Here is a 144,179-nt window from a genome sequence, read left to right as displayed (position 1 = left end):
ATATGAAAACCATTTTCATATAAAATGAAATAAGCGAGAATTCCAATATAGAATAAAGAATAAAGACTGAAAGTGTTTTTGATCAAAAACACTCTATATGAAGATATAAATCCTCAGTAGACATCTTGGTTTGCCTACAAGCTGAAACGGAAATCAGCATCACAAACTTTCTCATAGTTTGCGTGTAATTTCTCCTCTAATTTATTAAATTTCCCCAAGAATCTCAGTCAGTGTTTCTATGGATGCATGAAAACACGTTCAATATTTCTCGTTGAATTCTTCCACATTACAAATACAACAATGTAAACAAATGGGTTTTGGAGGGTGATACGTACATCAATTTTTAGCATTGACATTAGCAAAATGCAATGTTATAAAAATTGTCGATTGTTATAGTGTAGGCATACGAGTACTTTATAAATGAAAAAGTTGAATTTTATTTTCGCTTGGATTTGTTCAGTTGCAACATTATTAAAATTAAAAGTATTTTGAATAGGTATCACAAATATGTAAATATGTATGCCATAAATATGAAGTAGTAATCATCGAAGCTTCCAATTAAGTTTTGTTCTTTTCTAATGTTTTTCAAATTTTTGAAAAGATATTTGAGTCGAAAATCAATTTTTACCAACATTTGTTAAATTTTTTTAGGTTTTTAATCTTTTGTACAAAAACTGTTAATTCGATTTTTTTCAAAATTTTCGTCAATGTTAACAACAACATTTTTTTGAAAGATAAGAGTAGTTTTACAATTTATGAAAAGATATTTGAGTAGAAAATCAATTTTTACCAACTTTTATACATTTTTTTTTAGGTTTTTATTTTTTGTACAAAAACTGTCAATTCGATTTTTCTCAAAATTTGTACTAATGTTTAAAACAATATTTCATATAAGCAAAAATTAGCTAAAATTTTTGAAAAGATATTTGAGTCGAAAAAGTTATTTTGAAGATACATTTTTAAATTTTTAAATTTAATAAATATTTTTAGACAGACTTTTTAGAAAACATAATCAAGTTGTAACGACCCAGTCGTGCATTTTAAGTCTTTCAAAATTGATTTTCTGTTGAATACAAACACTTTTAAGAATTTAAATCATTAACAAAATCTACTTTTTGTTGTAAATTTGCTTTGGATGCTTTGGAACTGAAACTGAAATTTTAACAAGAATTTTAATAATATAAATGTCCAAAAAACAGCAAAAGTGACACTTTTGTCAAACTAATAATAAAGACTTCGAATCTCTTGAGATTTTAAGTAAAAAGAGATTCTTAAACGTGTAATTTGTTTTTATTTAATTTTTAGAGGAATATGTACTTGAACGCACCTTTTTCCTCAAATTAAAAAAACAAACATTTTCATTACAATTTTTAAGTTTTGTTGACTCCTTTAAGATCAAAATATTTTCTACCATCTATACAAGTAAACAGAGTGATACCGACAGTAATAAACTAATAATAGACTAACGAAAATTGACGTCGAAAAAATTCTATTCATATCTTGCATTTCTGCGTGAAATGCACCAAAAACAATATAAACTATTGTGTTTTAGCTCTTAAATATAGGATATTTAGAAAACTGTAGAAATCTTGGAATGCTTTCATATGTATTGCGGCGTTGAAGTTAAAAACTAAGACCATACCTTGCTGGACAATAGTGTTTAAAATTAGTTTTATAAATCAAGTTGTCACTTTAGCCCTTGAAATGTGTAAATGTAAGGTCAAGATGCACATTATTTTATTTAAATTTGGCCAGGTTCCTTTACAGAACATTAAAGAACATTTTTAGGCGGTGAGTTAAAACTCTTGTATATGTTAAGTTTGTGAAAAAATGAGGCAAGATTATACCGCTGGTGTATTTATTCGTAAAAGAATCTCTTATATTTTTATTTTAAGTATATTATTTTTGGTATACAAAATGTTATTCTATTTTCATAAAAAAAATATTTAGAACTAAAGCCACTATTTTAAATTTTATTTCCCTATCATTTTTTGTTAAAATAATCTCCTTAACCTATTTCAATTAATAGAGCTCTTTTCTTAACTGTCACTATAAAACAACCCACAACTCCACTGTACCCCGGTGATGTATGGCACCCCCTGTGGATATAGCGAGGAAAGCTCTTAAAAAAACAAAGAGTGTGCTTATGCATCCTTAGCTTAAAGGTTTTGGATTTTTTAACCAAGAGTGTAGACGCCACAGGAGACATCTACCATGATAGTTAAATGATTTTATCAAGTATAGTGAAAAAATCAATAGTTTTGTTGTCAAAAAGTGGAACAAAAGCTTACTTCAGTCGTAAGCATATGATTATTTATAGAGCAAATAAAATGTTTATTGCATTTGTTTATTGTTTAAAAATTAACAGAATGTATCTTTAAAAATTACTTTTCGAAGAGGGATTTGTTTCACAAGATTACCAAAACATAAAATAAATTACTTAAATTCTCCAACTTAGGAAACACAATAAAGCTGTTATTATCTTCCAAGGGCTAATTACTCCCTGACCAGAAGTTTTTCCTTGTTTTCTCTGTTTGACATTTGTCTTAGGATAACACGAATCGTCTATGTCCTTTGCTGGACCCATGCAACCGACATAGCTCATAACGTAAGCCAAATAATTTTGTTCGAATACACCTCGTATAAGTTCTGACCCTGGTCCACTTGCGTAAACTATCACATCCTCACCACCATGAGTTTCATCTTTCAATTTGAAAGTGGCCATATGGCGATAGGTTGGGTCTTGGCGTTGATGACCCAGATCTTCAACTGAAATCCACGTTGAATTACTTGTTACAGAGCCATCAGCAGACGTATTTCGCCGATGAACATCATAGCCAGGGCCATTGGCATAGGTTAATGTTTCGTATGGTTTGCCATCAGCAGTCTTGTTTGCAAAACCCAAAATATCATTGCCTCGCTTAGGATACCCGTTTAGGGTCATTGCATGAGAATGGTCCGCAGTCACTATAATTAAAGTATCATCTGTGCTAGTCAAGTGCATGGCTGTTTCTATGGCCTTATCAAATTCCAATACTTCATGGAGCGCTGCTCGTGCATAGTTTTGATGATGAGCTTGATCAATTCGACCCCCTTCGACCATAAGTACGTATCCATTTGATTTTGTTCGATGCAAAACTTTTATGGCTTGTTCAACCATGTCTTTTAGTTCTGGTTCACCGTCTTCAGCACCGATTTTATACGTCAGATGGTTGTTTCTGAAAAGACCAATCACGTGCTCAATATCTGTGGTGTCCATATTCATTAGCTGTTCACGAGTCTGGACAAATGTACGACTTCCATTTGCTTCCATTTGCAGCCACTCATCGACAAGGTTTCTTCCGTCTAAACGGGAACAAACTTTTTCTGTATCTCCGGTAAAGTTCCAAGTTCTTTTTTCATTGGCATGAATTATACCCATTGGCTTAAGTCCACCTCCCATAACAACATTAAAGTTCTTTCCTGGAGAATGTTCAATTAGCTGACGAGCAATGTCAACATGAGACTTTCTGACATCCTCTGGGATCATAGAGTCACATTCCCAATCACGGTCGTAGCTGTTAGCATAGGTTGAAGCTGGTGTGGCATGTGTAATTCTAGTTGTGGTCACAATACCCGTTCGTTTGTCCACAGATTGTGCCCAATCCATTATTGATGGAACGCGTCCTTTGGCGGGATCCTTAAAGTCACAAGTCGAGTCCATGCCAATGACACCATAGAGAGTCTTAACACCACAAAACATTGCTGTGGCGGTCCCAGCTGAGTCAGGAACTTGTTTGTCTACGTTATATGTCTGTAAAAGGAACAAAATAATTACACTTAGATCTAACATAACTAGCAACAACTCACCTTTGCTAGACCAGTATGAGGAAAATCATCAAATACCAGGGACGATTCTTCTCCATAGGTGGCACCATATTTCTGGCCCTTGAAAATTCGACCTGCAGTTATTGTTGTTAGACCCATTCCATCGCCAACAAATATTATAATATTTTTAGCTTTGTGTTCTTCAAGATTTTTCACATTTGAAGAACTGAGTCTCTTTTTGAGCGTCTGTAAACCAATTTTACGCCAGTAAGCAGCATCTGTAACGAACACAAAATTGACAGGTTTTTAGGTTATTTTTGAGGCAACTAAATGTTGTAGGATTTTAAATTTAAACAAACGCTTCTATTTGTTTTGCTAACAATCAGAACGACTATTATGGAATAAGGTGGGAATCAAATATTATAGTTTTGTAAATTGTATCTTTTTTCTCAATAAAGACAAAAAAATTAAACTGTTGCTCTTTTTTTTAACTTTTTTAACGATTTCGATATCCTACATACGTGCACATAAGGGTTCGCAGTCTCATTTCCAAGAACCGAGACGAGAATAGACGATACTACTTTTGAACTTTTTGAATTTTGAGACGCGAAGGGTTTGGGGGTTTTACATTTCTTTTAAATAAGATGCTTCCGATCCCGATTGGCAAACAAACGGATAAAATATGAATCTCTAAATTTCATGGTACGTCCGAAGTTGGGTTCAAGGGTAAACTGATGGGCATTTCTAGAAGCGCGAATATTACGGGTAAATTGTTTAAGGTGAGGAAAGCAACTGAAAATTTCACTAGAGCATAGTCCGTTAAAAAAAAAACAGCTAAAAATAGTGACACACGAAACGAGGAATTGTGAACATTGAAATCGTCTGTGCCTGGATACAGGAGTCAAACAGAGTATCAAATTCTTGAAAAGCCGAAACTCTGTCCAGGTTCGGGCACCTTAATTACACCTTTTTAAAAATCCACAAACTCACACTTTATGATTAATTTCAAATAAAGTTGTTTCAATCAATAGTTCTTGAAATAATTGACTTCAAATGAAAAATGTAAACAAAACTGATTTTTTCACTTTGAGTATTATTTTTCTCATGATAGATACCAATTAAGAAGTTATTTTTGTAGCTAGGAGTTCTAATTAGTTCTTTATCAAAGGTGACAGACCCCTTATAGTTAAAAATGTTTGCATTAGTTTGCATTGACGCCACAGTTATCGTACTTTCCCCTTGACAAACATTATTTTTTTTTATTAATAGGTACAATTTCGCAAAATATCCAAATGTGATAATGATATCATAATTAGTTAAGTGTGAATAATGAATTTAAGCCATTTTGGAGCTTTGAAAAAACGTTGCATCATATTTCCTTGCTCTCAAAAGAATGCATCAGAACCATTCGAATTAGATTTTAGTTACTAATAAATACTTCAAAAACTTTATAGCATTATTTATAATATTAAATCTGAAACCATACAATTCCATAGCAAGCTTAATAGGTATACCTTTTCACTAACGAAATCCTATAAGGTACAAATCTTGTCATAAATTTAAACTTAACCAAATACCTATTACCCCAAATATCATACGAAATTGTAACTATACATATGGGTGATTATACAAAAGTTGGGTAACTTTTGAGGATATTTTGTTAACGATAGCTGTTTAATCAAACTTCTACAAATTCGTGTGTATATGATAGCTAATGTAATTAATATATTGTTCCCAATTTGGCCAGTCACTTTTTTGAGTACATTGTAAGATATTTGAAAATTTCAGAATTTGACTGACGAGGTAACATAGTACTGATACAGGCTATACACAGTTTTGAAAGTATTATAATACAATTTAATACAAATTAGTAAAAAGCTCTTAGGATTTAATAATCATCACTTAAAATCACTTAGTAACAATTAAAAAGTGTTTGGATGAAAAAGGGGGTAAGTGACATTTTTTTGATTTTCGTTTTTTTTTTGTGAAATATAGCGCTTTTGTTTTTGGTATAAATGGGTTACTAACAACTAAAAACCGTATAATATGAGTGGAAGAATGGGCTAAGAGAACTTAACTCCTTTTTAAGTAAAATAAAAAAAAAAACTTTAAAAACATTTTTTTATTTTGTATGAAGGGGTTAAGTGCTTACAAATTAAAATCCATATTTAAAGTGGTTTAGTACGCTGTATCAGCGAATCCGTTATATTTTTTTGTTTGATGTTCCTCAGTGTCAGTGTTTTGTGTTGATTATTTTCTGCTTATCACTTGAAATCAATTTGGAGTTTACAAAGTGTAATAGCTAAGTTATTATTTACAATATGGAGCGAGGAAAAATGATATACAGATGTTTCAAAGGCAATGAAGACAAAGAAAAGAACGCCTCGAGTAAGTATTAAATATTGCTTCCAATGTTATGCGTTTATATGTTTGTACAATATTTTAAATAATTCGAAACAAATCTAAACGTTTGTCAAAAGACACCAAAGGCAAAGGAATTGTGTTCAAAATTTACAGAGTAAGAAATGTTTGTCATTGAAATAGTTGTGGATCTTTATTTGTAGTTTTCTACACAGATTTGATGGTCTTTCTGAGGAAAGTGATCATGGGCTTGATTTTTCTGCGGGCGATGGTGATGAATACCTTCTAGACAATTCAACGCTCAGCGAAGACGCAGAAGATGAACCAGCCACACCAAAACAGTCATCAACAACAGAGATTGCGGAAATAGCTTCAGAAATTGTTTTAAATCAAGAACCTTCTAACACGCAAATTCCCTCGCATGATAGAAGTGGTAAGTCACCGAAAAAAAAAAATTAAAAATCCATGCAAATGGAAACGACAAGCAACCGCTTTATTAAGAGAACAGGGAACAGAATATATAACAGCAAAAGGAGGTTTTGTTAAAAAAAGGAACCTATTTCTGGAAACTTGTGTGGAAGTGATAATTGTCGTTATTCTTGTTCCGAAAAATAAATTTTGAGGAAAGATTTGCACTTTTATCAAGCTTTTATTCACTCGACATTATTACCAAGAACGTTTGACAGTTTAAAAGCATAACAAGAAAATCAACAAGTCGAGTTAAGAAAAATACCCTTTAGCAAAGAAATTTTACATATGAATACCTTGTTACAGTTGGCACAAATTCCATACGAGTTTGCAAAAGTGCAATGTGTTCCTTATTTCAAATTGGAAAGAAAAAATTGGACGTTCTTCAAAGCAAAATGAACAGCTGTAAGTTCGCTCCACCTTCGGATAAAAGAGGTCAGCATTTCAACCGACCAAACAAAATATACGATCATTATATTTTGGAGCATATTAACGAATTTCCAGCCGAAGAATCGCACTACTCAAGGAACAGAAACCCAAATAAACTTTATCTCTTACCTGTGTTAAATATACCTAAATTATATAGCCTTTACATTGAAAAATGCACTGAACAAGAGAAAAATGTCCAATATTTTGTTAGCCAACATTTTTACCGACAAATTCAATCTGTCTTTCCGCCTACCAAGAAATGACACTTGTAGCGTTTGTGACTCTGGCAAAAACTCAGCTAATCACCAAAACAACTATAACTCCGGATTCCAAAGTCAAAAAATTGACAGCGAAAAAGCTCGGTTCGATCCTAACGTCTTATATATTACATTTGACCTACAGAAACAATGCTCTTACCAAAATTAACCACGTCTGAGGCATTTTACTTGAGGCAGATGAGGTTTTATAATTTAGGAATCCATGTCATTACCTCCGATGTGGAGATGTCGTTTATTTTAACCTGCACCAAAGATGTTGCAGACAGAGGAAGGACCGAGGTAATGAGTGCACTCTATACATTATTCCAAGAATGTGAATTTGCCAAAAAGAGGAAACATTTGATTGCATGGACCGATTCTTGCCCTGGACAAAACAAAAACTTCTTTTTATTGTGTCCATACCAAGTCCTTTTTTTGACGGAATATTTTGATCTGATTGACCACGAATTTCCTGAAGTTGGCCATACTTATCTTGACAGTGACAGGGATTTCGGAAAAATTGAATAAGAGTTACGAAAAAACGAAACCCAGCAAAAAAATACCGTTATAATTGACATGGAGAACCACTTTCGATCATTAGAAAATCTTTCAGCAAAATTAAACGTTAAAAATGTTACAAAACAAATACCGAATGAAAAAATCAATTTCCGTGATAGCGTCAAATGGCTTAAAATAAACAAATATGGATCCTATTTTTATAAGGAATGCTACGAGGAAGATGCTTTATTCAATGAAGCTGTTATAGCAAAAACCATCCGAATAGTTCCAGATAAAAAACAAGACTTTTTCGTCCGAGAAAAAAAGATAAAGCAGCTTTGTGTTAAGAAAATATAAAATTTGAAGGAACAAATGATGTTCATACCAAGGGATCATCACTGGTTTTATGAAAAAGCTTTATCGGAACCATGCGAACAGAAAACAACTTTTCAAAATAAAGAGAACAAACAATTAATATTTGTTACTTAACCCTGTTTAAAAATTCAAAATACTAATAAGCTTTTTGTGCAAGAAAGAGTTAAGTGCTCCTTTTCCTACAAATGTTTTTTTTTTTAAATATACCAAGGTACTGTAATGAAATAAAAGTAACATTGTTAAAAAGCTATTATTTTTCTTGTTTTATTATTTTATACAGTATTATTGTAGTATATTTTAAACTTTATACTATCACAGGTTGTATTTAATTGATAAGTTTTCTCAAATCAATGATAATGTTTAATAGACAGTCATTTAATTGTTGGTTTTCGGGGTTGTGACATGCCAAAGGATTGACGTTTTTAGAACTAATTGTCTTTTTTTAATTTCTTGTATTCGAAATTAAAAACTGAAATTATGTGACTAAATAAAGGTCTTTCCATTGTTTTAAAATAAATTGTAATCTCAATAAAATATAATAAGACTTTGTATATTTGTATATATTGGTTGATGACATTGAGTTGAACATGCGCGCGAACGTTTACTATGTAGCTAATATACGGCATAATCTCTATTCTTGTGTAACCCAACAAAATTTTTCTTGGGATTGGTTAGGAATCAAATAGGACACGACAATTTTGGATTGTCATTTTGGCTGGTGTTTAAGATTCAAATTACATTTCTATGATATATTGAGAACGTTAACTATAATGCATAAATCTTCATTCGTTCATTCTATTATTATTATTACTATATGTAAAATTGAACATGGTCCACGGTGTGCCGAATGATGATGCTCTCAAAAAGATAAAATCCACAAATAAAACAGCTTGGCGCTTGCATACTTCTGCAAAGATGATGAGTGCAGAAGCACGCACGTCTTGTTTTTAATCAGCATTCTGATGACACTTAAGCACTTTGCACATGAGCTACGAATTGCGAACTGCGGATGTTCGCATATTTTAACTTTTCTTTCACATGAGCTTTATTTCTATTCGCAGGCAGTGATGAATTTTCAATTTATAATTACGCTTTTTAACAAACAAAACAAAAGAGGAATAATTTTGAGGTTAAGTTGAGCACGAACAATTTATTCGTTGTAGTGTGGATGGTATGTGGAATGCGAATAGAGTTTGACAGTTCGTAGCAATCACACTGCAATTTGTCACTACTAAATTGTTTTTACAAAATTGTCTTGTTTTAGAGAACAAAACGCAAATTTTATTATCCTAACATAAGTATCAATTGGTTTCTTATAATTTAATTGTGTTTTTATTTGAAATTGGCTTTATGAAATGTGTAAAATCACGTTTGTTCGTTTATTCGGTTATTCGTTGTTCGCTCCCATGTGCATGGCCCTTTAAGGTAGTACACGTGTTAATGTTATTAAATTGAATTAAAGAAAATTAATTACATAATATAACGTTAGACAGAAATGTTCTAACTTTCGTTTGTATCTGCTGTGTCTGTCCTGTGTGGTCTGCTTCTGCACATAGGGTTTATATAAAACCGTTTCAGCTTATGAACTAGCTATTATATGATTATTTTTGATCACAGTTTGTAGCTTGTAGGCTAAGCCCCCTGAACACAATGGGTTAAGCTTGAAGTTTAAAAAAAAGATTGAAGCAGAAGCTGTCATTTAAAACACGCATTTTTAAGCAAAGGACGTCCACAATAGAGAAGCGCGACAATAATTAAAAATGTGAAAAATCTGCACAGCATCAAGTCAAAAGTTTTCAAGTTGATTCCTCAACTATCCGTATAAACAATACAATTGTAAATAATCTGCACAGCATGAAGTCAAAAGTAAAAGTTCACCTAACTTACGCTTTAGCGTCGACTTTGCATTGTAGCATTGTGTGTTGTTTTCGTGCTTTTCAACTTTGACAGTACTACAAGTTTCAGCTTTATTATTGTGTTCAGCCAGTAAAAGACAGACACCGTCGAATATGACTCTCTGAATGAGTACTTTCCCTCTGACAGAAGGACAAGAAAGAACAGGTCATGTTGTGAATATAACAAAAACAGTTTCAATATAACTCAGGGTTTGGTTTTCAGTGGCAATTTCTATAGTTGAGTGCTATTCAAACATCAGCAGGTACCACTGTGTTTGAAAAAGCTCTGCCGCAAGGGATATACTGCAAATTGAACAGTGTATAGCGACAAATACGGAATGTCGTCCCCTTTAAGTTTCTACTCGTGGTACTACTATAGTTTTCATGTACAAAGCCTGTATAGATGAGCTCGCCGCAAAATTTACCAGTTAGCAATTTGCTAAATGTTTTCTAATTTACTAATGGACTTTAAAATTGTAAACCCTTCTATTCGTTTCGTTAACAAGTAAATTGCTTATTGTCTTTTATTAAAAAAAATTGTTAAAAAGTTCTAGCTATCGGAAATAAAAAAAAAACCGTTGGTACTTAAATTTATTCAAATCACGCGCACCTGCCATGAAACTAATAATCGTCTTTGATTTGTGATAAGAGTGTAGTATACAATTAGATTTTTAAATGAAAAGGTGAAACAATTTCATATATGTGATCCGTATTCTACCTTCACTGGTTATGTCATTGTGAACAACACATAGTCCGGGCAGCGACAGCTGGATTATCTATCTCATCGAGGTTTCATTAGTACTTTATATTTAATATACATCCAAAACCACGGTGCCCTTAAATTTCTTCTCTTGGGAATAGATACAAAAATTAACAACTTAATTAAATGTTTTGTAATTGAAAGTGATAATTTTTTCATAAATTTCACAAAAAAAATAATTTTTCACTTGGAATAAAAAACAATTTTAGAAAAATTGCCAAGGATTTTGCGTAAAATCCCTTCCAGGGCGGACATAAAGTTTTTCTTTTTCATTAATGTTGCAACTCGCGACGAATCGACAAATCATCCAAGAGTAAATCTTGGCATGAAAAATGCATTCTTAAATCACCCGTTCAAATTTGGCATACAAAATGTGGGTCCCCCCATCCCTGAATTGACTCGTTCGCGGAAATAATCAAGAAATGTTACGCCCTGTCTTTCTACGGGTTGTTGCACCATCTTTTTTATTTAATTTATAAGCTGAAGCTATTTTGGACAGTTAAAAATTCCGAAAATTTCAATTAATGTCTTATGTTCAAACATTTTTCTAAACCGTTGATATGATTATTTCAAATAATTAATTTTTCTTTTATGCATTTCAATACAAAATTTTGAACACATGAACATTTGCTTTGGAATCCTAAACTATTGATACGATTGTAGCCGTGAACTTTATATTTTACGAACCAATAATAAAATAATTTTGTTTTAAGCTTTGCCTTACCCATGGTGCGTCTCTTCCTTACATTTATACTCGACCATAGGGTAAAACAAAACAAATAAAACAAAATATTAAGCAGCACAGTATTATTATTTTAGAGATAATTTGTTATTTCCAGATTTAATCCTCGAAAAATAGACACATGTATAATGCATTTTTTCTCCTCACCTTCATGAATTCCAGCCGGGGGCTTGTAGGGAAGACGAATTCCCTCACATGCAATTATTGTAATTAACAGCAAAAGTACGAAACAATTCACTGAGCTAGTCATTTTATTCATGTTTGAATATAACGAACAAATAACTTTAACAAACACGAACAATAGTTTTTATTGAGACTATAACATAAACCTTTGCGAGAAATCAATTAACACGATATCGATGGGTAGCAATTTTTAATTTGTTTTAAATTTTTACGATTTGCACTATGATGCCGATGTTATGAACTTAATGCAGTGAATGACAGCTATCGAATATCTTAAATGAAATAACGAATTTGCTCAAGAATTTATATCCAAAAGTTTCAGCCCTAAACTTCAAACAATAAAGCGTAAAATAAATGTATACGGTACACCGCACAGTATATCACATACAATTGTATAAACAGATTCAAGCAATTACACCGTATTGTGTTATTAATAAATGTGTATTCAAATAACGGTATAATAAACTTGAACAAATATCAGTCAAGTCTATATTTATCTAACTTCTATACAACATCCCATCCCTACTTCAAATTTGTCACCATAACTGCGGTATGATATACAGATACAAAATTAACGTTGTTCTCAAAGTAGTGCAGTAAGTATATTCCCGAATTCTTAAAAAATATAATAAACAAAATATCCAGAATAACGCACGGTATAGCGCTCAGCGTACGTTGGGTGGCCTACTAATAATAATATAATGTACTACTGGCAAGCAAGCCGACTAAGTACCACGTTAGATTTAAATAGAGCGTTTATAAACTGCATCGTCTATTCAAAGTTACCTATTGTATAGTAAATTGGAGATTTAGCTAGACGAATGATAGCTAAAGCTAAAAAGTTATAACAATGAGCTTTGATTTGTAACTTTTACGTTGAATGTAGGCTATATATTTTTTTCGTTTTAAAAACAAATCTAAAGATAGTTTTGAAAGGTTACTTTAATTTTAATGGCACAAAACATTAAACAACCTATTGTTAAGGGTTAAAAATGTCCTAGTTAGCAATTTTCTAAATATTAAGTAATTTACTAAGAGACTCCACCATTTTAAACCTTTCTTATTTTTCTAACTAAATTGATAGTTGCATTTTATTAAAAAAAAAAGAGCATCCAAACATGTCTAAAAAGTGACAGTTCATAAAAATAAACAAATACGCTCAACCTGATCCGTTAATTGGAATTCCCAACTGTAGACTGGACCATTCCATCACTTGCTCTTATAAAAATAATTGTATAGCTGCCATATTCATTTAACAAATTTTTAAAAGTTAAAGTATCCATTTCGTAATTTTAACTTAAGCTTATTTTAATAAATATGATTTAAAATATAACTAGGGGGGTCATTCCGTAAAACGATAACCGTTAGACGATAGTCTCACTTCACGTAAGACGATAGTCGTCAAAGTGATATCGTCAAAACGATAGCTAAGTAGGTATCGTCTGCTATTAATTTCCATTGACAACTAAGCAAATTGAAGGAAAAAAGTTTCGGTGTAGTTAAGTTTTGTTACAAAATGAAAATAAAAACTCTAAAAAATACAATGAATTCGGTTACGAAGAAAATTAAGAGATTAATGGGACCTTCTATCTATTCTAACCCATATGTTAGCAATTTTTTTTTTTACAAAACATTAGTAATCTCTCTTAATTGTTGTTAAATAAATAAAATAATTGTTGTTTTGGAATTGCAAAAGAGGAATAATGATGTAAACAATAAATTTGACAGACGGTTGTCGTTCTACATACATAATGTATGCATGTATATACATTCAATATTAAAATTTGTTGTAACTATTGAAACTTTGGGGCGGAAGAACATTGGTATATTCGACAGCAACGATTTTAGTATCGCTCTTGCACAAAGCACTAATCCAAATAAGTTATAGAAACTGCTGATTTACAAAAATATCAGACATTGGACACCCATTTTGATATTATAGTTTTATCTTCGGCGGCAACAAATGAAAACACAAAAGGTTACAATAACAATTAACATCACAATACAATTTACAATACATTTTTTTGCAAATTTTCAAATTGTCTCATAGAGAAAAACCAAGTTTAATAACATTTTCAAGCTATTGAACAAGCATTCTCTTTCGTTGAGTTCATTTTACTGTTTTCTGTCCTCAATCTTTTTTTTTTTAATAACAAATGTTAACAAACAAAAGTTTGTAAAAAAAACATTGCAGTGCAAAAATAAAACAAAGTAAATTTGGAGTTAATGTCTTTATTTGTCTCAAGATATTTATATCAAAAATCAAATTTAGTATTATAGGGTATTTTTTTACCTGTATTATAAGTTTTGATGATTGTTGGCCATGGTTTGACGGTTAATAATGTCAGACCATGTTGACAATTCACTATGAATTGAGTAACGCTAAAAGTTCCGTTTATCCATTAGATTGGCTGCGCTGGTTGTAGAAATACGTAGACTTCTATCTTTGAAGCTGTTCTTGTTGAAGTTTTAGGGAGCAAGCAATACTTACTACATCACATGGTGTTTTAATTTTTATTTGGAATGTCGGTGAGGTGAAGCATCCAGATTCATTATAAAATTTTATGCAGGAAAAGGCTGGCCTTTAGGATTCGTAGCATTCCAACGTACGCGTCGGAAATCACATTAAGAAAATAAATTCTATTAATTATCTAACAGATTATAGTAATATAAAATCGATTCCAACAATATATCTCTCTTACATTTTTATTTAAAGCTTGTACCCTCTTAAAAACCACCCTATATTCCTTTTTTATTTTATTTTTATAAAAAAAACCTGTCAATCAATTTCTACGAATACATATTTTTTATTTACAAAAAAACTAACAGCTGATATTTGTTTGAATAATGTGTAGCAAATATACGTATATTAATATGATATTAAAATTCGTGTCTAAAAGAAATGCATTTAAAGTCGATTCAAGTTCTGGTTCCTGAAAAACTTTTATCCCGATTGTATGCACACAAGTATTCTAGGAACATTTAAATGTTGAGAAATGTTTAAATTTAAATTTGATAAATCGGACTGATTACAATGGGCGACTTCAGACCAAGTTAAGCAAGCATCTATCATCTTATTGTCCAGCTGCAAAATATTTTGCCTTCAAACTTAAGTACTTTTTGAAAAGTTCCCTCGAAAGTTAGTCGTCGAACAAAAAATGTCTTACTTTGAAGTAAAGTGTACTTGTGTCAAACACCATCAGTTTGTCACATTTTTGCATTAAAAGCACTCACTTTGTTTTTAAATAAATTACGAATTAATTCCCATAATAAACAAATTAAAAGTAAAGAATGTAAACAAAATATTATGCTGTCAAGTAGTATCTGCTTATAAGTACAATTAAGATAATTTAAGTATCATAAGACATTCGACAAGATTGTATAATGGGAACCAATTCAATGGTGGCAGTTGCTCGTTATTAATGTTGACATTAAGTTTAAAATTTCTTTATTAGTATAATTAAAAACTATTTGTATACTATACACAATAATAAGATAATAGTTTTCTTCTTTAAATTGTTTTTCTTGTTTGGAGAAGTCTTTATTTCAATATAGCATTAAATCAGAATCTATTGAATTTAGAAAAAAAAATAAGTTGTCTTACACTATTTAATTAATAAGATACAATTATCACGAGTTGCAATAACGAATGGTGAAACACATGAATGCTAGGCACATGGCATCAATTTTAATGATAAGTTCATCTTTGTGAATCAAGTAAAGCAATTCATTTGCCATATAACCCAGAATGCGCTATGAGGAAGTAGAACTGCATTCCGCATCCCAGTTAGTCAGTTTTTGAGTAAGTCACGAGTTGGTAAAAAATAGTTACGTCAAATTTTCAATGAGTTGGAGTCTCGTCAATGAATTCACCGTCCGTACGAGTGTCAATGTGGAGTTCTTTCAATTCGTCATTGATGGTCAAGATCCTAGGTTGTTTTGGCGTTAACACATCTTCTAGATGTTCACTTCAAACGTCGGGAGTTTCGAAGGCCTTTAGTTGCTGACCCACAGTTTCCGTACTTCAATCAGAACCTATTAAATTTAAAACAAATTATTTGCCTTACACTATTTAATTTATTAGATACAATAATCACAAGTTGCGATAAATGAATGGTGAAACACGTGAATGCTCGGTTCATGTCATCATTAGAAATTAACTTGTATGAATTTACATATGTTTTTTTACCAGTCATAAAGATAAACTTCGTCATTATAGTTTTGTGTCGACTACCTATTATGTAGGTACTGTGTTTCTAATTTAGTGTTTACTTGCATTATATCAACGTTCCTATTTGTATATGAACTTTATGTTACTGAGTAATTCGGGAAAGAATGATTTGTTTTCGTGTTTTTAATACTTAATTTACGATTCAGGAGGGGACGTGAGAGTAGGGGTCATGTTCTGTGTTTGGGACAGTATTTCTTAATCAAATTGCGTGAATGGTTATTTGTTTTCAATTATTTAGAGAAAGAGCAAGCATTTAGAATTTTAAGAAAAAAACCCTTGAATAAGAAATCGATATTTTGATATATTCTGTGAAAACGGCATTTTTTTATTTATTTAACATAAACTAAAAATTTCTTTCAATCTCTGAAATTCATGATTAATTCCATCTTATTTTTTTTGACGCTCACACAAAATGTGTTATCTATTAAATACAAAAACTTTTAAGATCTTTATAAATTAAACAAATCTACTTTGTGATGTGAATTTGCATTGAATGTTCTAGAACTGAGATTTACACATGAATTTCAAGAACATAAATGTCCCAAAAACATCAAATGTCACACTTCCGTTATACTAATAGCTGATTGAAAAAAACATACTTATCGTTTCATATCTATGAATTTAATATACAAATTTTGAATCTCTCATGAGCTTTGAATCTCTCTCAATTGTGTATCTTAATACACCTATTTTTTTAAATTTAAGAAACAAATGTTTTTCTTTCTCCAATTTTAAGTTTTGTTTTCCTTTTTGATGAAAATATTTTCAAAAGTTCACCCAAAATAGATTTTTTTTTAGAATTTGTTTCCCAACATCAGCTTTAATCTATGAGTAAGCAGACTGAAAATGATAGTTCGAGATCATTTTTTTAAATTATTAAATACTTGCCATAAGAAGGTAAAATAAAATAGTATTGCGTTAATGAAAATGAAAATAAGTACCCTCAGTGTCAAAGGAATTCCATACAAACAAGAAAAAAAAAGATAATTTTGGAGCTTAATAAAAATTGTTACTTTTACCAATGTTGGCTGGCAATGATCTTTAACTAACTATGTGATGTTTTGGTTCGTGAAATGGAGAATAAAAATAATAAAATTTTAAACAGTTTTTGGCGAAAGCTGTCTTTTTTATAATAAACGATCACTCAATTGGGTTTTTGTAAATCTTTGTATGCAAAGACACATTGGCATTCGATCTTAGACAGATAGGGTATCCGGATACCTTTTTTTAAGCGTCTTTCGTGTCAAAAGACAGCTAATCCAAAACAGCTGGGATGTCAAAAAAGGTATCCAAAGGTGTCCAAGAATTGTTGGTATGTGGGTACCTGACGGACCAGCTGATTGAATTTGTAGTAACCTTACAATTTCCAGGTCCACAAACACAATTTACTTTAGGCACTAACAGAAATGGAAAATAGAAAATACAAAATACAAAATATTGTTGGTTCAGGTTTTCTATTACTAAAATTATTTTGTTTGCATTTTTGTTTGTATCTTCGTAATACTTTAATTTCTTTTTTTTATTATGACCTGCTTTGAGATTAAATGATCTTCTCTCTTAACATTGTCAAGGACATTATGCCTGTGTTTACCTTTTTGATACAAAATGTAAGCAACGAATGTTAAAATTAGTTCTTCTAAAATAGATTATTTGGTTAATACTTACTCTCGTACACTTACGGTATTAACGCGTAGAAATATACATTTTTTCTTTTATCCAACGTTTTACCATAGGCAATTGCTGAGAAGATTGAAAATGATGACAAAATGATTGTAATAAATTTGTGAGTAGGGTGTTAAGATTTATTTACGCTTGAATAAATATATTTACAATTTTTTTAATTAAAAACAACAAGATCCATCAAAATTTATCTGAAGGTATAACCCTGGCTTCATTATCAAGTTTGTTTAAAAATCTGAATAACCAAGATTCCCGACTACCTTTGGTCCGACTACAATTGGGCGGTAGGGCTCGTTTTGCCTTGCACCACCCCAACCACGAGCAGAAACATTAAAATTTTGACAGTCCATGAAAGGAATAGTTGAATGAGGCAAGCTTTGTGCTCCGTGGTTTCTCAGATCGTAATGTTTATAGTCTTGAGTGGGGAATTGTTGGGATGTAGGCCGGGGTGACATTGGTGTTGGGTAGCTTGACCTCTTCGGCTGATTAAAAGAAGACCCTCCCATTTGATAAACAGATTTATGAGGAGTTTGAATTGAACTTCTCGAAAATTTGATAGGTGAAATGTTTTCTAACTTGTTTGAAGTAGACGAAGTCTCAAAACATCTTTGATGCGTAGCTTGATAGGTTTGCTTTGGTGATGAATCTTGTTGTTCGAATTTGGCCAATTTATTGAATGGCAATGGTGATGGGTTAAAATTCACAGGGGTTGAGTGAGTTGTAGACGATTGTTGTTTATAAACAGATTCATTCCATGGTTGCTGTTTTTGATGAAGCTCTTTTGAAAATGAATATGTTGATTGCGACGAATTTTGTGTTCCAGGATTATATGCTCCAGGTTTAATCATTGGAAAGTCGGGACATAGCTTGTTCTCATTTGGATTTGGTAATCCACATTGGGGTTGATATGCGGAAGGGACACCACTTGTTTTATAAAAAGATGGTACAGGTGGAGGTGCATAGCTTTTAAGAGGTATTTCCTTGGGAACATAAAGTTCTAAAATGATAATTATAGGGAAAGGGAAAAAGGTTTTTATTAATAAATCAAAAATCAAAAATTAGACACAATCAAATGTTAAGGAAATGAGATGAGATGCATAAAGTAAATTATTATGAGATACAAAAAAAAACTTATCACTATTTGTTTGACACTTAATAAAGAGAGATGAAAAGCACTTATTAACCTGGTGAGATACATTTTACGTTTGTGACTGTTGCTTAAGTTTAAAAATAATGTCTTATCTTTATTTTATTTTTCTTCTTTGTCATTTAATACTGGTTCACAATGTTATGAATATCGATTGCAACAACTGTAACGTTTCAGAAAACATTTTTAAACTTGTTTGTGCTCCTTTTAGTTGAATAAAGTATTTTTGGCACTGTTTTTGTTTGGTCAAACACGCATGATTGTTTAAAAAATTTAGGTTTGTAAAACCTTCAAAAATCAAATCTGTAACGAAATCCCACCAAACAAAATGCTGTCAATTATAATTAACGTTTTTCGCGTGAAAAGAAAGAAAGAAAAAGAGTTTAAACAAAATCAATCCGTATAGCGCGTGATTATTTTACTCCTCTTGGGCTGGATTTCATTTACGATATTGGAAAAATTATACTCTGGAAAGAAGGTCTAGTCTTCAAGCTGAAATCTTTTCAATTTCCTACGCACCTTGTCCGTATTGTACACAGTTTCCTTTCAAATCGTGGGTTTAACGTTCCAATAGGAAACACCGATTCGACTCTTATTAATTTCCTAGTGGGGAGGAGGATCGGTTCTTGGACCTGACTTCTTCAATCTCTACACCTTCGATTAGCCCACAAAAAATGACACTTCTATTTGCTGACGAATCAATAACTTACAGTACCTCTAGAATTAATTAAAGAGCACATTTTTGGACTCTGAGAGTATAACCATTCATACTTTGATACTTGTATCAAAATTAACCAACTATCTAAAGAGAGCCCTTTCTGTGGTCGCCGTAGAATCAACTTTGAGGTTTTGAATAAACAACAAAAATAGAATCAAGCTTAAAATACGCTTGTCTGTCCCTGGCGACTATCTAATTTCCAAAAATATTCTTGCAATTTTGAAATCACAATTTTTTTCCTCTGTTCATTCTCACGATTTTACGATACAATTTGGAATTTTTATAAGATATTCTGTTCCGTAGAATTTCGTTACGTACGTTCAACTGTCGACTTTGTTTTAAGTAATTTACACATGTTTAAACCATTATATTTATATCCTCTATAAAATATCTCGTATTATTTATTTCACTCAGGATTTGAAATTTGATATCAGTTATTTTCCTAGTGTTATTTTATATTTCATGCACCACTTTCATTCCATTCACTGTACAATCTAAAAATGGTAGAAGCCGAAAAACATTCTTTAATTAATCAAACTATAACCAAAAAATTAAAAATGTAAATATAATAGAAATGTCACATGCTAAAATAATTAAGCTTTTTAGTACAAAAGATGATGTATTAATCCCAAGCTGTTATAAAGAAATATTTTTGTATGATTTAAAGTAAATACAAAAGTATAGTTTTCTCTTCGAATAACAGAATTATTACCTTTAGGCAAAGTAACAGCAGGTGCTTTCCAACCTTGTGCTATGTTCGGTTTGTATGCTAGATCACGTTGGCTGTTAAATGCCAATGGAGATTTTGGTTGACAATGGTTAAACTGTGAAGTTTGGTCCTGAATGCCAATTGAAATACAAATATTAATGAAAAATATATAAAGATCTTCAAAAATTAAGAGATGTGGGTCTGTAGTTAAATAGGGTGTCCAAAATTCAAAGTCGAAACTTAAACGAGTGCAAGCGTAGGTGGTGACTTAGGAATTACTCAAAAATTCAATGTACTGTTAAGTTAAGAAATTATACTGAAATGTTGGCAGCTAAGCTTAAAAGATTGTGTGTTCAATTTTCATTTAAAAATGGTATACAATTTTTAGAAAATTCCACAAATAACGGAAATAACTATTTTTAAGAATTGACCACGTGGTATTTATTTTAAGACACATGAAGATTTCGGAATATAATTGTTAGCAAAGTTATTCAGGGTTCCATAAAAACAAAAAACTGATTAAACTTAATATTTGTTACTTTTTTAAATTATTTTTTTGTCAACTGTCACCACCTACCACTCGTTTTCGTTTCTACATTGAATTTTGCGACACCCTAAATACGGTTCATACTTGCAGCGGTATTGTTCTGGATGGGACTTCTGATACTCTGTGATATTCACCCTGTTCATAGTGATGATTTTGTCCATTTTGTTTATATCCGTCTTCAAAGGCGTAACTAGCTGGACCAGTTTCCTGAGCAGCCTCCCATGGCGATTTAATAATTTTTAAACTTGGTTCCTGCTGCTGCTGAACGCGATGAATACGAACATCAGAGCAGGGCGGATTCAAAATTGCAGGTGATGTAAGCTTGTGGGGTTGTTGATGGTCTTGAGGTTCAATAGATGCATTGTTTTCATCAACAATCCATTTCTCGGCCTTCCTGCGACGTTTAGCAAAAAGTTCAGCACCTTTGGATTTGGTTGTATTTGTAATTTTTGGTGAAGATTAAAGAAATTTAATTAGTTTCAGTAAAAAAAAAAACAATTAAAAATGTTTAAAAGAAAAACTTCAAGCCTGAAAACTATGAGCTAAGAAGAACACACTTAGTTCTGCAACTGATGAATTGAAAAAAGAAATGGAATGAATTTTAAGTTTTAAAACCGAATTTTTAACACTTTTTTTTTTTTTAAACACACTCGGTAGCTGTATTGTTTTCATTAACAATCTATTCCTTGGCTTATATGGGATACGTTTAACTTAAAGTTAAGCACCTTTTAAATTTTTGGTGAAGATCAAAGAAATGCAATAGAAAAACTAAGCAGATGAAACTATAAGCTAAGACTAATGAATTTTAAGAGTTAGCAAGAAATGTACATTAAGAAATTATAACGGTTTTTCGTATTTAGAACAGTTCAATATTTATTTGTGTTTTTTAAAAGGTGGAAAAGTACTAAGCATACGCTTTTGAATCCACTTTGTTTTTGCAATGATTCGTTTGAATTAAGTGCAGTCGTGGTATATATTTATGTACTTATTAGACTAATTTTATTTATTTATATATTTATTTTATATAAGGATTGGCATATTTAAACTGATTAAACTGAAGCAACGAATTTCAGAAAAAATATACACTTTCGTACAGTTTTGAAAAATTACACAAAACATGCATTTTTTTCTCAATTTTGGAGTAGAAAATTCATCATTTTTGTTTTAAATTGTTAGTACTATTTTTTTGTGAAATTGTCCCTAGACTTCCCACCCCGTAGGAAAATATGTTTGTAGTGAAATGTTCTTCAAAAACTGTTATTATTTCTTGACGCCTATGTTATCGTACTCTGCCCTTTTTGAACTTTTGAAAAATTAGTATAGTCAACGTTTTTAAAAAACGATATTTTTACAAAAAGTAAAAGAAACAATATGGCCGCCACGAGATTGCCAACCCTTCCATCTATCGGAAAATTCTTTAGAATCTTTTACAAATAATTGTTAACTACATTTTTAAAATTTTTAGATTCGAAAGTTTGTGGCCTGATTACTTTCGTACATTTTATTTAATTGCTTATAACGGTGATTGACTACTTAATCGACCATACAAAAATTATAAATAAAAATGATTACCTCGTCCTTTCGGGGCGTTAAGTTCATTTACTAATTCAGCACATCTATTTGGAGACAGCGATACCGTCTCGCTTATTAGTTCACGTACTGAGTTTATGTCTTGAACTTTGCCGTGTGGATTCATAAACAGTTTTAGGGGAACTTTCTCATTTAACAAGTTCCTTGAATCGCATTCTCTCTCCCTGCTTTCTTCATAATACTTTTGAAATTCTGGTTGACCTATATGATAAACATTGTTTGTACTATTTTTTTTTTTGCATACAATATAAACTAAGCAACTAATTCTACTCCGATCAATGTATTAAATAAGTTCACAAACCTTTTCCTTCATGAACCCATTTAACAGATCGCTTCTTTCGATTTACAAACATCGATTGACCCTTCGATTGATGGTTGCTAATGTCACACAGTGAATACGATATCCTTCGAGCAAGTGAAACCTGATCCTCAACAGTAGGATGAAGATTGGAGGAGTAAAACGCAGACGACGCATATAGTTTTCCTATTAACAAACCAGGATCATTACTTAAATTACTTTACTTATTTTTCTAACACATATTTATATTTTGGTGTATGCAGTGTATGCTTCCAGAAAATACTTCGGACACAATTTTTGGTTTGAAACGACTATAATTATTTTTATTTTCATAGTTGGTAACATGCCATAAGTATTTTCAATGAAATTATAACGTTTCGGCTATCTATACATGTCCATTTATATCACTGGTCGACAAGGTTTTCTTACTGCCACTTTTCCAATGGGTTTTGGTGGCATTAATTCAAATCCGACTTCAAAATTAATGTATTTCCTCAGGTTTTTGAGATATCACTTCCTAAAATTCGAAAAAGAGGCTCTTTGAAGCTATCTACATACATTTTTGAAGCAGCTCTTTTTGAATAATAGTCTATATAGTCCTTTTCTTAATTAATTAGTTCAAATATTTATATTATTTCATATCACATTCGAAAAAAAACTTAAAAAGTTTTTTATATTTAACCTGTCTTACAAAAATCTGAAAAAACCGATAAACCATAACAGAATAAGGAAAAACTGTTTGAAAGTAAGTTTTGTTCTTGTAACAAATCTGTTTTTTAAATAATTGTTTTACATCAACTTTCTGAAATATATTTTAAAATATAAAAATAATGTTCAATATCGGTATTTTTAACATTTGAACAAAGAGTTAAACTTAATGTTTGGATTTGAAATAAAAACTAAAAATTAATCCGAAACGTATTTTTTAAAACTACAAATTTAAGTTTTTCTTAAAACTTAATATGGATTCAGAATTTCCAAAAACTAAGTAAGATACTGAAATGCTCTAAAAGAGAAAGATCTTTATTTTTAAAAATCATCATACAATTTATTATTAAGAAATATTTTGAGTTTTAACTTAGGCTCGAAGCCCGCTTTTTGTTTTTTTTTTTTTAGAACCTTAAACGGGTAAACCTGATGAAATTGAAAGGTGATATTCGAATTAAGGACATCTTAATCCTTTGAAAAAGTATTGTTTCGTTCGTGTAATAGAAACAAACTTAATTTTGTCGACCAGTATATATATACATATATATATAAATATATATTTTGAAAGTATGTAGTGGAATGGGAATATATCCACTGTTTTAAAGAGGTTCAAAGTTATTTACAGGTTATTTTTAAAACTTATCGACTTTTTTTAAAATAATATAGGAACATGTAGGAACGAGGATGTTTAAAAAAATGATGGCAAAGAGAAGTGTAGAGTTAATGTTGGTTACTCATAGCTTATGAGTCTAGTAATGAGACTGTTAGTTACTGATTAATTATACAAAATGACTGCACGATTGTTAATATTAGAAAACAGTTTAACATATATTTTTATTGAATACTTTACTTACGATTCTTTGGTGAAATGTCTTCAAATTCCGAAACTGGATTGAATATTTTCGTCACATCTGTTCTATTTGTCAACGTTGAGGATGACTCCTGAGAGACAACAGAGTTCATTCATTAATCTCCTTACAATTTGTTCTTTGTTTTGTTTATAATGAATTCTGTCTATTTGTCAGAGGAACTTAGTTTTGTGATACATATATTATCATGCGATTATCAAAAGAATATTATAAATAATTTTTTTTTTCTAAGGATTGAGAATAGTGCATGAGCTACAATATCTTATAAACTAGATCAAATTTGAGTACAGTCAAATTCGGATATAACGTTAGTTATATCCAGTGATTCGTTGTAACCAATTTTTAATAAAAAAAAAAGAGGATGTTTTTTTTATTTTTGCGATATTTTATTTCATTTTTAGTTAAAGTAAAAGGTTGAATTTCAGCTTAAAAAATGTTAGTTCTTTGTGAAAAAAATAAAAAAAAAGCCTTTATTTAGTTCTCGTTTTTAAATGCTCTCTTTACCTGATATAGAAAAATGACTATTTAGGTTGCTTTAAAAAAAGAAAATGAAATATGCAAAATTCTCTAATAAAAAAATTATTAACTTAAAATCTACCATTCTTTTTATTCTTTTTTAAAGATAATATTTTAAGCAACATTCGAGTAGTACAATTTGTATAAAACTCGGTCGGGACTTAAAGATTAGTCATTATAACCGATACTTCGTTATAAGCGATGTCATTATAACCGGTTTGGACTGTATATTGTATATTATATCAGAAAAGAACTCCATTTTAAAAACATTAATTTACTTAGAATAAAAAAAATAGTTAGTTTTAGTTCCATTGAAGCAATATACATTATACAGCTAAGTATACACGATTGGAAGATATTTCAATGTTTGCCGAGCTGCCAAATGTTTTCCAATAGCATCCAATTAGGTTATAATAGCCAATTTTCTATCAAGTGAACATTTTTCGTTTATACGGTTGGTTTATTTTATCCAAATTACAGACAAATTTTTTATAGAAAATCATCAATCGACTGACAATTGCCGACATATTTGTACTTCCACTTAATAATTGTCAATTAAAACGGTTGGGAGACTTTAGAGAACAATAAAATTGGTAGATTCATTGAAAGACAATTTTCTCGGCAATTGACAGAGAAAATGAAAATTTACTTCAGAAGTGACAAAAACAGATCCTGAAAAAAAAATGTTTAAATATGAAATATTAAAAAAGTTATACTATAATGAAGTAGGCGAGAACTACTATCTTGTACAATTTGTTCGTACCTCCAATCCTTTACAACCATGTTTCCTGCTCAAAAGCTTACTGCCAACTAAAAATTGGAGGATGTTCCTTGAAAAGAACATCATTAAATATCCAATAAGTGGACAAACGTCTAATTATTTAGAAATAGAATAAATCTAGTGTCTAGAGGAGTACAATCCATTGTAATTTTTCTTCTGTCACAAAATTGATTGTTTACAATTTTGATAGAAAATTGGTTAAAATGTTTTGCGAAAAGTCTGTCAATATTAACAGATCTTCCAATCATGCATACATAGCTTATGAATAATTGAATTATTAAATGAGTGGTATGCGAACTGCAGTGTCAAATCTCATTACTTTGTTTAATCTCACCATCTGGATCTTATTCTCAGATCTCAGTCTCATAAGGATGCGTTAATGGATTCTGCATACCACCCAATGTAACTTATTTTTTAAGTCATGTGTTTTTATAAGATTATGTACTAAAGCAGTCTTAAATAGTCTTATTGCTCTTTTACTCTAGAACATTACTGAAAAGCGATTGTATGTTTTATGAATACCTTTGTTATTATGGTGCTATTGTTTTTCCATGACGGCAACGACATTGATCTCTGCTCTTTTAGAGTCATGTGAATCGGATGCTGAATCTCATTTTTTGTTTCATCCTATAGATTTAATATAATGAGTATAATATTTTATTTTTCCTTAATCACCGTAACGTGAAAAACGTACATTTAAAAGGCCATACATAGTTACATCAACAACATTAATACTACTGATATTATGTATACTCTGTTATATATTATTATATTATAAAAGTAAAATATGACAAATACTCTTTTTTTGTAATAAATAAATAAAATCAAAATCAAGCTTTGCTTGAAGGAAAGGAAAAGGAATTTATCTTTCATCATTTATAGGTAAACATTTTAGAAATAGAAATTAAATAAAAATCTTACCTCGAAACTGTAGCTCTCTGATTTTTCGTTAGTTAAAGTTTTCGTTTTGATTGTTGGCAGTTGTTCTTGCAGCAGCGGCGGTGCTTGATAGTTTGGAACGTTTTGAGCCGTGGGTGCAAGTTTTGGTTGATTTGCCTGCTGTTGGAGTTTAATTTGATCTATCAGGCTTTGCTTTTCATCAATAAGACGCTGAAGCTCTTTTGCCTGTTGCTCTTCCTGTTGCTGCTGTTGTTGTCGTTTTTGTTCTTGCAGTACGTCTTCCTGCTCAATTACACGATCAATATCGGATATTATTTCCTTTAAAGTATTGCTCATATTATGCTGGTTATTGTTGAGTGTACTTTCGTTATTCGTAACACTATTAGCAAGCTGCTGGGACGTAACCTGTTCTTGCGTATGTTGGTTACTTTGCTGTTCATCTGAAATAATAATTTCTTTTTTGGCCAATGACTCCGAAGTGGGGACCGATGGAGTTTTTGATGTGGTATCCTCCGATAGTTTAATTGATTCAGTACCTTCAGATATTGTATCTATATCAATTTGTGTTACAATCTTCGTTGTTAAAGGTTCATTTACTTCCTTTTCTGCACTAATTTCGTTTTGTTTAATAACTTCTGAATCTGATTTAGCGGATTCTTCAGTAATTATATCATTAATTTTGTCATCACATTTTTTTATGGACGGAGCTGCTTCAGGCTTCTTAATAGGAATTTCTTCTGAAGTTTCAACTTCTTCCTCGCTCTCATCGCTTTCGACATTTTCTAGCACTTTATTCTTTTCATTGCTATCGTCTTGCTGTATTGAGTTTTCTACTGATTCAGGAGCTTTTGTTGTGTCAGTCACATCATTATCCTTAACACAATCTCCTTCATCAAGTTTTTCTCCTTGAGTTGTAACTTCACTTTTCGACACTTCAATTGTCGTTGGGGTACCTCCGTCCTTTTTTTAACAATGTAAATGTACATAATGAAACGAACAAACGCAATGTTTTTTGAGTTTTGAAAGAGGAAAAAATAGGATTTTTGTATTATTTAACAAGTTATCATTTAATCAAGCGTTGGAGGAAATAAAAGTCTTGTGTTTTTATGAGACTGCTGTACTTTAAATTTAAATTTATTTTCACAAAACTAAATTTTGTTTTACTTTACAAAATATTAAGAAAATCTAAACAATAAAAAATAACCAAACAACAAAACTTTTATATTTCCAACATAATAAAAATATTAAAATATTTTGTCTTAGTACTATCGGTTTTTATAAGCTGATACTTAAATATGTAATAACATAAACAGTTTTGCCAAATAAGGAATTAACTGCCTAATACTTACTTTTCTGTAAGATAATTCAACGTTACAAAGGATAATAGCATATAAGCAGCATTTCTACTTGCAACGCATAGGGACTGCATATATTATCTGTTGCCATGCCAAAATAGCAGTTATGGCTGATTATACAAAAGTTGGGTAACTTTTGTGGATATTTTGATAGCTATTTAATCTAACTTCTACAAATTCGGGTGTGTATGATAGCTAATCTAATTAATATATTGTTCTCAATCGGGCCAGTCACTTTTTTGGGTACATTGTAAGATATTTAAAAATTTCAGAATTTGATTGACGAGGTAACATAGTATTGATACAGGCTATACACAGTTTTGAAAGTAGTATAATGAAATTTAATACAAATTAGTAAAAATCTCTTAGGATTTAATAATCATCACTTAAAACCACTTAGTAGCAATTAAAAATAATTATTAATATGTCATACTGCAAGAGAATACTATATCAGTTTTCAAAACACACTTTTGTCATTTAACGTAACGTTATTCACTTATCTTTTATTGCTTTCACATAGTTTTACTAAATATTTCTAAGTAATCAACAAACAATTTAAAGAAAATCTAAAATTATTCGTCTTATAAGTACCAATGACGAAAAAGACGAAATTTGAAATTATAATCAGGATTAATGTTTTTTTATGTAATTTCGAATATCAACAAACTACATTTTAACGAATCAAAGTCTAATATGAATAAATAAAAATAAACTTAAAAATAAAAAAAAAAAAAATAAAGACTCACCATAGGACTGACGAGTTGACTGGCTAAGCACGTATATAGACAATAAACATAATACAAACTCTGGTACAGTTATGGTGGCCGTCAAATTGTGCGATCCGCAAATAACTTTATTACTACAATTAAAATTCAAAGTGGGATTTGACGTTGAGTCGGCGATATTTCGCTCGAATTTTAAATTGAAATAACTCAAAACGGACTGACGAATGAAACTGAACGCAAATGTCTTATTTTTTTAAATAAAGTAGAGAACTCTGCGTTATGAAAGTTGTAGTATATATTAAACTATATACTATCACAGATTGTATTAAATTTATAAGTTTTCTCAAATCAATGATTATGTTTATTAGACAGTCACTTAATTGTTTGTTTTCGGGGTTGTGACATGCCAAAGGACTAATTGTGTTTTTTTAATTTTGGGTGACCAAATAAAGGTCTTTCCATTGTTTTACCATACATTGTAATCTCAATAAAATATAGTAAGACTTTGTATAATATAAGGGTTAATGACATCGAGTTACCCAACTTTTGTATAATGACCCGTATGTATTAACTAAATGAACTCTGAAAGCTTTGAACCAGGAGTTTGACTTCTTAAAACATTCAATGGTATTAAATAGTATAGTTTAATAAATATGCTTAGTTAACAAATTAATCGGCTGCGGAAATTAATTATCTGAGTCTGTTAATTTATTATTTTTTTCGTATCGATAATATATTTAATATTTACTACGACCGGCCTAGTCACCTATAAAGCGTTCCCATAGATAAAATAAAGGATCAGTAAGCCCTTTGCGTACAGAAAATCTGCATATAACTTTTTTATTACGGATTTTAACTAAAAACTTCTAAATCGGTGCTCTTATTTTTCTCTACAATATATAGCAATTGTAGCTGTTTATCTTTGTAGTAAGAAAATTACTTGTCATGTTCGTATTTTTCTGATATTTTTTAAAATTATTTAGTTTCACAATTTTATATTTTTTCCCATAAAAATGTTTTATGTTTTTAGTATTCTTTTCCTTTAAATTGCAATAGAAGTTATAGCGAAAGAATATTTCTAGCACTTTTTATACAAAAAATTATATTTATGTATATTACATTACATATATCTTTCTCAAATTAGCCATTTGAATTCCTGATAATTTCATATTAAAATTAAGTACTCGCCCACGGCACTTTAAATTTTCTCATATAAAATACACGTAAACTTTGATATTTTTTTTAATTTCTAAAGTTCAGTGGTCTTTCATAGTTATAGTATTTTAGTATAGTATAGTATTTTTCCCCGACTTTTACGCTCTACAATAGTTTCAAATAAGATTTATCTCTAACTCTGACCTAAGATTGACCAAATTTTGTTACTACAAGTCTTGCTTTTCTGCTAATATATATGGGAAATAACAAGCTAGTGGCCCTGATAAAAATATACTGTATGTTAGTGAAACTTAAAAATTTTCTTTTTCCATCCTCTGTTCTTATATCAGAAGCAGCGTTGATGATTGTTTTATTAATTTTACTGTTCGACATAAATAAATATTATATTATTTATTATAATACAAAGCATAGTCTGTACATAGCTGTACTTAAACATTTTAAGAAACAGGTACAAAATTTCAACGTACTTTTAATTCATTTAAAAATTATAAATTTATTTGAGCCTCAAATGAAATTTCAAAAGACGACAGTATTGCCAAATCGATTATTATCTAAACAAAAATTTGATAAACTTAAATAATAAAAACTTTGTAGAAGTTTAAAAAACTGGAATGGTCCTGTCAACAGTTGGAAATTCCAATTAACAGGTCAGTTTAAGCGCATTTGCGTTGTTTATTTTAACGAGCTGTCACTTTTTCGACATGTTTGGATGCTTGTTTTTTTAATAAAATTCAATTAGCAATTTACTAGTTTCCAAAACGAAATGAAAGGTTTACAATTTTGGACTCCCTTAGTAAATTGCTAAATATTAAGAAAATTGCTTAACAATAGGTTGCTTTAAATTTTGCGCCATTGGTTTTAGTTGTAATGAGTGATTCTTTTCTGAAACCGAAAAATATAGCAGACTTGTATAACAGCTAATATCTTGTTCTCTAAATGGTCATAGAATTCTATCGCGCATCTATCCTTTTCATTTGAAGATTTTCAAGCCAGTTTAAACATTTTATTTACACTGTGATTATAAGCAAAAGTACTAAATTGATATTATACTTATGAACGACGCTCTGCACAGATAATAAAATTAACGGATGGATAGTTGTTTGTTGTCCTTTTCTCAAATTTCAGAAAACATACATATGTATTTTTGGCATTTTTAGATTGTGTAGAAGCTTTTGTAGATTTAATTTTCATATCCCATTTTTTTAAGGGTAAACATCTGTGTAGCTTTATTATATGTGCTTAAAGTAACCTTAAAAGCTTATAAAAAGCTTCCATTCTTGAAAGTACCCCTAAAAGTAGCAAACAAAAATATACATCTATAAACATTAAAGGCCTGGTCAAACAGAACACTGTCCAGAGTGATGGTTAGAACGCGTCAGATTTCGGCTTTCTACAAACTTACCGAACAATTGTGCAACTTTATTTTCAAGACGCACCAAATCTATCATAATCCGTTTAAAAACATATTAATTTACATTCATATGTATTTTATAATTACAATAAAATCAAAATATTGAAAAGTATAAATATATGAGTTTATGTAGACATGCAAAAAATAACTTTGTTTGTTTGTAACATAATCATCGCGTTATATTTGTAACCGCTGACCTAGATTTCGTTTTGTTTGAACAGCAACGTTTAATTCTATAGAAGACAGGGAACGCAATGGCAAAATTTTTGCCTCCTTATATATATTTTCATCTATTTGGCAACGAAATATTTTATAACTACACAACGAAAAACTTAATATTTGTTTATGTTGCATGTGATTGATAAAATAATTTAAATATTTAAGAAAAAAAAATAATTTTGTGAAATTGCAATGAATAATATTCAAGGAAATGTACATATATTTAGCAAAATATATATGTAGGTACAAAAAAAAAGACATACATAATTGTTGAACAAAATGATCGAAGGGCAACTCCACTCTAAACGTCAATATGATGATCTGAGCTGTTTAATTTTCTTTATCTAATTTGAACTGGATCATTGTGATGTTGTATTTGCCTTACAAGAACTTTAAAACAGTGTTTGCATCATTCCAATTTCTGAAACTTATCTTCAGCTTTATTTTAGTTAAGGGTTTTCCAAAAGTGGGTTATTTCCAAAATTGATAAAATATAAAACTTTAAAAATCTTAGAGTACATTAATTGTGTAAGAACTATCATATATTTTCAAAAATATACTCTCCGAATGGAAGAAGACTAAAAATCTACCGATCGATGGCCCGATTTGGATCTTTATGTGCGTTTTTCAAACAATGGATTTTGCAATGTTCATGACATTTAAATCAAAAAAGATTAATAACAACATATACTTGAAATTTGACCTAAGTACTAAGCGACGATTGGCATTAATAAAGCACAATTTTAAAGAAAAAACAGACTTCTAATGTTTTTCTTATCAGATATTAATGCATATTTTTTGCTGTATGTGTAATACAGAATGGCCCCTCAACAAACTGAAATATTTTTCATCATTTGGCGCACAGTGATACAACTGGCCTCAACCAACTTATAGTGCGCAACAATAAATATTTAGTTAGGGACCGAGCTAGATGGAGAAGTTTGTTAGGTAAGGTCCTTGTTAAGACAGGATTGTTGCGTAGTAAAAAAATCAAGAATTTATCAAAATATTTAATACCATGCCTTCTTTGGGAACAATGTTATCTAAGAAAAAACAAAAACTGTCACTGTTTACCTTTTTTAATTGGTAATATGTTGTAAAATAATAAAAGTCCAATTTTCTTAAACTGTCTGCTGCATAATTAATTCTATAAAAGCAAAAACTTTTCAATATTTTTTATTTTAAAAAGGTTTTTTAATACATAACAAATACAAACATTTCATAATTCTTATGATAGACACTGAATTTATATCTTATTTCAAAGTAAAAAGTGCGTGACCGGGTATTGGCACCTATTTTTTGTGTCTCCATTACAACGTTAGTTTCACCAAATCCTTTCTTAATGTTTTATAACAATTCCTTATGGGATTTTCCATTGCTCATGGAATACGATCGTATTGTTTTTGTTTTGTTGTCATTGCATTAGTGTAACTTTGTGTACGTGTTAAAGAGTGCGGGAAGCTATCAAACTCCCAGCTGAACATTTCTTAAGGATTGTATTAGTATTGACACAAAGAGGGGTAAATCTGACGAAAAATCCAGATCTGCAGATTTGATCTTAAATCAAAAATAAATTAATTTACATATGTTGTCCCATTGATTTCAAAAACAGGAGAAATTTGTGTTTTGACAGATCTGGATGAAGAATAAAGTGATTTATTTTACCCATGGAAAACCCCATTACAAAATTTAAATAAATTGTTTATAACACGTTTGTTGAAATGAATCAACTGAATTTTATTTATCATTATGGTATTGGAGATAAAAACATTTTTATCGAATTCATATTGAAATTGATTTAAATACCATTAAAGTTTGAAAACTTTTGAATTTTTAAAAGCTCTAAAAGTCTTTTTAACTTAAGCTTTCAGGCTTTTCTAGGAACAAATTTTATTATCAAACATTATTATTATTATACTACACAAACTTTTGTTTAGGTGAAAAAAATTGTGTGGATTTAAGATTAAGGAGCTTTAAATTTGTGTCTGTCTGTTGTTTAAGGAAATATGTTACATGAAATAATTGTATTATATATACATAGCAAATTTTTGTATCAACAAAATGTCAACCTTAAATGAAAATTATTTTTTAAATAAACTGCTGGGTTTCTATCTACAGCATAAAATGGGGTAGACAAATATAGAATCTTTGTTTTAAATGTGAGTGCGAAGTGTTTACATCGGACAAATTATCTCTTCACACGATCTTAAAAACTCGTATCTTCAAGAGTCTCCATTTGTTCAGTACATTTGCTTTGAAGAGATGAACTAGAAGTCATCACTACTTGTCTGGAAGATGTAGAACTCACCGATACTGAAGAAACAACTGATTTTTTAACAACAATCGACTGCTCTACAGATTTTTCAACATTTATCTCACTGCTTTCAGATTGTTGTATTGCTCCAGATGCTATTATCTGAAAAAAGCATTTTTTTCGTTGGTTCATTTTACGTTTTACAGAAATCTAATCTTTAAACACAAGGCTAGTCACAAGACACATTTTTGAACTCACATGTTTTTAGTAGGGTTTCGCTCAAATATTTCACAGACTTTTTCGTTGTTCGTGTATTATTTATATTTATATATATTGTTCGATATTTGGTCTGATTATGGGATTCTGTATCAACGTAGTATATAAGTTTAAAACATTTTCTTTATGTTTAAAAAGTTTTTAATTAAAAGCTATTACAATACACATATTTTTGAACGCTTTATAATACAAAAAACAAGAAAACGATGCTTACGTACAAAGCTCTGTAAATAAGGTCAAGTTTATAAAGCTTTACATATTTACATTTTTCAAAACGATCTATTAAACGAAGAATGTTAAAGATAAATACAAAAATTTGGAAATTAATAACAGTAGGAAACAGATGGCAATTAAGTATTTATTTTGCTTACCTGTTTAGAGATTTCATCCACAGCGGAAGAACTTTTTGATCCTTCAGTTTCATTCTTTGCTATTTCCATAGTGCCAAAATGTTTGTTGTTGCTGAAAAGAAGAAAATATAATAAGAAGAATTGCATATAATTATTTATAATGTACAAGAATCGTAAGATTAAGATTTTGAAAAAAACGTATGTTTGTTTTTAAGAAGTTTAAAAAAAATGAATAAGTGATTCATTCATTGTGTGTTTGAAAGCTTTTAAATAAGTCGCTCCTTCCCTCCATGTTTTTCCTATCAGTTACATTTTTCTATAGCGGAATTTTTGTTTAAAATTCCATACGAATACCTTCCATTTTTAAATACTAATATAAAACTTATGTAAGATTATGAACCCGTGTTGACTTTATGCACAGCTAATAATTTGTTTTTATTCAATTTTTGATTCACTATCTTGTTTTACAGCAAGTTCAAACAAGCTAGGAAGGTCCGCAACGACTATATTCGATGAACCAAATTTTTACATGACCGAAAATTACAGAAAAAAACCACAATGTACCGAAGGCAGACAAAATGTTTGGTCATTCGTAAAAAACATTATAAATTCTTCCTCCTCCTCGGTTCCAACGCTCGTTGTCAATGATAATCCATTTGTTAGCTCTCTCGAGGAAGCTAATCTCTCAACTCAACGTTCTGCCTGTCATTGAGCACATTAGTGATTCTAGAGGCCAACATTTTTTTCTAAAAGATACCAATATACATAAATCCGCTGGTCCGCATGGTATCCCCGCTATTGTTCTTAGGAAGCGTTCTTCAATGCTGGCAAAACCACTGCATAGACTGTTTCATCTGTCCTACTCCACAGGTTTCGTTTTGAGAAGAGTGAAAATATCATACGTCCAGCCTATCCATATAAAAAGGCGAATCTTCCTCATCCTCTAATTACCGACCGATTGCACTAACTTCCCTTGTTCCCAAGCTTATGGAAACGCTGATTAATTATCAACTAAAGAAATATCTTGAAGATCGAAGCAAATCTTTACATAGCTTTTTAGAAAGTAAAATTATTGCATTTTTTATTTCAAAAGTATCAAATGGGTTTGGCAACAGGCTATCTTATCGTAAATGAGTGCTTTCGGTTTTTATGAATCCCTCCTTCATTGGATTAGTAATTACATTTCGAATCGGCCAATACAAGTGATATTGGATGGGTTCAAGTCTAGTCTGAAAAATACAAAATAAATGTGTGTGCCCCAAGGCTCTGTTCTATCTTCAAAACTCTTTCTCATATTTATCAACGATCTCCTGTCTACACTGTTTTGCTGACGATAGTACTCTTAGCTTTTTCTATTCATTTTTAAACTCACGTCTTTCTTCTTCGGATGTGGAACTACAACGACAAATTATGATAAGCTCATTAAATTCCGACTTATGGGGGAGAAAAAAACCGCGTGGAATTTAATGCTTCGAAAACTTAAATCTGTCTTGTATCGTTAAAGCCAAATATACCCCACTTGCCATGGATGGAACTTCTTGCATCGAGGAGACTAAATATCTCGATGTTCTCGGTATGTGTGTCATCAAACACCTCTTGTGGAACGATCACATATGCGATGTCGACAAAAATTCAGCAAGATGGTTAGGTTTTGTAAGGCGATCCAAGAAGTTTATCTCCTACTCTGACTGGCTGGTATCTACAAAACTTATATACGTCCTAAGCTTGAGTATAACTCCCGTCTCTGGGCCGGTGCTCCTGCAACTAATTTAAGTCTCTTGGATAGTTTTGAACGTAAAGCAATTAGATTGATTGATGATAATATCATCATAGAATCAGTACAGGGATTCGTTCTTTAGCCGTACTATGCGAATGTGGAATGCCTTACCACACTCTGTCTTTCCCAATCATTGCAGTATTCAGGAATTCAAAAATAATGTGCACCGACTTCTCCAATCAACCCTTCTTTCCAATTCCTAGTAGACCCACTGCTTTTTTTACATAATAAGGGTACTAATATTCCCTTGGGCGTGTGCTCATTATATTAAAAAAAAATATCTTCTAAAGTTTCCTCACAAGGTAATAAATAATCATATTTGAGAACTTTATCTTAAATTTTATCATTAATGTAAAATGTTCATATATTTTTTAAAAACTGTGACTTATGACGAAAAACTATAATAGATCGAGATCCTCATTATCAGTAATTGCATTTTTACTTAAAATTTATTTAATTAGTGTTAGGAGTTATTTCAGTCTTCTTAAAATAATATTTTTTGAAACTGAAGGACTCTTAGTCAATCATATTCAAAGCAAGGTGTTAATAATGATTATTATTTTAATTGAAGATAACATCTACTCAAGATAAAAATAAGTCCACTAAAGTCTTGTTAACATTTCTGTGGGGGATAGCTTTGTGCGAACTCGTGCCGTCAAATTATATGTTATTGTGTGTTATTATACAACTAAATACGATCTATAAATACAAAACTTGGCGGTTGTCACATTTAATATATGTAATCACAATGGATGCATGATTTATTATTATTTTCTTTTTTTTTGTTCAAATATATATGTACATATATAACGTCATGTAGAATACATTTTCGTATAATACAAATACATTGAGTACAAATATTCTCAAATTAATCGTCGCAACCAAAAATTAAAAAAAAACTGTTTTATTTTAATTGTTCCCCCTTAAAGGGTCCCTTACCCAAAAGCTTACCACTTAGGACTTGGCAGAATTGCAATTCTGTGCAAAAAAAATAAATAAATTAGGTGGCGCATCAGTCCGTAGGGAACGAGGGCCTAGTGACTTACAACTCTCAACCATTCCTGTGTGCGAGTTGTTGCAGGGATGGAGGATTAGCCGAACGGCTCATTTAAGAAAGCCCTTTTCATGACAATAATGAATCTATGAGAATTTGTCAATTCCTCGTAAGAGGCAGTACCCGTGAATAAAACTTAAGGTGACACAGGCAGGATCGAACCCAAGACCTCTCCCATGACAGTCCAACGCACTAACCATCATGCCACGGGTACCACACAAACAAAATTGTATTTAAATTGCAATTCTGCACTCATGGGAATAAAATGTATAAAATGACGTAACTTCACTCCTTTTTGTTGCATCTTTAGTGACCGCAACACTCACCACTGAGGGCTGGCCAGAATTATAGATTGATTATCAGGAGACGTACGCAAAAAAACAATAAGATTTTATTACAAAATTAAGTAAACTTATAACACATGTGCCTAGTGTTATTTCAATTTTAAAAAAAGAAGGTTAGATGCAGTTCACACTGATAACTTCCCATTCGTGTTCATCTCTCGATTTTTTACCAAAATATTAATAACAATATTTTGTGTGAGATAAACATTTTTTTCTTATCCGTTCTTTTTTTGTTTTTTTTTTAGGTTTTCGTGATTTGTTTTAAAATTTGTCAATTGAATTTTTCTAAAACATTAACATTATAAAAGTTAAAATATATTTTTTTTTTGTAATTTTCAATTTTCTCAAGAACTAGAAAACGTTAAATTATCTAGTTTTCAGTTTTTGATCAAAAACAAATAAGAGCAATGAATTCTATGAAAAATAATAGTAGATAATCTAAAGTTTCAAAAACTTACACTTTAAACCTTTTTTTCAACTTTTTTTGTACACATTTTGAGTTTAAAACTATTTTTTTTCAAAAACTATGCATAGTTTTGACAAACAAGCTAATGGACAAATGTTTTGGCTTTAAAAAAATGTATAACACTTAGTTGTAAGTATTACCAATATTATTTCATAATTATTTTCTATTTAACGTACATATTTTTTTAAATTACCCCTACCGCCTAAACGGGGCGAGATAGATCCCCCTCCTTCACATAATAAAAAATGCTTGTTCTTAACTGTTCTGTACAAATCGGTCATAAACCTTTGTCGCCTGAGTTATCGTACTCTCCCCAAAACATTATCTTACGTCAAAAACAACATTTTGTATAAAATGAAATAATTTTGAAGTCAATATTCTATTCTCAAAATGTTCGATTCGATCAGTAATATGCTTTTAGGTTAGTAAAATGTTTGAGGTGACAAATATTTTGTTTCATTCTTTTGTATTTATAAAATAAACCCGTTAGTTGAAAAATTATGCCTATTTGGTATCACGCCACATTATATAATTCAAAATTTAATTGAAGACACTAGCCCTATTGGTATGTAAGATATTTGGGGTCAACCAGTCCAGACGTACCTAAGAACCAACAAGCACGCAGAGCAACTCTCTTAAAATCTTTGATTTAGATTCTAGATCTAGAAATGTCAAACTTTTTAATTCGACAAATCGGACCGATTCCAATAAATTTCTATACAAAAATTCAAATTTGCGAATTTATTGATTACTTAACAATAAACTCGAAAATGGAAAATCTATACACGATATAAACATATTTGTTACGTGAAAATAAATATAAGTATTGAGTTAATTTGTTTTATAAAAATGCATTTACAACGGGCGCTACAAAACTTTTAACATGATCAAACTTTCTTATAATATGGGCTTCATCCAAAGGACGTTATAATATTTAATTACTATTTTTAATAGGAACATCTTTAGACAAATGAAAGGAATAATAGTTAATATTAAATTAATTCGTGTTTCACTCCGTGTTCATAGTTTTTGTTTATTGAAACTTTAAACATGAGAGGTACATTAGGAATTATTTCTTGAAGCTTGGGCCTCAGCATTCGTAATATAAAAGATAAAAAAGTACAAATTAAACCATTAATTACAATTTATATTTAAATAATTTATAATTTATTTTTTTCTTGATAGTTTATTTTGCGAATGTTTTAAATTAGTTGAATTTTTAATTATTATTTTTTTATAATTTTATGTATCAATCCTCCGACTTTAAGAAAAATTCAAGGAATACATAAATATATTATCATGCTTCATTTTTACTTTGTTATATCCCCTTATTGAAGCAATTAAATGCGTTGAAACGATTTTATTAAAATACAATCAATATCGATGTATACAAGTTTATTTACAAATTAAAATTTCTCATAGGAATAATACTTCAGGATTTTAAGACATAAAAATAAATATGAACATATTTTTCTTCCAATTTCAAAGCATGCATTTAAACTTTGTACGCATGTGTCAATAAATGTTATAAATATCTGCTCGTACAGCATTGTATTCCGTATTTTTTTTTTTTTTCAAAACAAAATTCACTCACCAATAAATGTATTATAATCGATGGTAAACAATTTCAAATTTTAAAAGTGTATATATGTGCGACGTTTTTGAGCTAATTATATATCGGTTTTTTTGTTTCACTTTGGCACACGACCAAATCTAAATAATTTACGTAGGTATAGATATTTTTTCCTTGAAAATATGGAAATATTAAATCAATTTTTTTGTTTTTTCCAAAATTATACTTTGCACTGAGATATAATAAATGCGCTTATTTAAAATGTATCAAATTAAAACTTAATTATATTGCCACATCAATATTGGAAATCAAAACTATTTTTCGATAAATTTATTATAAAGCTTAAAATTTTTCGAAGACCGAAAAAATGATAATATATTCGTTAAACGGCCAGCATTAGACTAATGTTGTCAGATTCGCACACAAATTTTGACTACAAATTATGTGCGTAGGCAAACGGAAATGTGCATGATTTTTTTGTTGTTTGCCTCAAGAAAATCATTTTAATTATATTTTACTCTGCTCTGTTCCTCAATTTTATTGTATTCCTCAGAAAATATATTTTGAATTCAACTTAAATAAAACAACTTTTCCACATTTAACACACCATACAAATTTAAAAACAAAAGTGATTTCTAGCACAATCCGTCGCGTCGAAAAGGTTAAAATCATACATTGTTAATAAAGATTTCTTTCCTCTCATTTATTGTTGCCGGTATTTGATCTCTATCGTATAAATATAGATTAAATTCCGGCCTTAAAACATAAGTTTGCGAGGTCTTTAAAAAATGATTACGATAAATAAGGAACGCAAACTTGTTCATTGAATTTTTAATAAGAGCAAATTTTATACAAAGATGTTAAGACAATAGTTTGGATTGTTTATCATAATAATTTAAATTATTCTCACTTTACTTATTTTTTTATTTAGAAGTCAGATAGTTGAAAAATAATAAAATTCAAGGGATAAAAAAAGGGCTGCATAATATGTGTATTTATTATAAGACTATTTGTTTTTTCCCGTTCTGTGGTTTGAATTTTTTGGAAAGGTCACTTTAGGTTTTCCCATATAAAATGCACGTAAACTTTGTATGCCACATAATAAATGCTAGAGTGCCCTAGGGCTTTCTACAGTCTTCCACACTCTTTCTCGTTTTTATTAATGATCTCCTGTCTGCAACTTCTGATCCAATACATTATTTCGCTGACGATAGTACTCCTAGCTTTTCATATTCGTTTTGAGGGATTTTCATCCTTTTCGAATGTGGAATTGCAACGAAAAAATATGATAAGTTCAATAAATTCTGAATCGACCCAAACAGCATTGCACAATAAGGAATAAATCAATGTCAATGCTGTCTTGAATCGTTGGAGCAATATACACTCTTGCCAGTATCAATGGTCGGCACTTGCATCAATCACACTGAACATTTCGACATTCTCGGTATGTTTATCACAAACCACGTCTTGATGTCTTGTGGAACGACTTATACACGATGTCACCAAAAATGCTGGAACATGTTTTGGCTTCCTAGGGCGATGCAAAGTTTTACTCGCCCTCTGATCTGGCTGTTATCTATACACCCATGGCTTGAATATAATTTAAATCTCTGTGTTGGTGCTCCTGCAACTCACTTAAACCTCCTGGACGGTATTCAATGTAGAGCATTTAAATTGATTGGTGATAATAAAATCGCTTGATCATCGTCGTAAAGTTTCTTGTCTCTCAATATTTTGCATATAAAGAAAATTATTCGATTTCAACATCTGTTTTTGATCCCGATGTTTTTATTTGAAAACCAATTGCTATCAAATTAAGCAGCACATTTTGAAATTTTGTATTTCCTATAAAAAAAAAACAGTGATTGCATTTTTCTAACAACAATATCTTACGGTAATAACAAAAACGAAATAATTTTGAAGTCAATAACTTTATGTATTCTCGAGTTGTTCAAACCGAACATGATTTTTTACCAAATTTGGGTAGTATTTCTTGTAGATTCTTATTTCTAATAATTTAAAGAAATGTGAAACAAAAATATATTTAATAATATAAAACAATGACAAGATATTCGTGTCGAAACCTTTTCTTCGATTGTTCTCAAAATGTTACCGCATGTCATAACGTTATCCTTCATTGCATAAAATTAGTTTCCAATCGTAAAATATTCGAAGTGGCAAATTTTTTTTTCAGTTTTTTTTTTGATTTATAAGAAAAGCGTTTATTGAATTATTTTTAAAATTAAACTGATTTTGTATCATTACAAAGTATAGTATATAAAACTAAATTGAAGTCAATAGCTGTTTTTGTTCGTGAGATATTTGGGGTCAACCAAAATGTTCAATTTTCCTTTTCTTTCTGCATTTTCCGATGTAAAACAAAATTAATTTGATGTCAATATCTCTACCGGGTCTTGAGATATAGACGAGGAAAAATTATATCACGAACGTACTCACATACGCACACACAGACATCTCTCTAAAAATGTTTGATTTAAATTCTCGGGAATTTGAAACTTCGAGAAAAAAATGTTAAAAATTTTCAATTCTACAAAATCAATTCTTGAACACTTATATACATTTAAGGAATACAGGAAAACAAATCCTGTTTTTTATTGAAAATTCATAAGAGCATTGAATTTTGAAAACAAACAGTACATACGCATTTTGTTTAAATAATCAATTTGCGACAAAATCATTTTTTGGTAAATCTCAAGTTTAAAAATTAATTTTGTCTGTTTTTCCTTGAACTTGGTGCTCCTTATACCAATCACCTTGTATATACATATATGTTGATGTAGATTAGACCGATCCAAAAATACGACCAACTATTAAGAAAGAAATATTATTTAATATGTCTTGAAAAGCTACTTTTAAAAGTAATTAAAAACAATATTATTGAAAAAGCGAAGGGTTAGCTTCAAAGAAAAATCTATTCAAAAGTGGAATACAACTTAGGCACTTCGTACTTTTTACTTGCGTGGTATAGAAATTGTATGGTAAGTATTCCATTCGAACTCGAGATTTTGATCAAACATGGCATTACGATGGTAGAGGAAAAAGTGCGCCCCCGATTCAATCCGCCTGTCTGTTTGCTCTCCCTTAGAACCATTATTATGTTTTGAAATCAACCAATTTCAATAACTTTTTTTCTCTCAATAATCTTTGATAAGCAATAATGTCATTGTTTTTATTTTTGATTTAAAAAAAATGTTAAGCTTTTTTTTCGTTTTTCGATATCTCGAACTCTGTTCCGCCTTAACGTCAATAAATAAGCAATTTTTTAATTTTATATTTTTCTTTTTATTAGAAAATACAAAAAAGCATCAAGTATCTACATTAATCATTTGTTATTATATCTATTTTTATTTTAGTACATAGGTTGCCTTTACTTAAGTACCCTGTGATACATGACATTGTTTGTTTTATTATCAGGCGCGAAAACGGGTCTTCCGACCCGTGAACAAACTACATATAATTAAGGATGGGAAAAACATGGATGTTCTAGATTCAAACCAAAAACTATTAAGCATTGGCCTTATGATTTGTTGATGGTCATGACAAATGCAAGACGGATCGGAATTTGAGAATCCTCACGTTTGAATTTTTCTTTCAGAATTATCGCGTAAATTACATTGTTCATCAATTGTTTAACCACCAAACTCGTGCCTTTGCACAGTTTTGGTTGCTTTTTGTTTCGAAGCACGATTACTATGGAGCCAACCTTTAGGCGTAAACTGTACGGTGATAAGCCGATTTAAATGAATGCATTGTTCCAATGCACTTCACTTTTTATGTGAATAGGCAATGGCTCCATCATTGCATAATGATTGTTAATTATTTTTTTAATAGAAATAGTTTTAATATTGATTCCTTACAAAATTTAAATTGTCGCCCATACGTCCATTACATGGCTGTCATTTGCGTTTTGTTACTCCAAGTCTGATTCTTTTTTGTTATACCACGTTTTATAGTGACTGACGTTTTATGTCAAGTCACAGGGGAACGCTGTCTAATGGGATAAACAATATCCCATGTCCGTCTTATGGCTCCAAGCTACGTACTCACCAATTTTCAGCCATATCGGTACAGCCGTTCTTGAGTTATAAATAGTGTAACTAACCTAACACAACTTTCTTTTATAAACATAATATATAAAGATTAGTTATTTTCAAATAAAATGTTTGAAAAATAAAGGTTTTTTTTTGAGAAATCAAATAACATTTAAATGTTTGAAAACAAACTTTTTTGGCAGTTCCATATTTAAATCTTAAAATAGAGGACATATTTTTAAACAGACTCTTTGTACACATGAGCAAGTTAATGGGACCCGGTGTTTAAAGTTATTGGGAGACGATTTCAGTACAGACAAAATATATTTGATATCCAGAGCAAGGTCAGAGCTACTTCTGGTTGATTTCATATCTCATAGAAAGGACCTACCAATCATCTGTTCGAAATGTCCTATGCTGGTAGAAGTTCGTTAACTGATATGACCCAAAAACTATCTCCACTTCACTTCGAAATCTTCAATAGCAGCACCTAGAACAGTATAGCTAATTACATACAAATATCTTTATCACATAGAAGAAACATAATTAATGAAAAGTTCTAATTTTAATAATTCCTATACATTTTCTTTAATTAGTTTATTTTTGTATATATACTCTATAGTTTCTTTTTTTTATTGTTGATAATGTTTAAATTTGTGTACTCCATACGAAAGCTATGCTAATGTAATTTTGTTATCTTAATAAATTAAAAAAATAATTGTTGTCATAACATCAGAGTTTTTAAAAGAGTATTTTAGACATAATTTTCTTGTGTATGAAAACAAGAGTGAAATGAGGGACGGATTGCGATTTGGTTAATAGATATTTTCAACTATCATCTCGTGCCAACTCATATTTTATGCTGATAATTGTTTTTATAGTCCATTACCTATAATTTGTGAAGAACGTCAACAGTTTTTACAATTCAATGGGTATGCAGTATGTTAATTAAAGTTTTTTTTTATTTATTTGAAGATGGCAGGCTACTTTTTTATATTACGCCTTGAACAAATGTATGTTTATTTAGTTTGCACAAGTTGTGCATTTGGAAAAATTTTATTTTTCAGAATTATTGTCATTGTCTTGAGGCAGATAGGAATAAAGCGTAGGTGTTTATGTACTTTACATTAGTAATTTAAAATAAAATACAAACCAATATTACAGTGTAGCGTAGCTAAAAAAATTAAGTAGAACAAGGTACTTTATTTCGTGATTTTTTATTATATAAGTAAGCTTCATTATTACACTTGGTCAATGTCAAAACTATGATTATTTCATATTTTACGATTTAAAAATGTACCTCTGAAATAAGTTGGTTCTGTCTTCAAAAATGTAATTGCCAATTTATTAATGAAAAAAAAAAACATTGATTTATTAAATTCCTACTTCGAAAATCGTAGAGCTGATTTTTTGAAATTAATTTTGTATATATATATATTTTAAATTTATTTTATCTTTAAAATATGTTGGGTGTGCAATTAATTAGTACTTGTAAATATGATTTTAATATTATAAAAAAAAATAATGGCATTCTTGATCATAAAATCTAATTAAAACAGTGCATTAAAAAAATATTGAAATCAGCTCACCACTTTTTGAGAAAACTTAAAAACAATATAACAGTTCTATGGGGTACCCTTCTCGAGCAATACAAAAATATCTTTTCTTATTAAAAGAAGGAAGCCAAGTTAACAAAAAGAATTAAAGAAATTTTTATAAAAATCTGTCAGTTTTTGAGAAAAATCAAATTTTCGATTTTCGACCAAAAAATTTGTAAATTTATTTTTAGACTTAATAAAAATGGGAAAAAAATTTCCTAACGCAAATCTGATTACAACCTTAATTTCCAAGTTTGAACTCAATCGACCCAAGAGTTAGGGCCTTGGAGGCGGCGACAGACAAACGTACGGAATCGGGGAACCCACTTTTTTCGAATTCTTTATCATCGTAATTTTATGTTGATTAAAATCTCGAGTTCAATGTTTTTACGAATGCAAATTTGCCATATACATACATACATGTAGTTTCTATATTTCACAAGTAAACACAAAATAGTTATAATTAATTACAGTGTTGGAAAAAATAATAGAAACAATAGTCTTCATCATTTTCAATACAACATATTTGTTTAGCAGTTAAGTCTTCTGTCGTTAGTCTTTCTATAGCTTTATCGTTCCTAATAATGTCTCAAGTGGTTAAAATTGTTTTGTGAGAACAATTTTTTGTTTTCACTTAAGCAGTATTCACATGAGCGCTACCAACGAACGACGAATGAATAATAAGAGTTTAAATATGTACGTTTGAAGACATATTTTTACACAAATTTTTAACAAAACGATAGCAATATAGGTAGTTTCTATTTGATTTATGATAAATACTTTTATTTTTTAATATCATACATTCATAAATTTAAGAAAACAAATTGTATTTGATACGAACTGTCAAATTTTATTCGCGTTCCACATTATCCACACTCGCAACGAATAATATAATCGCGCGTACTTAACCTAAACAAATCATTCTTGTTTTATTTTCTGTGGTAAATGGTGTTTGGCTCTGGCTCCTTGTCAAACTTCATTCGCGACGAATTAAAAACTCTCATTTGAAAGAAATGTCAAAATCGACGTATGTCAAGTATAGAGATTCGTTCTTTAGCCGTACTATGCGAATGTGGAATGCCTTACCACACTCTGTCTTTCCCAGCTATTGCAATATTCAGGAATTCAAAACCAATGTACACCGACATCTCCTTTCAACCCCTCTCTCCCTTTCCTAGTGCTCACACTGTGTCTACATAATAAGGGTAATATATCCCCTTGAGTGTGCGCTTATTATAAAAAAAAAAAAAAAAAAAAAATGTATATTCGTTGATTTGTTGGCCGTGCTCATGTGAATAGTGCTTTAGCTGTGAAAGCTTGGAATCCGAAGCAGGGCCGGACAAAGCATTTGTGGAAGATGAGCAAATGCGCAGTTCGCAAAATTCTGGGGGCGCATTACCAGGAGCAAGAAATTGTAATCTGATCTTGAGCAAACAAATATGTACTACTGTTTGCCATTTTTTTTAACCACACACATTCTTAAAATAAACTCAACAAAAAAACATCCATCACAACTGTCCTAAGTTATTTCTTGCGCACTAACTAACATCACTTTTATTCTTGCATTCATTGAAAATTTAACTCAAGATATCGCAGAACTAAAAATCCTACCTACATAATTTTAAAATATTTCACCCTGCTTGTACAAGAGAGAAAAAGAAAAAATCTCAACATAGAAAAGTTCCATGCCACCTCATATGCAGTGATGGGTCTTCTACCACTTAAGTGGTATTTCTACCACTTTTTTGTTTCTGAAATTTTACCACCTCCAACTCAAAATCTACCAACTTTTAACGTTCGCTGGTTATAAAAATAATTTTTTTATTATATTATTGTATTGCTGTATTGATATATTGAAAAATCGTTCAGGGACATACATATATTTTTATTTCTGTCATAGATAAAAAAAAAACAAACAGATTTCATAAACTTTCAGAAGGCACTTGTTAAACTCGGTGGTTTTATTTAGAAATGGTATATTCATTTGCAGAGATTTATCCTAAGGCTACCAGTATTTTCAATTCTAGAAAATACAAACAAATTATTTTGTTTTGAATTTTATTGCCTTAAATTTAAAAATAATTAACGACTTGAATATTTCAATCTGAGACAACACAAATCAACTCTTAGTCGAAAGTATGAAGTCTTTTAAGTTGAACTTAATAAAAAAATTCGATAAAACAGGGAAATATTGACATAAATACGGATGTAAAAAATCCTGAAAACTATTTGCCATACTCTCAAATGTATTTTGGGTTACATATTGAAGAAAATATACTAGAAAATAAAATAATGGAAATAGGAAAAATTATGTGCAGCTATTATGTTGGTTTATGTGTGCAAATTTAACAACGATTTACTTTTTGTAATGATAAAGTTAATGTATTAAAATATTAAGGTCCGAAAAAATTAATTGCTGGGACGATGCCAACAGACGTATTTTTCGGTAGATGCTGCAAGCATTGAACTGCTTAATATTGAGAAGAGAAAACTCATAAGCGAGGTTAAAATAATAAATAGCTTCAAGAATGTTGACAATGTATTTTATAATAATTTTCGGAAAACCTGTAATTGTATATGTTTGCTGTTAACCACATAGTAGAGCAGCAGCTGAACGTTAATTTTCACAACTCAATACTATCAAAAAAAAATAAAAGAAATAAATTGAACACAACTTACCTACTTAACATTTAAGCTGCAAGAGAAATTTCGGGCAACGGGAACATTTTAATCTCCTAGAAGTGTTGGTTCTTACATAAAATAATTATTTATTGATATGTGATTAAAACCTATTTGAAAACACTGATTTTGTATTTTTTTTACCACCTTTTTGTTGGAATATGTACCACAACTTTGATTTTTCCAAGTCCCATCACTGCTCATATGTGCAAGATTTATTTCATGCATACTGAGTCCCAAAATTAACATAGAGAGTATGACAAAGCAAAATATTTATTCATATTGAATCATATGGGCTAGAACGTGAAGTGCAGGTTTTGTATGTGAGTTCTCATCTACAAAAAAATAACAAAAAAATGCTTCCGAAAAAAGAGAGCAAGTTGGTTGCTGTGCTACAGTTGGAAGGTACGAGTATGTAGAAAATAAAGTTTTAAGGTAGTTTGGTAGGTTAATGTAGGAAATAGAATTGTAAGGACTTAAGTCGTTTTGTGAATGCAATAAGGCCATGGCTCAACCTTAAATTATACGGTCAACATAAAGAATCATCTCGTTGACTCTCTGGCGTCACACAAAAATGACTGTGTCAACGCACACCGTCAACGTTAACAGTGTCAATGCTATAAAGCATACTTATAACATAATTTGTATATTGTTTTTAATTTTGTGTCTACACAGGAAGAAATACATTGCGAATATTACAACGTCCGTATGGGTTTGAACGCAATACTGTATGGCTTAGAAGATTTCCATTGGATAAAAAGTTGTAAGAATAGTAAATTTGGCCATAATGAGAATAGTAACGTCGACAATAGTTATAGCCGATACGCCAATGCCAATATGGGATTACGGCCCTGCCCATACTGACTGGCGACATGTACAATGCTCCTAGCAGAAAAGTCTATTCATTATTGTTATGTCCCTTATTATTGTAGAAATATATTGATACAGTAGTTATACCCATGCCTATTGACAGTTATCGAATAAAGGTATCAATTATCACGCCATAAATTATCGCGGGAAAAACTAGTAGCATTGCGACATCTCCGGTACACTATGGGGCTGAAGCAATGCTGTCTCGTCAAACGTACTATGCGCCCATGTGTTACAAGCAAAGATTGTGGTACCATACAGCATAGTACATAATCCCATACTTATAGGAGTTGTTGCAAGACAATGTAAATAGATATAATATCACCGATACTTATTTAGTATGGGTCTCCAGGCCATACTAGCATTGTCATAAATGCTATAAACTTCTTTCCGTGTACAAATAACGTCATTTTTACGCAAAGAGTCAACGCGTTAACATTGTACGTTGACCTTCTAGTAGTTGCTCTAGACTTTTTTCTTTAGTATTTTGCGTAACAATTATGTGTTCAAACTGAAAAAATATGAAAATGTATGCATGTACCTATACTTATTTGAAAACATATTTTTCTATATTTATCCTTTTGCAAGCATATGGGTCCCGAGTTTAAATAGGTACATGTATAAGTACGAAAGTATCTGTTTAGGTCGGCAGGTTGTTGTTTTTAGTGAATAATTTTGTTAAAATAATGTACCAACCCAAGAAAGTATACAAAATTAGTTTAAGAAACTACAATCCTCTTCACCATCATTTTTGTTGTTTCCAAAAACGGACAAATCTGAAAATGAATGTAGTCTAATTCTAGGCTTAACTTGATTTAATAAAAAAAATTAAAGTAAAAATCCAAATTATTTTATTAACTTCCCATAGCAAATTATTGCAATCGGTCCGATTTGTCGAATTGAAAATTTTGACATTTCTCGAAGTTTCAATGTCTTCAGAGTCTATACAAAGACCGGGCAGATCCTGCTCTAGATGGCGATATCTTTATATATGAAAACCATAGTACTCTCATTTTGGTTGTCGAATAGAGTGACATCTAGATATTTTTTGTCGAACTTCTAGTGGAGAAATTCATTTGCAGGCAGGAGAATATGATGTTAAGCTGTTGTTAAATCCTCGACGGGTAAATTAAAATTAATTTGACAGTCCTCAGCAAGATCTTGCGACTCTCGACACCAACTGTTTTGATCTTCTATGGCTTTTATGACCACTTTTTTTACGACAAGAAGTCCGCTTGCAACTTCAATGTTTTTATAAACATAGGAGAGAGACCCGTTTCCAGCATTATTACGTAGTTTGGCGTATTTTTCGGAACATTAAATATTTTGTTTTAAAGTGCGTTAGGAGTTTTTCAACCGAATTGTACTTTTTGCATCCCCCTACTTGCGATCCAATACTTTAAATTTGGTACTATGTGCTATACACTTATTCATGAAGCATTATTTCCAGGTCATACTTATAGCATTTTTCGCCTTAACCAATTTCTCCTTCAAGTGTTTGTCCATATTTAGATTATTTGTAACAGTAATGCCAAGGTATTTGCATTCTCTCACACATTCAATATTTTCGCTATTATAGCTCCATTTTTTATTTGATGCATTACGTCCAATACCGCTTTTAACAACCATAACCTTGGATTTATCTATATTTACTATTAAATTCCATAGCTGACAATACTGGTAAACCCTGTTAATCATGAGCTGCAGAGTTTCCGGTGATTGCGCAAACATGATTGTGAACAGAAGTGCCTTAATCCGCATCCCTGCGAAATCCACTCCACCTGGCAGGAAGTCTTAAAGGTCATCAATGAATAAAAATAAAAACAAGGTAGGGCTTAATGTACAACCTTGTCTCACTCCCGATGAGGTTTCAAACCAGTCTGAAAGTTCTTCACCTATCCATAGGTGCTCAAGAACGCGACCAAACTTCAATGATAACCCAAGGCTATACAATTTATAGAATAGTGCAACTCATACTCATACAGCTTTTTCCTTTGTTTCAAGAAATTCTCTGCAAAGCTCCTGAATATAAAAACATTATCTATTGCTGAATATCCTGGTCTAAATATTCAATGATAAAACTATCCCGACACTGAACTTTATTTTCTAATCGCCTTACAGAGTTAATTTTTGTTTTTAATTAAAACTAAATATTTATAAATACTGTACCCACCTATCTACTAATCTCAAACAAAGTGCTAACGCTAAGCGTCCAGATAATATCACTGTCCGGATACTATGAGGAATTACCTGTGAAATTTCATGAAATATCTGCTACCTACTAATTAATAGCTTTTGTATGTATTGTAAAATTAAAATTTAAAATCAAACCCACATCCTGGAAAAAAATCGCTCGCCAATAATTGTTATATATATATAAAAAAAGAACTTTAAGCTCAAAAAAATCTAAGCTTCAAATATCACAGGAAAACTTTAAACCAAATAAAAGCAGAATATCCAACTTTCTATAGTCTCTCACAGATGGCGCAGTGACCGCAGGAAAGAAAGATACAACATCAACTTAACAAGTTCTAGATGCAGCTGCACATTGAGATACTTTTTAAGCACTATTCACATGAGCACGACCAACGACCAACGAATAAACGAATATTCGTCGATTTTGACATTTCTTTCACATGATAGTTTTTAATTCGTCGCGAATGAAGTTTGACTTTGAAAATTGTTTAATAAATCGGAAAATTGAAGGAAAATATGTTTACTTAATAAGACTGCTCGAAAGATATCCTGAAAAGTTTCTTACAGATACATACATACATGCACCACCGAAACAAGAATGACTTTTTGCGAACGTGGAACGCAAATAAAATTTGACAGTTCGTATCAACTACAATTTTTTCCCGACGAATAAATTTGTTTTCTTAAATTTATTAACATATGATATTGAAATGTAAAAGTATGGATCATAGATCAAATAGAAACTATATTTCTATCGTTTTGTTAAGTTTTCCTCGGACGAAACTGTCTCGTGTGAAAGAAGTCTAAGACCTCGGTTTCTTCCGTACGGTTAAAATCCGTACGATCTTTTTCCATACGGACTTTGTTTTCACACATAACGTATTTTTCGTGAATCGTCTTCATTTGGTTATATTTTAGATATTTTTCTTTAGTACAAGTGACCACAAAAACTGACGGCATTTTTTGAATGCGTTCGCATAGTCACTCACGACACTATTAAGACGGCTCGGTCGCCGTATATTTCAGTCCTTGAGACGGCTGTTTTAAATCGTCCGTACGGAAAAAACCCGTCTCCGTCCAGTGTGAAAGCTTTAGTTAATTGTATTAGTTTACTATTAATGGCTCACGGATAAAAACCGTACGGATTTTAACCGTATGGCTGAAACCGTCTCGTGTGGAAGAGGCCTTACTCTTTTATTTTGATCTCGTCTTGACTGCATCGTACAAGACACATTTTGTCGTATTAGGCTTTTAAGAAATAAAAATTATTAAAATAAATCTTGTGTGTGGTAATCATTGGCACAAAACGCCAAAGGTCTTTATATAAAAACATATGCAAGAATGGGCTCAATAAAAAGAAGGAAATTCTTTCGACGTTTTGGCTGGTGAATTAATTGTCTCCCTAATTGTGCTGGCTACTTATGGGAATGAAAATAATATATATTCATATACAAAGCTAAGGATAAGTTGAGCTTTTGTAAGCCATAGTACTCTCAGTGGAATTCGATTAGAGCGACATTTATATATTTTTTTGTACCATGCGTAAAAAAATATTGTTTTAGTCGGGAGACTTACGAATTTCGAAACAGATGAAAATGAGGCAAAACTGTGGTAATTTAACGAGAGTCTGAGTGAATAAGGAAAACACATTTGTTCCAAGGAATAACTTCGCATATGAAAACAAAGAACCTACAAAGATGGTCTTCATATACAAAAGTAGGAGGCTTTATGATACTCCTTGGCCTTGGCATAATTAAAAAATAACTGTAATACTTACAATTAAGTATTATACCTTTTTTTAAGGCCAACATTTTTGTCTATTAGCTTGTTTTTAAATCAAGTCAAAACTATGCATAGTTTTTGAAAAAAATATATGTATATTAAACATATCTTATAGGGATTCAGATGTATTGTTTCTACCTAAATACGCTTTTTGAAATTGATATTTCTTGTCAATCTCATTGTACTTAATTTTTGCAATAACTTCTACATTAAACAATACTAACTTTAGCTTAGTTTTTCAGATTTAAAGTCATTACGATTTAAATATCTTGGGAGTTCAAATACATTCTATGCTATTAAATTAGCACTCACAATAACAATATATTTCCGTAACATGTTGCAATCTATGTTTTTAAAAGAAAAAAAAAAGACTATATTATTCTAAACGTTAATAAGACTCTCGAGAATTTTGTGGTTCTAAGAACTCTTTATGTCTCATTCGTAAGATATATCTGAAAGTATGGTTGTATGTATGGGCGCCAGATATTTATATATAAATAGATTGGAGTATAATTATAATTAATTCAAGCATTGACAATGTAAAATCACTTGACCGAAAAAAATTAAAATTTTTTCGAACTAATCCTTTGTGTAGATTAGATGTAAGTTAATAGCATTATCGACTTCTGAAAGTATTATTTAACCCTTACACTAAAATATATTTTAAAATTTAACGTTTATGTTTTAAACCAATAAATTGACAAGGCCATTGATTACTGAAAAACAATAGTACAGTACAAATTTGTTTTGTTCAATGATTTTCGTGTTGTTTTTAACTAACAAGTTAATTTTAACGCAGTAAGTCAACAAAAGCAAACTATGTTTTTAAGTAACTGCAAGGATGGGTTCTCGGCTTTCAGAACGGTTTTATTATAATATGTAGTATGGATATTGCCCTTGCCTCATATCTTTCTCTTTCTGACCCAATCTAATCATTCCAGAGTTATATATTATTATTAGTTAAAAAAGTTAAATTATTTAAAATAAAAACCTTTGTAAGTTTATTTTTGGACAATAGTAATCTGAAAACAGTTTGATCTTTAGTTGCTGGCTTAAATCATAGTGAATTTATTTGCCTTAAAAGAAAATATTAAATATTAAAAAAATCCAACTCAAGGAAAAAACCAACTAAATTTTCGCGGCATTCGGCTCTCGAGGTCGAGATTATTATATATTTACAAAAAAAAACATCTTTTTAAAAAAAATAAGTTTTGATTCATTTAGTTAGTGAAAGTTGATGGAATAATAAAGAAGGATTATCTTCGTATTCTAGAAGAAAATTTACCAGACTTTTTGGACGAGACGGCATACCCAGAAGACGAAGTCTTGTTTCAACAGGATGCAGATCCTAAGCATACCCCTAAGATCGTGAAAAAATTTCTCAGTGGGCAACCTTTCCCAATAATGCAGTGTCCAGCGCAAAGTCCAGACCTAAACACTGTAGAAAATGTAAAGGCTGTTTTAAAATAAAGACTGGGATTGTACGATCATGCACTAAAAACTTTTGACGACGTTTGGTAGCGGATTTAGGCTGAGTGGGCAGCTTTTCGCATTAATTAATTGAAAAATAAAGCATATCCAAACGATTCAATAGCGTCAAATGAGCCTTTGGACAAAATTTTAAAAAATTAATGTTCAACGCTTTTATTTTGAACGTACATAAGTGGATAATAATGACAAGAAATGAACAGCTTTGTCTAAACTTCAGAATGAAATCAAATTTTGTCAGATAATGACCATGAAAAAGACCACCATAGTGAAAATATAACTTTGGAAATTAAAAACAAAATATTTAAGTTTGAACTTTTTTTTATAAAATAAAATCACGCTTGTAGCCTTATGAATCTCAACTTTAGTTTTCTTTTCCTACTTACTTACATGATTAACAAACAAAAAAAAAACTAATGAATAATAATATGATACAAGTTTGATGATATTAATTTAGTAGTTGTTAACCTTTTCTAATTTTCTCAAATCCCAATCGTATATATTCCTTATTTTTTTAATTCAGTAAAATCAAATGTTCCAGCGTACATTTGAGTAAAGTTTACAATATTATGAATAAAAATATAACCTATTTGAACTTTTAAGTTTTGTGGATATAATTTATATCCAAATTTAATACCAATTTACGAATGATGTTGAAAATAATCAAATACAAAAGAAGAAGTTCTTTGCGTAAAGGATAGTCGAAGATAACTATTGCTGTTTTTGCTGTTCGTTTAATTCCAATTTCCTAAAAGACCAACTACCCTGACCGTTGAATTCAAGTATATGAGTATGAAACCGCCTGTGGAGAAAAGTATAATTAAAAAACAAAAGAATTATCAATTATATCAACTGTTTTACCACAAACTAGGCCGATGAGTGATAGTGAGCAGAGTTATACCCATATTTTTAGCAATGTCATATATAGAACTCTCAACGTCAATGGAAATAGCACTTGTACATTCATCGAGAAGAGCATATTTTGGTCTAAATAAATAAAAAATTGTTTAAAAATAATACTGTATTAAACAATTATTAAAACGTACTTATGATAAAATAGCCGAGCCATAGCCATACGTTGTTTTTCACCACCCGATAAAATGTCTTTCCAATCTCGAATTATATCAAAAGTATCCCTTAAATAAAAAAGAACAAATGATATTGTTACGAAAACTATATAATGTTGTTGTAATTAATGTTACCTTTGAGCAATGTGTTCCAAGCTGACCATTTTAAGGATATCCTTAAGTTGAGCCTCAGTTACTCCTTTTCTAAGCATATCCTCACGGGTTTCGGGATAAATTATTTGATCGCATAAGCTACCAATGGACATATACGGCCTTTGTGGTATATAAAACATACAAGGCTTGCCTTCAATTGGTCGGGGTATATGTAACTCTCCAGCATAAATTGGCCACAGACCACTTAAAATACGGAACAAACTTGACTTTCCACATCCATTTGGACCTGTGATAAGCAAGTGCATTCCTGGATCAATGCGTAGTGTTAGACTTGGCACGACTACGTCACAGTTGGGTGTTACAACAGGCACTCTATTTAACATTATAGACATACGTTCACTGTCATTGTATATAATTTTACCCTTTGCAACAGGACGATTATTGCGATATTCGATAATTCCATATGCTTCGTTTTGAGGATCTGCAGTCACAGTGTTCTTACTGTAGATGCCCTGCGCTGTCTCTTCAAATACTTGTAACATTCCAGCCACTCGATAGGTATATCCTGCTAGTGCTACTACTTCTTTATAGGATGACATAAGACGCTCAATAGCATCAGCAGCAGAAATTAAAAGATTCCTAGCTGTCATCAGGTACTGCGTGCGCTCACTTACAGAGCTTTCGATTATAGTGATATTACCAGAGTGATCTATTACCTCAGGGTTTAAGAATTGATACTTAATAGCAAATTTGGGTCTTACCAGTTTTAGGTTTGACTGAACTAGTAAGTATAGGCAAGGATACCATCACCATTCCGGTTCCGGACCAGACGTATTTCATAAAAAATTGTTCCAGCATCACATACCAAAGTCGTTGAGTGAAAATTGTGTTCATTTGATTTACCAAGCGATTATAGGCGTGGCGAAGTTGTGACAATTCAACCTTTAACAAAAATTATACTATATAATATAAAACATTTATAAGGGCTTTATATAATATATTTGTTTACCTTGTGTCCACCATAAAAAGCAATTTCTTCGGCATTTGTTATAATACGTGAATGAATATGTCTTAAATAGCCATAGCGGTTCGCCTCCTCTGAGACAAGCTGTCCAAATTTGGGTGAAACAACTCGAAGTATATGAGCTGTAAGTGATATCACACAAATCGAAAAAGCTGGCCCTGGGTATGATAGATATATAGTTCTTTTTAGAAACACTTATTGAAAGATAATCAGAGAAAATTACTTACCGGAAAAGACATTAGCCTTCATTTTTTGAGAGGATCGCATTAACGCAATTCCAATGAGCATTAGATCAAAACACGGTTTTGTCAAACTACTATAAAGGTGAGCAATCGAACTTGCAAATACGGCAATATCTTCAGTTAACCTTTACAAAAAAAAGTTTATTTATGTAAAATAAAGTAATTTAGAATTCAATCGAATTTAAACTTAAAATTTGTTTACCTGTGGTCAGCGTTTTCGATTCTTCCATCCAAATTTGAAACACGATAGTAGTTTTGATTTTTGAAATACAAGCGATAAGAATGCCTCACGAGTCTTGTTCTAAACAACATTAATGTTAAATCACAAATTAATCAAAACTTATCATAATTGTCCTACCTGAAAGCTAAAGCTAGTTTATTCTCCAGATATCTTATCATTGAGTTAACGAATGTAGCTGGTATTGCAATACCAAACCATTTCATCAACATAAGAGCAAATTGGTTGACATCCTTGCGCACTATAAATTTCACTATGGCACCCTCTAAAGATGCCACATATATACTAAGAAAAGTTCTTGAGACCAGACACATGGTATGTACTCCTAGTAAACCCGTTTCATAGCAAATTGGTTTTGGAATCATAATCTTTAACAATTGTTGTAATTGTGCAAGAAATTCAACATTTAATCCCGGTAATACTTCTTGGTTCTCTTTTTTTGATGCTAAGAGCAGCTTCTCGACCTCTGCAATTTTGGCTTCTTCTTGATTTAGAATTGTTATTTCATTTTCAGTATTTGTGTTGAGCGTTGTATTATTATTTTCGTTGCATTTATCAGTAGTAGTAAATTGGTCATCATTAGCATTAGCGGCAACGGAAAGATTCTTTTTCATCAGTGGGTACGCCATTTTTATAGCATAAGCACAAATGGCTGTACCCACCAGAGCTTGGCTAAGACCATGGGTGGTATAGCCAAGTTCCCCATATTTGCGGATTGTTTGTTGATAGTATTTGGATAAAACGGCCATAACCAAGTGATGAAATCCTTTTATGTTTTTAATTTATAACAGTTTCTAGTTACTTTTGTGTTGAAAACTATAAATTTTTAAATATTTTAGTGGAAATGGATTGATTTACGACGGCAGATAAATTTGAAATGCGTTGGTTTTAAATGGATATGCATTCCTTAAGTCCTTAAATTATATAAACAAAACAAGTCTGCAAAGAAAAGACAAAATTGTTATCAGTAAGTGAGAATATGGTAATACTTGTTTATTTATTTTATTTTAATAACTTATGAAGAAATAAACTTAATGAAAAGGGAACATTAGGACCGTATCATTAAAGTAGTATCCTAGGAGAGCGTAACAAAACATTTGATAAACATTTTAATAAATATAAAATCTATTTTGGTTAATATTAAGTTATTCATTATATTTAGACATTAAAATATGACTGGGCCACAAAACAAAAAATTTCCATTTTTGAATACTATCAGCTTTATAAGCAGTACCCGTGGCGTGATGGTTAGTGCGTTGGACTGACATTATAAAGGTTTTGGGTTCAATCCCTGTCTATGCCATCTAATATTTTTCTCACGGGTACTGCCTTTTTCAAGGAATTGACAAATCCTCCAAGATCAATTCTTGTCATGAAAAGTGCTTTCTCAAATTAGCTGTTCGGATTCGGCTTAAAACTGTGGGTCACCATCATTGATAAGCTAAAGAAGGTTCAGAGAACAGCTTGCGTGGGTACCACAGGGGCCATGCGTACTTGCAAAACGGTCGCCTTAAACGTTATTTTGGATCTTCAACCAATCGACCTATTTATTAAATACATAGTTTCCTGCAGCGCTATTAGGCTAAAGTAATCAAACACCTGGTTGTCAAAACTTTATGGTCACAGCAACACAACGAAATTGATTCCCTCAGATATTATCTCGGTAGACACTGACTACTGCACTCCTACTTTGAGCCTTAGTAAGGGTTTTAAAATTATTTTTCCATCCAGAGAAGATTTGGAGGATGACATCGTGTCGATGGGTTTCGACACAACCATCTTTACTGACGGCTCAAAGATGGAGTGCGGAGTTGGCTCTGGGATCTTTTCTTAGTCCCTAAATGTAGCCAAATCCTTTAGGTTTCCTGACTTTGCTAGCGTTTTTCAGGCTGAACTGCTGGTAATAAGGGAGGCATGTAAGATACTAAAACAAAACTCAAACCAAAACCGAAATGCGGCTATCTTTACAGACAGTCAGGCAGCTGCCAAATCCATTAACTCGGCCATATCCTCATCTAAATTGGTCCAGCAATGTCGCGATGAGCTTGCGAGCCTGAATATTAACCTCGGTGTCACCCTGATCTGGGTTCCGGGCCATAGTGGTATCATGGGAAATGAAATGAATAGTTAACATTCCTCTTGCTGCTATAAAGGGTAAAATCTTTTCTATCTACCAAACTGAATCAAACCGAAGGTGGAGCAATTTACCAACTGCATTATATCTAGGAAGATATGGCCCACCTATAATAAAACCCGTACAAACGATCTTCTATGCAGGCCAAGGCAAGACATAGCCAGTATTGTTGCGGTTTGTACCGGACATTGGCCTATAGGAGTTCATGCAGAGAAGTTGGGTATCTCTTACAACACCTTTTGCCGTAGCTGTAGTGACCAAAGAGAAAGTGAAACGATAATCCATTTCCTCTGCAAATGTCTTGCTTTGGCAAACACTAGAATGAAATACTTTGGAAAAGCATTCTTTCACGAAATTGATGAGCTATCTGAGACAAAGATTAGAGACCTAATCTTTTTTCTTAATGCGACAATATGGCTCTAACATAATCGCTATGAAGCTCCTCTATAAATCTATCCCTTTCAATCAAAGGTCAAACGAGTTTTTGGTATCAAAACGGCGCACTACAGCGCTAATTGGATCTCAGGATCTCATCTCAATCCCTGACAACATTACACAGGAGTGGTTATGAGTCAATAGTTCCTAGTTCTCAACGGACTGTTGCGTGACTTAAATTATATTTTTAAGCCTTTAAGGATACAATTATGTAACTAAAACATCTAACTTAATCTAATCTAAGAAAAATGAATTATGGTCAAAATGTTTAACATTAAGAAACTGATCATTTGGTATCATCGCTGCATTTTTTTTGTTATCATTGAAGCAACACAAATATATGTAAACATATTTTTTTTATAAAATTAAATGTCCAAATACAAATTTTTGAACCGTTTTCACGCAATTCATCAAGCCTGTCTTACTTCAAATATATAAAATTTTCCTGTTACAGTGTTAGTTGCCATACTCCTCCGAAACGGCTTAACCAATTTCAATAAAATTTTGCATATGCATTTGGTAGGTCTGAGAATAGGTTTGTATCTACTTCTTATATTTCTAAGTGTTATGGTTGAATTAGATCAACATCGTACACGGTGCAACGATCTTACGATAGTATTCAGTAACGCTATATGCAATGAAGTATTGATTGCTATTGAGGATCTTAACATTATCATTGCCAACTTACCACTCAATCATTTCTGTATGCATTCACCAAATCATCTGATTTAATAGACACTGAATTGAATGAAGAACAAGAAACTATTTAAGACCACATTATGCTCGCAGTTTCGACAGGACAAGGTAGATTCTTTTTTTTTCGGAAACACCAGTAGAATTGGCAAAACATGGCTTATTTCGCTAATTCTTGCTAAAATACGATCAAATAATGGTATTGGCTGTTGCATCTTCTGAGATTGTGGCAACTTTATTGGATTTAGGCAGATCAACTTATTCAGTATTTAAACTGCTACTAAATATTCAAAATAGCCCAAACGCGGTGTGCAATAAAAAAAAACAAATATCCATGGCCACAGTGCTGAAACAGTGTAAAATTATCATCCTGGTTAGATGCACTATGGCACACAAACTTTCGGTTGAGGCGTCGGACAGGATAATAAAAGCTATACAAAACAACGACAGACTATTTGAAGGAACTCTTTCCAGAAAGTGTTGCGCAATGTCGAGATCCATCCGCTGAAATATTCTCAAAACAACTGTTAGAAATAGACGACGGAAAAGTTACTACAGATTAAACCGGATGCATAAAATTACCGGTCGATTTCTGCACGATTATTGATTCACAAGATGCTCTTATTAGCCATATATTTCCCGATATACACAGAAAATATAGAAATCTTGAGTGGCTGGCAGAAAGAGCAATTTAGCAGCAAAAAACGAATAATCTCTCAAGATACAACATTTGTTAACACCAGACTTGATGTCATACAAATCTATTGATACAGTTTGTAATGCTATCGAAGTTGTAAATTATTCAACTGAGTTTTTGAGCTTATTGGATTTACCAGGCATGCCACCGTATAATGCAACTGAAGGTTGGATCTTCTGTAAATTTGTTTCGTAGTTTGAACCCCCCACGGTTGTGCAACGGCACGCGATTAGTATTTAAAAAATTAATGAAAAACATTATCGAAGCCAAAATTTTAAATGGCAAATTCCGAGGTAAAAATATATTATTACCGCGAATCCCTATTGTATTGGCATATGCAATTTAATAAATTAAAAAAATGCGTTTGGTGATTTGTTATTTTAATTTTGTCTCTTACAGTGCTATATACCTAATTCACTTATGTACCAAAATATATAGCAAAATATTCTCTAGAAATTATTTATATGACAAAACAACATTTGTCGGGTCAGCTAGTATATATATATATATTTCAATTGGCCCTATCCTCCAAGACCAGATACTCTCATAGGGGATAACCCAATCTGGAAATATGATTTCTCTACAACTGGTTGTATTCTACCATAGGTGCCAATTTCACCTACACCAGCAGTTGTGTGGACTTGTTGATATTCTGGTGAGAGTTGGCGGGTCTGGAATTTTGGCCATGGTCATACTATTTAGAGTTATTAGTTTATTTGTGATAGAAAATTCTCTCTGTCGCAGGTATCTATGAAGTCTATTACCAGATGGTATGTTAAATTCTAGACATTTTACTATCTCCTGCCTATGGGATCAAATTAATAATTGAAATAAATAATTAAAAAAGCAAATTACAATGACAAGCAAAACATTTATAGCTAAACCACAATCATGCGTTTTGTCGCGCTGATTTTGACATATTGAATACAAATAATGAACTCTTAGGAAGCCTGAAATGTTACCTCAAGTTTTGTGCTGGTATTTGGATTGTAAATATCGTAAGCTCAACCCCCGAATAGATTCATTTTTTATTTTGTAGCGCTGTGACAGCTGACAAATTATTGTCATTTTTACTTCGTTTGTTTTATTTCAGAATCTTGGCCAAGACTGCACTCTGTAAAGATTTTGCACCCTATGCAAAGTTTTTGCACTCTTCAGCAAAGTCTTTACTATCTTTTGCAAAGTGATCCACAAAGCTTCTTTGAATTTTTGTCATATCACTTTTCACTTTGCTTTACTACAAACATCTCGAAATGAGTCGCAAAATAAAGGTTTATAAAGTATCTTCACACTCGTTGGACACTGAAGCAAAAAGCACGACCTAGCCGTGGATTTTTTTAATACCATCTTTGTGCCTTCTCAGGTGTTTTTGATCTCAGAGCTGGAGATCTATTGAAAAAGACAAATGTTGTGTTTCCTTTTTAAATCAGACTTAATTCTATGAAACAATTGAGTTAATTTATTCTTACAGCTTTTAAGGCAAACATTCTTGGAAGCGTACTCCCACTCAAGCTCTGCTCAGCGTAGAGAAGTAAAACACATCTTGCATGAGGTGGATGTTGTTTCATCTAATACTTCCGGAATGTTTCGCCAGATCTAGACTTGCATTCAATTTCGATGTTCCGAACTTGTACATCTGCATCACAACGCCCTACATAATTGCAATTTTGTATTTTTTAAAGATTGTTGTTGTTTCTTTGTCGTTACCATATCATGCAAACAAAAAGAAAAGTTTTCTTATCAATCTTTTGTTGCCTAAGGGAAGTACGGTTGGTGTCTTTGTCAGCGCCCGAAGGGAACATGGAATCAATAGATTTTTTTAATACATTAAGGATTTAAATTATTAAATTAAAGGAGTTCGCTAGCCACATTACTAAGATCAGTTAAGATTTACCACATTAAATTGTAGCGATTTAATAAAATAAAATGAAATTGTCACTGAAGCCATTATCTTTTTTAATCTGTCTTAACTAAAAACAAAAGAAATCTGCAAAAACAAATAAATAAAAACAACTCGAAGAAGCGACAATCCAACCCAAAGACTATCGCTCCATATAAAGACCAGAATACGAGCTGTCAAACTGAAATGTCGATTTACACGCATACACTTACAGCTGATATGAATTACCGAAAACGTTCACAGCTAATATCAATTTTGCACGAATTTATAATATATTCTTGCCAGTTTTAAAAAAGTACGAAAATGAGAACAGAGAATTTTAAAGTGCTAACCTTACCTTAAATGGACAGATTTTGTCCAACTATTGATAAGGAAAATTGTAATAATTCCGTTTGAGAATGTGGGGATTATAAACTAAATCGGAAGGGTCGACATTTATGTTTCAATTTGTGTGTTTCTATTTACACTATATTACTATAAGTTTTCTTTACCTAAATCTTCAAACTTGTTTTCATTATGACGGGTAGATGGCTATTTGGCGCTTTGAATGGTAAGGTAGTATAAACTGAAGCTAAAAAATGGCAAACAATTTTGGAAAGGTAAGAAAAACATAAAGAAAATAAGAAATCGTTGTATGAAATGTTTATGTCTGCGATCGATAACGACCTGACAGACAAATTGGTACATTATGCAACGAAATATTACGTTCTTAAAGTTTGGTAAGATTTTGATAAAAAATGACAGAAATGACAGTTCTTTTTCCAAAAAATAAAAATCTAAACAAAAACATTAATAAAACAGGTTTTTGGCTTAAACATCTTTGCAAATTTAAATTTAAAACTTTATACTAATTTCATCTTATTAAATTGTATAGAGTTCCAATTGTTGCATTTAAGCGAAAATTCTCTAATAGTCACTAAGAAAAAAAAACAGCTGCTATAGCAAGCTTATTTTATCCGTTATGTTCTTATTGCTTTAAACCAAATGCACCATCTAGTAATGGGTGCTGATTTTCACATATATTCATAGGCCTAATGTCAAAAGTACAAATACAACAATGCCAACAAACGGGTGTTGGAGGGTGATATGTACCATGGATTCCGGTCTTCATATGGAGCAAAAACACTCAAAAATATGTAGTGTTTTTGACAAAAACACTTTATATAAATATATAAATCCTTCGTACGTATCACCCCCAAAACCCAATTACTTACAATGTCGATTATAATGTCAACAAATAGACGTGAATTTCAACGAAAAAGTTTGGCATGTTTTCACGCCTACATAGAATTAACTACTGAGTTTTTAGGTGAAATGACACAATTTTGGGGGAAACGTCACGTATACTTCAATGACTTTATGAATAAGATTTCGCTTTAGCTTGTACGCCAAACAAATAGCAACCGAGGATTTATGGCTTAATCACAAACACGTTTCAGCTTCGGCTTCGTCTGCGTTACGGTGGGCCTGCTTCGAGGTTGCTTTGAATGACATTTCTATTACTTCATCCCTCCAAAGAGCAAATATTTTGTTTGTTGACATTTTTTCTACAGCTGTTGAGCTGTCAGACAAGGCAAATGTTCAGATCATTGAACTAGAGCTCCCGTTTGGAGTCACATTACGTTACATTACGTTGTTTTCCTTACGATTGTCAAACGAAACGTGAAATCGAAGCTACATTGTGATAACATGCATTGAATTCCTGTGGCTCAACTCGTAAACGTCAGGTGAAGCCGAAGCTGAAGCGTGTTTGTGATTCAACCATTATATCTTTATATGAACGATTTTGGTTTTTGATATGCAGTGTCTTTGGCCTAACCTAATCACGTCTGACGGTTGTAAATTCAACTCATACTAAAGCACTATTCACATGAGCACGACCAACGAATGAACGAATATTCGTCAATTTTGACAGTTCTTTCACATGAGAGTTTTTAATTCGTCGCGAATGAAGTTTGACTTTGACTTTGACAAGAATGATTTTTTTAGGTTAAGTACGCGCGATTATTTTATTCGTTGCGAGTGTGGATAATGTGGAATACGAAATAAGTTTGACAGTTCGTATCAAGTAAAATTTTTTTCGCGAAGAATAAATTTGTTTTCTTTAATTTATTAATACATTTTATTGAAAAGTAAAAGTATGCATCATAAATCAAATAGAAACTATATTGATCTCGTTTTGTTAAGAATTTGTGTGTAAATATGTCTTCAAACGTATGTAAACTCACATTTTGTAATTCATGCGTCGTTCGTTGGTCGCGCTAATGTGAATACTGCTTAAGTGCGGTATTACACAGCGCATGTATTTAATGGGCCAAAAACACTCTATATGAAGACATAAATCCTTCGTACGTATCACCCTCCAAAACCCATTTGTTTACATCATTGTATTTGTGATGTTGAAGAATTGAACGAGAAATATTGACGTGTTTTTACGCATGCATATGCACACTTTCTAAGTTCTTTGGGGAAATTTAATAAATAAGAGGAATGTAAAGGTTTATGAGGCTGATTTCCGGTTTTGCTTGTAGGCGAACCAAGATGTCTACTGAGGATTTCTATCTTCATATAGAGTGTTTTTGTAATGCGCCAAAAACACTCTAGTAAAGATATAAATCCTTCGTACGTATCACCCTCCAAAACCCATTTGTTTACATTGTTGTATTTGTAATGTGGACGAATTCAACGAGAAAAATTGACGTGTTTTCACGCATACATAGACACACTTACTGAGGTTTTTGGGGAAATTTAATAAATTAGAGGAGAAATTACACGCATACTATGAAAAAGTTTATGAGGCTGATTTCCGGTTTAGCTTGTAGGCAAACCAAGATGTCTACCGGGGATTTATATCTTTATATAGAGTGTTTTTGTAATGCGCTTTAATCGGCTATTTTGTTTTGATGTGTCATTCGGTGATTCGCGCGTTATTACCAAAAATACTCCATTTAACAAGATGGGAATTGCAGACTGACATTTCGGTTTGCCTACAAGCTAAGTACACACTAAATGTGAGAAAGTGTGCGTGAAATGAAGCAAAACCCAAACCCATTCTCACATTTAGTGCTCCGGCCCATCAAAATGCTTCATTAAGTCCTCATGCACATCTAAATGCTTCATTTTGGCGTTCGTTCAAAAACGAAACAATCCGATCTAACAGAATCTGAAGTGCTGACATGGTGTTAAATTGGAAGATTTGTATAGCTTTTTAATTTCAATCCAAATAAATGGTGTAAATGTATACTCAATAAAATAAAATTGACCAAAAACATGTTTAATGATATATGATGTGCAGTATTTTGTTTACTTAAATTATTGGCGAACGCAACATGACGTGCTGTAACTGGTAAAGTATAATTGGAAATGCACAGAAGTGTAACTCAATACTTAAAACAACAAAACAGACAATTTTGCTTAGAGCATTTTTTTGGCGACGTTAGAAGTTCAGGTGGAAACAATAGGCGGGTGCCTCCGTATTATTTGTACAGAAAATGTTACGAGAAGCATACTTGTTAAGTTCCATTGCTAACTTAAGCTAGTTCAGATTCCTCAATTAGGTTAGTATTTTCATCATTTAAGCAGTTCCATAATTGCAAGACCGAATTTTAGTTTTGTTTGTTGCAGAAATATTCCTAAAAATTTCTTTTTGAGTTGGAATTTTGTTTGTAGGTACTTATATTTTGGAATACAAATTTAAGGGAACCATTTTTAAAAAAATAAGTTGCTTTGTGTAAAGCATCTTTAAGGAATAAAAATAGTCAATATGGTTACAAACAATACCAACTAAATGAGTGCAATAAATAAATGTAAGTAACTTCTTTTTATTAAAGTATTAGGAAACCGAACACCCAATAGAAAAAATCGGTGAACGCCAAAATGCATACTTCTTGACTAAATAATGTTATCTTTTATGCTTGCGCATAAAATTACAAACTTTGTAGCATATGAACATTTCTAGACATTTTAAAATGTGAACAATTAAATATGCTATGAAATAATTGGCTGCTATTTTGTTTTCTAAAAAGTTAATGAACATACCTAAAATAATATTGGCTTTCTCAAAAATATTTGTCTACACTAACCTCTGCTTTATTTTTGCCAACTATTGTTTATGTATATTTTCTTCTATGTTTTGCATTTATGAAATGTAATCTATGGAAGAATTTATTATATTAAGAAAAACATAAAAACTTACGTAAAACTCATTAATTTTGTTCATTATTAGCAGAACTTTTACTAAACATACCCTTCAAACAATGATGAGTAAACTTGAAATTTGGTAACCAAACATTTTTAAAGAATGAATGAAAATTATATTTTGTGTTTAACTGTGGGGATTCACTTAAAAAAAAACGTATGTACGTCAACAATAAACATTCATGTCGATTACATGATCTATTGAATCAAAACGATTTTAAGACGTTTTCATTTCGTGATATATGTCAAAATTTTCATTTTATTTGTTCTCTATTTATTCAGCAGGTTCGCTATAATCGTTTGATGCATGGTTTTTTTTTTATAGCAAATACATGTATGCTTCCATCAATCAAGAAGTTATTTTTCGATTATTACTCTTTTTTTAAATTTATTATTTAAATAAAAAAAAAATCAATCAAAATGGAATTGAAAAATAGTTGCAAGCTTAAATCATTAAAAACAAACTTTAAATCTACTCGGATTAGTTAAATTGATATAGATTTTAATTGCTTGCAAACAAAATATTTTTATTTATTAATTCAATAAAAAAAATTGCGCTCGCACCCTTACTTGATGGTTCTTCGAACGCATCTTTGATACAATAATTCGAAGTTAATTATGAAATTTAAAGATTTTCGTAGTGATTACTCTTAATTAGTGAATTAATTATAATGAACTGATGTTGAACATGCTTTTTTCAAGACAAAAATGTACATTGCTAAGTTATCAACAAAATTAATGCAAAATTAAAGCTTAAAAATGACTTTTTCATCGCAAAAAGTAAAAAAAAAAAACTTATTAACCTACCCATTTTGTTTTTGCTTTGCAAAGTGCCGCTTTTTTTTTGTTTGTTTTCACATCTTTTCATGGACTAATTGTGAAAATAAGAAATACAACAATGTAAACCAACGGGTTTTGTAGAGTGAAACGTACGAAAGATTTCGATCCTTTGGTTATATTTTTCGAAAACGAAAAAATATATTCGACATTTTGAGTAACATACTCACTACGCTAAACAGAAACAAAGGTTGAACTCATTTAAGCAACTTTGTTTGAAAAATGACTTTATTAAAAATATAAACTCTTAATCTGAATTGGACCTAGGGAACAAAGGGAACACGACACGAAGTGAAGCAAATGCGAAAAAATACGAATCAAAGGGTAATAAGCAGTTAGTTTAATCTGCGAACTACAATTTAAGCTTCGCTAAAGAGTGTCTCTTAATTTCTTGTCATTCGGAAAATCAATATTTGTAAATATTTTGCCCAATGCTCAATTTCCTTTGCATACGCTGTAACAAGAGCTATTGTGCGAACGATTTTCATAATATATTTTCTCACACTTATTGAATAATGTAAAAAATTGTATAAAATATCTCTGTTCAAAAACGAGTAGGTACCCAATTTTTTGTTAGAAATATCTAATTGGCACTTTCAATTAAAAAAATAAAAAACCTGCTAAAAATTGGTAAAAATTGATTTATCTTCAAAACAATTAAACGAATTGAATTAAAGCTTAGGTTAGGTTAAGTTAAAGTGGAATAAAGGAACAGGACACGCTTATGATACCACATGGATCTTGGGGCTCCCTACTAGGCTCAATGAAACCAGTTTGAGTCCCTTACGAAACATGAGAGGCTGATTATGCTAATATGATTTAGACCGTTTAGATTGTTATAGAGGAATTCTCCTAAGCAGGAGCAGGGCATGTACAAAGAAGGTGAAGAATTATTTCCTCCTCTTACTAGCCCATACAGCTTCTGGAAAAGTCATTTGAGAATACGCGGAAGGCGGAATGAGAGACTTAATTTCAGTTGTTTGGAGTACACCTCCACCAAGTCTTCTTTTGTTTTCGAGCTGTTTACTCTCAGTAATATTTGAAAAAAACAACTGACTGTTTTTTTTTCAAAAAATGTAATTCCTACCAAAAATTCCAAACCACCGAATATAATATTATATCAATAATATCTAAATTACCCAAAATTCCTAAAAATATGTTGATTCAATTCATATATATATTACAGGCAACTTTAATATATTGAAGGTTGTCAATATGAAAATGAAAATTTTAATCAATTGATGTAAGATTAGTAAAGAAACTATTCGAAATACGATAAGATTATTATAATCTAATATCATGGTAAAGAAGAACGATTACATATCATTCCTATACCTAAAACAACATTGATGAACAAAATTTGAAGACTTTTAGGTCTTTAAAAAAATATTACCACACAACCCCGAAAATTTAAATTGCTAAAATTTCAAAATCCCGAAAAGCCAAAAGTCCAAAAAAATGAGACCAAGTTCCTTATTACTTATTTTATTTGAAAATGTGACTATAATATTAAATTAAATACAAATTTAGCACTGGCCGTTAATTTTCCAGCCAAAGCGTTGTATCCTTTCAGGACAGGGAAATGCCTAGGTTTATATGAACGTGTTTAATACGTAAAAAACAGAATTTCTCATTTTATATAATTTTAAGGGATTTTGAAATCTCGGGATTCTGTTCCCAACCCAGTTTTGTCCGTTAAAAATATGTAAATGAAGTGGCGCAACAGTCCGTTAAGAATTAGGTCCTAAAAACACTATAATAAAGATATAAATCCTCAGTTTGCCTACAAGCCAAAGCAAAGCGAACGGCTATTTCATAAACTCATTAAAGTGTCAATTGTGTGTGACAATTGAAAATTTGTGACATTTCCCCTAAAAACCCAGTAGTTAATTCTATGAATGCGTAAAAAAGCCAAAAACTGAAAACTAGATGGTTAAGTTGACGAGTTTATGAGAAAATTCAAAAATAAATATTTTCGCCAACCAAGTACTCGTGTCTATTTCTGTTATTGGAAAAAATCACGGAATGGCTTCTTTAGCTTTTAACAATTTGCAAAATTCATGTGGCATATGTATAATTATTCGTATAAAAACAGTGAATGAAATCAAGAGTTCGGAATTCCAACTAATAGGTCCGTTTAAGCGTATTTGCTTTGTTTATTCTCACAAACTGCCATTTTTTAAATAATGTTTCAATAAAAAGGAATTCGCAATTTACTAATTAAAAAAGCAAGAAAAGGTGGTTTGAAAATTTTGGATTAAATTTAGTAAATTCCTAAATATTTAGCAAATTACTAACTTGTAAAATGTTATACCCTTAGCAATAGCTTGTGGAAAATTTTGCGCCAATGGTTTCGGAAAATGAGATGTTATATATGAATTTCTAAAAATTTTAGTAAGATTTCCATAGAAGAAAACGTTTATTCAAAATACTCACAACTTGCAAAAAAACTGAAACACCATCACAAGCAAAAACAACGAATACAATGAAACGCAGTCGATTAAGAAAAATTATTAAAAAAATAAATCTCTGTACAAAGTTAAGAGTTTGCTTTAATATGTCAACGACACGAGTAAACGGAAACAAGGCATGAGTATGAACTGTAGTTAATAGCTTTAAAATGCTACTATGAATCAAAAATCTTTCTTATCTCAGAAATTATAAACATTTATTTTATTTCGACTTTGTTCTAAGTGGAGCCAAAGTTCAACTTCATATTTTGATTTGATCATGTTTAAGGTTTTGTTTTCTTATTGAAAAATTTGGACTGCATGATAATATTTCTTTTTATATTGATAAAAAATGTTTATAAAACAATATGGGTGATTCAGGCATCCCATTAAGAAATGTATGGATAGTGTTGAAAAACAAAGAGATGGAATTGAACACACAATAATATATTTATTAATTAATTTTATTTAATTAAATATAGATGTATTATTTGTACTTGTTTACACGTACATAAGTAGAACTCCACTTAGAGAAAATGTACGTACCATTCTTCTTTTTCCTTTTAAATAAGACCTGAAATGTGTAAATACTTGTAAGCAATAAGGGATTTATTTTTGTTACGAATTTTGGCAAAGGGTGATAACCTACTTTTGGGTCAAGTGCGTTCACTAATCAATCAAATAAAAAGGGTAAGATTTAGTATGGTTATAAAAATCATATTCTAAAGTGGGTAAACTCAGAAAAATTATTTTACACCAGTTCACTACCCGTAACAAACACTATACCTATATATACGGAGAAAAAATAATGTTGTTATCAAGTGAAAGATTTTTGTACCTATTATCTTTTAAAATAAATTTAGAAACATTTGTACCTATGTACTGTTTAAATATTATAAGCTTAATAATCCAGCGCTAACCTGATTAGTTTAACTACACAACAAGAGCTTTACAAACCTGATTTCTTTTGCAGGAGCAGTGTACCTACATACTTCAATGATCCGTTTAGTATAGCGATTGATGAAAAGGCGGCTCAACTAATTAGTTTTTATTTTTTGATCAACAATTCTTTTCCACTACAGTAGAATCACTTATTTATTTTTTATTATTTGTAAAAACAAACAAATCTAACTTTTGTAATCAAAAGTTATAGTTATTAAAAAAGCTAGTGGTTCGTGTGAAGACTCATGGTGCGTCATCAACAAAACAACAATATAATATCACTCCCCGAATGTGTTTTTAACAAACATTAGTGGTTTGGTTGTTGCGTCTCTTTTCACAAGACATTTTTATATTAAGTAGATAGATTATTAAAACAATTCACGACACTTACCTACCTGCCCTTGTTATTCATTTTTTTCTTGTTGTTTGTTCATATTTAATTGATATTTAAAGGTCTGTAGACTTTTTTCTTTATACTAAAAATGCACTAGACATACAACGATAGCTTGGCCGCTTAATAACATAATATTTATATTTTTATTGTTATAAAACATATTTTTTCAAGTAGTATGTACACAAAGGATGGGAATGTAAATTCAATCATTACAACAAAATTGCTCTACAAAGAAATACCTACACTCTGCGAAGTTATTGAATGTCAATAACAACACAATAAAGCGGATTAAAAAATATACATACAAAAACTAAAGTTAGAAACACTACTTCGTTAAATCGTTACACGGCAGCGACAGAATTTGCAATGGATTCTGAAAAATGAATTACTCTTTAATGGAAATCAAAGCTAAAATGTATAAATTTATATGGTGTATAGAGAAGGGGTAAATACAAATAACTGCAAGACAAGCGGGGCAAGCAAACAACAAAAATAGCTTTTTAAAGACTAAATTGAAAGCTTTAATTTTATGTGAGATGAAAAGCAAACTTTGCCGAAAGTTATTGAAAGCTTTTGTGAACTTATGATTCAAAACTCTACTCACTGCGTTGCATAGATTTGTTCTTCTTATTTAAAAAAGTGATTAACATGCACCGTTTTTAAAAAATTGCAGTCTCGGAACAATCAAATAATTTTAAGATAATAAAATTTCGATCATGCACTTTCTAAGAAAAACCATAAAAATTATGTTTGATATTTTAAACTCACCTAAATGCGATTGTAATCAACTTAAAAAACGTGTTGCTATCGCCTTTTTGATATTTCAAAATTCCATAGGTTATTATAATAATTGTGTATACTCTCAATACTAGACAACTTCCCATCGGAAGTAATTGTAATTGGTCCGATTTTTCGAATTGAAAATGTTGAAATTCTTCAAATACATCTTATTGTACAGATAAAAACACACCAGAAAGATGCTGAAAGGATTCTCAATTAAATTGATTAGGTGTAGTTTTTTCCATACCAATTTAAAACCAAAGTGAAAATTAACTCAAAATGTCTCACGAACCAATATCGCTAGCGACTTAAATTCAATTTTATACTATATATTGTGACGTGTATCAAACTAATACAATTTTGAAAAGATTTCAATTTCAATTAACGATTTTTTTATGAAGTAAAAACAGAAAGAAAATAATTGTCGCCTTGAATATTTTATAATGGTATGGAATGAAGAATAACGTTTTTGACATCCGGTTCTTTTCGTGCTAATTTTTCTAAGAAAAATCCCATATATATTGGTTAATATAACAAATAAAATCTTTCAAGAAATGCTCCTAAAATTTGGTCATATGCAAAATATCGTTGTTAATTTTAAGAAAAATTGAACTTATGTAATACTTTCTTAACAAAACACGAAAACCTACAAACCTCAAATGGAAGACAAATCGACAGACGGGATGGGAAGTTATCAGTGTGTGTCGTATCCTAGCATCTTTTTAATTTATTTACTTTGAGCACAAATAATCATATATGTGCTTTAAGTTTATTTATAATGATTCCATTGTCAAGGCAAACGCCAATATTTCAGATAGCGTTCGTTTTCCAGCAGTTTTTACTGCCTTCTGAAGATGTATGTCAGAAATGGCTCAAGCAAATGCCTCAACTGCAAACTAGTTACAGATTTCTTCTTCAACATCTGGAAATGCAATGTGAACAAGCCTAGCAATGCCCGTTGTTAGAGGTGTTTTAGAGTTTTACCCTTCTTCTGAACTCTGGAATTAAGTTGTTCGTTGAAGACTTCTTTCATATATGTAGCTGTGGCCAAAGGCTTTGTCTAAAGTCTCAACTAAGAAGCCGAGAGCAAGGGTTAAAGCTTTGAATTGCCAGACCTATCTCACCCATTTTTCTTGTGGAATCTGCTGGAATTGCTTCATGCATATTGACCAAGAAGATTTTCCATCAAAAGTGAGAGGTTGCATTCCCTTTTCCCTCAGTTTCCCCAGAACTTTCCAGAATTTTCATGTTTCTAATACGGTCTAACTCTTTCGAAAACGTCTCCATTTTGTTGTCCACTTCATTCTCAAGCAATTAAACACATTTATATCAAGCGCAGATACATTATTCTTGATGTCTTTTCGAGAAGCTCTTTTATTGTCCTATGCTCACCGTGAACCCTTCCATTTTCCCTGTTGTTAGACTTCCTTAAAAGCTGAAATCAGATTGCTTACAACCAAAAAAAAAACTGGAATGCGACTTGCACTGATAACTTCTCATTCGTGTTGATATTTTTAAAAGTTGTACAAAATGTTAATAGCAAAAATACCAATTGTATTCTTATAAGAATGAATGAAATTACGTTGTCTTAGCAAACAATATTTTGCATAGGATTAAATAATTTTGAAGACAATAATTGAACTCATTTTCAAGATGTCTAGTTTGTGTTGAATTGATTTTTCTAAATATTTGATTGTTTTTAACACGTAAAACAATTTTAAACAACCTATTGCTAAGGGCTTAACCTTTTTTCTCTTTTTATAACTAGATAATATTGCAAAGCCCTTACAAAAAAACGAGAATCCAAACATGTCTCAAAAGAGACAGTTCGAGGAAATAAACAAAGCAAATACACCTAAACTGACCTATTAATTGGAATTCCATCCACTGCTCTTTTAAGAATAATTGTACAGATGTCAGATGGCAAATTGCTAAAAGATAAAGTAGTTAAAGTAGATTTTAAAATTATTTATAATTCATTTACTAAATCGTTTAAAATATGGAGCCAATATTCTAAATTGTTGCCAATATACTGTCGTGAAATTAGAGAACTTGAATAATTTATTTTATAGGATGAATATAAAGGGTGGTTAAATTTTGTTTGGTATAAAATTGCATCGCCCATTACACAATTGGTTTCTGTTGAAATTTGTAAAATATCTTAAGCCTGTTTTACCGGGTTTTAACTGAACTCTGAACGAATTGAAAATTGCACCATATGTCAACAACGTGTTCTTCTATGAAAAAGTTTATTTAAAAAGTAATTTAATTTTGTATTCACAAAAAATTGGACGTGAACATTATTTTTTATTAGTTCTTTTATTTATACAAAAATATTTTTGATTTGGAAAATGTATACCAATTTGGCATTACGAAATAAATGCATTATATACAACTGAAGTCGCTAGCGATATTGGTTCGACGAATATTTTGGGTCAAACTAATACTTTTGTTCAAATTGCTTAGTTAAAAACCACTACCCAGTTTGTTTCATTTTTGTTTAAATTGCTTAGTTAAAAACCACTATGTACCCAATTTTTTTTTTCAAAATCCTTCCTGCATCTTTTCGTAGTACCCATTGATTTACTAAAAATGAATTGTATCGACCTTAGGTTATTCTTAAATGATAAAAATATTAAAACCAAAAATTATTTGGAGACAGAGCAAGTAAAAAACTGTCTAAAAATACGTGTTGATCAATATTTCATTTAAAAGTTACTTAATTCTAAAAGCTTATGACCTGTCCTATTACCATATCTAGTTCGGACCATTCTTTATGGAACTCATACTTATGTTAAGTCAAAAAAGTCTACACGAGCTAATGTCGCCGTAGCTGCTAGGTGTTAACACCCTTATGACAAAAGCGTAGGTACATCTTTGATATCTTTTTTCAGGCATTTTTGTGTATCATCTAAGATTAAAGAGATTAGTAGAGAAATTTAAAGAGACCTGCCCAGTAGAATTACCAAATAGTTTGGTTGAAGCTATAAACACATTCAGTACATTATTGCACTTAGGAATTTAAAGCGGCTGGCGAAAATTAAACAAAATAAGTATTTTGTAGATATATTTACTACGTTTGACGTGTGTTAGAACAGCTGATTCAAAACAGCTGAAATGTCAAACATGAAATCCAAAGGTATATTAAAGAGTTTCTGGTATACGTGGGTATCTGATAAAATAGCTGATGTAACATATGGTTACATTTAAAAGAAACCCGAAAATTTTTTGGACATAGAAATATATTTGTTTATCTTCTGTTTGTGAAAAGTTGAAAATTGTTTTTATATTTTACCAGCAATCTCAATCCAACTATCCAGGAAAGCCTATCACGGGACTAGACGTAGCCAATCTGTTAATCCATTTTTGGAAAAAAAATACGCTTCGCAACAACCGACGTGGAAAAGTACTTATTACAAGATTTGATGTATTAAGATGTAGTGAAATTTAATAACTTTCCATAAAAATTCATCGATTTTTAAAAATATTACAAATTCATCCTTCTTAAATTCCACAGGATCTTGATTTGGCTATACTATTGACTAGGTAATTCAAAGGTTACTCTGGATTCATCGCTAGTTAAAGCACCTAACAGCAATTTTGGCAATATCAAATATACCGAGTACTGAAAGTTGATTAGTTTCCTAATGGCCACTCAAACATCGAGGGTGGGTTACGACAGGAGACATCATTGATTTTTGAAGCATGAAATTTTACACGGATAATAATTCGCGACTTTGCATTTGGTTTACTGTTCGGTAAGGTAAACAATCAAATCACCGGTGGACTTATTGCTACGAAAGCCATACTGAAGCTTTCGTTCTTCGAGATAATTCTTAAGCTGGAAAGAAGTTAGAAGGGAGATTGGACTTTTTTACAGATAGGCTGGACAAATGCTGTTTTCCATCCACTCGGAAAGAGACCTGTAGAGTAGGAAAGATGGAAAAATAGGGGGGATACTGTCCAGCTAGCGGATTTGTGTATGTCAAGGTCTTTACTCTTGCTTTTGCAACGAGGCGGACGTCAGCTTTGCTTATTAATCTAACTGCTTGTGACCTTACTGGTCAAAACTAATTGAAAAGAATATTTATGAGGGGATGTAAGGACGAGGAGACGGAGGTTTCCACTTACATACAAACACCCAAACCTAGCCAAAAGAAGAATAACAATGTTAGTAAATTGTTATGTGACGTCTCGTTCTTGCCACCAAGAGACACTCTTAAATTTTCTTAGAAATTAGGATAGTTCAGGGAAGCACACACATTGTAATTCCTCATTAACATAATGCATATAAATTATTTTAGATCATAATGGATCAAAAGATCCGATTGAGATGTTTCTCGACCTTTACGGATAAATTGTCCCATACAACCTAACCTAACTATGATTATCTGTGAAACAAAATTTATTTGAATTCCATATCTTTACTGGTTCTTGAGATATGGCCGACGAAAAAAGGTATCCCGAACTAGCGAACATACCGATATAAGAACGTTCACATGAACACACACACACACGAATATTCCTTTTTAAACCCTTTTATTTAGATTCCAGAAACCTTGAAAAGTAGATAAATTTCAAAGTCTATCCTGTATCAGACTGCATCTACTGCATGAATGCATCTAATGGATTAAAGCCGCTCAAGTGTGCACTTTTAAAGCACTCGTTGTTCGCAGAAAACGACCCCTAAATTAATTTGTTGGTCGAATACATAGCTCTTGCAATGTGACCCCGAACGAGTTTTATCACGAAATCGTCAATTTTCTTGATTCGAGCCCGGTTTTACTGCTAGAACAGTAAATCGCGACGCAACTGCAATCGGAGCCGCAGCCGGAGTCGGAAGAGTTGACAACTTTTAACATTTTTGACGTCTATTATTTTTGGCACATCAAATTTGATTTCGTGGTTTGTGTTTGTGCATTAAATTAATATTTTTCATTGCTGTTGTTTGAATAAACAAAAAAAAGTTCAATTAAATCAAATAAAAGTTAAATTAAAGAATACAAAATGGATGAATCGGAAAAAATTATCCAATCGGTCAATGAAAGGGACGTCTTTTGGAATTTGGAAAACAGACACTACAAAAACAATCAAGTCAAAGCAAAGGAATGGGAAGCTATTGCCAACAGTTGATTATGCCAAGTTTTTTTTGTGTGATGTTGTTTGTTTTAATTTTTATAATTTATGTTTTATTTTTTAGTGGAATTCATTGAAAAAAAAGTGGAGAAGTGTGCAAGACACCTATTCCAGAGCCATCTTCAAAAAACCTGTGTCTGGACAGACAGCCGAATGCGATGATGAGGAAGTTGGGGGAAATGGAATTTTTAAGAGCACATTTAAGACACCGACATTAATATAACATACATTATTAACACCACTATTCCCATTATCAATTTATAATTGACAATCGCAATAGGGGTGTATGATTATTAAGTTATTAAAATTTTTTTTTTCAAGAATCTGTTTTCCAGAGGAAACCCTAACGCCATCGCCAACTCCATTAGCACCTGTTAGTAAAAATTTGAATAAATCTTTTGAAGAAGCTGCACAAACTTCTTTGACACAGGCCATGGAAAACTATGGGAATAATCCTGAGCCGGCTTTAAATTCTCCTATACAGGCCATAGGAAGTTGAGCTGAATTGGATTCAAGAAGGAGAAGAATAATGTTAATTAAAACATGTATCATGTACGTACTTCATATTTTAAAAAATTTCATATTTTTTATACTTATTTCACCACTATTGCAGATTTACTTTCCAACTACTGAAGGCAAATGGCATTTTGAGTTTTGAAAAACTATTACCTATGCAGAGAAACTATTATGAGAATGTGAATTGTGTTTTTGAGTTCTCTTTTATTTATTTATTTATTAAATTAATATCAATTATAACAACTAGTTAACTTGTTTTTGATTAACCATTTTTTCTAAATATTATTATTGTATCATTCAATTATAAAATAACTATATACCAACTTGGCAGTTCCCTTAGTTTGTAAGTTTAATCTAGTGATTTTCTTTTATTATTATAAAATATATCGAATGAAGGTTTTTTATCATAGTTTTCCTTCAAATGTGGTTTTTCTCAATTTAAATGTATTTATTAACTTTCATAACATTTTTCAGTTGTAAGATATATTTCAAATATCAAATCTCTGTGCAAGCTGCATACTACGCAAATTTTTGTAAAGCCTTAATCTATGAAAAAAAAATAAATATCTATCTTTATTTATTGATGAGAACTGATTTTCAGTTTTTTTGTTTTTATTTATTTATTTTTTTTTTACTTTAAACTGTAAGTTTGTTGTTTGTTTGTTACTCTTGAATTACAAAATTTTATTTTAAATGTTTTCATTGAAAATGTTGTGCTACCTAATAGATTTCTATCGGGTTAGTCTGGGGAGGAGGTTTAACTGGAAAACCTGCCTTTCCAGAAAACATTTACCACACAAATGTCCGCAGGTACAGGAGGATGTAGATACTTTTCGTATCCATAGAAAAGTATCTGTCGTAGACTGCATGGACTTACAATGTTGTGCTATAGGTTTGTTGTAAATATATTGTCATCAGATGTGGCACAGAAATTTGTCGCAAGTTCATAGTTGTTTAACTGGAGTTTAAGCAATGCAATTCAAATGGGATGAACTCGAGTTTTTCAAAAGAATCTTATACTATGTTTCCACCCACCCTAAATTCGAGATTTAGCGAAGTAAATGTAGAATAAATTTCGAGATTTATTCAAAATCTATTTTGCAAAATCTAGGATTTAGGGTAGGTTGGGAAGGTTTTCAATTGGTGGAAAGTTTATGGAATTTGTCAGTATTTTTTTTTTCCTATTTCGCAATTCCTAAAAATTCCAGCATCACTTTGACTGCCGCATGTGCCAACATCAACTGCACTAAAAGTATAGTTGGCGTCGCAGACCCCGAGAAGCACAATGCTAAAATACCCTTTGTAATTTATGTATTTAGATTCCGAGTTTGGAGGGCATTTTATTTCTATGTGCTTCCCATCTATGCTACCAACGCAATTGGGCATGTTCTATCTTTCAACAAACTCTTTACTAGTTTGCTTCCAGTCAGATTGATTGAGTTCCGGCATATAAATTGGGGACAAAATATCCCAGAACACCATACATGTTTCAACAAATATTTTTCCAACTTTTAAAGCACCCATCCGAAAAGATCATGCCAAATAATTAGGTGTTACTCCTTGTGACACATATCTAGAGAATTAAACAATCAGAAGTTGAATTGAACAACATAATTGTGAACTTACGTCAAGGTTAACACCATTCTACATTCTGGGCTTATAGCTTTTCGAATTTAACAACAAGTTGTATTGGGTGTGATTCATTCTTGTTGAGTTTAAGAATAGATCAGGATTATTTTCTTTAATAAATTTAAAAGTGGTTTCAAAATACCCCTTTTCATTTCTTTCCTGGCACAATGGCCGTACCCACCACCTTCAGGTATTAACTTTACTGTAGTATTTTAAATACATATACGACATTTCAAAAAGAGACATTATTAAAACTATATCTTCGTTTTCAAAATCCATTTTATTAAATAATTTTAAAACTCTAACCAAATGATAAGTATCAAATCAATAATTTCAAAATACAACTTAATCTATATCAAACGTCAAAGAGTCGTACGACGCATTCTGTGCGTACTTTTTGTTAACGCTCCGGCTCTGATTTTTGCATTGTGATTCAGCAGTTATAGGAGATCGTTGGAATAGTAATGAACGAAAGAAGATTCGGCTGTTGCTCCATTTGAGAAGAGGCAACGTTGAACCCCAAAGGACAACCATAAATGATCACCGGCCGTATGAGGGCCATGTAGCAAGTTACCTTTACTATGGGCCTGGTGAGAGCACCATTTATATGTCTGTCACTTAAGCTCGTTGATCGCTGCCCGTGAAGATCAACGACGACCATCTTGCGTCAATTCTTGCACGTATCCATCGTGGCCCTAACGGAGTCTGAAACAGAATTGTCTCCGACTTCTGGACCTTATTTTCTGTTTCCAGTCGTCGCAATGTCTCTGAATCTTGTAAAAATCAGGCTGTAGTTGTTCTTTCCCTTTTTCGGGAGAGGATTAACCACAGAGGTCTTCCAATGCACTGAATAATGTGAATTATTGTGTGCATTTTTTAAGAGTGTGGTATAAATGTCAATTGCTTCCATCGGTAAATGTCTTAGTACAACGACACCTGCTGAATTTTTGTTTTTTATTGAGTTGAAGATCAGCTAAAGCTCAATCTTCGTCACTAACAATGGACGTGGTCCCGTTTGAAAGAAAGAAACCGTCATTGAACCATAAAATCACGGTTCTCAGATCACCATTGTGTCATTTCATTTCGTAGGTAAAAGTGATGAAGTAGGGCTCTGTTTTGCTGTTCGTGTTTGGGGTGAATGCTAACACTCACCTTGTATTCTCAAAGACTTGTTTCTTCTGGATGTATTTGCGCTGTCAATAGTACGTCTCTGTTCTCTGGAGTTTCATACAAGGAAGCTCATTATCGTTCTTTTTCCTAAACATACTAGGGTCACTGTAATTAACTGACCGGATCTTGCGGTCACTGTACTTGTTAATTGATAACCTGTAGTTCTCCTTAATCAACAGATTGATATTTTTTATTGACGACTTCAGTGTCCTAATCTCCAAGTGCCTACGTAGTGCGTCTATAGTCGTGTTTCTGAGGGCGTCCATTTGGTCCTGTTCTTTGTACTTTGATATTTTCCGTTCGGCGTTCCATCGAAAGAGCCGCTTTTTGGATACGATTGTTTTTCAGTGGCCAGCAGGTCAACGCCATATTCAACGCTGTAAAAATTCATCAAATTAAAAAGATGGTTACCTCTGGGATTATGTATATTGATTTCCCCAATTTTCATGTTTTGCGTTCAAATCACCGTCAAGATGAAATAGTTTTCTTCCAAGCTTTGTTTTAGTACCCCCTAAAAAAATCTAGAGTTCTGAAACAAAGTAAGTAATCTGCGGAGCTCCACAAGCTTGTTGACGGAGCTCAGCTAAGAGCGCCTCCGGTTCCGCGCAGGAATGAATGCCCTTCAGTAGGACCGTATTAAATTTTTCACTTGGAGGCCTGCTGCAGCTTTTTCCTCATTGCTCCGCGCTTAGCAGGATTGGATCGTTGCAGCAAATTAGGTGTTTCTCTTTTCCTCTTTTTTGTTATTGTACTAGTATGGTCAGATTGGTGGCTTGCTGGCACGACAGTAACCTGTACTAATGTGTTAGCAGGGGTATCTTTCAAATGTTTCATTGCCTCTTTCTAGGACCCTCCACTGAGCTAACGATCACTTATATGAAACCGTGTCAGCTTGTAAACTTTACTTTAAAAGCATACACTTGCATTTGTTTAACTTGGAAATACAAAGAAAATCAACTTCTTGACTGTTTGGAAGTCAAAGAACGACTGACAGTAGTACGCACTAACTAACTAACCGCCCCATAGAGTCTTTTCATGTATGCCTTGGTTCCCAAGAAGTTATTTCACAAGGACAAACACTTTTCAAGATTTTGTTCTCTGTTTCCAGAACTAAACATTTGGCTTTAACAAACCCAAACGTACTAATGGACATAAATTATACTCACTCCATTGTGTTGATGGAATAAAAATGTCTTTACATACAAGGCATCACTATAAAATATAAATTAATAATAAAAAGTTGTAACTCATTTTTCATTCCAACTTTTTTTAAATATTTGTTTTAAAATATTTATTGAAACAGCAAGGCTTATAAATGTTTATGTTTTTTTTACTGAAGGATCTTTATTGTTAGTGTTATTCTTATGAAATAATAAATAAGTACTTATTTAATAGTATAATATATAATATATATTATTTTCATTATAATTTTTCACTATCCATCATATTATAGTACATACAATTTTAGTTTTTATGCGATTTTTTCTCAATTGTTCGCAATTAATAAACAATTGTCTGAATTTTCCTCCTCAAAATTCGTGATTTAATTTTTTACAATCAATAAATTCTTCTTTTTTTTAAAATTTAATTTAGAGGTCGAGCAACTTACATATCTCCTTGTTTAGTTTTCTACGATCTATATAAAAAAAATAAATGCTTGTATTTTGAAAAAAGAAAAAAACTTAACAATTTTTTTGCTGCACAGATTAAATAATTTAGTATTTTAGTAAATTTCATTTAACTTTTTTATCTGTTCTCTTTTTTGTGTGTTTAAATTTTTTGATTTTAAATAAAAAAATACACAAAAAGGAGGAAGAAAAATTAATAAGAGACTCAACTTCAAACGCTCAGTCTGTGTGTTGTTTTTGTTCACAATTTCACAATTTCATGGTTTTATTTTTTACTCAAATGCATTCTCTAAAAAAGAATAATATAAAATATCTTCCTTTTGTTTTTTATGTATATAAAAAAATATCAATAAAGTTATAACATAAGCTTTTTTTTAAATTATGATCTCGTTTCTCTTCGCATAATCTACTGTTAATTTGCTATTCCTTAATAAACTTAAGGTGTTTCTTTTTTGATTTTTATTTGGATAAACATTCATAACATCAGTGCAGAACTGACAAAAAATTTTAACCATTTTTCTACATATTCGTTTAAACAATGTTGTTCAATAATTGTATTTGTATTTGATTATATCTTTTTTGTTGTTGTTGTGTTTTGTTTTACTTTTCATTGCACATGTGTTTAGGAATAAAATTAAGACATAAGACTAAGTAAGATTATGAAACATACATTTTTTGTCATTCATTCCTCGTTTTTTTATATATAAAAAAATAACTGCAATAATTATTTTGTATTAATTCACAACGTATAAAACTACCTTTACCTTAATACAAATTTAAAATAAAAAAAATGTATATAAATATATAAAGGACTTTGGTAGGAAGTAAGATAACAAAATAAAAATAAAATATTTGTTTCCATATATTAATATAATATAATAAATTGCACTTTAAATTAACTTCAATAACAAAATTGAGGTCAGTAAATATTAAAATTATATAAATGTTCTAATTCATTATTATTTTTTTTAATTAAAACACATTTGCGAAAATGTTGATATTGGTCACTACTGCTGGTTGTTACTAAAACTTATTTGTCGTTAATAATGATATTTGTAATTTTAAAAAAAAAATCGTCCACGTATTTGGTGTTTTTATTTTAATTTTTTGTTTACCTTTGTGCTTATCAAATTACAAAACGAACAAAAAACAACTAGGTATTCGCTGAAGAAAGTAAACACGTATTAATTTGAATTAAGGTTTTTTTTAATAACCACTTTCTGAAAATATACTGTGCAGTAAAAGACATATCTCAATATTGAAAGCTTCTCTTTTAATAGGCTACCTCAATACTTTGCAACAGAAAACACAGAATGGAAGTTCGTATTTCCCAAAAATTTGTTTGAGCTTTAATATCAGTTTTACAAGGGATGTTCGAATGAGCTCTATCTGAACATGCTTAGCCAATTGGAAACGGCTGCATAAGTTAAAAACTATATTTTTCTTTGTTTAAGATAGTGTCTGTTCTAAATTATTGATACAGTACTACCTACTATTATTGAAGATATTGAGTTGCTTTCATGCTAATTTTTAATCAACGCTAATTTTAATTTCGAAGAGACACGTGTTTGCATCTTAATTTAAAAACTTAAAACAATATTTCAATACAACAGGAATGAAAATATAAAACAGAGCTATTTCCAGTGTGCGTTATTTATTGTTGTATAGTCATCTTAATCTACATATTTATAATTTGTTACTTAACTTCAATCTTTTGGCCAACAGTTTTGAATTTTTGGGGGAAATATTATTCCCAAGACTTGTATTGCTTTTTAAAATCATTAATTTAGTAATTGATTGAAACTAGGAAACACTCCTTGAAATTGAAAATAGGAATATAAAAGTGCATTAACAAATAAATTGCTTTCATATTTTTCCCGAACAAAAACCGCTTGATTTTATTTTTCATTTTTTTTTAAATATTTTCTTTGTAAGTGCATTTTATTATTGTTTTTTATTCGTTCTTGATGTTGATCACTATTATAATCACCGTTTATTTAATAACTTTCAATTAATTTTTCATTGTAGGTGTTGTTGTTTCCGTTTGTACCAAGTACATAATATTGGTTGAAGTTTTTCTTTTTTTTAAGTTTGTGTTTCTTACTTGACGTGTATTTTTGTGTGGTATATACTTAATTTTATTATATTAACTAAGCGAACAACATTTAATGATGTTTATAACTATGTATATGTATATTAGTAATTTTTTGTTAACAGTCTAGGTAGGTATGCTTGGTAATAAAAGATGTAAAAGGATTGTTTCTTAGAGCACAATGAAAATAAATTTTATTTGTAATTTTTTTCTGTTAATTTTGCGAATATTGTATTGTATTTCATGAAGAGTATTTAAAAAAATAGTGTAATTTTATTTAAACTGTATTACTTAAGTACAATATTACGTAGATGCATATTTTTCGCTGTTTTAGCTCTTTTTAAATCTTCTCTCAATCATTGTGTCCACCTTGATGCTTTATTAAACAATTTAACTAGTGATTGCTGAATGAATTTGACTTTGAAAATGTAATACTTTTTGTTTAAACTTGAAAGGAAAATAACAACATACATATGTGGTTAGTATAAAATAAAATTTTAACTGTAAAATAATAGTGTACGCAACAATTTTGCATTCCTTTTATAAATATTTTGTTTTTTTTTTTGTTAATGTTTTGAGTTAAGATGTAAAACTACGTTCTATTTGAAAGGAAGAAATCAGATTTCGATGACTTAGTATATATATATTATATTTATTATTATTGCTTATCAAAGATCTATTACAAGAACATAAACGAAACTAAGAAACAATAAAATAACAAATGTTAATAAAAAATATTAATTAGTATTCATCATAGATATCTTCCATTATATAACATATGGTTGACAACCATGCGTTTGGGCTATTGTTGGTTGTATTAATTTTACAAACAAAATATATTTGGAAAAAAAAGAAAATACAAATTTAACTATACAACGTAAAGTTATTAAGTAAAGTTAGTTTATTTATATCATGTAGTGTCATGTGAGAAATTATATATTTTCTCTGCATGATTAAGGGCTATTGCAACTAATTTATGTTTTTATCTGGGCTATTTCATTTTTATGTTATTGTTAATTTTGTTGATTTAAAAAAAAAATATGATTTATATTATATTTATAGTAAATTTTGTGTGACACATGTGGTTTTGTTGGTACATGTGTTTTTGGGCTATTGCAAATTATTTATTATTTTTTGTTTTAACTTTATTTTTATATTTATTTTATATTATTTTTTTAAATTTATATTCAAACAGAAATTATTGTATGGCTGGCTATTGATTGGGTGTATCCTTTATCTGAAAATGCGTACTTTTCTTTTTATATTTGGTTGACTTAACTAGTCTGTAAGTTTATTTTCTCTTTGTTTGGATGACAAACATTTTTGGGCTATTGTAATTGAGATTTTTAATGAAGTTTGTTTCATTGTTATTTTCTTTGTTTTATTAATATATATTCATCATCACCATTAAATGCATTCCGCATCAGATGTTGTATTTTATTCTTATTTGCTTGACTAAGTTTGTATTAATTTTACTATTCTTATTGGCTAATAACTATTTGGTTTATTAAAAATTAAAAAAAAAAAATTAAAAAAATATTAAGCAAACTGTGTTAACAGAATATGGCTAGGATACATCAAAATGAAAATGTTTTTGTATTACAATATAGAAAGAAAATTATATGTTTGCAAAATATATGTATGTTAACATACGTACATATATGAACATCTATTGCAACTATCAGTATTTTTTTTATTATTGTAAACACACGTCATATGTAATAATTTGAGAGAATATTTTTTATATTTTTGCAGTAAGATCTCTCTTTAGCATTGTCTCAACTTGGTTTTAGAAGTTTTTCCATTGAGTAACTTTAGTTACTCTAGTTAGTAATAGTCTTATTGTTATTTCTAGTAAGTTAGTCTTTTTACATTGTATTAGCATTTTATTTTAATTAATATTTTTATTATAAATATTTGATGGGGAGCCAGCTGATTGTTTGTATTAAAATTGTAATTTTCATGAACAATATAATACTGTATCTGCAACTGGTTTGGTATTTTAAGGATATTTGTAGAGGGATCTATTGAAAATTAAAAAAAATGTATTATTCTATATTGAATCGTTTATTATGTATATTTGCCAAAAGTATAGTTTTTATGTTGTTAATATTATTTTTTTTACTTTATTACAGATCTTGGATCGAATTGATTTTTTTTACAAAATACATTGAAATAAGAAATCTTTTTGTATTTATTTTATTCAAAGCGGAAAACAGGATGCTTAAATATTTGTTCTTTTATTTATATTGTATGATTAGTGATATATTATTATTATTCGTATTATTATTATTATTATTATGTCAGTTGGTTCAATTTATACGGTAAAGATTGAGATTTAAAATTCAAAGACCTAAGGCTCATATACTTTTTTGGAATTATAGCTTTCAGTAAAGATTGCATTCATTCGTTCATGGTGACAAAAATAATTATATAAGTTAACTTTCCCAGCGTCGAAACTTTTTTTTTTAATTTCGGGTCCTTTTTCGACACATATTTTTAAAACTGTCATTGAATGATTTCATCTTGACGAAAGTGAAGTTATGAATCACATATAATTATTAGAACCCACGATCATGTACAAATGTACGTGCTATTTGAAAAAAAAACGGATGCAAAGAATCCGTACAATTAGAAAATCCCACAAAATACACGTGTAATTATTCTCCGATTCTTTGGAGTTAAATCGGTTTTTAATTTATTAATGTCCTTCAACAAATTGACATGTTTTCGAATTTTGTGTTACTTCATTGAAAGTTGTATGTAATAACCCATCTCAATAAAGTTAAGCGTGTTTCTGTATCTTTTTATTAGACTAAAATCTACAAAGAAACGCAACACAAAAATTGACCAAATAGCTATAAGAGGTATTTTTTAAATTCATACATTTGTACGCGATTAAGTTTACTTGGTTTTAAGAAGTGTACCCATACATACATTTATAATTACATGTTGTCAAACCCGGATACCGCAGATACCCGTGATTAAATAATTATCGTAAACTTGTGGGATTATTTTCTTTAAGTTTTTTCTGATGTGATCAAGTTATAGAAAAGGGATAACCAATGCACCATATGTATGTTAATTGTTTAATAGAGTCATAAAGCCTTGAGGTTTATGGAATATACTTCATAATTAAGTAAACACAACAAATATAGAGATACATATATCCAAAAAAACTTAATAAGTATAGTAGATATTGAGATTTTGATGTTCCCTGATTTTTAAATAAACGGTTCTTTAAATAGATGTCTGTATTTCAGTACGCTTGGGATATTTTATTCCTTAGGACTCGCAAAGATATTAAATTGACAGACAATATCAACAAAATATGCAGAGAGAAGCGCTTTCGACTTCAATTAAATTTTATGTAAAACATGGTGACATCATGCAAAATTAAAATTAACTTAAGAGACATTCAACTAGAATATATTTTTCATACATAAAACAAAGAAAACTCAAACAAATATTTGTCACGATTTATCATTACGAAGAAAAAAAAAATGCATATATTTTATGCAACGACGAGAAACATTTTTGACATCTAGCTCAAAAAAAAAAATATTAACGCAAAATTTTAAAAATTAACTAGTTACCAACTTGCTAAATATTTAGCAATTTACTAATGGATTTTAAAATGTTAGACCTCCTTGTTTTCAAACTATCACCCAAACATGTCTAAAAAGCGACCGTTCGTGAAAATAAATACGCTTAAACGGACCTATTAATTGGAATTAAAAACTCTTGACTGTACCGTTCAATCCAATGCTCTTAAAAAAAATAATCATACAGATGTCATATGGATTCAGAAAATTGTTAAAAGTTAAAGAAGCCAATTCGTGTTCTTAACTTGTTAAGAGATAGTTAGATGTAACAATCGATTAAAATTATAGGTAAATCATTTTTTAAGCTAAGTGAATTGCAAAAAATGGCTTACAGATTTTGTCAATTTGTTTTAAATTTTGCGCCATTATCTTTAATGTTTTATAAAATAAAAAAATGTTTGACAGTTTTATTTTAAATAATTTAAAAATAATACAAAAACTTAATAAAAATCAATTATCTTGAAAGATATTAAATTAAAACTTATTTAATCTCACACAAAATATTTTTGTTATTTCCCACTGTTTTAACTTTCGATATGTAGTTCCTCAATTGTTGCATTCAAATCTAAAACTTAAATTAAGTTTAAACTCAAATAGCTCCAACGCTCATATGACAAACAAATCTCAATCTTTTCCTTTTAGTTATTATATTTTAATAATTTTGATTTGTCACATCATTTGGTATGTTTTGAATTTCATTAAGAAACATTTCTCACCATTTAGTTACTTATGATGGTTTTAGAAACCAAAGTAGTTAAAATAATTTAAATTTCATGGTAGCCATTGAGTGATCAACACATGTATTGTCTTTTTTGTTTCCTATTATTTTTGATCACAACACCAATTGAAAGGAATATAAAGTGATTTCTTACTTTGACACTAATTACTAATGTTTTTGTTTTATTTAATATTTAACAAAAAAGTAACTGAGATATTCACTGCACAACGTATATATATATTTCAAAAGAGAAATATACTGCACTTTCTTGTTTTTTGATTGTTATAAAAAAGACATAATCTTTATTTGCTGCTAATTTTCCGGGAAATCAAGGAAATTTTGTTAAAGCACTTTTTAAGCGTTTAGTATAAAAATATATAAAACCAAAGAGGTGATTTGCTTGGTGCTTTCTTAAGTTGAGTGACATTGTTAAGAACTTGTATTTTCGTTGGTTTATGTTTTCATTTAAGTCTGTTTTATCTTTTTTTGCTGTTGAATTTTAATTGACAAATTATTTTTAATAATTATACTTAATTGAATTTCCTTCATTATTTTTTTCGTTTTTGAAAAATAAATACATGATGTTCTTATGTTTGATTAGTTTAGTTCGGGTTTTTTTTTGTATTGTTTTAATTTTTGGTGTAAAAGTTCGAAACAAATAAGCTTTCTAGATTTGAATAAAACCATCAATATTGCATTTTCGCGATGAGGTTATGGGTTGATGCACTGTACAAATATTTATTTAATTTTAATTCTAGTAAAATTTTAACCCTTTTTCTCGTTTAAATTTGACTGCTTGTGTTCTATCAAATGTCATTATACATCATCGCTGTGTAATCCTTTTGAATAGCAAAAGCTTTAGGGTTTTAGAGTAAGTTATATTATCTGCTCCATTTTCATTTTTAAATTTGCAAAATTAATCGGATTTGGATTTTTACATGTATACATTTCAAATTTTATAAATAAATTAATATATATTATACATATATATCAATATATATATACGTATATAGATATATAATATTCTATGCTTATGTAACTAATTTGTATTTTTAGTTGTTTATTTTATTTAGATAGTAGGTACCTACACGAAAATGTACACATTAACTTACTGTTAAGTATTATTATTTCTAAGGACATGCATTCTTACAACTACACGCAATCATTCACAATGTAAATTTTTTATATTCCTTGTAATTGTATACTTAAATTGATATTCAAGATGAGTTTTTTTATTTTTTTATATGTATAATAAGTAAGTTATGTTGCTTTAGTTTATTTAAATTTTACTCACAGTTGTTTCTTTCATGAACGTTTTTCTTGCATTTTAAAATTCAGTATACTAAAGGAAAACGCGTCTCTTTTGAATAATACTTGTATTGGAATTTTATGTTTTCCCGATCTTTATAAAGTTGCATCAGGCTCGGTTTAAAAGTTATATCACAGCAGGTACTCTCGTGGTTGATATTTCATTAATCTTTGTTTTCCCAAATTTTGACGATTTTTCGACCTAAAACCTAAAAAGCTTTTATAATGTTTTTTTTTTATTTGTAAAAAATATTTGTATTTATTTATTAACTGATCATTTTTAAAAATAAAATTTAGAATTCTTATGTAAAACACGAAATAATAGGCAGGCTATAACAATCCGTAGTGCCCATGGCGTGATGGTAAGTGCGTAGAAATATGTATTAAAATTAGTTTGTTAATTTGCTAACAAAATAAAATACAAAATTAATAAACTTAAATATAGATAATGCCGAAAGGCATTAATAATAAGTATCAGAGTTTTACTTAGAGTGTCCCTATGGGGCCCAGTAAGTTGGTTGTAAGTTATGATTAATTAGGCTAGTTGTTTTAATTTTTGTCTAGCTGTAAGATAGTTAAAAACATAAAGTAATAAAAATTAATTTGAAAAGGAAAAAAAGTGCGTAGGACTGTCATGCTGGAAGTATAGGGTTCAATCCCTGCCTGAGCCACCTACAAATTTTGTTTCACGGCTACTGCCTTTTGCAAAGAATTGACAAATCCTTCAAGAATGCTTGAAAAATACTTTCTCTGATTGCCCGTTCAGATTGTGCATATAAGCTCGCACCTAGGAATGGCTGAGAGTTGTAAGTAACTAGGCCTACTTTATTTTTTGTAGCAAATAACTTTATTACTGCGAAAAATGCAGATCTATCTCTTTTAGCAATATAATGTTGGCAGTGAAGTGCAATAACGAATGCCTAGACCAAATCTCCGAAAACTTCACTCAAATGCTAATAAAATAAATAATTTAATGAATGAAAATAACGAGGAAAACCCAAACATTACCAATTATGTATATTCGAAATTATTTTTACTTGCGACATCGTTAAATAAAACCTACAAATCACATCCTAATGCTTTTACAATTTCAATTCTATCCCAGACCAGTTAAACAGTTTGTAACTGTTTTCAATCCTCACAATCCAAATATTAACTTGTATGTTAAATTTTTGTAAGCTTCAAAACAAATTCGAATAACTCTCGGGAATCATCTTATACAATTAATTAAAATAAATGGTTTAGCTATAATTCGATGTAGACACAAAAACGGGTAGATATTTAAGTTTAGACTTATTACAGTTTTGTATAATTTTTGTGTTTGATTCAAAAGTAACTCTTTATTACTTATATTGTATTTGGTTTGGCGTTAAAAAAACAATGTTTTATCAGATTTTCACTTGATTCCCAAGAATAGAATTAGAACCAAAGAATTTTAAAATAATTATCCTGTTGTGTTAGAAGTGTTGTTTTTTTTTTTTTTTTGAAAATATATGTTATTTAATATCACATACGCCATAAAAAGAAAGTTTTTATTTCAATTCACAGAGATGTACTACGTTTGGAAAGAAATCGAAATTGTCGAATTGAAAGTAAAGCCTCGTAGAAATTGAAATTGGTATCAATTTCTATTATTCATGTGAGAATATGTGGTCAATGCAATAGTCTATCGGTGGTCAGCTTTTTTTTTATTTAATTTATAAATAGTGTTACGTTACAAATATAATGCAAGCTCTTAGTTTTTGTCATATAGAAAAGCATATTTTTAGTCGTGAACTTTTGTTTAAGGTTCAGTTTTTCAGTGTAAATTCAGAGTTAACTCCGAATTAACTCACTAAATATTGTGAGATAAGCCTGGGGGTCATTCCTTAAAACGACTATCGTCAAACGATAGCGGTTTTACGATTGACAATCGTTTTGACGATTATCTTTTTGAAAATTAGGGAATGACTCCCCTGGATGAGGTGAAAATAAGCTTTGGGTTTTTTTTTATCAAAACAGTGTGTTAGACTCTTCTGTATGTAAACTCCCCTGAAAAACTTTTTTTGTAAGTTAGACTTAACTACTAACTAACTCTGGTTTAAATCGCAACTGAAAACCTGCACCTATTAGGGTCTCATTTTTGTGTAAGATATACTTTTACTAACGCATTCTTTTAAAAATTCAGTACGTATAAGGATAAATTTATATCTAATAATGATGCTAATATAAGTATTTAAATTATTTGAGATATTTGTACAAATCTTTGGGACTACTGCGCGTTTAACATATATCACAATTGGAAGTCAAAAACATTTGACAGTAGAATGAGCAATGAGATATCAACTAGAGAGATTTCTGCGCTGTGTAAACCCAGCCATGTGTTTGTTACATTCTTATTGGTAGTATGATTTTTCGTTACATTTCTTGACAAGACCTTTTATTTACATTCTACATTATATATCTTTTATCATATTACTTTCTTTTCATTTCTCATTTAAGCATTTTTCTTCTTCTATTTACAATACGCTTAAATAAGAGAAAATGATATTTTTAGAAAGATACATTTTCTGAACGTGAGTATTGGTTTTGTATTTGATTGTTAAACTTTGAGAGTACCTCATTACATAATCTACTATTTTTGAACGCTCAGAAAAAACTAAAATCTCATGGATTAGTATTATGCTGTTGTTGTTGCTGTTGTTGTTGTTCTTGTTGTTGTTGTTGTTGTTGTTGATGCTGATGTTGTTGGTGTTGTTGTTGTTGCTGTTGTTGGTGTTGATTAACGGAACCATTTGGATCATTGCTATTAGCTGCAGACAGAAAATTTAACGCCCTAGCATCATTATGCAAACGTAAAGCTTGTTCAAGCCTGTGTTCTTGTAAACGGATTGCTTCACTTAAATCTGAGTTCACTTGAGACTGCTGTTGTGTTTGTTGCTGTTGATGTTGCTGCTGTTGATTCTGTGTTTGTTGTTGCTGCTGCTGAGGCTGCTGATGCGATGATTGTTGAGATTGTTGTTGGCTGATTTCACTGCCAGGTGTGTGTGACTGAGGTGGATGTTGTTGTTGCAATTGTGGGTTTGCCGTGCTGGTGTTTGTAGGATTACTCAGGCAGCTATTGTTTCCAACGTTGTTGTTTGATGGATTTGGAGGGACGTTCGTTGAAGCACCAAAACCTGGACCAGAATTGCTATGAAGGCGACCATTTGCTGCGAGATCATTATTTACATTTCCATTGTTGGTGGACGCTGCTACAGATACTGCTAGTCGAATAGCCGCTTCAGCTTGAGAACGCAATATTGCTTCAGCTTGCTGCATTCGTAAGGCTGCTTCCGGAGAGTTTTGCTGATGATGCTGGTGGTGGTGTTGATGGGGATGACCAGTTTGATGTGAAATAGGGTCAACACCCATGCTGGAACGCATCATTGTATCTGCCGCCATTGATACACGCATAGCGTTCATTGCGGCAACAGCTGTAGCGGCCGTATCTACATTGCTTAGTGTTGAAGGGGAGGAACATAACACCTGACTATTTCCCGTTCCCGGCTGACCAGACGCACTAAGATTCCCATTCCCTGTACTTGACACTCCGACGTTGCCCGTTACCGAACTGACACTATTTACTTGTTGATTCATACGCATAGCAGCTGCCAAGTTAACAACGGCAGCCTGAACTGCCGCTCCAGCACTTGTGGTATCAACCGGAGAGCCCATGCTTCCAGTCACTCCCCCATTGCCACTTGATTGGGAAACAATTCCTGCCGCTGCAGCAGCCATTAGTGACATTCTGTTCGCGTGCAAATCATCGACCCCGTACTGCGGGTGTATATGAGTGCTGTGACTCGATCGTAAGATATCACTCAGCTTGTTACTGCAGCTATTATTGTTGTTATGTAGGACACTTGAACCAGGATCCGAACCAGCTGAAGACAGTCTTCCATTGGACGAGCATTCTGAATGTGCCGAAGGAGAGGGGCACATTGAATTTGAACCACCCCCTCCACCATCACCGCTTCCTGGTCCACCCATTGGCAGGAGACCTGAACCGGAAGCAGATACAGCTAACGTAGCTGCGAGTATTGAATCTCGTTCCCGACGTTCAGCAGCAGCTCTTGAAAGAACGTACTGTGCGGCGAATTGATGCTTCGGGTCCATTCTCATATGCTCCATGTGCGTCAAAAGACCTTTAAGAAATCGAAAAAAGTTTTAATATATTATTTTAATTTTGAAACATGAAAAAGGATTTTGTCTTTTAAATGAACTTACCATTTTCGTGGGTGAAAACAGCTTGGCATACCGAACATGGCCACATTCGTAGACTAGTGGTAAGTTGCGAGGTTTCTGGATGGCATGCTAAGTGCTTCCGCAAAGATCCTTCGTTGACGTAATGCTTTCCACAAACCGGACACGGATGATTTGCCGTTCTACGTTTCGCTAGATAGGGGTCGGTGGATTGTAAACAAGGGCTACCAAGGTTCTCAGCAAATGGGTATGTTTTTTTAACAGAAAATGAGCATGTTTTCGCATTTGTTGTTGTTTGGTGTGATGGAAGTTGATTTTGTTGTTGTTGTAGAAGTGGTGGTGATGAATTTGATGGGTTGATTAGTTCATTTTTGAATTGAAAATCGGGAGAAAATGAAGTTGGAACAAGGTTAGTCAAATTGAAATATTGATGAAGAAGAGTATGAAAAGGAGAAAACACGCATATTTTCAATGATTTATGAGAAATTAAAATAAATAGAATTCGAATTGTGAATATAAATTGCTCGCCAACTAAATATCCACAATTTTTAATATTGAATGTTATTGTGGTTATGGGTGATTATACAAAAGGTTAATCAATGTCATCATACAAAGTCTTATTATATTTTATCGAGATTACAATTTATTTTAAAACAATGCAGTCACTAATTTTCAGTTCTTCATTTTGAATACAAGTTATTAAAAAAACACAATTAGTTCTTAAAACGTCAGTCATTTGGCATGTCACAACCCCGAAAACCAAGTGATTTTAAGTGATCATTATTAAATCCTAAGAGATTTTTAATAATTTGTATTAAATTTCATTATAATACTTTCAAAACTGTGTATAGAATGTATCAGTACTATGTTGCCTCATCAGTCAAATTGAAATTTTACAATGTACTCAAAAAAGTATCTGGCCCGATTGGGAACAATATATATTAATTACATTAGCTCTCATGTACACCCGAATTTAAGGACGTTTGATTTGATAGTTATCGTAGACAAAATATCCACAAAAGTTTGTATAATCACCCTTAATCTAATTTTTTATTAAAAACCTTTATTTAATTTAATGAAAAGAAAGTTTCGACTACATCGAATACGGTCCAGTTGTTATTTAATTTAGGGCTGGCGTCCAGACAAGGTCAATTTCGTCTTGGTCTCGTATTTTTGCTCATGAATTTTAGTTTGCAATCTCGTCTCTATTTGTGCCACCTAGTCTACATAAAGTAATCGTGCTTTTTGCATATTATTAAAAAAAAACACCCGTTATAAACTGTTTTGCTTTTGCAATTTATGTTATTTCAAATGAAATGAATATGAAATTGTTCCTAAAAACAGTGAAACAAAAGTTCTACTTGCACGGAAAATTGACAAATGGCTTTTAAAACAAAAATTTCAGGATTTTAATATTTCTTAACTTGATAGTCATACATTAAGGCAGCAAATCAACCAAACTATTAAATGAATCAATTCATAAATCGAAGTCCCCTTTCAGTACAAATTTTGTTTAGACCAAGACCATAGCATTTTATAATCAAGCTAAAGATCGCGTTCTTCTATACTTGCAGACATTTTAAACTATCAATTAATTTGGAAAATTTCAAGCACCAAAATGCTGATCACAAATTTTCCAGTGCCGATGTCCGTTATATTTCTTTTAATTGTATCCTGTTATATTTTTAAAATTTGAGAAAAAATTATTTTTTTAAACGATGTTTCCTTCTTACTATTTCTTAACAATTAAATAAAGTAAAAATCACGGAATGGTTACTTTGAATTAAAATGACATCTGCACTATTAATCTTATAAGAACAGTGAATGGAATGTCCAGTCTAAAGTTGGGAATTGTAATTAAAAGATTCGTTTATAACGTTGTTTGTTTCGTGTGTTTTCAGAAACAATAAGTTCTTAAAAAATGGAATTTTCTTCGATCAAAAAAGAAATAAAAATAGCAAATTCTTAGGTTTTATGACACATGATATTATAACATATCTAAAAGTCGGTTAGAAGCCTGTCAAAAGCCCGACTGACCTAACGCTTAGCTGTGCTCTACTCATTTAAATATTTCTTTCGCATTGAATGCAAAATTGATATTTTGGTTTCATGAGACGAGACCGATACTTTTTTAGTCTCGTATAGCCAGCCCTTATTTAATTAATTAATTATCTCGCACATGTATATAATGGAACAGTTAACACAAAATTTAACTTAGCAAAAAAATAGCTCAGAATTGATACTTACTAGCAATACCGGATGCGTTTGGATCCTTGTGCGCATGTTTCATATGCTCCATTAGTGCTTCTCCTCCTAAAAACAATTTATGGCAAATTGGACATGATGTTGCATTAGGTCCACCAATGAGTGCTGCATGCTGCTGCAAGACACCAAGATGCAGCTGTAGCTCCTGTATTCGCATTTTTGTTATTTTTCATTTGTTTTTATGATTCCATTGTTTTTATAGGCACCAGGTAGTAGGAATAAAAGAAATATGAATGTTATTGAATATAGAATGCATTAAAATTACATAAAAAACCAAAGAAAAATAATCAGGTGTAAAGTAAAATATATTTCTTCAGCTAAAAATTTGCAGTAAAAGGATGTTCAATGTCATATTTACACTTTAGATACTATTACATTTTAATTATTTTTAGTATTTATGATCGTATCAGATGTAAAAAAAAATGATTTTCATAAACTTATAAGCGTATTTATTTATATTTAATAAAATATAAAATAAAATAAGAAAACTAAATCAGAGTTTATAACCTTTATTTGCTTCTCGAACCATAAAAATTAACCATATTCTTTTAGTAATTTTAAGTCGAGCTACCAATAAGTTAAAATATAAAGAACGTATTTAATGTTGGAAACCATTTTTTATAAACTGAAATTAGTTTGAAGCCACTTTCTTAGATTTTTAAAAGGATATTCAAGTCGTAAATCAATTTTTACCAACTTTTAGTAATGTTTTGTTTTTATGTTTTTATTTTGTGTAAGAAAACTGTCAATTAGATTTTTCTAAAAATTTTACCAGATATAAAAAACGGTATTCTTTGTTGTATAAAATTATTTTGAATGTAATATATTTTTTTTTCTTGTAAGATATTCGAGGTTACAAATATTTAGTTTTCGCTATTTTTGATTAAAAAAAAGAGTTATTTAACTTTTTTTTTCAATAATATCAACATTAAATTATATCTATAGAATATACATTTAATTGAAGCCGCTAGCGTTATTGGTCCATGAGATATTTTGGGTCAAGCAAAATGACCACTTTTTTTTTAAACCCCTTTAGTAAATAACACCGATCAATAATTTTTGTTTGGAAGTCCTTCCTGATCGTGTTAGAAGACTGAAGCGGGTTTAAAATGTATATACCGAAGTCATTTTTGAAAAAAAACGAATTTGTTTAAAAAAAAACGGAAAAAAGAGAAAAGAATTAAAATTGCTATTGGAAAAGAAGGAAGAGGAAAGGAGAGGAAATTAGATTGAAATTGTATTCAAATTTGATTAAGTACTCAAGTACTTTTGAGTGCTTGTACCTATTTTTGCAATTTTTGTTCTATTTGTGATAATTTTGGTGGTGATTGTCTGTAACGGAATTGCATTCTTTTCTGAAATTGCGGAACTCGCGATCCGTTGAATATTATATGTAGATTGTCTTATAGTTTATATTTCGTAGTTCTTTCTTAAAAAGATAAGGTTTTAAGGTTTCTCAGGCAAATAAAATTATAAAATAAGAATTCGTTGTCTTATTAAAAGGTTGTCTTAAAAAAAGGTTTGCAATTTTGTTACTTTATTAAGAGAAAAAAGAGAACACACTTATTCCCACCGTAAGTACGCCCCTGTGACAATTAAACTTATATTTAATTTTTTCATCAACAAGGATTATATTTCTTTCAGAAAGAAACCAGGATATAAAATTGTGTTCAAAGATGACCCATATGGATAATTTACGATAATAAAATGCAGCTAATAATTGATTGCTTTCGCATTCGTCCCACATTAAAGCAAACTTTTTTCATGCTTTCTAAGTTGTTTCCTCAGCGTTTAGAAAATCTTTTTAGGCGGCAACGGATAACGTAAACAAATTCTTCGAGTGATTTTTGTCCCGTCTGCATACATTGAAAGTGGAGGAGAAGTAAATACAACAAAAAATAGTACGGACTGTATAGCGACGACTGAGATGGGTGGATAAGTTAGAGCAAATGGACATCAACACTTCAACCAGGAAAATGTGAACCCAATCCCGAGGGATGTCGCGGAGCAGTAGAGGAAGACTGCGATTCAGGTAGCGCACACAGGCGGGAGATGACATCGATTAACTTGGTGTGCGAAACTGGGCCGACGTTGACCTATGTGTTTGGAAGTATTTCAAATCCCCTTTCAAAATTTCATTACATAATCCTTATTTAAGGACACGTTTCAAAATATTGGTACAAACCTGGCTTGTGAGAGCCGGGTCACCGATTATGTAAGCCAAGCAGTCACCATTATATTTTGCACGAGAACATTTTAAGCTTTAATTTTATTTAAATTTTTATTCTATGACTTTTTGTTTTATTTTTGTATTGTTTTTATTTAATAAATACATTTGTAAAATCTTTGTAATTTTGAATTATTTACGATGAAATAAACGGGCTTAGAGCTTAGATTGATTAAATGTCTTTTGCAATTATCCAAAGAACATTTATTGAAAATGAAAAAAATAACTCTTAAATAAATAATAAGCAAAATCTTTCGTTAAAAAACACGATCTGTGAGAGCGGCGGCCGGCGTCACTAACGACATAAATCAAATTGACGTCAATGGTGGTTGAGAGGTTAAAATTCCTGTCTTTCTTAGGGAAAATGCTATACACATTGACTGACAAATAATATAAAAAATGTCAGCACACGTATTGACCAACTTCTGTAAAAAGCAATTTACAAGTGCCAATAGCTACCTTATTATCAATAAAATATTACAAGGTGCGCCACCTGTCAGGTGATAGAAAATTCGAAAATTGGGTGTTGGTTGTTGAACACAATTTTCGTTAGGTTGGTACATTGTCGTTAACTTTTATCTTTGTATGTAAAAACCATACATTACGCATTTGTCGATAGTCAAAAAGATCCTGCGGCACCGAGTAAAGAATATTATGTATTTTAATTCTCATAAGCAGCTAGAGGTGCAAAGGAGATAATAAATTTACTAGGCAAAATGAAAAAAAAAATCGTTCGTTCTATTTGATTTAATCTTTGTGTATTTATTCATATACAGAGATTCCACGCGAATTTCAATCAATATACTTTTATATGAAAAAGGGAAAAGAAAAACAAAAATAACTTACTATTGTATCTAAAAAGGGGATGAAAGAAACACTTGCCCGCTTATATCAGCTCTTAAAGACTTTTTACCGATTTTCGTTTTTATTTACATTCATAAGCTGCGTCTACTTGTGTTTGTGTATGATCTTTAAATATGTAAAATAGTTATCATACACAAAGCTATGATGAGATATGAAGGAGAAAAATATGTGAACCGGGAACATTAGAATAGACTCATACATTAGTTTAAAATTTTGGAGTTACTTAGTAAATTGTTAAATACTTAGCAAATTGCTAACTCGTAAATTGTTTAAATTTTGTGCCACTTATTTTTTTAAAATTTTATATTTATTTCTTCGACTTAATCTAATAATTGTAATAGTTTTCACAGCCTCCTTTATTTTGGATTATTACGAAAATACGGCCCTTGAAGGAATGGTTCAACTAATTAATAGGTCTACAGAAATAGTATCGCCAACAATTTTAAGCCTTCAATTAGCTCCTATTTACTTTTTAATGTTTCGCACCTTCATAAACCTTGCGTGTCAGACACTTCCATACATTTTTGATGATACTTCAATCAGGAGAGTATGGTGACCACTTTAAGTGCTGTACATTTTGGCTTAGTAGCCACGTTATAACTAGACCAGCTATATATGAATAGTTGCATTGTCATGCTGAAAAATACTCGGGAGCTGTCTAAACATATCCTGGAACTGAGGTAAGGATGTCTTCAAAATAGTTTTGTAGGTAGACTGCTGTTTTACAGTTTACATAAACTAAATTAACTGTCCCTCCCCGCTATGATGACTATCTAAGAACGACTTTTCTTTTTTTAAATCATGAAAGTAATGATAATGAATCCGTCCAAACCATCCAGGTTGAACTTCTTTTCATCTGAAAAGATCACTTTTCTGCAATCGTTTGATAAGATGCTACCATCAGTAATCGACGTCATGTCTTACCTTTCGAAATTGAGCCGTTATAGTTTACGCTCATTGTTTATTGCAGTTTTAGCCATTGATGACTTAAATAGTAGTCATTCGGCTCACTCCTAATTCAGTTTTATGTCTGATTTTATTCCGATGGTGTATGGAATCGGAGGTTTTTCTAATGATTTTACTTAAAAGAATGGTAGAAGTATGGTCTTTGTAATATTTTCCATATAAAATCTTTTATTTTTTAAATAGTTATTAACTACATGTGGGCTTCTGTTAATTTTCTAAGCTATATAGCGATTAGAAAACCCTTGCTCATGATAAATCTCCATGAAAGAAATTTTCGTTAAACTTAATGATTCTTGTTCGACCCATGTAAACGATATAAATAGTAAAAACAATAAGAAACAAAAATAAACTAACAGGTTTCTCTTTTGTGGCGTACCAAGTGCAGTGAGGCTATTCTAATGTCACAAATAAAAATTATTTTTTTGCGAAGATAGACGAAATTGGATTTACAAAACATTTTGTTTTGTCATGTGGGAAGGAATGAGTTAAGAAAGTTGTTAGCAATCTTACAACGAAGACCCCTTACGTTTTGGTATAAGAGGGCAAACCTGTTAAGTTTTTCGACTGCTTGATTTGTCTAAATGATTTGATTAAAGTGTCTAAAGGCCAAAATATCCGATTCGTGTGATTACTAATCAACAACAATCAAAATATAAACATTCACGAAGAAATGTAAATGTGTTTCAAGAATCTGCACCTTCGTTATCTACCCTCCAGAAACGGTCAAGTGAATTTTAAGGAGGTTGTTGATAATCCTCGCTCAGATTGCTCGAATACTGCTTCTGGGGAAGAAAATGAAATAAAGGTCGAGAAACTTATATTGGATTTTTGAACGAAGGTACCAATTTTAGAAGACAATGCAAACTTTCCTATTGATACCATACACCATATTCTTTATGATTGCCTTAACCTACTAAAAAGGAGTACGAGTTTGTTTTCGAAAATCCTTACAGGACCTCACAAACAAGTGCGAAAAGCTTACCTTTGAGAGTTTTTGGATCCCTGTGGGGAAAACCTCCAAGTCTTGATCGAATATTTCTATGGAAGAAACGTGGGTTCATTTGAAAGCAAATAGCCCATGCAGTGGTATAAGAAGGGTACAGACTCTCAAAGAAGTTTAAAGTCACACCTTCTGCTAGAAAGCTAATGGCTACAATTTTTTGAAACTCGATAGGTTTCGAATAGGTTGATCGAATCAAACTATAAACGCCGCATTCCTTTTCCTTTTGTTTGCATTATTTGTGCGAGGAAGTTAAAAGAAAGAGAAAAAGTACAATATGACCAGTTCACACGAGTGACCAGTTCACACGAGTTTTAAAGTCTGCTGTTCGCCATTATGGATTCGTAGACCCTTCCTATAGCCTGAACTTAGTCCCAAGTGATTATTATTTGTTCCATAACAAAAAAAAACCTTCGTGGCAAGCGATTTTCGAAGAAGAGAAGCTACTTTTTAGGGGGGATTCAAAAATTAATCATAAGATGTAATAAATGCATTAATAAAAGGGGAGAGTATAATGACAAATAAGTATCCCTTCATGTCCATACCCAGAATATTTTGAACTCCCCTCGTTTGTGTGCAATATGAAGGTGTAAATTGTGGCTAATCTATCTAATCAGTATCTAATTAAATATTGATCGTAACAAGCAGGAAATGTCATAACAAAATCAGTGTCCACTTTTTAAACATCTTTAATATATGTACATATGAATGCTCTTATGAAGCTGGTCCTTGATTGTATGAATTCTCTAGTTTGATTTGAATTGTTTTTGAATTATATTTTTTCCGCTCTGAAAAAGGCAACAATCAACAAGTTATTGTTTTTAAGTTATTGTGTTATTTGTGTCTACACAAAATTAATCACAGTGCTCTTATTTTGAAAAAGGTGTAAAAGGTAAAACAATGCTATTAAAAAATGTTTTTTTTTTATCGCTGTGAGTGATATTATGTTTTGTTCCCGTATTCATCCCCCTACAGCTACTTTTGTCTGTTGTTCATTTAGTATACGTTTTAATAACCTTTTAAAGAGGACGAATAGAACATACCGTTTTCATTTATCAGTTATCATTAGAGATCTAGGACAAAGGAATTTATACATTGCATGAGTCAATAGAAAGCAGAACAATACATAAGTGGACAACCACCACCCTTTATTAAAAAAAAGATATCACTTGGCGTTTCAAGATAAAATGCTAAGTTTTTGCCAGACAAAAAACTCTTTTGGGTATAGCGGTGGAGGAACTGATGAGTTGGGTTGTTGGGTATGAAATGGACCTTTGCGAAATACTTCAAGATGATGTAATGAAAGACGAAAAATTAAAAAACAAACGTAAAAAGAATAATCGCCATCGACTCATCTTATTTTTGTTTCCATTATGATTATAATTTTTCTTCGTCGCTCTTCTTCCTTTATAATTGATTTTTTGTAAAGAAGCTGATGGTGAAAACTGGGTTTAAAATACTTAAAGTATGTCTTAAAGAGGAGAGTTGATTGATCAAATCATGATATCATCATTCAATTTATGAAAATATCCTTTTTAATATTTTTTTTAAAGGAAAACAGTTTCAATCTTGTCCTTAACAACTTTAATTTCTTATTTAATTATTGATTTGATTTTCCTGTCAAACAAACACCTTAGAAATTTAAAGATATATATTATAAAAAAGCAAAGGAATAAGACTAGTTTTTGTTGCCGGAAATTAGAGTAGTGGCTTGTTTCTGCGATATGCCTCAATTAACAAAAAATTGTCCTGCAACCTCATCATAACAGAAACATATATTATTTCGACTTTTTCCTATTTTTTTTCAAATACATGATAAACAATGTGTAAAATAAGGTATAGTTCGAATTTTTCTTCTATACTAGAAAAAAAAATCGAAAATACTCCTATCATTGGGTACTATGGTTATATTTTAATTATTAATGATTAATTTTAATTATTATTACAACATACAAAATATGTTTGATGTATTGAATGTAGCAATAGAAAATATTTTATATTAGGTATTATTATTTTAAACAACTCCGGGTCACTGCCTTTCGTAATTTTCATTCGGTGTTCGCGTTTCTTGGATTCTTCTAATGAATCTAGTCTTTTCTTTATAATGTTTTGATTTTTGTTGATCAATTTAGAGCTTACAATTTCGAGTTTGTTTATTTTTGAATTCTGTAAAAAATATGAATTTTAAATAGAATTAATAAAAAAAACAATAAAATTAGCTCAACTCTTTATATTTCAGTAATATACATCAGATAATGAGTTGAATCTGTTTTTTTTTGTTTTATTATATGCGCGCCCTCAAGGGTATGTGAATACCCTTAGAATTTTAAAACACAGTGCGAGCAGGAAGGAAGGATAGGATTAGAAAGGAGATACCAAATGTCTGCCAAAACCAGAAGTACACGGGGCATGATGGGGTTAGTGCGTTGGACTGTCATGCAAGAGGTCTTGGGTTCGATCCCTACCTATGCCATCTAAAGTTTTTTCCATGAGTTCTGCCTCTTGCGAGTAATTCTTGTCATGAAAAGTGCTTTCTCAGAGAAGCCGTTCTGATTCGGCTTAAAATTGTACGTGCCCTCCATCCCTGACAACAACACTCGCACACAGGAATGGTTGAGAGTTGTAAGTCACTATGCCCTAGTTTTCAACGGACTGTTGCGCCACCCAACAGTAGTAAGAAGATTGGGCCAAAATAAGAAGAAGAAATGCTACGGGATGGGGTTTTATATTGCCCCTGTTAGACGGTAGGGGTTATTTTTTAGAAAAGTGACATACAAAATCAAATATTGGAAATTGTGATATAAAGTTTCTTAATGCCAGAAAATTTTGCCGTTACGTTTTAAGAAATGTTGCTTTGTCAGAAAAAAATTATTGTAAATCTCAAAGTTAAAAACTGAAAATTGATTTTAACAAACAAAATGTGTTCTCTAAAAAGTTACTTCTAATAATGTATTTTAGTTTTTGAGAACATTAGAAGGAATTACAACTACTATATGCTAGTTTAGTAAAGTAGTCTTTCCTCTGGAAAAAAAGAGCCGTTTCCGTAAACCTTATTGATCCAAATTTTCTTCTAGGCATTTGTGCGAGTCATTTTAGGGATGGAGTTTACCATATAGTTTTATGTCGACATCTGGACTTGTATTCCTATGCACCAACCATCACGCCCTGGGTACTTAATGGCTGAATCACAAACACGCTTCAGCTTCGGCTTCACCTGACGTTTACGAGTTCAGCTATCACAATAGAGCTTCGACCTGACGTTTCGTTTGACAATCGTAAGGAAATGAACGTAATGTAACGTAATATGACTCCAAATGGAAGCTTTAGTTCAATTATCTGAACATTTGCTTTGTCTGACAGCTCAACAGGTGTAAAAAAATGTCAACGAACAAAATATTTGCTCATTGGAGGTATGAAATAATAGAAATGTCATTCACGTGTTTGTGATTCAGCCATAAGACGTTAGTCTCATAAATAATCTAGATTTTCGACCTCGAAAACTGAATGCCATAAAATCGACAAACCCGGGAAAATCTATAGTTTTTTAGGTATTGTCAATTTCAACCCTGATGGGATTGTTTCTCCACCATAAGTATTTTCTATTTTCTTTCTTTTTGAGCCCAATCCCGTCCATTCTCTATATACCGACAATTTTTCGGAATACAAAATGTTTGAAGTCTCTTTCTAGTGAAATGACAAAGTTAATGGGCTTTTATTCATGCTTTCTTAATAAAGTCATTCAAATTAAACTTAATATTCTTTAAATTAAAATGAGCTTTTGTTATATCAAATTGAGCTACTATACCATCACACAATACCTTGAAATTTTAAAGGACCATTTAAGGTTTAGCAAGAAAACTCGATAACCTTAATCTAGAAACCAAAAATATAGAATAAATATATTCAATTTTAAGAAATTTTTTCATAAACTCACTAAAAATAATTAAAAATTTGGGTTCATTCAAGATTTTTCGGCGTTTACGATTTTTGCAATTTAAAAATTGTTTAGAGTTGTAAGTTACTAGGCCCTAAAGTTCTCTGCCCTTATTTATTTTAATTATTTTTAACTCCATTTGTATACTTCAGTATTATAAGATACATAATTTCATTTTAAATATAACCAGTGATGGTACTATTAGATAAGCATAATTAATAAGTATGTTATGTTAAGATGAAATAAAATGAAAAAATCCATCCATCCATCTTAAGTTGGAAACACCACAATCGAAGCTCTTAATTTGATAGTGTAGAAACGCGTGGCCTTTTAGTGCTCTAATCCTGGATAAAAAGGAAAGTCCCTTCTATTTAAAACTTGTGATGTTCCCACATACTATTTGAGTATGCTTATTTAATTTATCAAATAAATACTGAAATAGATCATCCTTTATGCATATTTATTTATGCTACAACCCGAAATTAACTATAAACTTAAAACATAGCGACATAAAATAATTTTTTCAAAAGCCTGCATATAAAAGATGGAACTGACCTTAGAAGTATGAGTTCGTAAGCTTGATTCCGTTGCAAAGCCTTTGCCACAAATGTTGCAGTGAAAAGGACGATTTTTTGCACGCTCCACTTGAGCGTCGTGGTTTCGCAAGTGTTGCTGGAGATTCGATAACTGGATGAATGCCCGGCCGCAATCAGGTAAATGGCACTTGTATGGTCGTTCCCCTGAAAGATTTGCAAACAAAAAATATTTAAGAAAATTGTGTTAGTTCATATTTTATTTAAATTTTAAATTTATATTTCAAGTATTTCATATCAATGCTTTCCTTTTATTTAAAATGCAACGCTGAACATATATCTAAATAAGTATAGAACACCTTATACATATATTTAAAAATATTGAGAAAGTCAGTGGTTGAACAATTTTCCTACAAAACTTTTCTTTTATAAATCAATAATAAGCTTTGAGTTAAATAATCCTCTATTTATAAATTATCATCCTTGTGTATCCCATACTCATTTAAAAAATTGAAAATCACTAAAAAAATGTATTTCAATGTTTACCTTAAATATGTTACCTATAACTTTTAAGGCTTTTGCAGTTTTCCTATGACCACGCTCAGAATAATTTAAAGCGGAACGTTCGGGGTGGGTACGATATTGAACTCACTATAATTTCTATTATTTCGCTACAAGACTTATCCGGAAATATAAAATAGTTTTTTAAGACAAATTGTGTTTTGTTTGTTCACACTTTTAAACCAAACAAAATCTTATAAAAAGGGATATTGTTCAAAATATTATGATGAAATAATATGTACCTATGCAGGCCTTGGGTTTTATAAATCTGGATTCAATAAATAATTATACCTATTTTATTTTCAAAAAACCAGTTTTACTTCCTGGCAAAAATAATAGAAATTTAAAATGCCTAAAGCAGTCATTCAACATTCCATAAAATATTCAATCAGGTGTGAATGCCAACTGCGAACAATTATTTTTTGTATAACTGCGAATAGACTGAAGCTAATGAGCTTGAAAATATATAAAACTATAGAAATTGCTGACATCTACTCAACGAGAAATAGTTTAAAATTGTAAATTTCAGTTTAAAAATCATAAAATTTCACATTATAATATTTTTTTTTAAAGGCTAATTGCCTCTTAATCTCGTCATATAAGTATAGATGGAATATTTCAACCCCTTGCTTTTTCAAAAGTCTAAACAAAATTAAACGAATATAATAATTCAAAAACTTGTCACTGCATCCATGATTATTCCATTAGCCGTTACTGTCTGCTAATCTTAAGCCCAGATGAAAAAGATAAAGTGCACAAAATATTCATTAAATTACCTTCTGTCTTTCTTGATGATACAAAAAGATTTAATGATTGCTATACTCTATAGGTATGTATCTACCTATAGTCTATACCCTAAAAGCAAGCTAAAGGATAAAATTTACAATTTTTCCTATATAATAATATTTGCCCTGCCAACGAAACGAGCGGCAACGATTCATTCTTTTTGCTGTTGTCTTTTGAGCCATCCTCACTTATGATTTATTAATATCCACGTTTCTCTAAAGAAAATCATGCTATATTTACAGTAAAAGTATAAAAAATGCTTAAGTTTTGGGGTAGCAATAGATTTTTGTAATGAAAAGAATCCTTTATGTTTTCTAATTGCAACAAGAATACAGCACGCCAGATCCTTCTTAAAATTCTGAAATACAGTTTCAGACAAAGAGTTATTATTACCATGAGCCATTGATTTTTGTTTAGAAGACAAAAATATAGGTCATCGCGAGGACAATACCCTCAAAAAAGCACACCCTTTCTGAATGCATAAATAGGTCAGAAATATGTTTTGTCAGTAAATAAACCGACCTACCTACCTATCTATCACTCACCTTAAAAAATGAAATGAAAAAGGGTCAACTAAAAAATTGTTTTTAAAATGAACACCTGGTTAAACAGTTATTCTCACATAGCATGTGCATCATAACGCGGAAGTTTACAGTTATTTATTTGCAAGGAGAGCGGACAAAACTTACCAAACATTTCTTTTTTTCCATTTATGTACCTTTAAACATCCCTTTACGATTGAGATCTTGTTTCAACCCTTTTTATTTTTTTTTGATTGTGGACAGATAGGTAAAATGTGAAACGTGAAATGAGAAGATACTGACCATTTTTCTGGTATGGTAAAAGGTACGATATGGTGTATGTTGCAGTCCCAACAGATAAGAGATAAGCTTAAGCGAATTGTTTTAACACTGCAAGCGTATTCTAGAAATGCAAGTGATTGTGATGCATGTGTAAATTTTAACTCAAATGCGAGTAAGCACCTGGTGCTGTTAAATTTTAATAAAATAAAATAAAAGATAACTTTGCTTATAAATCCCATCCCTTTTGTCCATAAATGTTTACTATACACACTTAATTGGAATTCAAGATACATTTATACATAACTGTCAACCCTTTTTTCTTTCCGAACTTCTCCTGCTCCAAGAAGTAAGAATTTTCTCAATTAATTTCATGATGCGTGGTGAAACGATAAAAAAGGATCATGTCACATCATACTGACGAGTGTAACTGACCGTGTAAATGGCTGTTATGTGTAATTAATCGTTTTTTTACTTTTAAATTGTGTTTGCAAATACGTATGTAGGTATGAATTTAGGGGTTGAATGTTGGTTTATTATAGGGAGAGCTCCCCAAACTTAATAAATATGGAATGTTGCTTTATTTTATTGCATTCAGTATTTATTTTTTAACTTATAAAGGAAGGCTTAAAACCAATTCCATTCGAATGCTTTTTTTCAACATAACCATGTTTTCTTATAGTCTAGTCAAAATAGATAGGAAATCCATTTTACTTCTGAATAATTCAGAAAACGATGAAAAAATTCGAACAGACACTAAGGAAATCATTATTAACAAATGACAAAAAGTCCATAATAATCCCATGTTAGCATAACAATTTTTTGAGGTTTTTGTCAGGAATTCCCGTTTTAAGGCTGTAACTTAACGGTAATCGGTACAAAAAAGTTTTTCAGATTGATTTTCTAGATCATGAGATGTTCTATAAATGGATTAACTAATTTGTTCTCAACAAGCAAGCGTTAAGACGTTGCAGAGTTTAAAAATTATCAAATATCGAAAATATATTTGTATTTAAAAGCACTGACTAAAGATTTATAAGTGTACATTTCTTTCGAAGATTGTTTGAAAAGTTATACAGGGTCCCATAAACAATCGTCAAACTGATTATAGTAAAATGCCTGGCAATAACATAACAAAATTTGGTAACTGCACCACATACTAACAGATTTCAAGCACCTATACCGGTTTTTTTAATGAATTTATAATGCTATTAACATTGGCCTTATTCATAAACTCATTAAATAGTTTATTTGAAAGATTATATTTAATGAATTACATTAGTTTTAACTATCTTGAACGAAACCAAAGTCAATAATTATTTTTCTCAACAACTCCACAGTTAACTCAAACCTCTTTGATTTAACTGCATTAAATCATTAAATTGTATGTCACTCTTATTTTCGTGTGTTTAGTATTTGCTGAACTTTACATCAAGCTTTCTTAGGAAAAAAGAACCCCTTCACACCTTTAAAAAAAAATTATACCTGGCACAAATTGCACCTAGCCTATTTTGATTTAAAAATAAGTAAAGCACGATGACGAAGAAGAATAGTACCCACAAGACTTTTGACATCTTACTGCTCGTAGCCTGCTTTAAAGATTTAAAATTAATTTAAACGAATTAAGCACAGTCAAATTTTATCTTTCAAAATAGGATAATTATTTCTCATAAAAGTTATATTTCTCTAACAGATTGTTCAGTACTTGAAGATTTGACACATTTTTAATTTTATTTCAAAAATCTTTATAGATATGGAAAACAGTAATTAATAAAATCAGCTTACATTTTATTTGAGAGTATTTATGTATTTTGAAGAGACATTTAACGATTTAAAAAAAATCATTAAGAAACTAGAAAACTTGAAACATGTCGAAATGAGGGTTGCGACCAGAAGTAACATAATTCAATGTCTAGACGTTTTTTTAGGGACATACCTTTTTTAATCAGTGATTTCATTCATTTATAGTGAATAAGAATAAAATGAAGAAGCGTAATAAAAAAAATGATAATTTTTAGTTTTGTACCTATATGCTGAATTAGCAAAATGATACCTTGATTAAAAAAAAAAAATAATTTGATAAATATTATTATATTGTCTCATTTATGCTGTTGAAACTGTTAAATATGGATTACTATTGAAACAAACTATTTAAGGACAAAGAACTCCGGATGTTCACTTGGAATGTTAGGCCACTTAATAGACTACTTGGAGCCCAGTCAATTTTTGTGAATATGGATAAAGAGGTTGCAAAATTGGGCCTATCGGTTAATGAGGCCAAAACAAAGTAAAGCTGTCATCAAGAAACTAAGTTTCGGTCAAACTGTCACCATCGACATAAGTAACTTTGTTTTAGTTTTTCTAGTATACTTAATTAGCGCACACTTAAATCGTTTTGAATACCTTTCATATGCCAGCGTCATAGTATGACCCATAAATAAATAGAAAGAGGTTGGAAGGATGTCGGTGTAGACTCGTTTTGCATTTTTGAATATTGCAATGACAGGGAAAGACATAGTGTGGTTGGGCTTTCCACATTCGCGCAGTACGACTAAAAAACGAATATCTGTACTTCACAGTCCGATCGAAGTTGGACTCAAGGGTAACTTGATGGGTATTTCTAGAAGCGCGAGTATTACAATTGAACTGTTATAAGGGGAGGAATGCAACTGGCTATTTCACTAGAGCATATATAGGCCGGTAAAAAGGAGGTGGTGGGGCACAAAACATTCCAGCGATGTTCAAATGACGTTTTTATGACCAATAATTTTCAAAGCTCTTTGTTAATAGAATACTCTACAAGAAGCTTACGTAAGTTACTGGAGCACCAGTCAAGAGATATAGAAGGAATGCTCAAGCTTTAAACGTATATATGTATGTTTTATACCGAAAATAATATCATAAAATATAGGGACTATAAAAACGTTAACATGCCAGCACTTCAACAACATATTCGTTAAATTTTTTGGGATAATATTTATCGTCTGTCCTCGCCAGATGACGAAGTGGAATTTTTAAATGAAAACTTTAAAATGCTGTTTAACTGCCATGTGCCTTTGAAAACAAAAAAATATAAATGTGAATCGAAGCCCTGGCTTAGTGAAAGAATTAAACACATAATGGACCAACGAGATCAAATTTATAGAAGCTGGATAGTTTTCCGGGTGGAAGAACTTCAGAGAGCTTATAAGACCCTATGTAATAAAGTTGTCCTAGAAATTAGAAAAGCTAAAGAACAATTTTTCTCTACCCGACTAAACGTTAATGGTGATGGTGGAAAGCTTGGAATTGGTAAACAACGACAAAACACTCTAAATAATATTGATAAAATCGAACATAATCGTAAATTTGTATCTACTCCAAACTTGGTAATTTCAACTCAACTATCCACTGTTCAACATTACCTTTGATAGACCCTGCATTAAGCTTTTCAGGAGTGAGCAACCTAGATGTTGTGGAAAGTTTTCTGTCAATAAAATCCACTGCTGAAGGAATTGATGAATTAAATCCTGTATTTTTGAAATCAATTTTGTCAATGCTTTTACCCTATATTACCCATATTATCAACACAGTTATTAAAACAGGAATTTTTCCTCAGAAATGGAGATTGGTAAAATAATTCCTATTCCCAAAAACTCACTTTGTGAGGACTTTAGACCGATTTCCATTGTCCCATTTTTGTCTAAAGTTTGTGAACGCATTATGCAAAAACAACTGAACGGCTATATAACCCGCAACAATTATTTGGTACCAGTTCAGTCAGACTTTCGTGTTCAACACAGCTGCACAACTGCACTTCTTAAAGTCATTGAAGACATAAGGACCGAATTGGATAAGGATAACGTAACGTATTTAGTTCTTGTAGACTCCTCCAAAGCTTTTGACATGGTGAAGCATACCGTGCTGATGAATAAGCTGCGTTGGGAGCTTAACGTATCTTCGGATGCAATAAAATTACTTTTTTCTTATCTTAGCGACAGAAAACAAGCCGTTTATTTGAATAAAAGTCTGTCTGAGTACCTTCCTTTACTTAAAGGTGTTCCCCAAAGTTCTTTTTTATCACCCCTGCTATTCTCGCTGTATATAAACGAAATCGCTTCTCTTATTCCCGACACTTCAAAGCACTTTTATGCAGACGACATACAAATCTATAGAAGTTGTTCACTAGGCCTTATCGAAAACTGTGATTTTGATATCAATTAAGATCTCGAGCGGATCTCAAATTAGGCAACTGATAACGGTTTGGCTCTTAACCCAAACAAATGGAAATGCCTTGTAATATCCAAAAAAGAACTTGATTTGTCATATTTTCCGTCAATCATGCTAAATGGTACTATTTAAAAATTTGTAAACACTTCTAGGAACCTTGGTGTGGTTTTCAATAGGAAAAGCATATGGCACTTTAAGAACATTATGGACTGCTCAAAGCTTTAAGCCGATTAAAACACGAACTCTACTTGCTAAGTCTTTGGTTTTATCAATCTTAACCTACGGATGTGAAATCTATAATAATTGTGATTTCTATAGCAAAAACAAATTAAAAGTAGCCTTTAATTTGAATTTGAATTTGTATTTTGAAATAATTAAAAGTCAAATTTTAATAAGACATCTTTGATGACAGTAACACAAAACCATAATGAGCTCGCACATTATTAACTTTAAATTTAAAACAGTTTTTTTTTCTCATTAGGACTTAGTGGTAAAAAGTGTTTCGACTTTTTCTCCTAGGTAAAAGCAAGAACAATTTATGAATAGATTTCAGTTTTTTTTTTCAATAAGTCTGATAGCGCATAATTTGCACTTTCATTCCATTTTCCAGATTAAAAGTCCTTCTGTTACTAAGACACAACAGCAAAAACATTCAAATAATTAATGTTTAATTTTTAGTATGAAAATTTGTATATAACAAAAGTTATTAAAGGAAATGTGCACTTTGCTATGAAGCCTTGGCGAAGAGTTTACACTTTTGAATTTGGTATCAAATGGAAGGTTACTTGGCTTTTATAGCTTGTAATATGAATAACAATTTTCAATGTCGTTCATTAGATATATGAAATTAAAGTTGTGCGTAAAAACCGTTATTAAAGGAATAAAATCCAAATATCTAAAATTGTTTTACTACAATTGACTTGAAGTTCAAATATCTAAGCTTTAACATGCCTGACTTTGAAAATTTTTATTTGTGTACATTCATTGCCAGAAATGAGCAATACCCTTTAAGTATGTCAACATAAGTTATTCAAATATTAAGTACATTAAAATACAAATTTAAAAAAAATCTAACTACTTTTTACTTTATTAAATGTCATGAGAAATTTCATACAAGGTGAAATCTCGTTTAACCTTTTAACGAAATTACGCAAAAATATAAGGAGAGTATCCGCCAAAGTCTACGCGAGACGAGTCATCTTCCCTCACAAAACAGAAAATGAAGAAATGAAAAAGATTACAGGCCATCATAAATTCAACGTGGTTGGAACTCATTCCCTCAATCAGGCCACCTTCTGTTGCTGCAACAGCAAAATTAAAGTGGTATAGTTTCCCTTTTCCAAAGCTTAAGTTAAAGACCTGATAATTACCCCCAAAAATATGAATGTAGAAAGCGCACAACAGAGTACACGACACAAAAAAATAAAAGTATTTTCCATCATGATGGTATGCTTCGTGCCTTCTAGTTGCCTAATGGTTGATGGCCCTCTGTCTGCACGTGCATACTCCTAGCGTTCCTCTTTTTTTTTTCAATTTTTTATCGTCCACTTAATCATCTCTGATGATTTTTCGCACCAATTTTTTGTGTGGTTGCTGCAGCAAGTCTCTACACCGATAGTCGCTCTTTAGCCCATTCGGTTTATTTAAAAAAAAAATCTAAACATTGACATTTTTTTACTTTTCGGCGGCGGCGCCAGAATAAGTGAGTTAATGCGAGATTAAGGAAGGTTTTGGTTTTTTGCATCTTTTAACACCGTTAACTTGAAAAACATGAATATATTTTTGTGTGTTTTGTGTGTCACCTTACTGACAGAATTTTTTTTCGAACATTGGATTTGGTAAGTAAAGTGTTTCAAAAACAATGACCATCAGTGGAGTATAACGAACAAATGGATACCGATAACGACAAATAGATTGGATCTACGTTTTCACGCTGTTAACGTTTTTTTCTACTTCTTCTGTTTTTTATTATCCTGGTCAATTAAAGTTCGGTTGACCAGAGATTAGCTCAAAAACGATTTAAATGTAATAACATTAGGGAACTTATGCACATGTATACATTTATAATAATTGAGGAATACTTACCCGTATGTAATCGAGTGTGTTGTTGCACATGTGACAATTGTTTAAACCGTCGATCACAATATGAACACTTATAGGGCTTTTCTCCGGTATGCACTCTTATGTGTTGCACTAGTTGATGATTGCTTGAAAATGATTTTAGACACTGTTGGCATTGATGAGGTTTTGATTCAGCACCCATACCTGCGGCCCCCAATCCAACTCGTGGTATTTGTTGAATTTGTTGCATTGCGCTTTTGTGCATGAAGAGCTGCAAAAGGTTGCATTAGTAAAATTAATGTATTTATTTCTTTAGAACTTTTATCTTTACTTGTTGTGTCCTTAATAATATACATAAATATATACATACATATATAAATAGTCCTATTGAAAACTTTAATATATAAGAACTTAAAACTTGTGGTAAGGAAAAAAATGTATAGAAACATAATGAATTTGGTTTCAAATATAAGGCGCGAAAAAGTAATTTATTGACCCATTGGCAATTAACCAATGAAGGCCAAGTATCAACCTGTCTATATGTTGTAGTACAAACAGAAAAGACTACTTACTTTATTTTAAGAAACTTTTTTAGAATTTTCCAATTCTACCAGTCTGACATTTTATTCAAAGAACTCTGAAATTTTTCGTCTTCTCAGTAAGAGAGACATTTTTAACGAAGAACAAGGAATAAGTCAATTTTGTTTCCAAATGGATTTATGCCACTTTCAACATAAATACCTATAAAAAACTACGAAAGAGCAACGTCTGCAAACATTTTTCACCGAGATTCGTAGTCGGCTAACGCAACTTTGAGAACATTCAATTTTCAGTCGTAATTCACGCCCTATATCTAAATTGCTTAAAGGATTCGTCAATAAGTAAAATATTCCTTATCACTAATCAACGATCATCATCCACAAAATATAAGAGTTTGTGCGATTTGTATGCCAGCGCGGCGGTTTAGGGTTATATTTGACGATAGTCGTCACTTTACTGTTAATGCCCAGTGTTATCGCACCATGACTACCAATTATTTCTGGCTCAACTTGAAATTGGCTATATGACAAAGATTAATATATCTAGTTAAAGGGACTTCAAATCAATTTTGTTTTGCATATCGTAGCACCAGAAGATAAAGAAAGGGCTTTCAAAAAGTTGAGTGGACGGCTCTTTTTCTAAGCAATGCAAAAAAAGAAATTTGGTTGGTTCCAAATATCTCTCAAAACAATAACGCCATCAACTTAAACTAAATTGTATATTGTACATTGTAACAAATTAAAATTGTTTTTAACTTAAATTTAAAAAAAGTCAAATTCAAACTTTTTTCTCAAAAACTATTTTTTTCATTCTAATTCGAAAAGCTGTTGCCGTAATTACCAGCCCGCAGTAAATAAAAATCAAAAGAAAGCTGATCCAAGAGAAAAGGGTGAGTTAACCCTATTAATCAAGCCGTGTAACTTTAACAATATAGAAGTTTCAATTTAATGCAAAGAGGAGTGGGTTAATAAAGCGGCGGCTTTTGATTACACCGGCTCCGTTGGGGCACTCTTGTATAAGCAAGATTATTTTAATAAAACGAGTTCACTGTGGTCTAAATTGTAAACGGCAGGGTTTAATACAGACGATGAAGTAGCCGGTTGATTCATGCTGGTAGGTTTACCTATAAAGTGTAAACCAATGATATTTGTGTTGAACAAATCTTCAATAAAATTACATTTGACTATGTCAAATGTCTTTGTAAGCGAAATAAGTGACTGAAGCGAGGCAGTCCAGCCTCAACAACACACAAATGACAGTGACTTTTTTCAAGCGTTGTTGGAATCTATAAGTAGTTTTCGTCATTTTGTGTCGTGCAAAGATCATTTTTCGAGAAAAGTTGTAATATACTTCAATGAATAAAGTGCACGACTGGGTCGCAGAAACTTTTTATATAGAATAAAGTTAAGTTAAGAAAAAAAATTAGAGAAAATTAAATAAAAAATGTATCGGTTCGTTTTTTTTAAATTCAAATTTTCGATTTTTGACCAAACATTTTGCAGGGGACTACTGTTATTTTTAGCGACCAAATTTTGTCGACTTCTCTGCCATCGTTATGTGATGTTTGATTTAAATGTTGAGTTCGATTATTTTTACGAAAGCAATACTTGACATTGTCAAGGAACTGAAGAGAAGTCACCTAAAGACATTTGGACGAATCAGAACCCAAAATTGTCAATGCTTGAAGTTTTTGGATGTTAAGCCTTGGAAACTCTTCAGAAACCTTCTCAGAATCAAGGTAAGCCAAGGTCAAAATACTCCACTGTCAATTTTGCTTTCCTTGAATGTTGTGACACCTCCGTGACAAGCTTGAAGAAGAGATTTTTTTGTTGCAGCTTGAGGGATTTTCTGATCGAAAAGATATTTTATCTCGTTTTAATATTAGTGAACGCAATACAACGGTTGCACTAATTGATATTTATTAAAAAATATTTGCCAATATTTGGATTTTCTCAAAAATCAAAATGAAGGATGTATCATATCTACAGCTCGTTGGCGCTTTGTAATGGTATCAAGACCTGACATCTCTTTACCGGTCAATGTATTAAGTAGCTGCAATAACCTGGCTGAGCACATTAGAATGCTGCGAAGCTTTTCTTATGTTGCCTTAAGAGGCACTTGATAAGAGGATAAAATACGTAAATTCTCGAAAACAACTAAAAGGTTATTATGATTGGGCCAGTGATATACTGTGCAGATTATTGGGTACACAGAGACGGGATTGTGCTTAATATGAAGAACATTCATTTAGCTTGAAATCCCAGAGTGTATTAAGACCATCAGGGTTAAATAGGCCAAAACCTGAAGAAAAACTTACGATTTTCGTGTTTTTGTATGTAAAGTTCAGACCTTAAGGTTGAGAACTTGGAATACTAGACGAACGACAAAAGCACATAGAAAATTGTATCTACCAGATTTAAGAAAATTGCTCTATCTGTTCAGCGAAAAAATAGTGTAGTAGATGTAATTGTTTCTAATTTTCTCAAAAACTAAGATTAGATTTGGCTTTTTGGTGTTTAATTAATTATTGACAAGGTCATTGATTAATAATTAACAAAATTTTGTTTTAATAATGTATCTGTTATTTTTCACTTTGAGAGATTTAATATTAATGTATAGTTACTGGACTAAACAGTACTTGTCGAAACAATTTAGTAGATACTTTTATTTTCCTTTTCGGGAACTATTCATGGAATGAAGGAGTGCATAGAAGTCGATGTTATTAAAAATAAGGGGTAATAATTTAGTGCAAAATATAAAAAAATAAGTTTGGACCGCAAAGTGACTTTTAGAGCAATGAAGCCTGTACTGAAGACGGAGTTTAAAATAAAACAAAAAAAAATAAAAACAATCAAAGAAAAATGACTGCAATGGGCATCTTATAGTGTAACAGCCCTTAGGTTGTGATAAACCTAACCGAAAATAAAGACATGAATTCGAAGTTTAGGCAAATTTTATTACAAAAATCGATGTCTTCTTACATTTTACTGTCATGGCTTTAATGGTATAATAAATGGCTAAAATACACACAAAAACACTGGTGAAAATCAAGTTGATCGAAAATTTTGTTGATTGGTCTCTAGACACTAGCTAACCACAATAAATTATATAATCATCAGTGGCTCAATAATCAAAACCAACAAAAAGATCAAACTATTAATGAAAAAAACAAAGACATTGATCCCCTTATCAATAAAAATCTAAGTCCAAAACAAATTCATAGCAGTTTTATAAACCCCCAAAAACTAACAATTATGTTACAAACGTTGGCATACCATAGGAAAATCTAAGCATAAACAAGTCTTAGGATCAATTAGGGTTCGCCCAAACCCTTTTAAATAAGCGATTTCGCAAAAAAATGTTTAAGTTTTCTCATAAGAAAAAACATAAAAACATATAGCTAAATTGCCACAAGCTTATCATATCTTGAAACAAGATAAATAAAATATTTCAACGATATATAATTTGTGTTATTAGAACATTCATTAAGTTACAAGCGATTAAAATCAACAAACAGTAGTACCCATCGCGTAATGGTAAGTGTGTAGGACTGCCATGCCAGAGATCTTGGGTATAAAATCTGCCTGTGCAACGTTAAGTTTTTTTCACTGCTACTGCCTGTTGCAAGGAATTGAGAAAACCTCGAAGAGTTATTGCTATCATGAAAATTTGAAAAAAATCGAAACAAATGTTTGGCCAACATTTTTCGAACTCCACTGTATGTGCGTAACACTCGACGGTATGGAACCATTATTTTTGTGTGACTCCAAACTTTTTACGAAATGTGTAAATGTTGAATTTTATGTAGTAAGTACATAGTCACATGTGTCCATATGTGTGTATATTCTTTATATTAAAGCTAGGTATAGCTATATACCTATATAGATACAATATGTATATACATACATAAATATTTATATGCATTTATATATAAGAAGTGAATTTTGTTCAAATTATCAACAATGATTTAGCCTTCCCTTGCATCTAAAGGATATCAATGTGGGTGGGTGCCCACGAACCATTTCACTCAAGCAAACGTTCACATAACCTACAAATTTTAAGAAGAATATGTGCAATTTTTCTCCAATATATGTAAGTTTCACCAAGGTAAGGTATAAAGAAAAAAAGAAATGCAAAAAATAACCACAATGCACTTTTCATACAGAAAAATAAAAAATATAAATTGACTTAAAAAAAAAGAAGTATATTTCCCCCTACCAAAGAGCCAAACGAAGAAGGAGGAAAGCCCATACAACAAATTATTTTCTATTATTTATTTTTAAGTTTGCGATTTTTTCAAAATGTGCAAATATGTATGTGTATATTACGTACGCGCCTATATGTGCCCTGGTGCACTTATATTCATCCCACGCCCTTTTCTCCCTTCAAATAGACCTCGTCTTCAGCTTGACTAAGAAAAATAAATTTGCAAATGAAAAAAAGAAAAAACATTCGAGTAAGAAAAAATCTTGCAGATCTGAAAATAAAAGCATTGGTTGAGAACAGTTGCGGCTTCGTTGTTCGTTATATTTTTTTAGCTGATTTGTGGATTTTGTGTTAACTGCAGGATGGCTTCTTGGAGTTTTTTTTGTGTCGCTTTATCTCCACTCACAACAAAAAAAAAACAACAGGAATCAAATATAAGGTTTTAGAAGGCTCTTTGTGCACAAAATAAAGGTAACAGTGGACTATTTTCAATTATATTTTAACATGTTATCTCAAACTAGAAAATATTTTTGATAGGTTTTTACTAAAACCGTACAAAATGCTCAATTTTTTTTTTTTTATTTCAAAGCTGAATATTTTAATACTAACAACTACATACTGTGAATTTGATGTTTCGAAAAGTTAGAAAAGCTATTTAAGTAGTATTGTGGCGCTATGGTTAGTGCTTAGGACTATCATGAAAGAGGTCTTGGGCTTACTATCTGCCTGTGCTATTAAAGTTTATTCACGGGTTTTGCCTTTTTAGAGGAATTGACATATACTTCAAGAGTAATTCTTGTCATGAAAAGTGCTTTCTCAGATTAGCTTTTCGGCTTCGGCTTTAAATTATAGGTCCCCTGCATCCCTGAAATTATTATTCGCACACAGGACTAGTTGAGAGTTGTAAGTCACTAGGCCCTACTTTTCAATGCAAAATATTTTGCATACTCGGATATTAACTTATATCCATCTAAGAACTAAATGTTTGTAAAAATCTTCCTACTTAAAAGAGCATTGTGTAGAAAGTTAATATTTATTAAAAGACTTCATATCTGTAAATATTTTTAAAGAGGTACCATTCGTAAAACTATAATTTGTATTTCTGTTCCTGATCGATCTTTTAGAAAAACTATTTTTTTGGTAATTAGTATATGGCAAATAAAAACTAAAATTATAGATTTCACATCACTGTAACAAAAACTAGAAATCCTGCCGAACTATACCTCTTGTCGTTAGGGTCTAAGGAGGTTAGTTAATACAGCGGCCTTTTTGGGAAAAAAAATATTATACTTGATGAACATTTGCTTTATTTTCTGACATTTTAAAATGTCCAAGCGTTACACGAAAGCTAGTTTGATATATTCAAAATATAAGGGAGAAGAATCACCTTTAATTAAATAAAAAATGATAGATACCTATGTTATGCTAAATTTGTAGGATTTACTATAATTCTTTCTGGATGCTTGAATAAAATAAACAACTGTACATTTTTCCTATTTCTTTTCTTTAGGACACACAAATATTGTCACTATCCGTTACGGGAGGTTATACTGTATTTACTTTAATGTTTAATCAACTGACTCTGAGATTTAATAATTTCTTATTGCAAAATGTAACTGACCTCTCACATGCAAAAAAATATGTTGTATTACAATTATCAAGACGCCGCACCGCCGCACCGCGCCGTGGCAGCGGCTGCGGCCGCTATACCATGCCTTAATGTATATATTGTTCAACTTCAAACACACATCTTTAGAAAAATACATAGCATCAGAGAATAAAAGCCTCCACCTTCTTCAGAATAGCCTAAGTATCCAAAAAAAATCAACCTACAAAATCAGAAAGAAGAAATCGGGCAAGAAGGACAGGAAACTACAGGGAAGGCTGAAGGATGAAGAATGAACTCCAGGTCTTAAAAAATAATCCGACTGATACCTATTTACTGGTTTTTCGTCGTAATTTATTATCTCTGTTCGGTTTTTATTTTTGTTGTTGCTGATTTTTCTTCTTTGATGGTTGTGTGTGTTTATATCAACGTACAACGCAAGTCATTTTATTATTTTTCATTTTTTTATTTTTTTCTGTTTTTAATGTTGTTGCATCGTTTCTGTTTTTATTATTATTTTTTGCCACACTCTTTGTGGCGCATACACTGCGCTTCAGTTCACCAGAGTTGAATTTTCTATTTTTGGGCAAAGAGGCAAATGATCTCTTGACTTCATCGGAAGGAATTTCGTATTTTTTTTCTACGAGTAGTGTACTAACGTTTTATAAGACGCTTAAAAAAATCTAAAGGGACTTTTGTACCTGTCTACATACATACACATGTACATATGAACGCATTTTCAGTTCGTATTATTAAAAACATTGTGATCCTAAAATTATGTTTGCTTCATTTTTACAAAGGTTTAGTGTTGTTGTTATTGGGTACTTTTTTTATTTATTTATATCTTTATTAACACGTTAATAAATTATACAATGCTAATACTTAGCGAGCTTTAGCTACCGAGACTACTTACTTTACTAAATTAATATGTCACCAAAAATAAGTAAAACACAACTGTTGCATTTTTATATAAATAATGATAAGTTAAACTTCTGCTAAGTTAAACAAAATATTCAAGGTAAGACCTTTTATCGTAATGATTTGGGCCGCGATTGAAGAAAATGAAGCTAGGTATAATAAAAGTAAAGAACAAACCAAATAACAACATTAACACATGTTCTGCAACAAAAACATGAACAAAATATTTTGTATTTTGTAAACGCTTAATAATTGTATATATACCTATATGAATGCATTTTTGTTTTTGATATTGACGTAGCAGCTGATTTAAGAATTTAAAAAAATGCTTATTATTACACTCAAAAGTTTAACTGCGAAGGTTAACTTGAACAATATGTTTAAAAGAATTGTCTTGGTTTATTTTTGCGTATTGTAATCTGTTAAAATAAAACTCTCGAATAAATTATAAACGAATGATGACAAATGCAAAACATAAACAATCAAGCAAAAAGAGCCATATCTAAATATGTAGGTATTCAATAAATAAATGAGTATATAGGTTAGTCAGGTATCTATCAGAATATAGTTTAATTAGCAAAAACAAACAGAGTAGAAAATATTAAGTACCTATGTATATATGATTCTATATTATATTCATATGAAAGACGGACAAATTGAGAGGTTTGGAGGTAGGAATTATTGATCGCCGGCGCGACGTACGAAACAATGTCAACAAAAATATGAACGGAGATAAGGTTAAGTAAGCTCACTTTACACAGAAAGAGTTTTACAACAAAATCGTTACTTGGAAAACAAAATTTTGAAAATTATTCATTGCTTTTTATAATTGATCAATCATTGGTTGCACTGTCACTATCGCGAATCTCATTGTAAGCCGGGAAATTAAATTAATTTTCACTATCATTTTTATTATTTTGTGGTCATTGATTGTTGACATATTATGAGATGTTGTTATATGTCAAAGTGGGCTGCGCGAATGCGCACCCACTTGCATATTTGACTTTTAATTTAATTTAAATACGATAAGTTTTAATGATGATTTCAATAAATTAAGTTCAAGAGGATGGTTTAAAAACAATATAAAAATGAACAAACAATTAAACTCATCAAGAACTAACAAACGAATCGATCGCGCGCTCAAGCGATTGTATTTGCACGATCATCGCGCACTCCAGTGTTATCTGTGGGACGGGACAACATGGGTTGTTGCAGTTTGCCACAGTGCAGTGCAGTGCAGTGCAGCCGGCGCTTTGCATTAGTGCTGCTGCAGTTTCGCTGCCCGCTGTGTTGCACACATTGGTCTATGTTCGCACATACATGCATTCGAATCTGGATGACGTAGTCTGTGCGGTGGTGGTGTGGTTTGCTTTTACACAACCGGAGTAAAGATCACCACTACCATTTCTTACTTCCCCCTTTTGAAAATACCGACCGTGCAAACTGTCTGGAGTGAGAATTGATGGCGGCCTTTATTAGTACCTACCTAATTGCAATGTGATTATAAGCAAAGGATAAAAAATGCGGCGTTGGTGGAAGCGGCATAAGCAAAATACTGGGACCTACACTTTACTATGCGTTCAGAATTCTTAGCAGCGCAGCAGCGGCAAAGTTTTACTCGTTTCTGACATTCAAATTGTGGAATGATAAGTGTGTATATACCTAAGCACATAGAACATATAGGTTCATACCTAGATAGTGATTTTGTTTTGTTATCAAAGGAGGTGAGTTTCTGTCATCGCTTGCATCGGCGATGGTTATATAGGAAAAATCTGAGGTTGATATTTCTATTACTTGCTGAATTAGTTTTGAAAAGAGTAGATGGGTTAGGGTGTTTTAAATAAATAAATGTCTTCTATTTAATATGCACGACTAATGCCTTGAAATGTTTAGTCTCTTACACATTGGACTAGTTAAATAGGAAAATCGAAATTGAGATTTTAATTGAAACTCGCGAAAATGCTTATTATTGTATTTATCTTACCCTACATCAATCGCTGAAGATATCTAATTTCTTACACAAGATTCTTACGCGATTCAACTTAAAAAAGTGTTCTCTCTAAAGGCCCGTGGAAGATGAGTGCAAGAGGAAAGAATGTAAAGCACCACTAGATACATTTTCTTTTTCTTTTTTCTAGTCCTTGTTCTTTGATATTTCAGCACAATTACAACTGCTACATGGTTACTAATTTAGCCTAATTTCAATTTGTTTTCCAATCCCCAAGGAAATATGTGTATGCGAACACTTTTAAGGGTCCTTTAAATCATAATAAAATTTTAGCAATTCCTTTCGCGTTTTTGGATTAACTTTCCATTTAAAGGTATTTTTTTAAATAATAAACAGGCACTCAAGGGGTAGTACCCGTGGCATGATGGTTAGTGCGTTGCACTTTCTTAGGGCCGAAAGACATTTGTATTAAGTGTTATATTTTAACTTAGAGTGTCCGTATGGGACCAGTAAGTTAGTTGTAAGTCATGGATAATTGGGCTAGTTTTATGAATTTTTGTCTAAGGTAGTTTTAAGACGTAATGAATAAAAATTTATTTATTATTATTGCCCTAGGTCTTGGGTTCGATTCCTAACTATGCCATCTAAAGTTTTTTTGTTGACAAATCCTCCGAGAGTAATTCCTGTCATGAAAAGTGCTTTCTCAAATAAGCCGTTAGGGTTACTAGTGTAGGTCCCTTCCATCCCTGACAACATTAACCTCACACTCGAATGGTTGAGAATTGTAAGTCACAAGGCCCTAGTTCTCAGCGGACTGTTGCGCCACCTAATTTACTTATTTTAATCAAGGGTTTATTAGTACCCTTCATATGTTTATATTTAAATACAGTGCGAGAATCAAGAATCTGTATTCTTGACAGTACGCTTGAAATGGAGCTCAAGGGCAGACTGATGAGCATTCCTGGATGTGCGAGTATTACGGCTGAACCGTTTAAGGGGTGGAATGCAACTGGCTATTGTAACCTTTCCAATTTGTCGAATTGAATTTTTTGAATTTATTTTGTTTCAATAATTTTTGTATACATATGTACATAAAGTTCTACTTTGAGGTTGAAGATGAATATACTTCTATATGACATTTGACGCATATGTTATGTATGAAGCGATGGCAACAATATTTCCCGCAAAAAACACAGGTAGTTTTGGCTTATGTCTACCCTTTTGGCAAGGAAGTCTCTAGGAGTCTGTTCCCAATACCAGTTAAATTCTCCCCATAAGGCGAAGGGCAGCAAAACTAATTTTCGCTATTTTGTGTTGCCTCCATCAGCTCCTCTGCGAATGGGATGAGCTTATTGTTTTTTTTAATACATCGGCCAGCATTGTGTTTGACATGTGCAGGAATTAATAGAAACCATTTAACAGAAAATATCGTCACCGAAATTTTAAACTTATGGCATTTCATGTAAGTTTTGAAGTCAAACTAATTTTGGAAATATATTTCGAATCACCTAAAAGATTAATTTTCTATTAAAATTTTAACTTTATTTGTCTGATAAAAATTTCAAAATTATTCATATATAAGCATAGAAGTGAAAAAAAACTTATCGAAAACATTTTGGGGTAGAAATGGCACGATTGTACTGATTTTTAAGATGTAATTTTTGCATTGTTTTGGAAGTTCTTCAATGACAATTTGCTTTATTTCATAATGAAAAAGAAAAAAGTTTGAGTTTAAAAACTTACTTGATATACTCACATCAACATTATTACGAGTGTTAAATGAAAAATAATAAAATCAGACTTAAAAAATTAACTATTTAGTTACCAATATTTTTTAATGGTATCCTTTCATGCATGTCATGTATGTTTAATATTGCATGTATTTATAATATTGCAGAAAACTTTCAAAAAGGAAGAACGGTGTCTGCAGTAATTCATTTTATTTTAACAAGCGGGTTTTTGGTCAAGCGTTTAGACAAATATGTGTTTGCAGGTATCTTAAAAACGCTATAAGAAGTATAAGTATTCAGATTTGCATTACGAAACTTCTATTATAATCTGATTGTATGAAGATCTCTAAATTTTTGGCCCACTATCTTCAAGTCATTTGTTTAAGCCGGAGTCTGGATCTTTACTTTAGGTTTTTTAAGGTACTTTGGTTTAAGGTGAATTCAACAGGCAAGCATGATCAGTTATTTTAACAAATAGATATGATAGATATATTGTTTTCTCATAAAAGAAAACTATCTAAATCATTAAAAGAAAATGCATATCTGTGACATGATAAATTCACGCCCACATTCATTATCTACTGCAACGGATGTTTTTTTTTGTGCAACTATTTTTTGTCCAATGAGTTTGTTTACACTTTATTTTCTTATTATCATTATTTTTGTACTAAAACTTCCCTGCTTCTTATTGAATACACTCCTCAAGCAATGTAAGCTCCTTATAAAATATATTCTCTTTTAAACTTACATTTCTACTAATTAAAATAAATAAAAAAAACCTAAATTAATTTCTCATTTTAAATTGAATTTGTATAAAAAATATAGGTGCCCCTCTGTACATACTTTTGTATATAATCCCCTCATTCTGCGAAAAAAAAATAAAATAAAGTATCTCGTACTTGCATTGGTCGCCAGGCTATCCACCAATCTTTAGGATTGGACCCTTTTCTGGTCATGCGGAATATATATTCACTGCAAGAATTCTCTTTGGACACACAAATACTGATAGGTAAAGACATAAAATAGGAAAAAGACAGAACATTTTAGTTTTCCTTTTTATACATTTTTTCATGCTGTACTTGAAAACAATTTTAAATTTTATGGTAAATTTGTTTTTTTTTTTTAAAAAGCTTTCATTCTATCTCCAAAAAATATCCCTCTCTTGTCCTTGGCACTATCCTTTGAATACATTTTTCAACCATCCCTGGCGGACCAAATTATATTTTGTAGGTATATACATACATATCTATATTTAGTCAATCGTGTGATGTGATACATTATGCATTTATATATAAGTACAAAGTTGTCCCAGGTACAGAAATAGTTAGGATCAACACTTCAAAGAATGCTATTTATTGTATAGACGGTCTATGTAAAACCGTTACGTTTTTTTTTTAAGTTACCTTAGAGGGAAACTGATTAGATACTAAGATTATCTTAAGAGTTTTTAGTTATATGTACATCTGTAAATAGATACATTATTTTCTCTTAACTCTTATAAAATAACTCTAAATCCAACAAAGCACGAATTAGCGGAAGTCACAAGGCTAAAATTTGAAGGACAAAGTATTTAATTATATTTACATATGCCTGCCTACATTATACAAACAAATTTCGACCCCAATAAATTGGATCCTTTTTTCTGATAGAATATGGGTTTTTTCTCTTAGTTTGAAGAACTACTAAAAATACAAATAAAGCTATTCGGACAATTTCCTGGGTAGTTTCGCCCAAATTTTTGCATGTGTATTCTTATTAATAGCTTGATAGAGACTATTTTATTCGTTGACTAAATTTAGTTTGTCTTAACGTTATCTGCGTACTAAGTTTAAGGCGCCAGGTACGACTCACTGTTTTAAATTAATGTTTCCATTAAACATTTGAAATGAAACCAAATTCTTTATGCTGCTATAGTGCATTATTTTAACGGAGCTAAAGTTGTAATATTAAGTTGTTTAATTTTTTTCCGAATTTAAGAACTTACCATTTTTAAAATAAAAATTCTAATAATAATATCAATTATTTCATATAAAATTAATTTTGATTCTTTTTTTTTTGAAGGAAAGGATTTTAGGGATATATAATTGAATGAAAAGTAAGTGTTTCATGCACGAATAATTTGTTTGGTGTGGAATATGTACGAGTATGTATGTAGGTATATAAGAAAAACAAAAACAAAAAAATGCTGTTCGAAAAATTGAAGACAAAAAGATTATTTTATTTTATGCAGGTGTCTTTTGATTATCAAGTGAATGTTAATAAAATTTAGAAAAAAATTTATAGAAATAAGATTTAAAACAAAGAAATAATGGAAACGAAAGAAAAAAATACTTTTTTTCCTGAATACAGCTTTCTATCTGCCTTATTTTCGTTTTCTAATAGAATACGTTATTTTTAGTTTAAAATTAATACCTGCCAATTGTATGTTAATATGTAATTTATTATAGGCTAATTAAAAATAAACCAAAGGAAAATATTAAATTGAGTAAATTATTAGAAACAGCAAAATCCTTAATCCTTAATTTTCATCCTAAACTATCAAATGAATTCAGATAATTTTTCATAGCAAGCAACTTAAAAAATAAAACTTGATTTTATTTAATTGAATATTATCTCCATATTTTTAAATGTACTAATCATACTATTTCCAAAAAAAACTATGTACGAAAAGTACCTTCAAACACCTTTATTTGAATGTTCTAAGAAGTTATGCACCTCAATTTCAATTCATCTATTGGTTCACAAAAACTCGTTTAATCCTTATTATTGCATCTTTACTAACCTTGGCCTTAGTAGCATTAAAATATATTTTGTTTTGGAATATAAAGATATTGTCTACAATTTATTTAATGATATGTATTTTGAAATGCCTTTATTAATTCTTGTCGATTAACTAATAGGCTTGAATGGGATCAATTAATGCTTATTTAGAATAGGTAGAAAATTTTTAATGAAAGAAAAGTGTTCTCTATAAAGAGAAGATGAAGTTTAAGTGAGTAAGATTAAATTTAAGTTCTAAACAAAATTAAAAAACATTACATTAGTCTATGAAATTAATATTTATTTAAATTAAACAAAAAAATAACGGAGATGAATTAATTATTATCCTGAGTTGGCTAGCCACCTTGTATTATTTTCAAATCGCATTCTAACAAATTATGATCTATAATTATTTCTTTGCTCCCAAATGCAAAGTTAGAAGCCACAAAAACCAAACCTTTACTATTGGCCTATTGCGTGAATAAATTCCTGTCATAAAACCAAAAAAAAAAAAAAATTAAAATAACAATTCAACAACAAAAAAATATTAACTGGATTTTTGGAAGAAGGGGGGAGCAAGGATGTATTCTTTTCATATTTTGTCCTTAATGTGGAAGAGTACTATACACAACGGAAGAGATGCCAACTCACTCGTTGCAGGGTTGACCAGCATTCTTCTAAGGTGCGTTCACTTATTGCTGCTGCACTATTCGATCTGGATAACTGTAGCTATTCATATTTTGAATGCATTAATGATATTTTCACGTAGGTATCAATTTTTTATTTCACACATAAGTAGATATTCCATATTAGTTTTATTTGTTAATTTCCGGTTGAAAATGTTAGTGAAGAAAAGAACAAAATAATACATATTTCTCATTAGATTTTCTTTATTTTCAAATCTACAAATAAAAAAAATCTCACACAAATAATAATAATTATCGTCCTAACTTAGATAGCAAGGTATAATATGCATCTTTTAGAATGTACAAATGCAATTTAAGATAGTTAATCTATATGTAGGATTTTGTTTTGTATACTTGTACATTCAGTACCTAACTTAATTTTAAAACAAATCACACACCACTCTTTCAAACTGTTTGCATCGAGACTCAAGAAATTACGAATCCTGGAAAAAATTAGCCGTCGGCAAATGAAGCAAACAAAACAGATTAACTAAACATAAATAAACACAAAATCAAACAATAAAGGACAGTTTTTCAACGTATATTTTTTATTAAAAATGAAATAATTCAATAATATACATAAAATGGTGCAAGTACAGAAAATAAACAGCAAACTAAATCTATCCAGTTTAAATCAATTAGTTACATTTTCATCTTCATAGTCCAGTGTCATTTTTGGTAAGAAAAAAAAACAAAAGTAAAACAAACTTAGATTTAAAATAATAAAAACTTTTTATCCGTTTCGTTTTTTTTTAGTTTTGCAAATTATTTTGCTTCTTAATATCACCTTCAACTGTTTTTATTAAAAAAAGGACACTTTTCACACTTTTTAATTGGTTCACTCGCGAGTTTTTTTTAATTCCTCGAAGTCTTAAGATTTTTTTTTCAGTTTTTTTAACCCGAAAAGGAGAACCTGAACCGTCGACATCAATGTCACAAGTGATTCCCAACTGACACCGCCACCGACAAAAATACTATTAGAACAAGTTTAGTTAGGTATTCGTCTTGAGAATATATTAACGACAAGGCAAGCGCACGATAAAGAATAAGGAGATGACAACGACAGCGAAGAAGACTACAACGAAAACAACTATAAGAAATTATCTTTCAATAACAAAAAAATCTTAGCATATAAAGAATGTTTTCCTTTCGCGTACTGAGCGTGTTGTATTTTATATCAAATTCAAAAAAGGACTGCATGATACTAGAAAAAGTATGCCCTTTCTAAGATACAACAGAGAAAGAAAAAAATAGGTATACAAAAGTAAAAAGCGCTTGTATTTTTTTATTTACAATCTATGAATTATATACATACATTGAAGAACCAGGAAGAAGATACAACCACCATAAGCATAGAACGACGACGACAAAAAACACCACTTTACCACTTTCTTTATTTTCTATCGGAAATTCTAGTGAGGGCAGTGCCGGGAAAAGAGAAAAAATCCTTATACATCCCGGTAAAAAATTCAACACAAAATTTACCCTCGAAAGTCCCTTAGAGAAATCCCATCCCCTTTCGAAGTAGTGCGAACACCACTACAAATGCCGAGTTATGGTACCTATACTCTCCATTAAAACATTAGACTCTGTTCTTTATACCTATTCCACAATAATACCAGAGCCAACATCGTTGTTGCTGTCGATTTAGTCCGTGCTAACGTCACTATCTTCGTCGACTTCTTGAAAAATCGAATATCTGAGTTTCGTTTCAGTGCAACTGCTACCCTGAAAACAAGCCAAGTCAAAGGAATTGGGCAACACACCAACACTAAGAAAACAAACCCAAAACCACCCACATTTAAGGCACTTACCGAAGGCAATTCAAGCGAGTGTCAAGAAACATAGGGTGAGAAGAAACATATACTATTTACATGATTGAACCCCGGCAAAATTCAAGCCTTCTCGTCCAAAAGACGACAAAAACATGTACGAGTAACGTAAACGGATAGGAGAACTTTACGTCTGCTAGGGTATTACTTCTATAGAAAGTTTTTCTTCAGGACCTGCTTCCAATGACTTTGTTTTTTTTTGTTTTTGCTTTTATGTTTGCAGTGTACTTTTTTCATCTCATTTTTTTCATTCGTTGTTTCGCGCCTTAGTCCTTAACGGAACACCAAAATGTTCTTATTAGAATAAGCACACCAATACTTGTACGTCTCTCGTCCTTTTATGGAAAAATTCTCTCTCTCTTTTTCGTTTGTCCCGTTTACTTCTAAGACATTTATATTTTATAATTACATTTTATTCTGCTCACTTTTATTTTTGAGCGAAAAAATTTCCCCTCTGTGTTTTATTTTTTATGCATCCCATTTTTATATAGAGTTTTCTTTCTACCCCGTCACTACCTGTGTCACTTTTGAGACCGTAGGTACTTGATATGTAGTTAAAGGGATTAGGAAAAAAATAGTTACACCTAGATTTTTATGTGTGCATTATTTTTGTGTTGATGGTTGGTAAGTTGCACGGCCAAAAGCGGTATAGTGAGAGGTATCAGGCACAATTAGTATTAAGGACTTACAATGTTGAGAAAGGAGAAATATGCATCCTTTTAAATGACCCAGTTTTATCTCAGTTTCTCCTTAGTGCGAAAGCCTTTTTAAGGTTTAGTATCTAGGTCCTAGCGATCTTAATAATGATCAAGTAAGAAGTAGTAATAATAGTGAACGGCTAGGTCAACATGATCGAACTTTAATTTATTCTATAGCAAATTTACTGCTGAAGTATACCTGTATATCTGTATATAAATGGGATGGCTCAGTTCTTACTTTACAAAATTGTCTTTAGAAATACAGTTTGCCTTTTGCTTTCTTCATAAGGGTATCAGGTAGTTCAAAAATATAAAATGTATTTTTATTTATAAAGGTACATAATGGAGTTACCACCTTCTTTGCATTTATGTGTTGAGGGCCAATGAGCGGCCCGACTTCAACCAAAAGTGTTTTTTTTTTCGCAGGATATTAAAGTGCGAATATAGGTAGGTACTTATTTTCATTGGGAATGGATGGACACAACGCCACAACGTATCTTTAATTAGATACCATGTTATTAGGTACTGATAAATAGGTAGTATGTAAATGTGATAACAAATCATTACCTGTACAGAACTACTCTCTTTCAACAATCTTAGTATGAGAACGATGATGGCAATTAAAAAGCTCGAAAAATTGATTGGACAAATAAATGGAAGTGGAGTATCATGTGGGAGAAAAAATTAATGGACACATGAAAGTAGAAGTCGTATGTTAAGAAGTGTTAAGGTATGTACACATCCTGAAGAAAGGTCTGTCCTATGGAAGTATCTTTTAAAGGGCTAATGTCTTGGAAATAATAGAAGAAAGAAATAATTCTAAAGATTCTATTTAAAAACAGAAATTAATATTTTGTACAGTTGTATTTAGTTTTTAATTTTGAACTCGTATAGTTACCTACCAATTTGTAATTTCTTGAGTTGTTTTATCTTTAACATAGGTAAATCTCCATGGGCCCTGTTTTTGTTGTACCTACCTAGGTGCTTACATTACTTTGTGAGGCAGATAATTTTATCAACACACTACATCTAGGTAGGCAAAAAGTCTTCTTATGCCCCGCAAAAAGTTTGTACTTTCTGTTAAGAAATAGAGCGCACTCAAAGCAAAGGGTATTCAGAAAGTAAATACAATAGACAAACATAAAGAAGGCCATAACTGTCCCTCTGCTCCACCCATAAAAAAGAACAATATACAGAAAAATACCAAAAAAATTATATTTTTCCTAAATCCCTCCTCTTTACGTTTTTTTTTTGTTTTGTTTTAGGAAGGTACGTATAACTTTTCAGTTTTTTCTCTCGTCCTTTTCTACGATACATTTTTTAAACGTGCATTTTTATTGTATAGCAAAAAAAGAAAACTGAAGGCTAAAGGGACTTGCATAAAACAACCACCACTAAAGTTGATATGGTTTTTTTGTCTATATTTTTTGAAGAGTACATAAGTGGACGATAGTGAAAAAAGAACTATTTCCTTATGTAGTGTCATTTGTGGTGGTGAGTTTTTTTACATTTGTTGTACCGTACTCTACCGACCTATGTAGCTAGGACTACACAGAAGAATAATGGTCACATATACATATACATATGTACATAGGTGCTTTTGACTCTTTTTTATTTTGTTACTCCTTTTAATCGTTTGAGATGCAGTACAATTAATGGTGGTTTATATGCATACATAGGTACCAACATAAATAATTTGAATCATTACCTTCAAATCTCTGCTACACTTTTTTTTTTAATTTATTGATATTAGATATTTTTGATGTTTTTTTTCGCATCTAATGAAGCTATTAATTTTATTTATTCATTTCACTATTGCTAGTTATAGCTATAATCCTCAAGATAACTTCCGAAAATTAAACTATGATTCGGGTTAAAGTATATTTAGTTGTAATTCAGTTATTTCTCCAAAATAAATGTTACCTTCATATGAGTCCCCTCATATTTACAAATAGAATTTAATTGAAGACAATTATTAACCGATTACCTATGTAGGCATGAAGTACATTATAGTATGTATGGTATGCCAATACCATGTAAATAAATATTTTGCAATTATTTTATTTAATTTTTGTTAGTTATATTTATTTAATTTTTTTTTTGCCATTTTCCTATAATCCTTAAGCGAACTTCTGAAACTACCACTCTGATTTTTAATTCTAATTTAATTATTTCTCATCCAAAATAAGTGTTGCTTCGATATACATAGGTACATGACCCACCCTATCTTTTGTAGATGAATTCAATTAAAATAATTTCTAACATATTACCTACATAATATGAAGGTCAGGTATGGGGTATGTACTATATACCAAATAAAAGTAACTAAACTGCAATGATAACTCGAATAAATGGGTTCATATCTTAATATAGTAACTTCTGAAAGTGCCTTCTATAAACTATCTCCAAAAAGTGTAAGGGCTTTAAAAATTGGATTATCTACTTTTAAAAGTAATTGAAATGTATGGAGTCACGAAGAAGTTCCCTAAACGCTATTATAACTCACTCACACTTTCTTTATTTTTTTGAAGAACGCGCCTACCCCTTACTTACGAACTAATAAAGCTATAAAGCTATTCGATAAAGTTGGGCATAATGTGAATGTGACTAGACATTTGAGGATTTTTCACGTAGAAAGTATAATCAAGTAGGTTCTCTCTTGTTTCTCTCATCTCCTTGCTTTCGCACAGGCTCTTGGCTTTCCTAGTTTTAAGTGGTACATTCGCATCCGTATAGGTAGGTACAGCGTTATTGCATTTATTGCTGCTCAAACTAAAAAAAGGTTTAAAACATCAAAAAACGAGAGATTTCAAGTAAAATCCATATAACTTTTCGATACACTACAAATGCTGGACTTGCTAGCCAATGCGGATAACTTCGTGGGTTTTTTGAAAAAGAATCAAGGTGCTTTTATAAGTTAGGCATATGTACAATACATATGTACAATCTACATACCTAATTATCTTACAAATTATACACAATTGGTTTTCTCGTTTTCTATTGAGGATGTCACTTTATAAACGTGGAGCGTCAGGATAAATTAATGACGTGTTGCTGAATGTTGATATACTTAAGGGCATAGACGCTTGTGACGAAAAGAAAAAAGAAAGGCCGTTATAGTGGTGTATACGTAGATATTTATATGATTAAGGAAGAAACACCGTGACATTGAAAATAAAATTTGATTTAACCGGTACGTAGATACATTTGCATGCTTTGACAACGGGGTGTGATGTGGGGCTTTTGTATTAAGAGGGAAAGTGTGTCTGTGTCGTCATTGAGAATGTGTTTTTTTATTTTGTGTTTCATAACAATTTTGTTTACGTCGTACTTCGTCTTTGTTTGGGTTTCTGGGAATGGGGATAAAATGCAGTTTTGTTCTTGAGTCTCAACCGCATTCTCACACATATTATTACACACTCAGGCACACATAATATAAAAGTAAGAAAGTAACTTACAAAAAGTATATATTTTTAATGACTTACCTGAATCTCACTGACTAACTTTTCACTGTTGAACTTTATATCGGGAGTTGAGCTACCCCCAGATGGGGTTAAAGCCTGAGGAGGATGCGATAATGATGCTGATGCCACCGTCGCCGCCGCCGCCTGTTGCTGTGACAAATTCAATTGAGGGCTGTGTTGCTGTTGCTGATGAGATTGAGCGTGCGTGGATTGTTGTGGCATAAGATTTTGCTGCTGCTGAAGTTGTTGTATTTGTTGCAAATGATTTGGGGTCATGTGGTGACCTATGGGGATCGGTGCCGTGAGATTGCTGCTCCCGGAAATTCCTGTGTCGGTCCCGTTCGGCAGCTCTTGGCTTGCCTCAGCTTGCTGTTGCTGCATATGATGGTGGATTTGCTGTTGTAGCTGATGATGCAGATGTGCAGAGGCTGGAGTCGGACTGTTGGCCGATTGATGATTGTTTTGGTCGGAGCTAGGTGCGTTTTGAGGAGAACTTCTTGGATTGGCACAATTAGTATCAACGGATCTTGAAATCGCAGAAGTTGCATTTTCAGAGGCAGTTACAGCTTCGGTGCCACTGTTTACCTCGATGCTGTCGTTATTCGAGGGCAGGTTATTAGAAGGAGCTTCTGCATTACTGCTGGTGATGCTTGCAGTATTTCCCCCTATCTCATTGAACAATGACATGGACTGATGGTTTTGTTGATGATGTTGATGTTGCTGTTGATGTTGGTGTTGATGCTGATGTTGATGCTGATGTTGAACTTGCGGATGGTGATGATGATGATTTAATGACGTGAGCCCTATAGGTGGCCCACGCGGCTGTTGCCAAAAGTCCGTTTCCATTTTGAAGAGCGCACGGTTACTGGTCTGATGCTGAAGTTGTATTTCTGTAGTCATTTGAGTATCGCCAACTCCAACCGCTGATGAGCAGCCAACGGGAAGGTTGTTGAGATTATGTTGCTGTGAATGTTGAGATGGTTTTGCCAAATGCTCACGCTCCACGTCCAGGCGATGTTGCGGCTGTTCTAAATTTTGCTCTGGTTGTGCCTGATGGTTATGATGATGTTGCAGATGTGAGAGGAACGGTGTTGACCTTAAATCAAGTGCAGCTTCAGTAACTATTTTGAACTGATTCAACAGCCACTGATCCACTTTTGAGTGACTTCCAAGAATATGTCCCGCGGCAGGTAATTGCTGTATCTGAGTTGTTGCAACAGGCGGTATGGATGAGGTTTGTAATGATTTTCCTCCAGTTAGCTCGTATTTATATTCTTTGTATTCCGGTTGATTATTATTATTGCCTGAACTATCAAAATGTTGTTCTGAATGATGTTGATGTTGCTGATAGTGTTGCTGTTGTTGGAATTGCGTTTTGTTGTTGTATTGCAATGTATCGCGGTGTGCTTCCAAAACATCGGCCGATGATAATTCGGTATTTTGTTGTTGATATGGGTGTTGAATATGAAGATGATTGTTTTGGGATTGCTGATGCGTTAAATGATGATCAGAATTGCGGTCCCCGGAATATGCAGCAACGTTACCTCCGGCAAATGGCAGGTATGAATGGTAATCGTCCAGTTTTATAGTTTATAACTTTTCTTTAGAAAATATTTACATAGGTATATATTTTCAAACAAGTTTTTTAACTAAAAAAGACTCGCTTACTTGATCCATAATTTATAAATTTATAAAACTGCAAGTTTCTAGTCCTTTTCAAAATGATGTATTGGCTATAAGCAAGGTTAGGTATGCCTGATTTCGTTTATGTTGGTACCAAATATATTTGATTTTTTTTTTGTTTCTAACTAAAGGTCTGTTTGTTTGGACGAGCCATTTAGTTTATGTGGTTTCAATTATTTATATTTTATTTTTAAAACACTGCATTTTCTTTGCTACTTTTTTTTTTTAAAGGATCATAGTAGTGTTGTTTTGAATGCCGGTTTTCGCCTGTAAAAATTAAATCAGATTGTTAGCTATTGCATTTGTAATATTTTTTTCAGTTTAAGTTTCCTAAAACTATTTGCTGGATGAGAATTTGTATTCTATTGTTTGAATAAGCAACTTTGTGCATTAACATCGATTATATTTTTTGTACTCACTTATTTTCAAAAAAAATTAATGGTTATTTTATAAGTTAAGGTTAAATATTTTATTCTCATAAGGAAAGTTTTAAATATTATGAATTTGAAATGAGATATCTACGTCATAGCATCTTAATGTAAGTTTTTCATAAGCCTAATAAAAAATCAGTAGGTATATTTTAAATTTTGTAGATTTAGCAGAAATATGATATGAACAAATTATAAAAATAAGCTCCAAAAATGCAAGCAGCCAGATTATTGTGCTTATTAAAACTACCAAGCTGTTTTCTTTTTGTTAAGATAAAAAGTTAATACTTTTGGTAAGATATAAGTCAATTATGGGATTAATAATCTCTTTTAGATTTTATGTAGGTATAAAAATACCGAAAGATAATAATATTAATGGTATTAATAACGTCGTCAATAAATTAAGATATCGAATGTTCTTAAGTGTATACCTTGAGACTTTTTACATAGCATCTGGTCTTAGCCATCATTAGTAAGTAAAGATACTAATCAGTAATCTCCTATATTCAATTTATAACCAAACATCAAAATCAACCATCAAAATTCAAAATTGAAAATCGATTGATCCTAAAGAAAACTAATTATCTGTTAGATCATATGGACATTTATTAAAACATTTAAATTTGAAAAACAGTTGTATGGGAGTGAAAGTCTAAACCCAATTAATTAGCCTCGTTTACGCACTTGCTTTATGCATCTGCAGACAGTGCTCGACTATTAATAGTAAAATGTACTACTATGCTTGAATTAAAACCAATCGATGTTAATTTTAAGGCAACTCCGTTAAAGTGTATGTACCATGTCTCCGGCGTGCCTTCATACAAAGGACCTACTGCTAAGTTTTTTCCTGAGTCACCAGGCAGGCGTCAGTATATTTTTTTGAATTTAAAGTACTAAACTAACTAGAACACTTTTTTCGTTTCATCACATGCGGGGCCAACAATGTAAATAGTTTTCTGAATTAAAATTAAAAATTTAATTTATTAATTGCACTTGAGCAGATGTTACAGAGATTTTCTAATAATTAAAAATGTCAAAGTGCCGAATGGGCGTTAAGGACTTAGTGTCGAATAAAACATAAAAAATGAAATTTAACTTTCATTTTTAAATTTTAGATGATATTATTAGGAATTATACTTTTAATGCACTATCAACTTGCGATTTTACAATTTTGTTTTCAATTTAAAAGTATAAGTATAGAAGGAGGTTTTAATGGTGATTTTAAAGATCGACAAGATTTTAACTAAGCCAATACTAAAAAAAATATGCTTATGATTCAAGTTAAAATCCTCATGACCATTTTGTTTCAGGAATGTTTATGAATTAATTATAATTAAATTAATTACTAAGCATCTCGATATAGGGTCACAACTACAATGAAAAATACGAGACAAATTGGATGGTTCAATTAATACAAATATTTTATTTTTTTGAAAATATTTGACAAGTTTGGCAAGTCAATATTTTAAAACTCTCAAAATATTATGGGTCAAATAAATTAAAATTATTGTTGAAAAAAGTAAACATTTGATTCTTAAAATGGCTGTAGTAGTTACACAATATTATATACGGAATGCCTCAACTCTTTAAATTATCGGTAAGAAAACTTTAATTTAATCCGATTACCTTTGCGTTGTATTAGGATAGGTTATTGAATTTACCTATACAACTATGATTTTACGTCCGTTAAAACAATTTGAATAAAATAAAGGACAATATTAAATAAAGACAAAAATAATATATTTTAATGTTGTCACATGGTCTATGATTTCAATAAATGTATCCAATTAGGTGACAATATTTAATAAGTTATAATAATATATTATGAAAATTAAAATAATAAAAATTGGGTCATTGTACTATTAACTTTTAACTATAAATATCATATTTGCGTAAAAAGCTGATGTTATTATGATTTTTCGGTGAACTATAATCGAAGTATCCGACCTCAGGCGCTGAACAAACATTACCGAAACTTAAAAAAATCGAGTAATTCCCTCGCATTTTTATCAATTGCTCATCTTAATCCTGAAGAAAATAACTTTTTAAATGTAGACCTATAGTGCACTTGCAAATATTTGTTGGGAGAGATATTTTTTTAAAATTATTTCAATCAAAGATTGGAAAATAAAGTCAACACCCTCACATTATACCATACAATTTTTTTTTGAGCTAGAAATATACTGTTGAGTGATCTTTTTTTGGGTCATAGGCCTAGACCTTGATAAAGCATCAGTTCCTATCGATCACTGAAATCAAGCATCAGTGAGAGTAGTTATCATGAGTTCTACCTCCTCTGTCATTATGTCTTATATTTATGTTGTATCACCTGAGTCTTTGCAACTAAGGCCCAGTGATTCTATGAAGCGTAATTTAATGTACGCTAAGTTTTTTTTCGGGCACTACATTAAAAAAAAACGAAGAAAACAACATATTTTTAGATAATTTACTTCTATTTCAGTTTTTTCTTTTTCAATGCTTTTATCAATTCTTAATCAAAGTAAGAAACAAAAGTTAAAAATATGATTGTGTGTTAATTTCTGATAGAATTTAAAACAATGAAATCTACTAAATTACTTTAAGTTTAAGCAGCCTTATCACGCGGGTCAAATTTTTGCGATTTTCTAAATTTTAAGACATGCTGTGTACAGCGCTTAAGTTCTGAAACTTACAAAATAATGGAAAGTTCTCCGAAAATCATAACTGACAAAGTGTTCTTCTACCCAAATAACAAAATTTCTGCATTACTTAAACTCTTACAATTTGTATTTATGTAACTAATACAATATAATTAACTATATAAGTTAAGTTGTTTACTTTTTTAAACCAAAATACCTATGAAGCTAAGTTTTATTTTTAAATAACTTAACTTTTGGGTCTAAGTAAATATTGATTGTTTTTATAAAGGTGTCTAGTAAAAATTAATTTTATCCTATATATGGCGCGGGAATTATTATATTGAAATTTTGTGGTAGATGTAGTTTAAATAAATTTAAAAAATAAAGAAAGTAGGTACCAGGCAGTCACATTATCCAGATTGCTTTTATTTCAGAGAGTTAAACACTTCAAAGTTAAACAGTTTTATAATTTATATTTTCAACAATTCACTACGTTTAAATAACGTTTCCGTTTTTTTAACTGTCACAAAATGATAACATCGAATATATTTCCCGCCAAAAATTAATATTTTCCCACCATCTGAATTCAATGCAAAATACCCACTGCGCTCTTGAAGTAGTCGACGATAGTGGCATTATTTTTGTCCCTTTGTGACATAAAGTAAAACAGTTTCAATGTCCGATACGTTATATGGTAACATTTTTCGAGAAGTTAAACTAAGAACCGTTTTCTTAGAAGTTTCAGTTCCTTCTTGAACAAGAGATCCCGAGAAACTAACTTCAAAACGCCGTCTTTCTTAAGTATAAATATTTTTTTTTGTATTTCTAATGGTGCGCCGCGTAGAAGTCACCCCCGTTATAAATTTTAGAAAATTTAAGGAAGGTTTCTTCTTGCGCTCCATCATTTATTGTCAACTCCCAAATTTAACGCGTAGCCGTTTTTATCATTGAGATCTTAAGGATTTCCACAAAATACCCTTAGAAAACTTTCAAGAAAAGGAACTCATTTCTTAAGCTCTTGCAAGAAAATTACTACAAGCGGCAAGAGGGTTGGGAAGCGTTATGGTTGGTATAGGTGCGCACGGCACGGAACAGCGGTAAGAAAATTCAAGTTTTCTTAGAAAATTTCACTCAAAGACATTTTTTCGTGAAAGAAAGGAAGAGAATTGCTTCAAGGACCGAAATATAAAAGAGTTACATCGACTTTTCCAACGAGAGAGTGTGTAAATTGATTTTCGTATATTCCAGTGAGTGTGGGGGTGAGACTTTTGAATTGAGTGAGTATTTTAATGAGGGTGGTTTTCTATTTTTCACTTGTTGAGAAATTGAATTGTAATCGCGGGGAAATATATCCCTAACAACTGGATGATTTAAGAGTTGAAAAGACGATATACAGCTTTATAAAGGGATATTTCTTAGTTTATAAGAATCATAAATTATTAAAGAGAAACAAATTCAAAACCTAAGAGAATAAACAGAAAATAAGGATAACCGCATTATAGTATATAGGTTTTTCTTTTCGTTAAAATTATACGTCCATATACAAATTCACATGATTACGTTTTGAATAAGTATTATTCGTGATCTGGTCAAGGTAGAAGAATGATGTTTTGATGGATGTTATGTTGTTTTGTGTTCTTTTCTTCAATGGCCATTTACTAATTGTATCTATGCATAATATGTAAGAACAAGAACAAGTTATAATGCTAGTGGACAAATTTTAGCTTATTTCATTATTTTCTTTATTGGTATCGATTGAAATTTTGAAAAAAAAAAATACCAACTCCAGGTGACACTAAAATCATCAAGGAATGCTATCAAAAACTTAAAACCTATTTTCTCAAGGCTAAATTGAGAATGCACTTTATACATTATATATGTACATGGACGACAAACATTTTATTCTTTTAAGAATTAATAACAAATTAATAACGAATTAATCACTAGGGTTAGCAAAATTGATCCTTTTTTAAATTCAGTATTAATCAGTACAATTATATATGGAATACCATGTAGAAATATCGACGTAGACCATAAGAAGGTAATTCAAGGATAAAAACCTGAATACACGCTAAAAAAAGCGGAGGTATCCACCCCTATCACAGAGTCCCTCATAACAATTCCGAAGGTTTTGTTACGCTACGATTCGATTGGAATTGCAGTTTATGAAATAAATTTGGTTAAAAGCTACCCCCTTACAACGAAGGATTGAGAGATGCGTTTAATGCATTCGAACTCGATGACAAAGTGTTTGTTTTAAATTTTTCAAAACCTATTATTAAATTAAATTTATTTGCATAATTATCTGATGATAATTATTAATAGTAATATTACTTATAAAAATAATAATATAAAACTGATAATAATAATAATAATCATAATAATTATAATAATAATAGTAATAATAATAATAATAATAATAATAATAATAATAATAATAATAATAATAATAATAATAATAATAATAATAATAATAATAATAATAATAATAATAATAATAATAATAATAATAATAATAATAATAATAATAATAATAATAATAATAATAATAATAATAATAATAATAATAATAATAATAATAATAATAATAATAATAATAATAATAATAATAATAATAATAATAATAATAATAATAATAATAATAATAATAATAATAATAATAATAATAATAATAATAATAATAATAATAATAATAATAATAATAATAATAATAATAATAATAATAATAATAATAATAATAATAATAATAATAATAATAATAATAATAATAATAATAATAATAATAATAATAATAATAATAATAATAATAATAATAATAATAATAATAATAATAATAATAATAATAATAATAATAATAATAATAATAATAATAATAATAATAATAATAATAATAATAATAATAATAATAATAATAATAATAATAATAATAATAATAATAATAATAATAATAATAATAATAATAATAATAATAATAATAATAATAATAATGATAATAATAACAATAAAAGCGAATATTAAAATCAAAACTTATTTTGTTTCTAATGGTTATGGCTCAAAATACACTGTCCATCAAAAAATTGCTCGTACGGCAATGTTAATGAAGTAACAATAGTTCCTGTTAAATGACAATTTCTTTAAAATACAACTTTTCAAATACTTTAAATTATGATGTGATGAAAAAAACTTACTTAAGAGGGCTGGAAAACATTCGATTGATTTTACTAAATTGCCAAATATTTTTCAATTCCTTATCAATTTTAATAAATTGACTTTTATAAAAATAGCCACACCTTTTTTAGTTTAATAAACATTTGAACATATAAACACTTATAACGAGACGTTAAAATTCACCAAAGATAAATCATAAAGTTCTAAAAGATATTACTTTCGAGAAATTGTCTTAAAAAAACATCACTTTAATAATTTTGAGTACGAAATGAAAAACGAGCAAGCCGAATAAAAACTTACAACTCATCTAATGGCATGGATAGTAACAATTTCGATTATTACACTAACAAGTTGATTTTTTTTGTCTTATTATTGACTTGGTTGTTCTACAATATTTCTTTTTCTGTTTGTATAGGTGTTATTTTTTGTTTGTACGAGTATGTGCACTAAATTTGCAACAGATATAATATTTGACTTGGAAATCCATATAAAGTATAGTTTTTTTTTTCGCTTGGCTTATTGTAATCTAGTTTATGTATTGAGGGTTTATCTGCATTGGGAGCTTTTATAAGATTTCTCAGGTTTATTAGCTGAAATTATCGCTATATGAATATATTTTCGAGAATTATTTGTAATTTAATTTGAGTAAAATTTGCAAATTAAGTCTATTTAAATTCCGACCAGTTCCACTTTGGAGATGCGATTGATTTTTAGAAATTGTTTTCTAAGCTACTGTTTCGCAGACCTAAAAATTCTGGTGTATATATTCTTTCTAAAACTACTCTCCTTTACCCTACTTAATCTTTGACGTGACTTAAAAGTTTAATACAAATATTTTCTTCCTTGAACTTATTTTCAATTTATCCTGAAGTATTTAATTTTGTCAACTTAACGTAACTGAAGTTGGAAAGCAATTAAATCCAAACTAAATTCATCAAAATCAAATGTGATAAAAATTAGTCAGAGCACTCACATAAAGTTTGGTTTTAATTCTAATCTATTATTTACGCTGATAAAGAAATCCAGGTTAGAACTCGGTTCTGATGATTTGTGATAAATGACACAATCAGCCAAATCGGTCTTTGTAAGGGTGATAGTCATTTTAATAGTCACGTTCTCATTGCAAATTTGTTATTTAAATTGTATTCGTTTTTGAATAACCTAATGGCAGCAGAAATTTTAGTTACGATCACTTTTGACTATCATCAATGTGGTAATTGCTTCTCGCACATTTTTTATAATCAAAATATGTACCTATATCATGTAAGTCATTTTAAAATGATGTTTTTTAAATGACGCATACCTACATTTTTTCCAGATAAACAGCAAAAGGCCTAAAAGTTACTTTGAAGTTTGTGTGTTATAAAACAGGTGTCAGGTCAATTTGGACATTGAATAATTGGT

At 31.0% G+C, this 144,179-nt stretch overlaps 4 protein-coding genes across 12 annotated transcripts; all 4 read right to left on the bottom strand.

The window, feature by feature from the left end:
* Positions 1-2,326: 2,326 nt before the first annotated feature.
* LOC129953305 (alkaline phosphatase 4-like) lies at positions 2,327-12,473 on the bottom strand. Its single transcript, XM_056066378.1, has 3 exons — positions 11,740-12,473; positions 3,850-4,085; positions 2,327-3,793 (listed from the first exon to the last, which is right to left on the bottom strand). Exons 1-3 carry the CDS (start codon positions 11,849-11,851, stop codon positions 2,441-2,443), a joined length of 1,701 nt encoding a protein of 566 aa, XP_055922353.1. The 5' UTR covers positions 11,852-12,473; the 3' UTR covers positions 2,327-2,440.
* A 2,733-nt stretch (positions 12,474-15,206) lies between these two features.
* Positions 15,207-40,079, bottom strand: LOC129953162 (putative uncharacterized protein DDB_G0271606). 7 transcript variants are annotated; one of them, XM_056066000.1, is made up of 11 exons: positions 39,676-40,070; positions 39,471-39,622; positions 34,257-34,347; positions 26,491-27,429; positions 26,092-26,196; positions 24,258-24,345; positions 22,699-22,881; positions 22,380-22,598; positions 20,892-21,229; positions 20,264-20,390; positions 17,777-18,683 (listed from the first exon to the last, which is right to left on the bottom strand). In XM_056066000.1, exons 3-11 carry the CDS (start codon positions 34,323-34,325, stop codon positions 17,914-17,916), a joined length of 2,838 nt encoding a protein of 945 aa, XP_055921975.1. In that variant the 5' UTR covers positions 34,326-34,347; positions 39,471-39,622; positions 39,676-40,070; the 3' UTR covers positions 17,777-17,913. The 7 variants fall into 7 exon arrangements, with proteins under 7 accessions (XP_055921980.1, XP_055921975.1, XP_055921974.1 ...); XM_056066005.1 differs by lacking the exon at positions 17,777-18,683 and adding an exon at positions 15,207-15,810 and having other exon boundaries at positions 39,471-40,079; XM_056065999.1 differs by having other exon boundaries at positions 39,471-40,070.
* Positions 40,080-54,417: 14,338 nt separating this feature from the next.
* Positions 54,418-71,851, bottom strand: LOC129953233 (ATP-binding cassette sub-family D member 1). The gene is made up of 10 exons (XM_056066189.1): positions 71,476-71,851; positions 56,920-57,738; positions 56,764-56,862; positions 56,547-56,686; positions 56,305-56,477; positions 56,057-56,237; positions 55,317-56,004; positions 55,161-55,250; positions 54,976-55,101; positions 54,418-54,916 (listed from the first exon to the last, which is right to left on the bottom strand). Exons 2-10 carry the CDS (start codon positions 57,546-57,548, stop codon positions 54,826-54,828), a joined length of 2,217 nt encoding a protein of 738 aa, XP_055922164.1. The 5' UTR covers positions 57,549-57,738; positions 71,476-71,851; the 3' UTR covers positions 54,418-54,825.
* Positions 71,852-82,018: 10,167 nt separating this feature from the next.
* Positions 82,019-143,090, bottom strand: LOC129953177 (uncharacterized). Of its 3 annotated transcripts, XM_056066044.1 has the most exons (8): positions 142,796-143,090; positions 134,900-136,828; positions 128,850-128,927; positions 114,515-114,761; positions 106,096-106,280; positions 96,532-96,694; positions 94,309-94,677; positions 82,019-94,226 (listed from the first exon to the last, which is right to left on the bottom strand). In XM_056066044.1, the coding sequence occupies exons 2-8, from the start codon at positions 135,776-135,778 to the stop codon at positions 92,707-92,709; spliced, it is 3,441 nt and encodes a 1,146-aa protein (XP_055922019.1). In that variant the 5' UTR covers positions 135,779-136,828; positions 142,796-143,090; the 3' UTR covers positions 82,019-92,706. The 3 variants fall into 3 exon arrangements, with proteins under 3 accessions (XP_055922019.1, XP_055922020.1, XP_055922018.1); XM_056066045.1 differs by lacking the exon at positions 142,796-143,090 and having other exon boundaries at positions 94,309-94,476; positions 134,900-136,466; XM_056066043.1 differs by lacking the exons at positions 128,850-128,927; positions 142,796-143,090 and having other exon boundaries at positions 134,900-136,466.
* Between the last annotated feature and the right edge of the window lie 1,089 nt (positions 143,091-144,179).

The sequence above is a fragment of the Eupeodes corollae genome, chromosome X, assembly GCF_945859685.1.
Source record: "Eupeodes corollae chromosome X, idEupCoro1.1, whole genome shotgun sequence".
Lineage (NCBI taxonomy): Eukaryota > Metazoa > Arthropoda > Insecta > Diptera > Syrphidae > Eupeodes > Eupeodes corollae.
Note: the sequence above shows the minus strand (reverse complement) of the source record. Positions and strands in the feature narration are given on the sequence as shown.

Excerpts from the sequence above, each read along its gene's own strand:
- LOC129953233 (XM_056066189.1), bottom strand. The coding sequence starts at position 57,548 with ATGGCCGTTTTATCCAAATACTATCAACAAACAATCCGCAAATATGGG. Across the intron at positions 56,478-56,546 it reads GAAGGCTAATGTCTTTTCCG|GGCCAGCTTTTTCGATTTGT; the intron begins GTAAGTAATTTT and ends TATCATACCCAG. Across the intron at positions 56,238-56,304 it reads CTTTTTATGGTGGACACAAG|GTTGAATTGTCACAACTTCG; the intron begins GTAAACAAATAT and ends TTTTTGTTAAAG.
- LOC129953162 (XM_056065999.1), bottom strand. The coding sequence starts at position 34,325 with ATGGAAATAGCAAAGAATGAAACTGAAGGATCAAAAAGTTCTTCCGCT. Across the intron at positions 27,430-34,256 it reads TGGATGAAATCTCTAAACAG|GACGGAGGTACCCCAACGAC; the intron begins GTAAGCAAAATA and ends TGTTAAAAAAAG. Across the intron at positions 20,391-20,891 it reads CCAGAACAATACCGCTGCAA|GACCAAACTTCACAGTTTAA; the intron begins GTATGAACCGTA and ends ATTGGCATTCAG.
- LOC129953305 (XM_056066378.1), bottom strand. The coding sequence starts at position 11,851 with ATGAATAAAATGACTAGCTCAGTGAATTGTTTCGTACTTTTGCTGTTA. Across the intron at positions 4,086-11,739 it reads CCCGGCTGGAATTCATGAAG|ATGCTGCTTACTGGCGTAAA; the intron begins GTGAGGAGAAAA and ends TGTTCGTTACAG. Across the intron at positions 3,794-3,849 it reads CTCATACTGGTCTAGCAAAG|ACATATAACGTAGACAAACA; the intron begins GTGAGTTGTTGC and ends TTCCTTTTACAG.
- LOC129953177 (XM_056066044.1), bottom strand. The coding sequence starts at position 135,778 with ATGACTACAGAAATACAACTTCAGCATCAGACCAGTAACCGTGCGCTC. Across the intron at positions 128,928-134,899 it reads AGTTAGTCAGTGAGATTCAG|CTACAGTTATCCAGATCGAA; the intron begins GTAAGTCATTAA and ends AAATATGAATAG. Across the intron at positions 94,227-94,308 it reads TGTTTTCACCCACGAAAATG|GTCTTTTGACGCACATGGAG; the intron begins GTAAGTTCATTT and ends GATTTCTTAAAG.